The sequence below is a fragment of the Nelumbo nucifera genome, chromosome 1 (assembly GCF_055504915.1).
Source record: "Nelumbo nucifera cultivar China Antique chromosome 1, China Antique-T2T, whole genome shotgun sequence".
Lineage (NCBI taxonomy): Eukaryota > Viridiplantae > Streptophyta > Magnoliopsida > Proteales > Nelumbonaceae > Nelumbo > Nelumbo nucifera.
The window spans coordinates 112184551-112328729 of NC_142649.1; the positions used below are offsets into that span (position 1 = coordinate 112184551).

General features: G+C 36.8%; 6 protein-coding genes and 1 long non-coding RNA gene across 13 annotated transcripts; 4 read left to right on the forward strand and 3 right to left on the reverse strand.

Annotated features, from left to right (window-relative positions):
* Positions 1 to 1473: 1473 nt before the first annotated feature.
* LOC104587408 (small GTPase LIP1-like) lies at positions 1474 to 26330 on the reverse strand. 5 transcript variants are annotated; one of them, XM_088892512.1, is made up of 8 exons: positions 25905 to 26183; positions 25202 to 25765; positions 19038 to 19129; positions 18791 to 18932; positions 18221 to 18531; positions 4168 to 4221; positions 3893 to 4023; positions 1474 to 1929 (listed from the first exon to the last, which is right to left on the reverse strand). In XM_088892512.1, the coding sequence occupies exons 2-8, from the start codon at positions 25290 to 25292 to the stop codon at positions 1740 to 1742; spliced, it is 1011 nt and encodes a 336-aa protein (XP_088748638.1). In that variant the 5' UTR covers positions 25293 to 25765; positions 25905 to 26183; the 3' UTR covers positions 1474 to 1739. The 5 variants fall into 5 exon arrangements, with proteins under 5 accessions (XP_088748638.1, XP_010243314.1, XP_010243313.1 ...); XM_010245012.3 differs by having other exon boundaries at positions 25877 to 26044; XM_010245011.3 differs by having other exon boundaries at positions 25202 to 26330.
* A 15940-nt stretch (positions 26331 to 42270) lies between these two features.
* LOC104587406 (putative WRKY transcription factor 51) lies at positions 42271 to 44754 on the reverse strand. The gene is made up of 3 exons (XM_010245010.3): positions 43906 to 44754; positions 43670 to 43816; positions 42271 to 42698 (listed from the first exon to the last, which is right to left on the reverse strand). The coding sequence occupies exons 1-3, from the start codon at positions 44190 to 44192 to the stop codon at positions 42494 to 42496; spliced, it is 639 nt and encodes a 212-aa protein (XP_010243312.1). The 5' UTR covers positions 44193 to 44754; the 3' UTR covers positions 42271 to 42493.
* Positions 44755 to 68218: 23464 nt separating this feature from the next.
* On the forward strand, positions 68219 to 75770 carry LOC104587405 (ras-related protein Rab7). 2 transcript variants are annotated; one of them, XM_010245009.3, is made up of 7 exons: positions 68219 to 68525; positions 68606 to 68632; positions 69192 to 69291; positions 69395 to 69541; positions 73968 to 74048; positions 74121 to 74266; positions 75495 to 75770. In XM_010245009.3, the coding sequence occupies exons 1-7, from the start codon at positions 68473 to 68475 to the stop codon at positions 75559 to 75561; spliced, it is 621 nt and encodes a 206-aa protein (XP_010243311.1). In that variant the 5' UTR covers positions 68219 to 68472; the 3' UTR covers positions 75562 to 75770. The 2 variants fall into 2 exon arrangements, with proteins under 2 accessions (XP_010243311.1, XP_088748656.1); XM_088892530.1 differs by lacking the exon at positions 75495 to 75770 and adding an exon at positions 74912 to 75117 and having other exon boundaries at positions 68253 to 68525.
* Positions 75771 to 76042: 272 nt separating this feature from the next.
* Positions 76043 to 78438, forward strand: LPA66 (Pentatricopeptide repeat (PPR) superfamily protein). Its single transcript, XM_010245049.3, has one exon. The coding sequence runs from the start codon at positions 76249 to 76251 to the stop codon at positions 78259 to 78261; it is 2013 nt and encodes a 670-aa protein (XP_010243351.2). The 5' UTR covers positions 76043 to 76248; the 3' UTR covers positions 78262 to 78438.
* A 5713-nt stretch (positions 78439 to 84151) lies between these two features.
* On the forward strand, positions 84152 to 85554 carry LOC104587404 (uncharacterized). Its single transcript, XM_010245008.3, has one exon. The coding sequence runs from the start codon at positions 84316 to 84318 to the stop codon at positions 85036 to 85038; it is 723 nt and encodes a 240-aa protein (XP_010243310.1). The 5' UTR covers positions 84152 to 84315; the 3' UTR covers positions 85039 to 85554.
* Positions 85555 to 91328: 5774 nt separating this feature from the next.
* On the reverse strand, positions 91329 to 95081 carry LOC104587403 (WEB family protein At3g02930, chloroplastic-like). Of its 2 annotated transcripts, XM_010245007.3 has the most exons (4): positions 94985 to 95081; positions 94787 to 94827; positions 94045 to 94249; positions 91329 to 93930 (listed from the first exon to the last, which is right to left on the reverse strand). In XM_010245007.3, the coding sequence occupies exons 2-4, from the start codon at positions 94804 to 94806 to the stop codon at positions 91636 to 91638; spliced, it is 2520 nt and encodes an 839-aa protein (XP_010243309.1). In that variant the 5' UTR covers positions 94807 to 94827; positions 94985 to 95081; the 3' UTR covers positions 91329 to 91635. The 2 variants fall into 2 exon arrangements, with proteins under 2 accessions (XP_010243309.1, XP_010243308.1); XM_010245006.3 differs by having other exon boundaries at positions 94787 to 95051.
* Positions 95082 to 113618: 18537 nt separating this feature from the next.
* On the forward strand, positions 113619 to 120839 carry LOC104587402 (uncharacterized). Its single transcript, XR_733585.2, has 3 exons — positions 113619 to 114461; positions 117820 to 117869; positions 120674 to 120839. It is a non-coding gene; the product is annotated as an uncharacterized LOC104587402 (long non-coding RNA).
* The last annotated feature ends 23340 nt before the right edge of the window (positions 120840 to 144179 follow it).

A 144179-nucleotide genomic window follows, 5' to 3' on the forward strand; every position in this document is an offset into this window, starting at 1 on the left:
TACGTCCAGTATATCCATGGCAATTGAAGGCGTGCGCAATTGTAGTTATGACTAACAGCACTTTGTAGTCTGTCCCCTCTAATTCCTCTTGACCAAAAAATCAAGCAGACAAGTCTTATCTTCCTAGCTTTTAGGTATTTTCTTATTCTTTAAAATAGCTTATCCATTATGCTCAGTTTGGAAGGAGTATAAATACAAATATGTACAGTGAAAATATATATAAAATAATATAAAATTTAAGGTTTTACACTCTATGTATTTATATTTGTACTTCTTCCAAACTGAGGCTTAGGGATAATTTCTTTATATTTTTTTTTATTTGGAACTTTCCTACTATTATCACTGGATAATTAAGCTATTTGTATTCAAATTTGTATGAACCAAGTTGAAAACTAGTTCAAAATGAAACAATATGTAAGATGTGTTGTGAGCAAATTAGGTTTCGCCCTTTCTTGGGAGGCAAATATTCTCACTCCAAAAGATGATGTTTTCTTTTTTTTGTATACATACATTCTTACATGGTGTTTGGAAGTGTGGACGTTTTTTGGGACTGATTTTCAAGAAAAAGTGTCCATGCTTCCAGGACCTGTTTTTCACAAAAAAAATGCTTATGCCACATAGGCACTAAGCAACATTATACTGTTTGGTAAGGTAATTTTCATCACCATTTTTCATGTATGTACTGACAGGTAAGTACCACAGGATATATCAGTCAATCGATGGGGAAAACAAGTCACGGATGCATGAAATGCCAAACATCCCCTATGTGGATCAGTAGGGTCCCAATTTTCAAGACATGCGGATGTTTTAATAATCGGCTGAACCAAACAATGAGATATATGGGTATTTATTGAAATACCTATGTGGATCCGATGTAACACCGTTTCTTTGAAAAACGGCCACGGTTCCAAATATTCCCTTAAAAAGCATGTTTAAAAAATCGAATTATTTAAGGTATCCAAATTTGACAAGACATGAAGGTGGCAGTTGGATCTTGGATAGCAATGAAGCGCACAATAGAAGACGGAAAATGTGTTTTTAAATAAATTAATCAAGAAATTGAAAATAAATAATGATCTGAAAGAAAGTGCCCGAGAAATAAATAATACGGAAATGGGGATGTCTGTACAAGTAGAATGAAGGGCAACCCATTGCACGAGGCTCCCCGCCAAAGTAGGGACTCCCCAGTGGGGAGGGACAGATGTCTACAGCCTTACCCCAGCAGAAGTGCAGATCGGAGACTGTTTCCAAGATGCCTGTACAAGTTAATGGAAGAAAATCACACTTTTTTATTCTTGCAAGAAAAGCTTTTGCCTGCACATGAATTTTTTTCCCCAGATTCTGTTTTATCAAGAAATCTATTGCGTTCCTAACCATGAGACACTTCACTGATCCATAACATTCTTTTTAGTTGTTACTGCAGAACTCCTATTTAAATCTAAGATTGAAGATGGAAAACAAAATGAGAATTAGTTGGTCGTAAAGAAATGGCTTTTACTTTCAGTTTGGGACATCAAGTACTCAATCATTACACATCCAACCAAATCATTAGCAGACACCCCCTTCTTCAGCCAAAAGTGCACTTACAAATGTGAACCAAGTAATGAGCAGGTTACTTGCAAATAGGAAAAGAAAATAATCAAAACTACATATATACTCCTCACTTTATCCCCAACCACTCTGGGCAAAACTATTGGTTAATGTTTTGTATACTCTCTGCAACAATAGACAAAGACAAACTAAACATTAATATCTGACCGCTTTGATCTGGTGCTACCAATCTCTGGGGATCCATTCAGAATGAATCTTGGGATGCTGTAGTTCTCGGATGCAGTTACTGGCTGCTGAGGATAAAGTGTGGGAGGCGGTGTGAGATTCCGTTGAGCTGGAAGAGGAGGGAGTGCATTGTATTTGTAAAGATCACCGCTTCTGCAGACAATTAGGAAATCTAGTAAGTTTGTTTGGAAAATAAGGTGGTTATTAAAGCAGCTCCACATCTGTTATTCTTTATACATTACAGAATACTAGATAAATGAATAAACAATGAATTTTACAAGAACAGGCATAGCAGGAATAAGTGGGTAAAACTTAGGATTACTAGATTAGACCAAAAGAACATCTTTACCAATGGTATGGTATAGAAAACTTCCTAGTCAAACAACTAGAAAAATAGAAATAAGTGAAAATATATGATGCAGTTCAAATTTAAGATAATGAAAGAAATTTGCTCGAAGAAATAGAAAAAAGAAGGAAATTGGACAGAACCTCATTAATATGAAATGCCTTACAATATGAGGCGACTTACAATATGAGGCAACAAGATTGGGGAATTACTTACCCAAAGAAGAGGGGACTCACTCATCCAAGAGAGGACTCTCTCAACTCTCAAAGAAAGCTTTAAGCTTTTCAAAACAAAGGGAATAACTTGATGCCTCTAGCTTGAGATTACAAGGCTTTATATAGAGAACAAAAACTCATTGGAGCATTAAATCAAAAATTAATTATTAGAGCTTTTCATGAAAAACTAGTTGTTAGAAATCCACTAATAACTAGCCATATGATTCTATATTTCTTGGACTATGATTATGGAGTGCATCAATATAGCTCCAAAGTGCAAATAGAAGAAGAATTCAAGGACATAATAGTTGCCAAGAAGTCAGCCAACTCAGAAAAGTTTAAGTTTACCATGCATTAAAAGTTATAAAACCTTGAAAAAAAGAAAAAAAAAGTTCTAAAACCTTGATTGAGATTTATGCTGCAATCAGAAGGTAAAATCCAGTTTAATTCCAATTAATTTCCAGACATTGTCAACTTCACATTGCAAAAGCATTTAATTTGTCAGAAAGATGCATTTTTAATGAAAACTTTCTCAGCAACTACAAATGATCCCCACTAAAATAACAAGAACGCAAGGTTTCGGCTTTCCTCATGTGACACATTGTTACTGGATGGGTTACAATGACAAGAATCCTATCCTCGACAAATTTCCCACAGCCTAGACGTTAGTGATCTTTCTCCACTAGCAGTGGAGGTACTTACTCTTTCACAAGTCCTATCATCAACCTTGGCATTCAAGTAGTTATCAATCCATCTCAAAGCGCAATAGCAAGAGCCTAAAAGCTGCCTATTAAGGATATAGAAAACCCTCCAAGGACCCATCCCGGAACCTTGAACCCATCTGGTTGGGTTGGCAATTTTTCCTTCTAGCAAGAGTGATGATGCACTTTGAAAGATAGCACTCCTTAGGCCAAGAAGGATGGCCACCTGCCATCAAATCTAAACCTAAATTGTTCCCTGAATGATTGATTATGGACCACGAAAACAGGATAAGGTGAATAAAAATTGCAAGGGGGCTTGTCAAACCTCATCAATGCTAATACCCAATCCCCAGGAGGTCACCAAGAATAAAATTTTTAGGCATTAGCAGGTGGATTTCTTTTCAAAGGTTCTTCAATTTCCAAAGACACTTCTGCAAACAGCTCTAGCTCTATGCTTTACACTTTCCTGTTCAGAAGGAAATTCCTCCAGAATTGTTCCCAAAAGTACACACACACCACATCAACAGCTTTGATGTTGATGTTGCAGCATATATCACAAGAGAGACAATGATTTTTTTCAGTTGATGTTGCATAAACCATGCACAATCAAGTTCTCATACCTGCACAATCAAAAGTTCAAAGCAAGTTTTAAAGGAAAACCAATGCCAAACAACCTCAAGCTTTTGCTGAATATTCTTGGGGGAAAAAGACATTTGGGGAATTGGGGAAGGAAAGTCTATAACTATATACCACCACCTACACCATTAAACAGCTTCCAGATTTTTTATATGGCAGAAAAAGCAGCTATATGGGTAAAAGTTCTGAGGATATGGTTGTTGGGCATAAGCATAAACCTTGTATCATTGTGGAAATCATCATTATCACTCAAATTTTCGCCTGAGCGATGGAAGGGTCTCTGAACTGGTGTCATAGACCATGGATTTGGCGCAGACAAGTCATCCGGAAAATATCTTCTCTTGATCAACTGGAGAAATGGACAACTAAAATCAGACTCAAAGAGTAATACAAAAGGTAAAAATATATATTTTCTTTTTCTTCTTTGGATTTTTTTTTCTTTTCTTTTCTTTTTTTTTTTTTTGGAGGAGGGGGTTGAAACCAAAATACAGACCATATGGAAGAACTTCATCAGGGATTCCTTGTCATATCTTGCTTCTTTTGCAGCCTGCAGGTAAGTAGCAGAAATGAAAATTCATGTTGCATATGGATTACAAACTAATCCCAAAAATAAAGGAAAAAGAAATTAGCTGAAAAGAAATTGCATCACTTAAATAGAACCAACCAATTTTATGTTAACACCTGTGTTTATTTATAACAAATTATGGTTACTGGAATTTCAATAAGAATTGCTGGAGAAAGAAAAAGATCATTGGTTGTCCATAATGTTCAGTCACCAAAATGACTTTAACTAACATTATTTTCTAATAAATAGAAAATAGTAACTTATTAATAACACTTTCATATAAATAAACCAAAAAAGAATTCTGTTACTATACCACTACCTTAACTGCAGGTTACAAGTCAAGAGATATAATAATTCTTTAGCAGCAGGAAACCCTACTTGATGTACAAGATTCTAAAAACACTAATAGCATTATTTCCAACCTCTAAGAAACTCTTGATTAAGAATTATCATCTAGCATCAATAGAGATGGATCATGTATAAAAATAAAGATCTCAGGCTCAACAATGAGTAGCCGCCCATCTGGCAGTACCCCAACTTCATAAGTTATGAAAGTAATTAGTCCATTTTAGTTAGGAATTAAGAATAGTACATTTCCTTAGATTTTTATCTTGGAAAACCTTCTTCCTCAATCCTTAAAACACCAATAAAATGTTGGGACACAAATAAAGGGGATACAGGTGTACAAGAAAAGGCCACGCCAGCCTTTAAAGAATGTAACTAACAACCAACCACTAGAACAAACTAAATAACAAACTAGACAAGTGGACTGGACAAGTGGAGAGGCTGGTATAACAGAATTGTAACAGCAGAATATAAATAAGGAAAGGAAGTTAGGAGGGGATTATGATTTGGGAATACAATCTCTCTCTCTCTCTCTCTCTCTCTCTCTCTCATTCAGGACGCAGGCTCCCTCGAAAGAGTCCTTGAGTTAGGCAGTTCCTAACAAGTTGGTATCAGAGCCAAGATGCCCAGCACAAGGTCATCCACAATGGAGAACAGAGTCGACAACATGGAAGGAGAAATGCAAAGAATATCGGCTGACGTCAAAGAAATCAAAGAAAGCTTTGCATCCTTGCTTGAACGATTGGCACAGGCACCACCTGCGCCAATTCAGGAAGAGCGCAGTGACACCAGTCATCGAAGCGGATCAAAAACAGCAAGAATCGAGTTTCCCATCTTCGCAGGGGGAGATCCCACATCCTGGCTTCTACGAACAGAAAGGTATTTCGATTACCACGACACACAGGGACCTGATCGTGTCCCATTAGCTTCTGCACACCTGGAAGGAGGGGCGATTGTCTGGTACCAGTGGTACCGGCGACGGCACCCAAGAGCCACATGGGCAAACTTCACCGACGCCTTAACCATGCGATTTGGAGTCTCGGCTTTTTCATTGGTGCAAATCCAATCACCTCAATTTGAGATGAGAAGCAATTCCCCATTGGTAGCAAATGGTTATCCATTACGCGGGGAAATAGTATTTAAAAAGCAGAAAGATTCTGCTCCCACTCTTGCAAGAACGGACTAATAGGGTCAGCTACCTAGCCAACCTTCATAATTAAATGTCGTTACTGTATGGGTAGATCTCATTGTGAAAAGACCTATTACTAGATAATTCATAGTAGAGCCAAAGAGTGTGAACTGTACAAGTTACCAATAACATTGATTAAATGAGGGAAGGGGCTCCGGCGTATAGAGAGGACCTCACCGTTTAAATGAGAACTATGATGAAAGCCTCGCTAAGCTACGACAGACTGGCTCCGTCCAAGATTATTAGATGGCGTTCGAAAGATTAGTTGTGCGCGTGCAAGGCTGGCCAGAAAACGCGCTTGGCGGCAGTTTTGTTGGTGGACTCAGGGAAGAATTGCGGCTGGAGGTAAAAGCCATGCAGCCCACCACTGTTCTTGAAGCAGCAGCATTAGCTTGACTACATGAAGACAAACTGAATCGAGCAAGAAGGATTAATCGACCTCTAGGAGCTACGATCAAACTAGGTATACCGAACCCAGAACCAGGTATCTTGGGTAAATCGGAGCCCATATCAGGAGTAGGAATCACAGGCAAGGACGCCAACTCTGGTTCAGGCCCCAACTCAACCAAGAGGTTAACCTAGGCTGAGATGCAAGCCCGACGGGAAAAAGGCCTTTGTTATGCCTGTGGAGACAAATTCGTGCCAGGCCATCGCTGCAAGATCCCTCAAGTTTTCTTCCTTCAACCTGAAACCGAATATGTCAAGCAATCAACAGACATTGAAGAGCCAATGGACAACCAAGAATGGGGGCAATGGACAAAGGAATACCCAGAAGTATCCCTGCAAGCCTTGACCGATCTTGCTTCTTCTCAAACTATGAGAGTAACCGGACTGGTACAAGGGCACCATGTGTCGGTTCTGATAGACAGTGGCAGCACCCTCAATTTCATTACCAAAACATTGGTCAGACAACTAGGGATTCCGGTCCGACCATGTACAGCCTTCCGGGTGCATGTAGCTAATGGGAGCAACCTGGTGTGCGACAGTACGTGCACAGAATTAAAGATGAAGATACAAGAACATGAGTTCGAGGTAGATCTGCACCCCCTGGAAATCAGTGGAGCAGATGTAGTTCTTGGAGTCCAATGGTTAAGGCAACTAGGACCGGTGATATGTGATTGGGGGGCCCGTCTCACCATGGATTTTCAAGTGGGCAGCTAACAGGTGCATATTCAAGGGCAATTGTCCAAGGGTCCAGGACCTATTAGCCTTGCGCCCTAAGGAAACAGGCAGCAGACCCAGCCTACATCGTTTTAATGCAGATAGACTCCCACGGGAACAGTCCCATTCTAGCCCAAGGAAGTAGATCCGAAGAAGGCCGCACACAACTACAGCAACTACTTCAGAAGTTCTCAGTGATCTTCCAAGAACCTAAGGAACTACCACCGAAACGTGCCCATGATCATTGCATTCCATTGCTGCCCGGAACTGCACCCACAAATGTAAAGCCCTATCGTTACCCCTATTTTCAGAAACTAGAGATTGAGAGGCAAGTACAAGATATGCTTGACAGAAAAATTATACAACCCAGCCAAAGCCCATTCTCCTCGCCAGTATTACTTGTGAAAAAGAAGGATGGGACATGGCGGTTTTGTATAGACTATAGGGCTCTAAACAACATTACTGTGAAGGATCGATTTCCCATACCGGTAATCGATGAACTACTAGATGAACTCGACAGGGCCACTATATTCTCTAAACTAGACCTGAGATCGGGATATCATCAAATTCGGGTCCATGAGGGAGACATCCACAAGACTGCCTTTCGTACACACGAAGGGCATTATAAATTTCTGGTTATGCCGTTTGGGTTGACCAATGCGCCAGCTACGTTCCAAGCCCTTATGAATGACATATTTCAACCCCATTTATGCAAATCTATACTCATTTTTTTTTATGATATACTTGTATATAGCGCTACATGAGACGAACACCTAGTACATCTACAAATCACCTTGGAACTGCTAAGGACTCATAAACTCCTTGCAAAGGAGTCAAAATGCGCATTTGGACTGACACAAGTACACTATTTAGGGCACGTGGTCGAAAACGGCATTGTAGCAGCAGACCCGGAAAAAATCTTGTAAAACAAGAGTAAACAGAGGAAGAAGAAGAATTTGTTATATGTATTCATCAATCTCGTATGTATATATACAAGTTACAAATTCTATGTTAGGAAAGAAGACTAATTAAATTCCTACAAATCAGTCCTACAATCAAGGTAAATCATATCTCCCTAGTATTTACTTCCCATTCTGTAACATCATATCTCCCTAGTATTTACTTCCTATTATGTAGCAGTATTTACTTCCAATTCTGTAACATCACATCTCCCTAGTATTTACTTCCTATTTTGAAACACTCCCCCTCAAGCTGGAGCATAGATATTAATCATGCCCAGCTTGTTACAAAGATAATCAACCCGGACCCCATTAAGAGCCTTCGTGAAGATATCTCCCAGTTGTTCTCCTGTTTTCACATAACCTGTGGAAATCAAACCTTGTTGAATATTTTCACGAACGAAATGGCAATCAATCTCAATATGCTTAGTTCGTTCATGAAAAACAGGATTAGATGCAATGTGAAGAACAGCTTGGTTATCACACCATAACTTGGCTGGTACTAAAGTTTTAAGACCTACTTCAGTCAGAAGCTGATATATCCACATTATTTCACACACAGACTTGGCCATAACTCTATATTTCGATTCTGTACTCGAACGTGAGACAACATTCTGCTTCTTGCTTTTCCATGAAACTAGATTACCTCCAACAAATACACAATAACCTGAAGTAGACCTTCGATCTTCCTTGGATCCTGCCCAGTCAGCATCTGAAAAACATTCAATTCTAGTATGACCATGATTGCCATACAAAATTCCTCGCCCAGGTGCTCTTTTTAAGTAGCACAAAATTTGTTCTACAGCTGTCCAGTGATTAACTGTTGGAGAGGACATGTACTGACTCACCACACTAACTGAATACGCAATATCTGGACGAGTTAGTAAGATAATTGAACTTTCCAACCAATCTTCTATATCTCTCAAGATCTTCAAATAATTCACCATCTTTTGTGAGCTGCAAGTTAGGAACCATTGGAGTGCTACATGGCTTAGCTCCCAACTTTCTCGTTTCAGACAACAAGTCAAGTACATATTTCCTTTGAGATAAGAATATTCCCTTCTTGCTTCTTGTTACCTCAACACCCAAGAAGTATTTCAACATTCCCAAATCTTTGGTATGAAACTGAGTGTGGAGAAAGGATTTAAGGGATGAAATCCCTGTAGTATCACTCCCAGTAATGACAATATCATCCACATACACAACTAACAAAATGATGCTGGCAACAGAGTGCTTGAAGAAAACAGAATGATCAGACTTACTTTTCTTCATACCAAAATTCTCGATTGCCTGACTAAACTTTCCAAACCAGGCCCGAGGACTCTGCTTCAACCCGTACAGAGACTTATGAAGATAGCAAACTTTCCCATACTCCCCCTGAGCAACAAAGCCAGGTGGTTGCTCCATATAAACTTCCTCCTGAAGATCCCCATGAAGAAAAGCATTCTTGATGTCTAACTAATGAAGGGGCCAATTATAAGTAGCTGCCATAGAAATAAACAACCTGACACAAGTAAGTTTAGCAACAGGAGAAAAGGTATCAAAATAATCCACTCCATAAGTTTGAGCATATCCTTTAGCAACAAGACGGGCTTTCAATCGGGCAATGGACCCATCGGGATTGACTTTAACTATAAACACCCATTTACACCCAATAGCCTTCTTATTTGCAGGTAAATTTACCAAAGTCCAAGTACCATTGTCCTCTAAAGCATTCATCTCCTCAATCATAGCATTACGCCATCCAGGGTGAGAAAAGGCTTCTTTAACAGTCTTAGGAACAGAGATAGAATCAAGAGATGCAATAAAAGAACAAGAAGAGGACGACAAATGATTATAAGACACAAATGAAGATATTGGATAAGTACACTTACGCTTACCTTTACGAAGAGCAACAGGAGGAAGATCATCATTAGAGACTAGTTCTGATGACGAAGGAACAGGATCAGTTGAGACTGGATCTGCCGACGAAGAAGCTGGTGCAGGACATGGATCCGGAGGGGTTGGTCGCCGAGAATAAACCTGTACTGTAGGTGGCTTAGGCCTGGCAGGAGCAGATTCAATAGGATGTGAAACAAATGATGTGACAGTATAGATTAACAAATCATCATCCTCCCCCTGACTTGAATGAGGAGTAGATGGAAAGAAAGGTGTATCTTCTAGAAAATTAACATCAGCTAGCACAAGATATCTGTGAAGAGTAGGACAATAACATCTATACCCTTTTTGAACACGAGAATACTCAAGAAAAACACACTTCAAAGATTTTGGATCTAGTTTGGTAACCTGAGGACGAACATCCCGAACAAAGCATGTACACCCAAATACCCTAGGCTCAATAGGAAACAGTGTTTTATTTGGAAACAGAACATGATAAGGAGTCTTACCCTGAAGGACAGACGAAGACATACGGTTAATCAAAAAACATGTTGTGGAAACTGCATCAGCCCAGAAAGGTTTAGGAACCTTCATTTGAAATAACAAAGTTCTTGCAGTTTCAAGGTGTCTATTTTTCCGTTCAGCAACCCCATTTTGAGTGTTATGGTACACACCATCCGGCAACGCAGTCATAGGCAGCAGCACGCACAGCAGGCCGCACAACAGCAGGCACCGCCTGGCAGCGTTGCATAGCAGCACGCACCGCCGATAGCGCGCAACATGCACCGCCAGGCAGCAGTGCGAACCGCACGCACAGCATGACAGCACACACCGCGCACACGCCCGGCACCGCATGGTAGCGGCACCATGGCACGCAGCATGCACCGCCAGGCAGCAGCGCGCACTGCATGCCCTGCACGGCAGCACGCACCGCACACACGCCCGGCACCGCACGGCAGCGGCACCATGAGGCGCACGCACGCACCGCGCGGCAACGGCACCATGAGTTGTGCGCACGCACCCGGCAGCAACAGCAAAGCAGGGCCCACAGGACAGCTCATAGGGGTGGGCCCATCCTTATCTGAACACATCAAGCCAACTCGCCGCCAGCTTACCTTATCCTTATCCCTTATCCCTTATCTTAATCTAATCTCATCTTTATCTTATCTTAAGTAAGAGTAAGTTACCATTAGGAGTAGGTAATTAGGAGTTTGAGTTCAAGTTGGAGTTTGAGCTTAATTAGGAATTTCCTTCTGTAATCTCCTATTTAAGGAGCTACGAATTGAAATAAAGCATTCAGTTTTTCAGCCAAGAAAAGAGTGAGGAGAGTTCGGGTGGCCTCTTGGACAAATCACCCCAAGGGAGAGTTCGGGTGGTCTCTTGGAGAAATCACCCATTCAGTTTCCGCAATAGGGTCTGCACGCAAGGGAAGGCGCAAGGAAAGGCAGGGCTTTCGCACCGTGGACCGACCCGTGACGGGATCCTATGCGCGGGACCATAACAAATTGGTATCAGAGCCAAACGTCACGGGCGATATGGAGCAGCTATCAGTCAAGGTCAACGAACTGGAACATAGGCTAGCAGAAACCAGCATGGAGGTTCGTGAAGTCAGGGAAGACGTCTGGAAGATGCGGCGCCTGCTGGAAGCACTCCTCTCCAACAAAGAAATGAGTTCGGAGGGAATCGCCACCACCAACAGACGCCGTCCGGAGTGGGCAGAGGCATCCAGCGAACAACAGATTGCTGCCCCTACTGCCGCAGTTATTCCCAAGGATCAACGCACGGAGGATGAAACTGTATAGTCTTCTCCTTTAGCCGGGGACAATATCACGAACATTATAGTAGAACCTGCAAAATGCGCTCCTTTGATGAAGACAGGTGGGCTTGGCGATGTTGCTGGGGCTTTACCAAAGGCCTTGGCTCGGCGTGGAGATAGAGTTATGGTTGCGGCACCACAGTATGGTAACTATGCAGAAAGCCAAGAAACAGGAGTGCGCAATAGATGCAAGGTGGAGGGGCGGGATATAGAGGTAACTTTCTCTCAAGCTTATATTGATGGCATGGATTTTGTGTTCATAGACAGCCCTATGTTTCGCAATATGGAGAAAAATACATATGGAGGAGGCCGAGGGGATATTTTAAAACGCATGGTTCGCTTCTGTAAGGCTGCTCTTAAGGTTCTCTTCTGTAAGTATACCCGGTGCATTCCTGTGATCCACAACAAAGCACACCGGGGCCGTGGTCCAGTACGCGATTTTTGTTATGTGGATCTTCCACAAAACTAGTTCAAACTATATGACCCAGGAGGTGGGGAACACTTTAATGTCCTTGCGGTTGGACTGAGTGCAGCAGATCGTGTAGTCACTGTAAGCCATGGTTACGCCTGGGAGCTGGGAACTAAAGAAGGTGGTTGGGGTTTGCACCAAATAATCCAGCTTTATGCACTGAGATACAGGGCAGTCCCTGTTGTTCATACTGTTGGTGGACTGAGAAATAGTGTGCAGCCGTTTGATCCATTCGCAGAATCCCAAGCCATGTATCCGGAACACGAGCTTGAGGACAAGCTCGTAGTCCGGGAGGGGTGTAATGTTATAGTCACACCATCCAACAGCGCACTGCGGCGCAATCATAGGCAGCAGCACGCACAGCAGGCCGCACAGCAGCACGCACCGCGCACACGCCCGGCACCGCATAGCAACGGCACCATGAGGCGCGCGCACGCACTGCGCGGCAGCAGCACTACGCGCACGCACTGCGCGGCAGCGGCACCATGAGCCGCACGCACGCACCCAGCAACAGCAGTAGAGCGAGGCCCACACGACAGCTCATAGGGGTGGGCCCATCCTTATCTGGACACATCAAGCCAACTTGCCACCAGCTTACCTTATCCTTATCTTATCCCTTATCCCTTATCTTAATCTAATCTCATCTTTATCGTATCTTAAGTAAGAGTAAGTTACCATTAGGAGTAGGTAATTAGGAGTTTGAGTTCAAGTTGGAGTTTGAGTTTAATTAGGAATTTCCTTCTATAATCTCCTATTTAAGGAGCTACGAATTGAAATAAAGCATTCAGTTTTTCAGCCAAGAAAAGAGTGAGGAGAGTTCGGGTGGCCTCTTGGACAAATCACCCCAAGGGAGAGTTCGGGTGGTCTCTTGGACAAATCACCCATTCAGTTTCCGCAATAGGGTCTGCACGCAAGGGAAGGCACAAGGGAAGGCAGGGCTTTTGCACCGTGGACCATGACGGGATCCTACGCGCGGGACCATAACATTGAGATGATGTATCTACACAAGAAGTTTGATGAAGAATGCCACGCTGAAGCATGTAAGTTTGAAAGGATTCTGACAAGTACTCCTTAGCATTATCACTTCTCAATATTTGTACAGAAACATTAAATTGAGTTTTAACTTCAGCACAGAAAGCAGAAAAATGAGAAAACACCTCGGAACGATTTTTCATTAAATATAACCATGTCATACGAGAGTAATCATCAACAAAAGTAACAAAATACTTGAACCCAGTTTTGGACTCAACTGGACACGGACCCCAAACATCTAAATGGACTAACTCAAAAGGAGCACTAGCTCGTTTATTGACTCTAGGACTCGAACTAAGACGATGGTGTTTAGCAAACTAACAAGACTCACAATTTAATGACGACAAACTCTGAAAATGAGGACAAATTTGCTTTAACACATGGAGAGAGGGGTGGCCCAACCAACAATGTGCTTTAAAAGGGGTTACAACTCCAGAACAGGCTATGGATCTTGGAACTTGTGTATCAAGGATGTAGAGACCTCCAGACTCATGTCCCTTACCAATAATCTTCTTCGTCGTAAGATCCTGAAATAAACAATAATCAAGAAAAAATGAGACAACAATTAAGAGTATGAGTGAATTTGCTAACAGAAATTAAATTAAATGATAACTAAGGTAAACTAAGAACAAATGGCAAAGGAAGTGATGGTGTTGGACTAATTGTGTCAAACCCAATAACACAAGATATTGACCCATCTGCTAAAGTAACAAGAGAGGTAGATTTATGTGACTGAAAGGTAGAAAACATACTTGAATTACCTGTCATATGATTTGTAGCTCCAGAATCAATGACCCATTTTGAAAAGGAGGAAACAAGACATGTATTGGGTTTACCTGACTCGACGATGGCAGTAACAGGAGTAGATTGAGGTTTCAATGATTCTTGGTACTGAGCAAATTTGGCATATTCATCTGCAGATATCATAACAGACTTCTCAAAAGTATCCGTGTTAGATGCAATATGGACAGACTGAGTTTTCTTATTCTACAACTTCCTACAATCCCGTTTCATATGTCCTGGCTTATGACAGTAATGACACACTATCTCTCCTGACTCCTATCCACGAGTATTAGTATTCCCGTCATAGTTACTTGACCTATCATAATTGTTGGATCCTCTACCACTACCACTCCTGTATTGTTGTCTCCCTGATTCAGATGTATTATTGCGGCTGACAAGGGCACTACTAGGTTGAACAGGTGGAGAACTTTCTGTACGAAGGACCCTACCGAAAGCATCTTGTAGAGAAGAGATCTCTGAACTGGAAAGAATCTGAGATTTAGCAGTCTCAAATTCAGAAGGTAGGCCAGCTAAAAAACTCATAACAGCCATCTTTTCTCGCCAAGCTTGTTGAATAGTCACATCAGTACTAAACGGAAGCAACATACTAAGTTCTTCATATGTTTTCTTGAAATCCATGAAATAGCTTGTAAGAGATCTATCGCCTTTGTCCGCCCTATAAAAGGCTTTGTACACATCATAAATGCGGGAAATATTCCCCTTTCCGGAGTATAAGAACTCTAGATAGTTCATTAATTCCTCAACTATCCACAGTGAGTGACTAAACCAACCACCTCACTTTCAATGGAGTTGCGTATCTGCAAGAACAACCGAGCATCCTCCCTCAACCAAGACTTTCTCGAGTCATCATTAGGAGGGTCATCAGTCAAATGGTTATCCATAGCAATACTCAGCAAATATAGTTGAACAGTTTTACTCCAATCTAGATAATTAGAGCCATTAAGCTTATGCTCAGTTATTTTTGACATCACTGGAACAACATCCGACATAACTATTGATTTCTTGTCTGCCATAATCTCAAAATTCAAAAAACATAATATTTTGAACACCGAAAATCAACGGAGCACACCTGTTGAAAACACCGGAATGGATATGCACATAACAAAGCACAAATAGGTGCTATACAGGACGAGGCGAGCCAAAAGACAATGACCGAAAAATTTTCCGGCGACAGACGCGCCTCCACGCTCCGACGCGTGTGACTATGGCAGAATCTTCAAGCGGCGCGTGAGACACACGCGTAGGGCTGTTGACTGCCGGACTTTGCAGAACCTCCAATCAGCGGGCAGCGCTTCTTCTGTTTACTTAGGAAAAAAAAACGAAAGGGCAGGCTGAGACTAGATGCTCTGATACCATGTAAAACAAAGAGTAAACAGAGGAAGAAGAAGAATTTGTTATATGTATTCATCAATCTCGTATGTATATATACAAGTTACAAATTCTATGTTAGGAAAGAAGACTAATTAAATTCCTACAATCAAGGTAAATCATATCTCCCTAGTATTTACTTCCTATTCTGTAACAGTATTTACCTCCTATTCTGTAACATCATATCTCCCTAGTATTTACTTCCTATACTGTAACAGATCTCAAGCATGATAAATTGGCCCCGACCTCAAAATGTTAAGGAGTTACGAGGCTTCTTGGGTTTAACAGGGTACTACCGGCGATTCATTAGAGGGTATGGGCTGATTGTTGCCCCCTTGACAAGTCTACTTAAGAAGAATGGGTTCTGCTGGACTAGGGAGGCCCAACAGGCCTTTGAGACACTCAAAACAACTATCTCATCCCCACCGACGCTCGCACTTCCAGACTTCTCAGTGGACTTCATCATTGAATGTGATGCGTCAAGCCAAGGAGTTGGTGCAGTCCTCATGCAAGAAGAAAGGCCACTAGCATTTTTCAGCAAAGCAATGACAGCATAGAAATGGGCCAAATCAGTATACGAACGTGAACTGATAGCAATTGTTCTCACAGTTCAGAGGTGGCGGCCCTACCTTCTAGGAAGAAGGTTCATCATACGAACTGACCACCAAAGCCTGAAATTTCTATTGGAGCAGCCCGTACTATCCCCGGAACAGCAGCGATGGATAGCCAAATTACTTGGCTACGGTTGTGTCATTAAATACAAGGCAGGGAACACTAACAAGGTGGCGGATGCACCATCACGCCAGCCACAACTATTTCCATTACTTCTCACTGGCCCAACATGTTCCTTCATGGGTCAGCTAAGGGAAGAAGCTGAAAGGCACCCACAACTGAGCAAGCTGCGTTCACAAGTCCAAGAGGACCCTACTAGCCACCCAGGGTACACAGTGGAGAATAACATGCTGCTGTATAAACGCCGAATGGTGATACCACAGGATTCAGCCCATATTCAACAGCTTCTAGAAGTGTTCCACTCATCCCCAGCAGAAGGACACTCAGGGATCCTGCGCACTTACAAGAGACTAGCCACCCAATTCCAATGGAAAGGCATGCGAAATTCAGTCCAAAAGTTCATAGCCATATGCGTCATTTTCCAGAAAAATAAGGCGGATACCCAGTCTCCAGTAAGGCTGCTACAACCACTCCCAATTCCTACACAAGTGTGGGCAGATATATCCATGGACTTTATAACGGGGCTTCCCCTTTCCTATGGCAAGTCCGTCATTCTCGTAGTAGTTGATAGATTCACCAAATACTGCCATTTTCTCCCTCTGTCCCATCCCTTTACAGCCTCCATGGTGGCTGAGATTTTTACTAAGGAGGTGGCACGACTGCATGGTACCCCTAACTCTATTGTCTCAAACCGCGACCCTATTTTTATGAGTCGTTTCTGGGCAGAACTTTTTCGACTACAGGGAGTGAAACTCTTCAAATCTACCAGCTACCACCCTCAAACAGATGGGCAGACTGAGGTGGTCAACCGGAGTTTGGAAACCTATCTAAGGTGCTATGCAGAGAATAGGCCACGTCAGTGGCTCAAGTGGCTTCATTGGGCAGAATGGTGGTACAATACCACGTATCATAGTGCAGCAGGAATGACTCCCTTCCGGGCTCTATATGGACGGGACCCACCTCCCCTACTCCCATATGAGAAAGGGTCTACAGCAGTAGCAGCAGTAGAAGACCAACTCCTCCAACGAGATAGGGTGTTACAAGATCTCAAATCCCACCTCCATCAAGCCCAACAATGGATGGCAGACTCCTACAACAAAGGCATAGGCCTGTCCAGCACCAGATTGGGGAGCAAGTCTTCCTTAAATTACAACCATACAAGCAAGTTTCAGTAGCAGGACACCAGTGGAACAAGCTGAGCCCTAGGTACTTCGGCCCATTTCGGATTGTGGAATGCATTGGGTTGGTGGCATACAGTCTTGATCTCCCAGCAACATCAAAATTACACCTTGTATTCCATGTATCCCTACTGAAGAAATGGCCAAAAACAGGGGCAATAACAACAACCACCCTCCCATCATTCTCGGAAGATGGCCAAGTTCAAACTGAGCCCACTCAGATAACAAATTTCAGGTGGATACGCAAAGGGAATCACATCGAACCAGAGGCATTGGTGGTATGGTCAGGTCTCCCAGTTGAGGATGCAATTTTGGAACCTTACTTGGATTTACAGAATAGATTCCCACATCTTGACCTTGAGGGCAAGGTCGCTTTCAAGGGAGGAGGGACTGTTGGGACACAAATAAAGGGGATACAGGTGTACAACAAAAGGCCACGCCAGCCTTTAAAGAATGTAACTAACAACCAACCACTAGAACAAACTAAATAACAAACTAGACAAGTGGACTGGACAAGTGGAGAGGCTGGTATAACAGAATTGTAACAGCAGAATATAAATAAGGAAAGGAAGTTAGAAGGGGATTATGATTTGGGAATACAATCTCTCTCTCTCTCATTCAGGAGGCAGGCTCCCTCGAAAGAGTCCCTAAGTTAGGCAGTTCCTAACATAAAAAGCAAAGAACCCAATACAAGCCTCAACCTAGTCAAGTGAGACAAGATTTCCCTTTCGAATCAATAAGCAGACACACACCATAACTTTATAAGATGTATACCATCGGAAATTACAAATGTCCCATCTACATGCTAGCTGGTTCTTCATGATTACAATGGTAACTGAAAACTCTAAAAATATTTTCAAAAAGTCCTACTCATCGTCTTGGATTTTCAGAGATGAAATATTTAATATAAAAATGTATGCAGCAGGCTAGTCATTTATTGTACAAAGTCATAATCTGAATCCGTGACAGTTTTCTTCATCACATGGCAGAACTTCATAGGCTAATTTGATAACCATAAAAGAAACTAAATGATTAAATTGCAGTTCTTACAGCAAGAAGGCTTCCACTGCCTGGAAAACTCTCTGTCAGTGGAAGTTCCTCGCTAGATGTAGATGGAAGTAAACCCTGCTTCTCAACCCACTGGCGAGCAGCATCAACAAGATTCCCACTGCTCCCTCTTTGACCCTCTTTTGCAGCAATATCTGCTTTGTTACCAACAACAATGTATGGGACAGGAAGGCCACCAGGGCCACCAGATCCAAGAGGTGCCGAGAATGTTCCGGTGGCTGCAATCTCTGCTGCCCACTTATTCAAGTTTGTTTTTGTCCTTCTTTGGGAGAGATCGTGAACAAAAATAACACCTAATAAGAATTACAAGCAAAAAGCAATTACAATTTAATTACTTTCACTTCATTAAACAACCACAGGTCCAACTTGGAACAAGCACCAATAAAGATAAATACTCAAACCAGAACTTGACAAGACGAAAACAAACATCCTCTTGCCCATCTAAAATGACACACATAGGGAGTGTCAGATCCACCAAGGAATGGCTCCCTATAAAGAAGGATACTGGCTCCCTTGACTTTTATGAAAATGTTTCATATAAGCAGTATTTACCATTGATTTGTGAATAGAAAAGAGATCGGCAATCCTTGTAACGCTCATGTCCTGAGACATCCCAAAGTTCAACAAAAAATTCCCTCCCTGTATCACCTTTAATGCTACTAGATGAACTACCTGAACTTCCATAGGTGGTGTGCTGGACAGAGAAGCAGAAAAAAAAACAAGTCAACAACTCAACATTTCTTGATTACAGGAACAGTTTCAAATTGCCTTAAAGAAGCAATGGAAACTTGATTTTCACCTTCACACCAACTGTACATCCAATTGTTTGAGGAGGGCGAGCAATGGCAGAACCTTTGATGATCAGATGAACAAGTGAAGTTTTTCCAACACCTGCCAGCAGATTGAAGTTTCAATATGAAGTTGAATGGAAAAAAGAAACTCTTTTAATTTCAACTAAGAGAGCGAGATACGTTTCTTTAACCATTCATAACAAGGTCAAGCAGTTTTATTAAAATCCCAGAGAAAAAAAAAGGGTAATAGCATATAAGGAAAACTTTTGGGGTTTAATATCAATAAAGGTAATATATTTAAAAAATTTCAAAAATAGGTTAACTTTTTAAAAATAATATCAATAAAGGGCAAAAACACTGTTCATCTTCTTCTTCTTGCTATTTGTTCACCAGAGCCGCAGTCCACCACCACCCTCCACCGCCGTCTGCTGCCGCCCACTGCCGCCTCCGCCCACCTCCGCCTCCCGCAACATTGCCAGAGGTGGCCGAAGGCAGAGGTGGCAGCGGCGGCACTGGTGATTTCTCTGTCCAACGCTGCCACCTCCGCCCACCTCCGCCTCCACCACCAGCAACGTTGCCAGAGATGGGTGGAGACAGAGGTGGCGGCGGCGGCGGGCAGAGGAATGACCACCAGCACCGCCACCGCCACCTCCGGCAACGTTGCCGGAGGCGGAGGCAGTGGTGGACGGAGGCGCGGCGACGGCAGACGGCGGCAGGCGGCGGCGGACGGCGGTTCTGGTGAACAAATGGCAAGAAGAAGAAGATGAACAGTGTTTTTGCCCTTTATTGATAATATTTTTAAAAAGTTAACCTATTTTTGAAATTTTTTTAAATATATTACTTTTATTGATATTAAACCCTAAAAGTTGCCTTTATATGCTAAAAACCCAAAACAAAAAGAAAGCTTCTCCAAAAGGGCTTGCTCTCTAATACAATTCCTCACACCTAATGCTGTGCTTAGCTAATGAAACTGTTAAATGATTAACTAAACTTTGAATCTAATGAATGAAGCATTCCTACCCAAAATCAATATCTAGCTTCCATTATGATATGGCAAAGGATTAAGGGCCTTCACCTGATGCAGGACAGGAAAAGTGATAGAGATCAACCACGTAAGACTGACAAGTACAGGGAAAATTCATAAAATACAAAACCCGAAAGTGGGCCTGAAGATGGTATAATGTTGGGCCTGCTGATGGGCCAAATTTTGGGCTGAAGTTGGGTCTGCCAATGGGTCAACATTTTGACTACTGTAAGCCTATATCCAACTAGCATAGACAGGACAGAGGTTGCAGGCTCCTCTTCCTCATTGCCCACTATTCATGAAAGCTGATCCCCTCCTTTACAGAATAGGATAAAACTGAATTTTGATGACAGCTCTATTGGTAACCTTGGTCCCTCAGGAGCTGGAGGAGTTTTTAGACATATAGAAGGAAGAATCTTGGCTTTATTCTCTGGGCCAATTGGGATAGGTGACTCACTCAGGGCATAAGTAATTGTTTTTAGTTTGTGATTGATGATGCTTTAGAAAATTAAAATTTGGGGAAATTTGAATAGGATTTTCTTGTAAGCTCTCTACATATACGTCATTACAACTTTCCTTTATATGAGAGATGAAGAATTTATTTGTGCAATTATGTTGCAGTTTGGAGTGATTCTGTTATGCTCAAAAGTGAGATGTCATTGAGATCCTTGTCCAATACTTGTGAGACTCAAGCTGTGGCACAGGATTAGGGGTGACTGGGTGAGACTCCTTAACTACCTTTCTTATTCTTTCTTCTTGGTTCGATTTCTAGTTTCCTTGATTCTCTTCACCCCACTTTCTCAGTTCTAAATCATTCTTCAACCTCTTTTTTATTCCTTTTCCCCAATCAGCACAGCACTTCTGCTGATCTTCTTAAGAATTTACCCTTAGCCCCACCCAGACTGTTACTTCTCCCTTTTGATGCCTTCAGCCTTTCTTTAAGTGGTTGCAACCACATGAAATAGAGGGGGAAAAAGAAAAAAGAAAAAAAGTTTTATCTACAATTTGGGGAAATTTTCTTCATGGGATCCACAAGTCTAGCAGCTCCTAAAGTTATTAAGAGGTGCTAGGTGGTCAGTGTATAAGTTTAATTCTTCAATAAATTTACTATCTTTAGTTAAACAAAGTAACAAACTTAATATTTATAGTAACTTTGAAGTTACTATTTATGAAAGCTCATATAACTATTGTTTATAGTAGAATTGTGATATACTACTTTTAATTTTTTTAGATTATGTTAAAAAGGAGCTATTGCTTGATGCAATGGTAAAATCTAGGACTGACAAGCATGGGAATCCAGGTTTGAGTCTGAAAACGTCCACCTTGTGCCAAAGGTTAGGATTGTATCCAGCTCATCCCTTTTGTTAGATCATGTTGGAAAGTGGTTCTAACTTTAAAGAATTCATTTCTTTTATATCAAATTACTGTTAGAAGTTGAATAATTAGATTTTTTTATGATTGTTCTTTAGTTTTTTTTTTTTTGTTTTGTTTTTGGAAGGAGCTGATCAAACCTCAGATCTATAAAAAGGCCCACTTCTAATTTCTCTCTCTTATCCCTTCTCTCTTCTCTCTCTCTCTTTTTTTTTTTTTTTTGATCAGCAACACAGAAAAGATTCATTAATTAAAAAATCATGTACAACAAGAAGCTGTGGGTGGACAAGAAGTCCAAAGTATCTCACCAATTACATCACAGCCCCAATCATAGCCCAAAGGACAATTCCTTTATGGCCTGTTTGGTTGATGTGACTGGGATGAGAAAATGGGAATATTCCCATTAGATACTTATTTTCATCTGTTTGTTTTATGAGACGGACTGAGAAATCACGGGACGCGACTTCCCAAAACTTGGAATGTGGGGTCGCACTGAAATGGTGCGACCCCAGTGACTTGGTGAGAAAGGAAACGAATGAGAAAATATATTGTAACCTGTCGTAAGTGTCTCCTCTTTCTTCCACAATTCAAGCTTTCACGTCCTCCCGGTTAGAACTCCGATCACTTCTCTGGCCATAACCGTTAAAGGTAAGACCAGAACAACATTCTACTTGTGATATTGGTTCGTTTAAGCCCTCTTTTTCGTATTTTCAATTTGATATTTTTTCCCTCTCAATTCAATGTTTACCCCCTTCTGACAGACCCGGCAATGATTCGTCTGGGACAATACCCATTGGTTTGGGCATATTTTTATGCTCAGTTTTCTTTGAATTTTGTTGTTTTAGAGCACTAGCAATATCTGGTCACCCCTGTTCTGAACGCCATTGATTCCGGCGTATTGTAGATGGGGTTTCCTTCTGAAAGAGTTTCTAAAAAAACATTAGAATGTTGTTGGAGTCGAAGCAAATGCAGGCCCTGAAATTGCATGAGTGGCGGAGGACTAGAGGCTGTATATTCTGCGATGTTGCAGTAGAGTTACCGCAAAGGCTGTTGCATATGCAAGCCCCCAAACTTCTAGCCATATCTCAAGGTATTAAGATTAAATTGCTTCTTGGTGGCTTCTTCTCCATAAATGTTAACAGTTAAACTTCTCAGTAAACAAACACTGAAAACTTGATTTTCTCGCATATTTGACTAACAAACCAAAACACGGGACACCTCAATGGGAAAATAAATTTTCTGTTTCTCATCCCATCCCTTCTCATCCTTTCCTTTCCCAGACTAATTTTCTTGGAAACCAAACAGACCATTAATTACAACAAAGCCCCAAAGGTGACCAAAAAGAAAATCCCCCTAATTACAACATATCCCAGAACATAGATTGTCTTTGAACTCCTTGCTTAGCTAGACCATCAGCCATGCTATTAGCTGATCTTCTAGTCCATCTTATTTGAATCACCATGTCTTTAGAAGCCTGCTTGAAGCACCTGAGCTCATTCCTTAGCTGCCAAATTATTCCCTCCCCTTTCTTCAGCCAGTTTACTACAAGTTTCGAGTCTCCTTCAATAACCAACCTGTTAATCCCCATTTCTTTAGCTTTTTCAACACCATATAATCAACATGTTTATCCCTTCTCTCTTCTCTCTTCCTCTATCCTTCACCTTTTTCTTGCTTATCTAACGTTCTGCAGCTTTTCTTTTTCTAATTTATTCTCTTAATACTCTTCTTGATTCTATTAGTTGTTGGTTTGAATTTCTACAATGATAGACCAACTCCCATAATATACTCTCTGAGATTTGAGAATTGAAACCCTTCTTTGAACCACCAATGACCAATCTTCCTTCCTTTTACCTTCTTACAGATCCGCATTCCTGTCAACCTGTCATTTAACCCACAACTTTGATTGGTAGGGCATTCTTTACCTGTCCTATATAATCACCACCTTCTTGCAATCCATCCTATCACTACTGGGGAATCCCCTTTCACTTCTAGACTAGTATCTTGCGGCAAGCACGACCCTTGGTGGAGTCCCCATATCTATAGGACCACAATAAACTGACAGAATCTCCTCTCGTTTCCTCTAAATGCACCTCCATCTCCCAACATTTTCAGATTACCACAGAGCAGCTGTCAAATTCAAGGATTATACATTCATTGAAACCAAAAATAGATAGAAACCAATTATTCTGATAGATTTATTAAGGACAATCGTACACCCCAAATCAATACTGGAGGGAAAAAGAAGCTCATCCTTGGGACATGTGTCACACATATCAAGTTGAACTACATACAAAAATGTAGAGACTACCTATTGACTGGTTTGAATCTAAGATGTTGCCTACACCAAACATCAATCCAATCAATCATCTTAACCCATAACATCAGCCTTTGGATTGCCAGCAGTAACACAGTGGACAACCAAAAAGTAGGACAAGAATCTGATAATAAAACCATATTATCAGGATTATTTTGTCCTAAGCGATATCCAAAATGGAAGAAATCATACTCTGGACCAAAAACCCTTGTATAAGTATTATGCATATAAAGTTTGTAGTGCTTCTTCATGTCCTTTGATGTCTAACATTCATACAAGGTTTTGAGACAAATTCAAAAAACAGGCACATCTAACCAAAAACTTTCCTAGGATGAACTGTATGAAAGATTTACTTTAGGAAAGTGTTCGATAAAGGGCAAGAGATGCTGTTTGACATGCAACTTCAAGAAAATGGAATATTTCTTGTTACATTGTTATTCTGTAGGAGATTATTACAAGAAGTGATAAGATTTGAAACTTCTAAGATTTACAAAAAAACTTGATATGGTCCTTAACAACTTACAGAGTTCTTGTAAATTGTTGGATACTTTCATAAACAAAAAAAAAAGGTTTTGGAACTTACAACATTCATTTAAGTTTCACCTAGTATTTTAAAAGCGAGAAGAACAAATAAATGCTGTGGGTTCCTAAATTGCAAGGCACTAGCCTGAATGAGGTCAGGGAGGCACCGCTTTTGAAAATTTTGAAAGAAAATATAAAAGAATATGTGAACCTAAATTCTGAAAGAAATATCAAAAAGACTATTAGCTCAATTGATGTGAGCATCATGTTATTAAAACAAGCTTTGATTTTCACAGGAAAAAAAAAAACACAAAAGTTGCAACCTTGAAGGTTCAAGTCCCATATAGGTTAAACTGATTAAATTATAAATATCATAGCTACAACCTACAGCATAGTAAATTACCTATTCAAACATCAAATTCAAGGATAATTCATCAAAACAAAACAAGCTAGATTAGGCACACCGTGCACCCAAAGTTGAATTTAAAACCATGTGAAAGCCCTTGCTTTCTGCGTATTCAAGTCTTGATATGTTCAATTACCATATTGTTTTAAGCATCAGCTATTAAAAATGTAATGATAATCTTAGCCCCGTTTTCGATTCTCTGTGAAAAGTGAAAATGTGATTTATGACACTGAAATATACTTCACTAGCTTAATAATTGAAGTTTTCAAATATCAAAACTGCATTGGTTTTGTAGAGAAAGAAAAACCCAACTAGTCCCATTCGGCACTCGACCAACTCACCAATTGACTCGTATCCACACCGAACCCAACTAGCATTGAATCAACTCTGACTAACATGGATAAGCATACTCTGAATCTCAGTAGTCATACACGAATCCAAGGTGAGTAGTGGGATGCAAAGAAATACAAGGGAAAAAAACTTTGGAGGTTAAACTCAATGCTAGAAAAAGAACAAGAGATAGAGAATTCCATACCTGAGTCTCCAACGATAAGCACCCTAACCTGCCCACAAGGAGGACCGCCGTTGGAGTTTCTATTGTCCCTTTCACGTTCCCTCCAGAACATGTTTTGGTCCAAAGCGTTTAACCAAGGCCACCTCCCGATAAGATCAGAAAAACAAGAGGTCCCCAATTCCCCCTAATCAAGTCCCCTCAAACAAAGACAAACCCCAGGTTCTCAAGATGGGTGTCCCCAAATCCGGTCCAAAATCCATATCAAGCGAAAACCAGGCCAAGATCTAATCTAATATTCAAGAACCCTATACAGTACATGAGAAGAATTTGAAATCCATTCCAGATATCAACCAGTTGCTCTGATTTCAGAATTCAGAACCCACGCAGCGTTAGAGATCAAACGGCAAAATCGGAAATGAGTGTTGTCATAACGGTGTTCACTATGAAAAGCGAAGGGAAATTATCATCTGGAGATGAGAATATGAAACGAGTCTTCCTTTAAAACCGTCTCAGAATTCAATATCGGTCAGAAGACGAGCAAGACCTGGAGGCGAGGCCGTGGTCGTGGACTGTACAAGTAAAGATCTATACAAAACCAGTTAGAAGGGCTTTTCGCTAACCTATTTGTTAGAGAAGCCAAGTAGAAGATTAAAAATTTTGTACCCAAAAAAAAGTAGAAGATTAAGAACTAAAAACCTCAAAGAAAATGCATGATTAAGAGTACCAACACAAAAAGGCTCCCGCTCATTAGGCAATTTTCTTCATGTTAGATTGGTATCTGGTTAGCACCAATCGACTGGTCTAAAACTTTAAACGGGACCATTTACCGAACTAGGACCTAGAAAGAAAACCAAAATCGCATCTGCCAAAGAAAATGACAAATGGTCGAGTTAAAAGAAGGGATGAAAGAAAAAGTTCACTACCAAATCCTCTTCCAAAGGTTCATTACCATTTCCCTCTAATTATAATTCCCAGTAAAGTCCCTTGACAAACTTCCCTTCCCCCTCCCCCAGAGAAATGTTAGCACTTAGCAGGCTCAGTTGGTAAAGTGGATATTCAGGCTGGCAGAAATGTTAGCAGTCAGTTGGTAAAGTGGATATTCAGGTTGGCTCTCAAAAAGTATACTGACAGCGGATTCTTAGAAAACAGTATTGAAGAGGAAGAGGAAAGTGACTCATATTCAGGGGTGTCAATTGGACTGGGTTTGGTCCAATCTGCTACAGTCGAATGTGAGTCCATTGCAAGTGGATCAGGTTCAATCTAATTCAATAAATATTTTGGACCATTTTGGATTGGTCCAATTCAATGTCCGGACCATGTTCAAATTTGTTTTAATTTAGATTAATTCTAATTCAAACCTGGTCCATTGACACCTATATTCTTATCCTATACCAATGGATCAAATGTTGGCTCAATCCAACCCAATCCAATATAAATTCATTATGGATGGATTAGGTCCAATCCAATCCGATAAATACTTTGGAAAACCGGTCTATTGACACCCTTATTCATATCCTTAATTTTCATGATATGAAACTAAAATCTATGTCTATATTATATATAAAAGTGTGAATGTAGTGTGGAATTTTTTGGACTAAAATTACCCTCTATTTCTTTATTTGAGAAAGGTATAAAAGTCATTTTATTATAGCTTTAATGTTAACTTTAATGGCTATTAAAATATCCATATTTGTATATTTAATCCATTTCTAATTGTAAGGGTTCAAAATGTAACTTCGATTATTACTTTCCATCTCATTTAATCTCTTCTAATTAAGTCTTATTTTTAAAGTATTAAATCCCATTTTATCTTATAAAATCATATATTTTTAAGTTTTTTTTTCACTAATAAATGTTGCTAATAAGATCTATGTCAATATTTTTAAAAGTACAAATCCATATATTTTAAAATTGACTAAAAAACAAAATCATTCTCTATCCAAGTGGTGGTTAAACAATTCAACCATCCAATTCAATTTGATCAATTTACGAAATCATAGTTAGGTAATAAAATTTTTAAAATAAAAATAAATATAGAAAATTACAAAAACGTAGAAAAATTAGAGACATTTATGTAATTAAATTATTTTTATTGATAATGAACATGAAATACATAATTTAGAATTGGCCAAAAATGAAATATAAAAATTAATAATAAATAGTTCAACTTTTGGGTTAAATGTATTAAATTTTAGCGTCATAAATAAATAATAAAAAATAATATAATATAAAAATACATACATTTTGCAAAAAAAAAACATTCAAACATATGTATAATATCATATATTTATCATATTAAACAAAAAGTAAGTGTAAAATATCAAAATTAGTTTTACACACAAAAATACAAAAAAAATTATAGTAAAAACTGAACACATCTATAATTATATATCTACACTACTATTAAAAATATGAATAAGATTGTGGAATTTTCTTTTGATTAAAATACTCATTTTTTAATTTAGTCACTATTTAATTATGAGGTTTAAATTGTAAACTAAACTACTACATTTCACCACATTCAATTCACTCTATTTAAATCTTACTTTTTTTTTTGATAAATGACTAAAAAAAGATACACCAAAAAAATAAAACATTACAAAATGAAGAATCTAACCAAGCAATAGGGGTGCAAATGGATTGGATCGGGTCGGATAATAGGATCCAATAAAAAAATTGGACCGTATTTGGATATGTGTGTGTTATTTATAAATATATTATTTATATTGCAATTTTGTATCGAATACTTGTATTTTTTTGTTTTTCTTTATTTAAATTTTTATACTTTAATTTTCTTTTAATATTTTATTATTTTTTAAATTAAATTGGAACGGATCAAATCCAAATATCTGACTTCCTCATCAAATTCATATTCAAATCCATGTTTATGAGATGCAATCAAATTTGTTGTTAATAGTATCGGATTAAATTCGGATATACCCTTATTCAAATTTGATCCAACCCATTTGCATCCCTACCAAGCAGATAGGCTTGTCAATGATACCTAAAAACTTCACAACTTAATCCAATTATCACATATTTGGATGAGGTGTTTATGTAATCATATTTGAATTTTGCAATCTACATCTGATTAATAATATAAAATATAAAATATAAAACAAAAATAATACATAAAAGTTTATAGAAAAATTTGGATATATTATTACCATCATTATTGTCATCTAGAATTGCCATCTGCAAAGCACGTGCATGCTTACTAGTAGTTGAGAAATGTATTAATTTAGCAAGATGTAAATGTATAGGATTGAATATTTGTTTAGGGAGTTAACCTATAGCAAATTAGGACCCGTTTGGGAGGGTTGAGCTGAAGATAAGCTTTGGTTCAGCTGCATGGTTTACCTGCCTAAGAAGTCAGATAACCTTGGTGAGGCACTCTAACAAGGTATTCAAAGAGGTTGAAGTGTCCCCTTCAACTGGTTGATCCATAGCAAATTTGGCTCCGAAATTTTCACCAAAACATATGAACAAGCAGAAGCCAATGCACTTTGTTTTATTTTATTTTTTGATAGAAATAGAAATTACCATTCAAACAAAAAGTTTTTTAACAACACAGTCAAAAAATTAGGAGGCGAGTCAACAAAGCAAACCTCCTCATCCTCACTATGGGCCCTTTTAGCAATTTCATGGGCCAAACAAAGTCTTTTCCCTAGGGATGTAAGCAAAAGATGCCCCAACTTGGGCCAAACAAACAAAAATATTGTTCACTTGCTACCAAAGTTCAGGAATAATATTTACAGATCCACGGTTCAAATAGTTTATAGCTTCTAGGCTATCTAAAAATATAGAATTTTTTTAGAAAGATTTCGACACCGCAAACAAGACTACTTCCTCGATCGCACAGAGCTCCATCTTGAGAACCGACCCCACTCCAAGACATTTTTCCCTATAGTAACCATAAAAGACTCTGAGTTAGATGGAAAGATAAATGCATAAGTACCTTTGCCACTTTGCAAAACACTACCATCACAAAAGAACATGCCCTCCTCCCCCTTCAGGGTCCCCCTTAGAGGGAGGGTGGGAGGTTTATCTTTTTGGATAGTATCACAATTCATGACCCCCCAGGTCTACCTACAAGCAACCTCTTTTCTAGCTTTCCAAATTTGAAGATAGGCTTTGTTACTAGATCTGGTCATTTCTGAACCACCAGATGTGGTAAGCTATCACCGCTACCCAAATTAATAAATCCATTTTATCATTTTTGAGGAAAACGCACACAAAGCCACAAAAATAGTTTTCATAACAGAATTTCTAATACAATTCAACACAAAAGCCATGGGAGAAGCAAACCAAATAGCTCTCGCAAAAGGGCACAAAAAACAAGTGAAGAGTTGTTTCATTCTGAGCTTTACAAAAGACACAACAAGCTAAAATATTAAAGCCCCTTTGCCCTAGCACATCTGCAATGATCACAAACCCTCTCAACACTCTCCAAAGGAAAAGCCTATATCTAGGCAAAATAGGCAAAGCCCACACTGCTCTAACCAAAGAGATAAGGTTGGAGTTAAGCCCAAAAATATGTTGACCCACCAAGTAGTGAATAACAACCCCTGGTAAAGACCCCTTTCTTTCCCAAAGTCCAAAAGAACTGTTCCCTGCTCTAAACTCTGAATATGTGAGTCTAACTAATTGCCAAAATCCAATCTAGGTCAAGGTGTTGCTCTATAACTCCCCTATTCTAAGTCCCACCCTTACTTATAATATCCACTAGAGTTAGCTGGGCCTGCTCCCTAGTGGGGGGTCCCATCGAGGCTGTGAACCCATCTCCTTTTGTAATCCAAGGATTACCCCACGTCGTGACTTCCCAAGTGGGTTTCACCTTATATAGCCCAGGAAAGGGTAAATTTCCACAAGAGCTTTTGCTAAATTCTTCCAAAAGAATGAGGAGTTCCTACTTACTTTTCAAGGAAAGAAGTTTTTATTCTTCCAGTATTTACTCTTTAAAAATTGCACCCAGAGAGAGAGTCCTTATTCAATAAAGACCAAGCCACCTTCCACTGAAAAGGCCTTATTAATATCTATAGCTCTTCTCAAGACAAGTCCTCCCAATCCTTCAATTGACAAATAGTATCCCAGTTAGCCCAATGCTAAGGTTTTGAGTCTTTCTGGTGCTTCCACCAGAAGTTTCTTTGAGTCTTGTCTATTTTCTCATTGAAACTATCCAGGAGCTTAACACATGGACATGGCATGGTTAGGGACAGCTTGGAGAACTGCTTTAGCTAACACCAGTTTACCCGCCTGGGACAAATTTGCAGCCTTCCAGTTACTCAACTTAGAATTCAATTGATCCAGAATAAACTCCACTAAGTCAGCCTTTTAATTTCTTCTTCCAGATCAGGGGATTTCCAAGTATCTTGCTTGGTAATCCAAGTTCTCCATTTTTAATTGTCCCTTATGGCTAACATTCCTACTAAAGAAAATGTATGATTTTCTACAATTAACAGTTTGGCCCAACATCTTTTGAAATTTATCAATTATGTCCAAAAGGTTAGCTATGTGGTCCCACTTAGCTTTAATAAAGAGAAAGAGATCATCCACAAAAAAACAGGTGGGAAATTGTGCGTGTGTGTGTGGAGGGGGGGCTCCCCTACAAATCTTAACTCCCTCAATTAACCCCTGCCTCAACTCTTCCTAATAGTCTGGAACTCTGGATAGGCCCTTCATGGCCAGGATGAAAAGATATGGGGGAAAGGGGGTCTCCTTGACGTAGACCCCTAGTTGGGGTGACCCTCCCCTCAGTTACTCCATTTACCAGGATTGAGAAGGAGACTATGGAGATACAAAACCTCACCAGATTACACCAAGTCTCAGAGAAGCCAAGCCCTCTCAAGACTTTAATAATATAATCCCACTCAATTCTATCATAAGCTTTAAGGATATCAACCTTTATGGCCATAGCTCTACCTCCTTTTTTGTTGTGTTTTATGTAATGGAAGATCTCATAGGTGATCACCACATTATCCAAGATTTGTTGACCAGGAACAAAAGCATTTTGGAAGGGGGAGACACACTTGTCCAGAAGTGGTCTAATTCTATTAGCCATGATTTTTTATATGACCTTATAGGTCACATTACACAAACTTACAAGCCAGAAGTCTCTGACTTGACTATAGTCCAATTTCTTTGTGTTATGGGCACACCATCCGGCAGCGCACTGCAGAGCAGTCATAGGCAGCAGCACGCACCGATAGCGCACACCGCACGGCGGCACGCACCGCACACCCACCCGGCACCGCACGGCAACGGCACCATGGCACGCAGCATGCACCGCCAGGCAGCAGCGCGTACCGCACGCACTGCACGACAGCACGCACCGCGCACACGCCTGGCACCGCACGGCAACGGCACTGGTCCCGCGCGTAGGATCCTGTCACGGGCCGGTCCACGGTGCGAAAGCCCTGCTTCCCCTTGCGCCTTCCCTTGCGTGCAGACCCTATTGCGGAAACTGAATGGGTGATTTGTCCAAGAGACCACCTGAACTCTCCTCACTATTTTCTTGGCTAGAAAACTGAATGATTTATTTCAATTCGTGGCTCCTTAAATAGGAGATTACAGAAAGAAATTCCTAATTAAATTCAAACTCCTAATTACCTACTTGTAATGGTAACTCACTCTTACTTAAGATAAGATAAAGATAAGATAAGATAAAGATAAGGGATAAGATAAGGATAAGGTAGGCTGGCGGCGAGTTGGCTTGAGGTGTCCAGATATGGGTGGGCCCACCCCTATGAGCTGTTGTGTGGGCCCCGCTCTGCTGCTGCTGCCGGGTGCGTGCGCGCAGAGCTACTGCCACGCAGTGTGTGCGCGCGGCTCATGGTGCCGTTGTCGTGCGGTGCCGGGCGTGTGCGCGGTGCGTGTTGTCGTGCAGTGTGTGCGGTGTGCGCTGCTGCCTGGCGGTGCGTGCTGCGCGCCATGGTGCCACTGCCGTGTGGTGCCGAGTGGGTGTGCGGTGCGTGCCGCCGTGCGATGCGCGCTGCTGCCTGGCGGTGCGCATTGCGTGCTGTTGTGCGGCGCTACCAGGCGGTGCCTGCTGCTGTGCGGCCTGCCGTGCGTGCTGCTGCCTATGATTGCTCCGCAGTGCGCTGCCGGATGGTGTGCCCATAACATTACACCCCTCCCGGACTACGAGCTTGTCCTCAAGCTCGTGTTCAGGATACATGGCTTGGGACTCTGCGAATGGATCAAACGGCAGCACGCTATTTCTTAGTCCACCAACAGTATGAACAACAGGGACTGCCCTGTCTCTCAGTGCATAACGCTGGACTATTTGATGCAGACCCTCGCCACCTTCTTTAGTTTCCAGTTCCCAGGCGTAACCATGGCTTACAGTGACTACCCGCTCTGCTGCACTCAGGCCAGCCGCAAGGCCATTGAAGTGTTCCCTACCTCCTGGGTCATATAGTTTGAAGTAGTTTTGTGGAAGATCCACATAACAGAAATCACGTACTGGACCACGACCCCGGTGTGCTATGTTGTGGATCACAGGAACGCATTGGGTATACCTACAGAAGAGAACCCCAAGAGCGGCCTTACAGAAGCGAACCATGCATTTTAAAATATCCCCTCAGCCTCCCCCATATGTATTTTTCTCCATATCGCGGAACATAGGGCTGTCTATGAACACAAAATCCATGCCATCAATATAAGCTTGAGAGAAAGTTACCTCTATATCCTGCCCCTCCACCTTACATCTATTGCACACTCCTGTTTCTTGGATTTCTGCATAGTTACCATACTGTGGTTCCGTAGCCATAACTCTATGTCCACACCGAGCCAAGGCCTTCAGTAAAGCCCCAACAACATCGCCAAGCCCTCCTGTCTTCGTCAAAGGAGCGCATTCTGCAGGTTCTACTATAATGTTCGTGACATCGTCCCCGGCCACAGGAGGAGATTTTACAATTTCATCCTCCGTGCGCTGATCCTTGGAAATAACTACAGCTGTAGGGGCATCGATCTGATGTTCGCTGCATGCCTCTGCCCAGTCTGAACGGCGTCTGTTCGTGTTGGTGATTCCCTCTAAACTCATTTCTTTGTTGGAGAGGAATGCTTCTAGCAGGCGTCGCATCTCCCGGACGTCTTCCCTGACTTCACGAACCTCTATGCTGGTTTCTGCCAGTTGGTGTTCCAGTTCGTGGACCTTGGAAGACAGTTGCTCTATATCGCCCGTGACGTTTGGCTCTGATACCAATTTGTTATGGTCCCGCGCGTAGGATCCCGTCACGGGCCGGTCCACGGTGCGAAAGCCCTGCTTCCCCTTGCGCCTTCCCTTACGTGCAGACCCTATTGCGGAAACTGAATGGGTGATTTGTCCAAGAGACCACCCGAACTCTCCTCACTATTTTCTTGGCTGGAAAACTGAATGATTTATTTCAATTCGTGGCTCCTTAAATAGGAGATTACAGAAAGAAATTCCTAATTAAACTCAAACTCCTAATTACCTACTTGTAATGGTAACTCACTCTTACTTAAGATAAGATAAAGATAAGATAAGATAAAGATAAGGGATAAGATAAGGATAAGGTAGGCTGGCGGCGAGTTGGCTTGACGTGTCCAGATATGGGTGGGCCCACCCCTATGAGCTGTCGTGTGGGCCCTGCTTTGCTGCTACTGCCGGGTGCGTACGCGCGGCTCATGGTGCCGCTGCCGCGCGGTGCGTGCGCGCAGTGCTGCTGCCGCGCAGTGCGTGCGCACGGCTCATGGTGCCGCTGCCGTACGGTACCGGGTGTGTGCACGATGCGTGCTACTGCCTGGCGGTGCGTGCTGCATGCCATGGTGCCGCTGCCGTGCGGTGCTGGGTGGGTGCGCGCTGCTGCCTGGCGGTGCGCGTTGCGCGCTATCGGTGCGTGTTGTTGTGCGGCGCTGCCAGGCGGTGCCTGCTGCTGTGCGGCCTGCCGTGCGTGCTGCTGCCTATGACTGTTCCACAGTACGCTGCCGGATGGTGTGCCCATAACACTTTGGAACTAGAGTAATGAAAGTGTGATTCAGGCTTTTACAAAACAACCATTTCTAAAGAACTCCTAAACTTAATCGACCAAATCCTTCTTTGGTGCCTCCTAGAAAGTTATAAAAGAGATTACAGGTTATCCATCCGGTCCCAGGGCTTTTACGTTATTGATGCTCTCCTTAATTTCCTCTTCTAGAGGGATTCCTAATAGGTCTGCATTTTCCTAGTCTGAGATAAATGGGGTGAACAACTCTCTAACCTCTTCCAAATTTTGACAACCCTGAGAGGTGTAAAGTTCTTCAAAATAATCAACTATCAAATTGCCAATGTCTTCATGCCTAGTTATGGAGTTACCTTCTTTGTCTTTAATCTAGGAAATCCTATATCTTCTCTGCCTCATAGTGGCCATCCTATGAAAGTATGCAGTATTCCTATCTCCCTCTTGAAGCCAAATTTTCCTAGAATTTTGTTTCCAACAGAGTTCTTGACATTGGAGGAGGAAATCCCTCTTCATTTTCAATTTCTTCACCTCCACTTCCACCAGACTCACTCTATCATTTCTTAGTTCCTATAACTAGTACTTGAAAATGTTCAAGCTATTTTATATGCATCCAAACGTCATAACGTAGTTTCACAAAAGAGAAAAAAAAATCCATACATGTAGTGATTTTCAAAAAATGGTTGGATTTCCATCATTTAGCAAGCCAAGCAACCCAACAGTGCAGGTTGCAGTGAAAATCTGAACCAAATACAAATTTTACACCCAATTTGGTTTTGAATTTGCTTATTATGCAACTATGAGTTGGTACTCAAAAACTGATGCTTTGTCTCATACTTTCATTTGCACTTGCCAGCAGTGTAAATTTTGCATATCAAAAACTAATGCAAAATTTGCATACCTTCCTCCTACCTCAATTCTTTCATATAAAGTGGGCATCGCATCATCTTACTTCCTACCTCACTCTCAAACAAACATCCCTTCTCCTACCACCATGTTTTGTTACGTATGAACTTCTTATTTTGCTTTACAGAAACAAATGAGACAAGGTCAAATATAAAGCAAAAATAAATTAGAATTTACATTCAACCTATGTACAGTACTCCCATGCATTTACATCAGTGTAAAGCAACCAAACACAGCCTAACTGGTTCATTAAGAAAGGAGTAAATGATTAGATTAAATTTAGCTACCGGGTCAAGGATTAATCTTAGTTAAGCTTTCCGGGAGTTGTAATAGATTGCTTTCTATGCTGTACAAATGAGTATATAGTAGAACGAACAATTGCAGCCAGCACTTATTCAAGTTGAGTTTATATCAATTATGGACTTGGTTTAAGTTATCTCATACGAGACACGTGGCAAATTATTGGGCCTAAGAGTCCAAGACCACTCTAGAGGTTTGGAAACCCTGTGCCTAAATGAATATAAATTGCATCAAAACAATGAATGGTGCAGGTAAAAAAGGGTTTACTCGCATAGGCTTCATCATGAAGTTTTTAGATATGGATTGGGCTTACTGAGTTCGAGATTGATGGTCCACTTGGGAGATAATTTTTGGCTCTGCTGCTTCAAAGAAGCTGCTTTCGTCCTATATTTGTTGACAGTTAGCTTAAATGCATAAAATCAGAAAAATGTCAGATAACAGCACTCAATACTAAAGTTCTTAATACCCAAACTTAAAGCAGATAAACAGCACGCCAAACCAATAATTCAGCATATTCTGCAGACTCCTACACCTTGCTTGCTAGCTACCACCACTGATTCCAGAACCACAAAAGCTATCATCTGTTTTAGCTTTACAATTAAAAAGCGTTATTCAAAAAAAGCCATAACAGCAGCTGTGAGTTCATCTGAGGAAGAATCAACTGATGGGAAACTTTCCTCATTTTATTCATCCACCTGTTCACATAAAACAAGAAGAATAGGATTAGGCTGAACATCCTCGAATATGAATATTCCATTTCTAACCTTCCGAATAATCTACAAATTAAATTAAAACAATAGCAGATAATTCAAATACATATATAATCAGCAATTTCAGCAACGGAAAGCTCTTAATTCAACCACCACGACCACCAATCAGCAAAGTAACTATATATATAAAGGACTCAACATTTTTAAAAGTGGAACTAAGGCTACTCCCAATTCCCAAACCAGCTGACAGCCCTTCAATTTGGCTGATCGACAGCCGAATTGGCTCTCTGGATATTTCATCGAATATATATAAAGCTTTTATAGCTTGTATTATATAAGGTCGTTTGTGTGAACCCCACACACAGACAGCGGACAGCCAGAAGCCGCTGCGCTTCAGCCCTCCTGAATATGGGCACTGAATCAAATTATTGTTTTTCAGCTCAGGAATCAAATTCATTACCAATATTCTCCAAAGTCTAAATGGCAGTGGACAGTTTGGTTTGCCTTATGTGTACGTGGATTTGCATTTGCATGCCAAACATGTGTGTTGTTAAATTGATTTTTGAGTGGAAACTTATTGAGAGATCTCAAGGATCCGGCCGAAAGCAATGACTCCTAATTCCTAAGCTTAACCAATTGGATTTGGGATTTGGGACCAAACAATTTCTGCGATTAACAGGGTGTATTTGATTAACACATGCATACAAATTTAGATGAAAGATTCCAATACATTAATGCTGTACATACAGGCTACAGCACAGAGTCTAGTATCTTTTAAGTATGAATAGTGACGTACACTATCAATCTCTGGAGTCATTTTCAGCCTCGGCAGAATATCAGCTTTATCAATAGGAAGCTACGTACAGTGAATAACTGTGTTGAGTTTAGGCCCATGACCAATCTTGACCAGCAATATATTGGCTCAGACTTTGAGCCCATTGGGCCTCCTTACCCATTTGTAATCCCAGCTCCAATAACAATCGTTAACCACTCAAATAACTTGGGGTTATCTGCAGAATGATAAACACAAAGGGGATAAGATATAATGAGGAGTTGGACTTTTTATATAAAATGTAAACAAATGTTTGAAGCCTTAACAAGTCTTCTTTTCTTCATCATTAAAATCAAACAATGGCAGGACAGGATTCATGTAGCCCAACTCAAATAGTTGGGCTTAAGTCTGATTCTAGTTGAGCAATTAAGCTAATTCCTGATGTAGAGCATCCTCTATATGCGGGATCCATTCCCTGATGCACAATTGTATTCAGTACATGAGCCATGCCAGATATTCCCCATTTGGGAGCGTTTATTGGATAATAAGTGTTTATTCTAATAAGCGCTTATGAGTGCTTGATTTGATGAAAGAGTGTTTCTTTTAAAATGAATCTAGTATAGGTATTTTGAAAATTACGTGATGGGCCAAGACAGGCCAGAAACACAATAAGCACTTCTCAAAAAGCGCTTGAAAAAAACAGACAAAATTTTCAGCTATTCAAAATGGGCTTATTTCCTAGAAAAAACACTTATTAAATTTCCCAACTCAGATAAGCATTAAATTTTCATTTCTAAAACCTAGTTCATCTTGCAATTTGTCAGCTAACAACATTATATCATCTCCAACCAAAAAAAAAAAAAACTACTATGAATAACATCTAGGAGGTGATTATCATATAGAAATATAAAAATATAGAAGAAAATATAATACAACTTAGAGGTGTGTATCAAAATGAAATTCTCCTTTAATTTTCTTTTCATTTTGATACACTCATCTAAGTTGCATTATATTTTCTTTTATATTTTTATATTTCTATATTTTCAGTCAGCAATTCAATTTCCTACGTTTTCCAAGGAATAATGTAGTACCGTGAGTCCGTGATAAAAATGTGTGAAATGTGTTAAACATTAATGCTAACCATGTGATGAATATCAAGTTATTGACTACGATAACATGTAGAAGAATAAGTGCTTTATATTGATATGATACATCGTTGTTGTTTTCTTAGATAATGCTTCGTCCTAAAATTTGATAAAGTAATTCTGGGTTCTATGTATATTTTAGGATAAATTATTAAAACTTTTCCTCTAAAGTTTGGTAATTGTAATCACCTCCCCTGAATTTTCTAGTACAGTTATCGGTAGATCCCGTTTGTTAGAATCCTCTAACAAGAGGTATGAAAATGTCCAAAATACCCATGCAGTTACTTTTGACCAAAATGTTTATTTTCCATTCTCTTTATATCAATCGCTACCCCAAAACTTTCTAATCTCTTTTCGGAAATTGATTCATTTTCCAAATTTTCCTTCATATCAATCTCTCAAAGGTAAAGGTGCAGCTTTAAACTCTCCTTTTTTTTGTTGTTCACAAAGTTTGTACTGTTTTTTGTGTAAAAACCAGCCTCAATAGTAAGTACATGAATATTTTGGACATTTTTCATACTTCTTGTTAGAGGATTTTAACCAAGTGGGTCTACTTGCAACTATGTCATAAAGTTGAAAGGAGGTGATTGCAATTACAAAACTTCAGGGGAGGTTTCAGCAATAACCAAAAACTTCATGGGAGGTTTCAGCAATTTGCTAGTTAGGCACTATTAGATGCCACATAAGCAAAAGGGTGAAAACATTAATTTCCATTGCAAGAAACATCAAAATAATATTTTCTTTAAAAGTTGCTCTTACATAATTGAAGGCATTAGTTTTATTTGAAACATTTTGAGAATGTTAAACTGCAAGGTGCCGACTGGCTGGTTGGTAAGGTCTCACATTGGTTGTAGTTGAGACTTGGGATCAAATCCTGCCTAAACCAGGGTTAAAACCAGTAACCGGTAACCAAAACTAAATCAAAGCCGGTCGGTTAACCGGTTGACCAACTCGGTTAACTGTCGGTTTGGTTACTTGGTTTTTCGGTTTTTTATATTTATAGTGTATATTATAAAAAATATATTAATTTATAATATAAAGAAAATATAAATATATATATATATAATATACATAAAATATATAGAATTATATGTATACCAATCGGTTTAGTTAACCATTTGTTTTCTGTATTGGTTAACCAAAACTGAATTGATGCCTTTGGCTTTTTAAAAATCCAAACTGAAAACCGAACCAACCAGTTTGGTTTAACCAAAGTTTTTGGTCCGGTTTCATCGGTTCAGTTCGGTTTTTTAGTTTTTCTTGTTCATCCCTACCTGCAATGGGTTATTGGGATGGACTACCCCTATTGTGTAGCCCTTGGAGCGAAAAAAAAAAAAGAAAATGTTAAACTAAACAAGAAAAAATGGAGAGAATAAAGCACCTACATGACATTGACATATCAATGTTTTAAAAACTGACCTGGAGGCCAAATATATATTTTATCAATAAATAATGTATAAATATATTTTAGATATTTTATATGCATTTTTATATTTAATTTATAGTTTTTAACTCAGTTTTTTAATTTTTCATTTATAAAAAATATTAAAATTGTAATTTAAGGCCAAAAAAGGTTGTTTTTTGCAAAAATAGCGGGGAAAAGTGCCTATGGCACCTTGGGATGCATAGATCTCGAAAAGTTACCCAAAATAGGAAAAAAAATCACCTCAATCTAACATCGAAGTGTAAAATTATGGCCTCTGAAAGTTTACATACATTGATGAGTGTACAACTTGTGACCCAGTGGCCGGGTCGAATGGATCAATAGTTGAACCAATTGGGTCAAACGATTTCTGACAAAATCAATAGTTTTTTACCGTCTAACAGGTCTTAACTGAACCGGACCCAAAATCTTGGCGATGTGACAGTTCCAATGATTCCACCGACCGAATGAACGATGGGTTGAAAACACTATTACATATAAAAACGCCTTGTAGAAACAACTTGGTACCATTTGATTTGATTGTGATGCCTCTTGTTTTTTTTTCTCAAAGATTTTGCATAAGATGAAAAAACAATAAAGGAAAGAAACTCATAATAAGCATTTGTTTCAATCTTTAATTTGCCTAACAAGATTTTTCTTTGGCAAGAATTTGAATATATTATTAATTTATTATTAAACCCACTAGAAACATATGAAACAGATTAATATCGTACTTGCGATACACCAAATCATGGATGAAACCCATTAATTACCCCAGCTTGATCATATATATAACAAGTGCTTTCAAAAATAAAGAAAGAAAAATTACTTTTTCATGAGTGACTTTTAAGGAATACCCAATAAATTCACACATTATCCACTTTTACACCTACTAAACTAAAGAGTTGAAAATTTCCACCAAAATGTATTGAGAAGCTGAATCCATTTTTTAGTTCCCATGTTTGCCCTTTAAACATGGTTAATTAATGAAATGCAAAGAAGAGAAACGTGGTTTCCAACTTTCCATATACAACTCTTTATTTTCAACTAAAGTTAAGTTTGGAAGGAGTATAAATACAAATATCTACATCGTGTTTGGAAGCGTGGGCGCTTTTTGGGACGAATTTTCAAGAAAAAACGTCCATGCTTCCAAGACTTGTTTTTCACCAAAAAAAAAAAAAAAACGCTTATGCCACATAAGTAGTGAGCAACACTATGTTGTTTGGTAAGGTGATTTTCATCACTGTTTTTCATGTATGTGCTGACAGGTAAGCACCAGATAGGATACACATCAGTCAACTGTTAGTGGGAATAGTTCACTGATGCATGAAACACCAACGTGGCACTGTTTTTTTTGGCATTTCATGCATCGGTGGGGTCCGCTTGCCCGATTTTTTAATAATCGGTTGAACCAAACAATGAGATACATGGGCATTTGTTGAATATGTGGATCCAACGTGGCCCCATTTTTTTGAAAAACGGCCACGGTTCCAAGCATCCCCCAAGAGTGCAAAACCTTGTATTGTATATATTTTTGTATGTATTTGCACCATATATATTTGTATTGGAAATTATACAAATATAAATATATAGAATAAAAAAATTTGTATTTTGTATGTATTTATATTTATACTCTTTCCAGTTTCTAAACCTCTATTTGCACTATACATATTTGTATTTATTTTCTTTCCAAAGTGAGTTTAAAACTTTTTATAGATTTCCCTACCTTTTCTTATCTTTTTCTTTCAAACCAAATACAGCCTTATGGGTAATGAACATGTTTTCCAACAAGTACCCATATATAAGTGAGGAGATTATAGGTCCCACTTGAACTTGATGTATATTATTTGATATATAGTTCTATTCTTTTAATTTGGTGACCACGTGAGGTTTTGCACGTGCCAATTCCCATAATACATTTAAATTTAATTACCTCGTATTTAAACAATAGGTATATATCAGATCTCTATTTAATTTATTTATTTCTCTATCTTATAAGAGAGAACCTCAGCTGAAATTAATAAGGCGATATTAATTAATTGTACGTGAAAGGTTAGACCTGGAGCTGTTTACCTAAAAAAGACCTAGAGCAAAGTTGTAGGGCATTTGGAGACAGCCCAAGGTAGAACCAAATTAGTCATAATAAAACTCCAAATGGTTTGGATATGTCAACTTCCATCTATTGAGCAGTTTCTATTAGAAAATTTCATGGGAAACTAGAACAAAGTGAGAGAAAATATCAGGGAAGAGAGAAATTCCTGAAATCTCCACTTTTCTCCTTCAAAGATAGAATTTCCAAAAATGTAACAGTGTGAACTTTAACTTCTTTTTGCTTCTGGAAATATTAAAATTCTTAATTAGACCTCTCCTACTGCTATTGTGGAGATATATCCATCGCTTAAGTAATCAGTGGGCGAGTATATATGGTTGAATTTCATCCCTATTGTCCAGATTTCAGAGTTGACTCCACTGAGTCAGTCAATTAGACCCAAAGCAAGCTCAATTTTATAAGGAGACCATTAAAATTCAACAAAGAAAATTGAAAAAAAAAATCCCCTTTTGCTCAAGCAAATTCAATTAAGTTGGGTTTTCTTTTTGGAGCACAGGTTGATCTGTGTATTAGAAACAGCCCATCAGAGACGGACACTGTTATTATCCAAGCTGGGTTCCATCTCTGATATATAATAAGCCAAAAAATACTACTGAAAGAACCAAACAGTTTTACTGGTTAATTTCGCTCTTTAGCCATGGATATGAATCATCAGTATCCATTATCCCAGCCCAGGGTCAGACCAGAACACTCCAGCTACCAGAGGGTAAGCTGGTATCAAACCTACCAATCCTTACAGCTGGTTAGAGAGAGAGAGAGAGATGTAAATTAATATATGTTATTAGTTAATTACAAGGATTCTGATGATAAATGACAGTAATAAATAAAGATAAGAGTATGATGAGTTGGGATCATGTTGATTCATACATATCCCTCCTTCGCTTCGTTCCTTCCCCATTAGCATTAATTGCGTCTCGTCTCCATGTGGAGTAGAAAACAAACAACGACACAGAGATGAGAGTATGAGACGACGTAGCGTCGATCTTCTCAAGAGGATGATGAGTGTGAATGTGAAGCTTGCAAAGTCCATCCACTAGGAACCATTAATGGCATTTCGTTGTAATAAACCACACACGGGCTTTCATGATTGTGCACACCCTCATACGTCGTTATCACATACCTCGAGTCCTCACGGTCTCTTTCCACTCTCTTCTTCACATTGCATCCTCCACTTGAGCAGCGATAGTAATTCCTGGCCATATATAATTACCCAACATCACCATCTACATTTTACTAAAGCGTTATATATGCTAAGAAAACTTTTTTACTTTAGATATAATAAATTAATAAAAGCTGCTCTCTCTCTCTCTTAATTTCTATGATTTGTGAACCCTCGCAGACTTCACCAGCTCAAAATCTTCATCAGAAAGATCATTATGATTAATGAACAAGTTAAGTGGAGAGAAAGACAACTTGACAGCTTCTTCATAATCTTAACTCGTAATTAAGAGAATCCAATCACACCAACCAATTAATCCCAACCCCTGAAAGTTGCCCCATATACAGAAAAAGATGAATATATATATATATATGCCATGCCTCACTATAGTGAGTCTGCATATAGGAGCTGCACTTGAAGGCTGTTTTAACCAAATATATATACCACACCCCAGCCATCAAGTGTATATTGCCCCACACCCACTCAATCTCTCACTTCGTGTGATGGTTGACGTACGTGGGGCGTTATTATTCGTAAAACGGACACCAACACAGCCAGCCAATCAAGTGCAGCTCATCGAGTCTCCTCACTAGTTACAGAGCTGGTTTTTCACATTTTTGCATCAATGCAGAGCTTCGAAGATATTCCAAGAAAAAGAGATCCTATCTTATCCTACCCATCTATTACCAAACCTATTAAGAAATAATCAAGATAAGATATAGGTACTCGTGAAGGCGATAGCTGCCAAATTAAAAGCAACTCGATCACAGACACTAAAATATGGATCTTAGGTGTGTTCTGTGGCTCAAAATTTGGGTGACATAAGCAACCCCCCAAAAAGCAGATCTCTCATGTCGTCACCGTAAACATCATCAACTGATTTTGTTTTGCTCTGTGTGGTCTAATCGAAGAGATAACCGGCCGTATAAATCTAGATAGAAATTAATTAGAAACACTTTCGATCGCATATACGGTGTATAAGCGACAACTGTTTCTGTTGTTACCTCGGGTTTGGACTGTTCTTCACCGTCTTCTTCCCGTACTTTCTCCATTTAAATCCATCGTCGATGACCTCAAGCTCAGATTTGGTTCTGAATGCAACTCTGGAGCCTACATCCATCTTAACTTTCTTCACTCCACTTTTGCATTTTCTGCAACCACATAAACAAACAAACACCCAGATTAGAAAGACCATGCAATCAGCTTGTTGTTATGGTAAAATTGGGTCGCCATCACTTGCATGTTGCTACTTGTGGACGTATCGGCGACGTAAGTAACGGAGTTGGTGGTGTATCCAGTTGAGTCAGTGATGGCCTTTTCCGGTAAAACTGGGTTCTCCGGATGGCATCCGATGTGGTGGCTGGACATGGAATCTTCTATCGATCCGTCTTCCAGAAGCAGATAATCGGAAAGTTCGAACTCCGGCTGGTGGGAATAATTCATTAAATCAGTATAATTAAGGGTTGGGTTAGGATTTGAATTGGGGACTTGAAGGAAGGCTGTTGCTAGGGAAGTGGAAGCCGCCATGGTCAGAACTCAGAAGTGGAGGGGACGAAAGAAATCTCAGACGGGGGAAGGAATGAGGAATCAGAGATGTTTTGGAGCTTTGATTACTTTCCTTTTGATGAGTTCTGAACTTCTGATACGCAACAAGTTCATCGTGCTCCGATTAATTTATTATCTCTCTCTCTCTCTTTGGCGATCTTTCGTGGATACCTTCCTGGAGGGATATAGTGAAATTTTGTTATTGGTCCACGTGTCATACCCGATGCAATATGTGGGTCCAGCTTACGCAATTTTGATGACGCATGGCATATTTTTTCGACCACTGTGGTGATTTATTGTCCTTTTGTGATCTTTCATTGGTGGTGTCGGTACAGTGAAAGCTCAAAGCTTTGTAAGACTGTTTTGTCAGCCGCCAGGCATACATCTCCTCCCCAGCATATCCCCGCCGCATATCGAGAACATCTCCTCTACATTACTGGTGATGCTTGAGAGACGGGCCACGGTGATTCGGGCACTGTATATATTACAACACCCGTGTGGATACGGCAATTGTTCCTCAGCTAAGTTTTCTTGCCCCATAAATTTTATTTGCACTGGTGTAAATATAAGTGGGCATATATGTTGAATGCCAACTCCAGCTTACTTTTGGCATCCAATTTCACTTTGTCTTCGCTTGCAAGAGTATAAATACAAATATATAAAATGCAATACCTTGTACTTTATATTATTTTATATTGCTAAAATTTGTTCTTGCATTAAATATATATATATATATATATATATATATATATATATATTTTTATAAAAATTATAAAGATGTGATCCCTACTTTATATATGATAGAGAACTAAGGTAGGAGGGAGAGGAGTATTGCTGCTAAATGCTAATAAAAGCGTACGGATAGGATTTTACATCTCCCTACAATTAGATTGCCATGTTAAAAGCATGTTAGCATGATTTTAATGGTAGCAGATCTGGGCTTGGTAGAAGAAGGATTATTTTGGTGATACAAATTTTGCATTCTTGGTTAAATAATATAAATAAGGTAGAATGAAACTTATCGACAAATGCTTTTCAAACCAAATGTCGACAATGTTGCAGAACTATGAAGGCAAAGCAGAGAGTTGTAGAGAAATGAAGGGTTGAGTCATGCCACTTGGTCATTCTTTTTAAAATCACATTTGCCTGTAGCCGGGTGATTACAAATCGGTCGTCAAGATAAAATAGCCCATAAGGCACTGGTAAGCGTGCACTCGCTTACCAGACCTCCATGAATCACTTAGAAATGATGCTCAGAAAAGAGACAAACAAATAGACAGAATGGTTTAAACCCGTACCTGTACTCATACCCTTGCCCTCGCCCCGTCTTGACCCAGCCCAACCTAGCTCGACTTGACACACACGTGTGTAGAAACAACTTGGTACCATTTGATTTGATTGTGATGCCTCTTGTTTTTTTTTCTCAAAGATTTTGCATAAGATGAAAAAACAATAAAGGAAAGAAACTCATAATAAGCATTTGTTTCAATCTTTAATTTGCCTAACAAGATTTTTCTTTGGCAAGAATTTGAATATATTATTAATTTATTATTAAACCCACTAGAAACATATGAAACAGATTAATATCGTACTTGCGATACACCAAATCATGGATGAAACCCATTAATTACCCCAGCTTGATCATATATATAACAAGTGCTTTCAAAAATAAAGAAAGAAAAATTACTTTTTCATGAGTGACTTTTAAGGAATACCCAATAAATTCACACATTATCCACTTTTACACCTACTAAACTAAAGAGTTGAAAATTTCCACCAAAATGTATTGAGAAGCTGAATCCATTTTTTAGTTCCCATGTTTGCCCTTTAAACATGGTTAATTAATGAAATGCAAAGAAGAGAAACGTGGTTTCCAACTTTCCATATACAACTCTTTATTTTCAACTAAAGTTAAGTTTGGAAGGAGTATAAATACAAATATCTACATCGTGTTTGGAAGCGTGGGCGCTTTTTGGGACGAATTTTCAAGAAAAAACGTCCATGCTTCCAAGACTTGTTTTTCACCAAAAAAAAAAAAAAAAACGCTTCTGCCACATAAGTAGTGAGCAACACTATGTTGTTTGGTAAGGTGATTTTCATCACTGTTTTTCATGTATGTGCTGACAGGTAAGCACCAGATAGGATACACATCAGTCAACTGTTAGTGGGAATAGTTCACTGATGCATGAAACACCAACGTGGCACTGTTTTTTTGGCATTTCATGCATCGGTGGGGTCCGCTTGCCCGATTTTTTAATAATCGGTTGAACCAAACAATGAGATACATGGGCATTTGTTGAATATGTAGATCCAACGTGGCCCCATTTTTTTGAAAAACGGCCACGGTTCCAAGCATCCCCCAAGAGTGCAAAACCTTGTATTGTATATATTTTTGTATGTATTTGCACCATATATATTTGTATTGGAAATTATACAAATATAAATATATAGAATAAAAAAATTTGTATTTTGTATGTATTTATATTTATACTCTTTCCAGTTTCTAAACCTCTATTTGCACTATACATATTTGTATTTATTTTCTTTCCAAAGTGAGTTTAAAACTTTTTATAGATTTCCCTACCTTTTCTTATCTTTTTCTTTCAAACCAAACCAAATATATAAACTGTTTAAAGGGATGAGATATTTGTTTGAATGGATCGGACATACATTCAAGCTGTGTCTTCTAGCGGCTGCGGTGGAGTTAGTAGTGGCATTGCATTCATCTATCTATTTAACGACTCAGAAAATTATACCAGTCTGTATGGTGTTTTTCTGACAACCGACACTCCGGTGGGCCGGTGGCCGGGTCATAATAAGGCTATATATTTCTGTGGGTTGTGTTGTGACAAAATGGTAGACGTTTTATATCGTCTTTTTTCTACAAATATTGCACTGTTTGAAAACGTCCTTGACTAGTGGATTCTCTTCGATATAAAAGTTTGAATTCCAGTGAAAAATCATTTAGGGGTGCAATTTAAATCAGGGCCGGGCTACGTTAATTACGTTGAGAATTTGTTAAATCAAGATGTACAACTGGTAGAATGTGGATTATTCTCTTATATTCATTCACTCAGTGATGAGTTGGCACTTTTTGGGATTGGGATTGGATAATACTTGGCTTCTATCACATTGGAGGACATGTGTCCTATCACATCTTGTTTCTGAATCTAAATCCAAATCCCTTAAACAGAGAGCTTTTACACAACCCGAGAAAATATTTATTTAATACATGGTTGAACTAAACTACATTTCAAAATTCATTGGGGGAAGCACCCATGTGGCATTAGGCTGATATCATTTTCAGATAAACTACAATGGAACCACATACCAAATACCATCTACATATACTACAACTCTACAATCCCATCCAACCTTGGCATTTTCTTGCAATCTCCCAATGATGAGAAAAAAACTGATTGCTGAAGCTTTGAATTTAAAATGAGGGAAATCATGTTATTGTATTGGTGACCATATGAAATTGTTGTAATCAAGATAACAACATATAAAACTATGAGCTCCCTGTGTCCCAACTAGACTCTTTCGTTGTATCAAACATCATCATCATCATCATCATCTAATTAAGCCTTATTCCAACTATATGGAGTTAGCTACATGAATCTTGTTTTACTAGTCCATTCTATTTAATGCCATGCATTGATAAATTATTGATTCTTAAGTTATTTCTTAATACTTCTAAACATGTCCTTTTTAGTCCACCTCTTTCCCTTTTTGGAGTTATTCTTAAGTTTCTACGAATGACTTTATTCTATTTTTTCTATTTACTTCGGCATACACATTTTTGGATATGTTTTTTGATTGTCCAATACTCTATTTTATACAACATAATTAGCCTTACAATTGTTTTATTGAAATTTCCTTTTAATCTAAGTGGCATTTTCTTATCACATAAAACTCTAGATACACTCTCTCCATTTTGTCCATCCTACATCGCATGAGTCCCTGTTACTATATATATATATATATAAATAGCAAGACGGTCCACATCACCTTGGTTCTTGCTCCATTACCCCAACCCTACATTCTCCTTAACTTTCTCTCCTCTCCCCCACAACTCATGTCTGTCTAACAACTTAACTTCTCTCCTTAATTAGCTCAATATATGTTTTATTATCCTCTCCTTCATTTATATGTCTAATTCCCCTCTATTTCTCCACTTTCCCATAAAAATAGGGTCATAATTTATTAAGATTATTTTTCCAAATCAAACAATATTTATATCTATAGACATGATTTCAAGCAAAGAGAGGGGAATAAGGGGAATTTGATGTTTCCTATATCTTCATGGCATCTTCCATTATTGTTAAATAATCTATTCTTAAATAATAACTGTGAACTTCGAAAAGCTCATGGATGGCTCAAAAAAAAAAAAAAAGTCGCCACCCATTTTTCAGAAGAAATGGGCCATCATTTTCAAATTTGAAATAGGCACACAATCAAGAGAATTTGGGTCCCAAGGATTGGAAGATGGAAGGTGTTAGGCACAGCCACTGTAGCAGCTCAATATGGAAGTTGTCTAGGCTCCACTTCTTATGAAAAATAATAGAAATAGTTGTTGGAATTTTTGAAATCTAGAAAAACATGCTTTTAACTTCTATTGAGAACGATTTTGAGGTGATATTATCGGATCTTAAGTATTAATTTTCCTAAAACCCTCACCTCAAAGTTGAGAACAATGATTTTCCAAGTTCTCAAAACTTCAAGCAACAAAAAAAAAAAAAACAAACTCGAGCTACAAATGCGATGAGAGGCTCACCTCTCATATGTAACATTGTCAGCGACATTCCAACAATCAAATTGATCGAAAGAGTGGTTAAATGAACTCAATATTAGTTTGATATGGTTCAATGCTTGGAGATTTCATACAAATTTTAGATCTGAAACATAGTGGGTGGATTTGGAGTTTTACAAAGGTAGAGTTGGGAATGGGATTTCTATAGAAATTGGGGAATGCTTTTAAGGTCTCTCCTCTATATCTGCCCCCAAAGTCCTCCCCTGGTGTTCCCTGGAGCTTGAGTTGGATTAGTATTTATAGAGAAAGGAAGGGGGAGAGTTTTGAAAATTGTCTAATTAAAGAGCTTGGGCTTCAACAGAGCTTTTGCAGGAAAATGGACAAGGATTTTTCAAAGAAAATGGTGCTCAGTCAAACTTTCCTCTTTGTAAAAGATTTTCTTCGATTTGGGGGGTGGTTTTCATGGGTTTTGTGTGTCCAACGAGAGTTTGGGGCATGCTTATCATGGCAGTCTCGTATTTGGGCCTATCAATGGCATAAAATGTAAATTTAACCCACTTATTAAAGCTATCTTGTCATTTCTTAGTCTTAAGTAGGGTATCTTTGGGTTTTTGGCCTTTTGGGTCTATTAGGCTTAATTTCATTGGTCCAAGTGTTTGAACAACTCAAGAATGGGTCTGATATCAGGCATCACTCCCTTTGAGGTTTTAAGTTGGGACATATGACATGGCGATTTAATCTGATACGTCAAAATGGAACATTTTTATTTTAGCAGTCAAATAGGTAAATAAGTCATGAAATTTGACGTACTAGGCTTTTTTTGTTTATGAACACAGTGGTGAGGTCTGATTGGTTAAATGAAGATGGGATGATGGAAACCTATAACTGAGAAGTTTGGATCAACGAGATTTATTGAAATAAAACATTTGTTTGATAAAGAGTCAAATGAGGGAATTTTGGGAAGAAATTTGGTGGGTAGGAACTTTTTAGTGTCTTGAATCTGATGGAAACTATAGATCATTAATCAAAGGAGTGGATTAACATGTTTATTTTAGATCATGGTCTTAGCTTATGGTTTATCGATCAATGAGAGGATTCGAAATGGAATCTCACTTTTTCAACGGTCAAATGAAGGAGTTTGGTCGTGAAATTTGGCGTGTCGGGGTTTTTTGGGTTTTCGAGCACAGTGATAAGGTTTGATTGGTTAAATGAAGTTGGGATGATAGATGATAAGCTCTAGTCAATGAGATTTGATGAAATAGAATCTAGGTTTGATGGTGGGTCAAACGAGGGAATTTTGAGCTCAAATTTGGTAGGTAGGCATAGATTAAGGTGATGAATCAAGTGGATGGTTTTGATCTAAGAAAGAAATTATCAATCTTGGTAATTATTCATGGCCATCAAAATGGGACCTTGGTATTTCTATAGTTAATTGTCATAAATTTGTAGTGGGATTTGCTAATTGATTGTATTTTAGTGATCTTGAGGCGATGGATGTATTGGATTTGATTTTAAGGAGGTAGAGTTTGGATAAATTGGGGCCTTAGAAAGGAAGTTGGCATAATGAAAGGTCGTTGCGTGACTAATTTATTAATTTCTAAGTCTGTAGCCATATTTGATTTGACGTCGATGTTGATGTCAAGGTTTTCATTTGTCCTGTAGATTATATCAAAAAAGGTAACTTTGACTTTATAAAGTCTCAATTTGATCTATTGTGTTTCCAAGTTTTGGGGCCTAAAAGTAGGGTACAAAGAAGTAGGGTGAAGGGATCGAGCAAAAATTGGGTGCTGACAATAATCTATTGTTAAATATTCCATTAGTTATGAAAATTATTAAAAATTTTTGGAAAATATTATACCAAAAATTAGTAAACAATCCATTATTTAATATTTTTTGGTTATTAATAAATATGTTCAAAATTTCAACGTTTAACATAATTTACATTAATCATTATAATTTAATAAGTTTTCATTAAATTTTTACAATAATAATTTATCGATAAAAGATATTACTAATTAACGTAATTTAATAATTTCTATGAAATCAATAATTATAGTTAACAATGATCAAATAACTTAGGTAAACTCTTTAACTCATAATCCAAAATTATTTTTTGAATAAGTAATTAAAATTTAAGAAATTAATCTGTGAAAAAAATATTTTCCAAAACTATTTAAATAATAACCCATTGTTATTATTCAACTAAATAATTATTAAAAAATTTAGGAAATTTGAATTAGGAAATTAATCTATCAGAAATTGTTTCATAACTATTTAAATAACAACCTGTTATGAGTATTATTTCAATAAATAATTATTAAATAATTTGGGAAAATTATTAAGTCTATCCACACCGATCTAGACCACTTGGTCAATTTTGATCATACCTGGTTTTACATTATTTAACAACAAATGGTTTACTTTTATTTAAAATAATATAATTTACCATAATTACATTAATTTACTATAATTACATTTACTTTGATTAATAGTATATAATCTAGGCTTAAAAAGTAATTTACATTAATTTATCATTATTGTAAATAATTAATTTACTATACATTACTACTAATCAATAGAAATTTCAACAATTTTTTGGAAATTATCATAAAATATTGTAATTTATTGTTAGTTAATTACTTATAGAAAATTATTAGAATTGTAGGGATGGCAATTTTCCCTGTGGTGCAAGTTTCCTCAAATCTTAAACTGGCCAGGGTAGGGACAGGAAAAATGCTTTTCCCCAATTTAGGGATAGGGTTTGCATAGAATTCCCCAAACCAAATGGTAAATTAGTAAAATATCTGTAGATTTAATATTGCTTTTTAAAATATCTCTAAATTTTCCTCATATTTTTATAATCCTAGGATCTTATAAAATACCCCCAAATTCCCATAATCCTATTTGTAATACATCCATAAATTAGATTTTTTTAAGTGGTTGCTTTAGGGTGGGAAAAATTTAGGGATTCCCCATCCCCGATGGAGATTGGGTGCCTCGCCTCAAACCTACCCCGCCACTAGGGTCGGGGCAGGAATGGAGTAGTGTCTTAACTTATGAATGTGAGGGACAAGGAGGGGTGCTCCATCCCGTGCATCGCACGGCCCCCCTAATAAGACTATAAGCTCTCCATGACCTAAACCGGATTCTTTTAATTCTCACCATATATGCTTGCATAGTTGCACGTGCAGTACCAGAGACTATAAGCTCTAGTATTTTCACTATTGAAATCTTGAAAATTATGAAAAGGATTTAAATCCAAGTCTTATTGTAACAAAATTGTATATTGTTTAGCGAAGCATGGTTGTAGCATTTAGAGCATTTACACATCACGTGATCTTTTGGATCACTTTTTCTTCATGATCTCATTGTATCTGACCTTTTTAGGATAATGAATTCTTTATTTGTTAAAAAAAAATGTAGAAAATGTAAAAATAAGATTTAAATGTATCACTACATGAAACAACAAAATAACTAGCGGGGCTCCCCCTACTTCACAGGGGTTAATGGCAGCCATGTGAATTTAAGATAATCGGGCCAGATGTGGGATCAGTTGGGTGCACATGGTTGTTATATCTTTTCTTGTTTGGGTAGGTAGAAAAGTAACATCGTATTTAATTTTTGGGAATTTATTCAAAGCATTTTTGAAGCAAACATATTCTCTCCGGAGTAGATAACAAATCAAATCTCACATATCACAAAAACCAGTCATAATGTATATGCATTGGGTATAGTATTTGTTGACCAATTCCATAATACACTATTTACATGATTATATAAAATGGATCCAAAAAAGAATTTTTAGAAACATTAGTTTGCAATTTCTTTGTCATTATCTTTGACTTTATTGACAGTGAGCTGCTTTTTATTGTTAGGCATCATAATTAACTTGACATTGAAGAGAAAAGCTTTATATAAGTATACAACCATTTGTTCCTTGATTTGATCTATGAGACCCTACAAAGTGTAGAAGAAATATAGTTAAATAATAATAGAAAGTCTTTTTAGACCCCCTAATACACACTAGAGTTCATTACTATTTGATGCAAGACTTTTAAATCCCCTAATGTTTGTCTTTGTCTGCAGACTTTTAAATCCAATGGACCATGTTATAACCTCTCTCTTTTCACCTAATTATCTATATTGATTATCTTCAAACCTATTACAGGCTTAAATCATAATCTAAGCCTTGTTCCTACTATATGGGGTCAGCTATATGAATCTTGTTGCTATTTTGCAATTTTGTGATTCCATTCTATCCAGTGGCACAATATGATAGTTCAGTCTATTCCAATAAGATTTTGGCAAAAGTTTTAATGCCAGCTTCCAATCTGATACAACCTTCCCTTATTTGAGCTTGGGACCCACAGTTTAGTGGGAGCTAGAATAATTTTCTTATAGGCTAAAATATTTTTTTTCCACATTATTTTGATTCTGATAATTTATTGGCAACTAAAGTGGTTGCCTTGTTGAATAATACATATCTTCTCCAAAAGTTAATCAAACACTTGAATACCTTGATGTTTGTAGGCTTTTAAATCAAATAGACCATGACTTAACCACTATCTTTTCACATAATTATCTATATGGTTATCTTCAAACCTCTTTATTACAAGTTTGTGTAATTTTCCTTTTTTTCACATTATTTTGAATCTGTTCATGTCTTAGAAATCAAGGTGGTTACATTCATGTTGAATAATGAGTATCTTCAAAAATTGTTTACATCCACAGAAACATAAGGATTTAGGGAACTACACGCTCTGCATTGATGGAACCTCTTGCACATCATAGTCTGAAGTCATTTGATTCTTATTTTTTCCATTACTTTACCCTAAGAATGGCATTAGTTGTCTTTATTGTTTCCTGTTTTGGAAAAAACATTGACATTTCTTAAGAGAAATATTCTTTTTTTTGGTAAAAGACTTAAATATATACCCTGAGTTTGCGTAAATTGACTTAGTACCCTGTGTTTTTCAAATAAACGTAAGTATACCTTGTGACTCTTCTACTCTTTAATTTCTTTCATATTTTTCGAAATATACCTTGAGTTTTTCAAACTCATGTGGTGGTGGGCATAAAGAAAAGATTTGAAAGAGAAAGCTGAAGTTCCTTGTTCAACTATGTCATAAAGACAAATACCAATTTAAGGTATAACCTTCAATTACAAATGTTTATGATATTTAATTTTTTTTTGAACCCACTTTCCTCTTACCATTCCCTCCTATTAGTATTAGAACAACCTATGAAAATTTTTTCTATGTTTACTTAAGTAAAATTCAACAAAGGAAAAGTATACATTATTAAGTTTTGTTTCAGATATTAAATAAAAAAAAACCCATGAATTCTTACAATAGTTCATGTGCATTTCCAAAACAACAACTAAAACAAAGTGAGGGCGAAAATAGAAAATGACTCACTCACCTCTTAACTTGGCTACTTTAGACACTTTGTTGATTTGTGAACCTGAGAATAGAAAAATAAAAGTTATAAAGCTAAAAGAGTGTTCCATAAGCAAAAAAAAAAAATCAAAAAACAACTTTGATAAAGAAAAAGGTGAAGTCCCTTGATCAAATATCAAAACAAAAAACCCAGGAAAGTAATAGCACGACCCAAAACAAAGACTCTCTATTCACCCCTTGCTTTGCTAGTAAGTCAGCTAAAGCATTTGCTGACCTCCTAGTCTAATTAACAACTACACCCAACTCCCTATTTCAATCATTCCATTTCTATCATAACACACAACACATTCCATTCCATTTCTATCACTACTAATCTTATGCCTAATTTCTAATTTCACATTTACAAGTTAGTTTCAAATGCCTTGTTAATTTTAGCATAATTCAGACTCAATGTTATTAATTAATATTTGATGTTTGACTTTTACATTGTTCTGCTAAGTAGTTATCATTTCACTAAATGTGATTCTGTGGGATTCCTAGATCATTTCCCTTCATGAGATAGGTGTTTCTATTTGGTCCAATATTTCATGTTTAGATGAATTGCTAAGTTTCTCTAATATTGGAACACTATTTTACATATGATTTCCACTTATTTTGTGGGGATCTTGGTAATAAAGTGAATGATGAAGTTGTTTCAAAAGCATTTTCAAGTTTTCCTTCTTTTAATATGGCAAGAGTAAGAATCTATGAACTTTAGTTCCATACTTCTTGTATACATAGAAACTTTGTTTGTTAGAAGTCTGCAATCTATAGAATGTCATTGCAAATTCTTGTTTAAAGTTTACTGAGATCATATTTTTTATGTACTTAAGAAAGGCCTCTCTATACATCAGTTAGATATTTGACTGTGTTTGTTATTTAGGAGATGTGAAACATGAAAGTATTATCATTTCCCTAAATTGTCATTCCATGTTTACTCTTTACTTGGCCATATTGTTTATTAAACTATTTGTTGATTTCGGGACTCAATTACAAAAAGCACCCAGTTCCATAATCATATGATTAATTTCCCTTAAAGTATGCCAATGGTGCCATGGTTATTGACTTTTATTTAAACCACACCAGTTTCCACATATCTAACATTCAACAATCTTTTTTATTTCAATCCTCGAAGAGGTGAAGTACATGAGTTTGCTACATTAGACTAGCCTTTGAAGATTTCATTAGTATTAAATGGAGTAAACAAGTCTAATAGCCTCTTTGCTTTATGATTTTCCAAGAGCACTCTATTTGTTTTTTCCTCCCAATTCAACCATAAAATAGCCATCCTAGTGCATCTTTGCATCACATTTCATCTCCTCTTGCTAAGGATTGAAGAAGGAGCTTGTAAATATGGATTCAAAACCATAAAATAGCCATTTTAGTGCATCTCAACATCACCTTTTTCAACTACGTAGTAGACCAGTCCTTCCCAAATTCTACTCTTCTCTTTTTCAAGAAAAAAAAACCCAAATTAAATTTGATGATTGCATTGTCATATTAGATTGTGCTCTTACACTCACACTAGTAACGAAAAACACACCAGAGAAAAATAAAAGGAAAAAATGTGAATTTAATTGATGCTGGAACATTCAACAAAGAATGAGGAAGATATCTACACAATTAAAGTACCAACATCCTCACCATTACTATCCTTGTGGCAAGGCTAAAGGCTTTGTAGGAAATAAAGGGGGAGATGCAAAGGGTTTGGTGGATTCAGGTGTCAATAAACAATTTTAAGGCATATGGTTTCAGGGAATAAGCATCGAATGCATTCATCAATGATTGAACCAAATGTAACCATTTTAGTTGTAGGCTATTGCATGCTTCTTTCAGATACACTTGTATCTAAATCCATGTGTCTAGCATCCTCATGTCATTGATGCCTAAACTGATCATATAACCTACCAAATTTTCACCACATAAAAGTTGCACAAAAACCTAAATTTATACTATGCAGTTTTCTTCCTCTTATTATCTATTTGTTTGTTCAGGAGGGGGTTGGGGGGACATCAAGGGGTTGTGAGCTGTAGAACAGCTCTAATGTCATCCACATCCAAGCTGACAACTTTGCATGTAAATAGAAAAATCAGTGAATCCTCCAAATATGTACTCACAACATGTGTTTGTACATAAAATAAAAGGAGATTAGCTAATATTTTGATTAATATCAAGTAGACGAATCATCAAAAAAGTAGTTGACATGAAGGTTAAACTAAACATGCTGCAAAAGTCATATAGCAACAGGTCATACAAAGAACCAACAAGGTGGATTGGCATCATGATGAAATCTGAATGAATCAACAAGGAACATAGACTTGCTAATCTTAAATATTGGTCTCCATGACACTTACTGTGATGTGGAGATCCAAATAAGTTGGAAACCCTAGTCAGTAACTTCTAAGTGCTTGTAAATTAGAGTATCCATATATTCACTATTGACAAATTATCAATGAACCACTCTCACTAGCCATTACTGCAACCAATTAGCCGTCAAGTCTATATTTTAGCTGTCGGGCTATCAGCAAAATAAAAAATAAATGAAAATATAAAATATTAAGACAAACAATAAATGTAATAAAGAAAACAAAAATCTATGAAAATAACAAAAGAAAAATTAAATTAATTAATTAATTAATTATTAATTATTAATCTAATGGGCAAATAATCCCAATTGATGGTTGGTTATCAATTTGCAGCAGTGAGGTCATGGAGAAAACAATCGAAAATGTGTCAATATTAGGCAACACATGGCCTTCCATCCAATACGTTGCCTTAATACTTGTAGATTAAATCAAATCAAGTTAAACATATAATTGTAAATACATTAAAAATTGAGCAAAATTACTGTTAACTTGATCTCAACTAATGATTTTGATGGTATTGTTGTTCAACGATGAAGGTTGAAGACGACAAAGTTCAACGCTAGGGGATGCTCATAGCACCCTACCCTGTTGATCGGGATCTAAGCCAACTATTTATTTAGATATGAAGATGAAGGTTAAAGGTTGAAGACAGTAGCGTTCAACGCCAGGGGATGCTCATAGCACCCTACAGAGCCAACTGTTGATCTAGATTTGAAGGTGAAGGTTGAAGGTTAAAAACAGCAGCGTTCAGCGCCAGGGGATGCTCATAGCACCCTACCCTATTGGTCAGCCAACTATTCGAGAAGATGACCAAGCCTAAACCCATCAAGAAATCGAACATACTTGCAAACGTAATTAGGGTTTTGCTTGAAGCTTCCCCTCTTTTCAGCACGTTTGCTTTGAAAATGTTATAATAAGAGCCTTGGTCAAAGTTTTCCCTCTTTCCAGCACGTCTGCTTAGCCTTGATCATCTCTGCAATAAAATCAAGAAGAGAATGAAATGAAAAATGAAGGGAGAGAAAAAACACAAACTAAAAACATAAACTAAGAAAAAACGTAGAGAGAGGGAGAGGGGGAGAGAGGGAAAAATAAAAAAATGAAGAGAGAGTGAGAGAAGGAGAGAGGGAGAGAGGAAAAGGGAGAAGAGAAAGAGAGGGACATGAAGAGAGAGGCAGAGAGGGAGAGAGGGAAAATGAAAAACGAAGAGAGAGGGAAAGAGAGAGAGGGGAAAGGGGAAAAAGAGAAAGAGGGGTGTGTGACATCACATACCATTATTAGCATACATGCGGATATCATTGCACATGCGATATTAGATACCATTTTCTCAAACGAGAAGGTGCCACGAATAAACCAATTCCATTAATAGATATATTTTAGATTCTTCTTGATGTTGTTCCTTGTACCATTGGTCAACATGTATAATACAAGGTATCTTTCTTTCCTATGTAAGATTTTTTTTCTCTTGTTGTTGTTGTTATCATTGGAAAGAAGTGTATTAATTTTAAATTTATTTCTAACCTAAGAGATGAAGTAAATGATTTTGAATTATATTATATTTTCGGACACTTTTCAAAAATTTTAATTATTTTTATCAAGATTAATTGTCTTCTTATTTTCTTAAGTGATATTCAATTGTAATAATAATATATATATATATATATATATATATATATATATATATATATATATATATATATATATATATATATATATATATATGGCACATTTTTTAAACTACCCCTAAGGTTTAGGAAATTGACTAACACTATCCCTACTGTTTTAGTATTGTCTTAAAGTACCCCTACTATTTTTGACAATTGACTAAATTCTCCTTGTCATTAACGTCCGTTAACGGGAAAATGAAAAAGACTAGTTTACCCCTTATTTTCCTTTAAATTTTTAAAATAAAATGACAACAACAATCTGCATTAACCTTTTGAAACGAGGAAATTGATTGTTTAATCTTCACTGGAAGGAGGTTATGAGACAAAGACACAAGTTTCTATTCAACGGCACCGGAGCTACGACTTGATTGATGGGTAATGGAGATGAAGCAATGCAAATAAGAATTCTATTAAAGGAGCTCAAAGAGATGGCTAAAAGGGCTATTGACAAGAATGATTCTTCTCATACCGATTTCAAAACTTTGATTAATGAATTAATGTTGCATCAAGAACGAGAGTCATGAGTTAAATCTTCTCGTTATAGAACCACTCCGTAGTGATGGACCAAGTCAAGAAAGCACTTATTGAATAAGTGCTCAAACTGGGCATGCTCCTAAAACATACATTTTGTAAAGATTTGAATTGGGCTCCTTTTGTATCAAACCAAGTCAAACACTCATTTTCAATGATTGAGGCAATGTTTCCCCTTTGAGCCTTATCTATTTTTCAAGGTACATCCCTTATTTTTTTCTTCAAATGCTCTCAAGATTGCTTATTTCTTCATAGATAAGGTACATCCCTTATCTATTTGAATTGGGCTCCTTGATTTTTCTTTCTAAAATAATGATTCATTCTCATTTGTTTATTCTTTGAATCATATTGAACCGAATCAGTGGATTTACAGATTGGGTTATGATACTTAATACATAACGAGAAAAGATGAAGAGCCAAGCTATCAAAGAAGATGATGCTAATGAAGAGGTAAAGATGGAGAAGTTTTTTTGAATTGATTAGAAGCTTCTAGAGCATTTGTGATCAGTTGCGACAGAAAGTGAACGGACACATTCTCATTTACCTTTGTTTTGAGCTTGCTCCTCTCCCTTTCTCCACCCTCCCCTTCTTACTAGTCCCTAGCTTGTTTTGCACGCTGTCTAAGGGAGCAAGAAAGAAAATAGAGATGCCACTCATGAGTTGTAAGAACAACACTAGTGGAAAATTGGAGGGGAGAAGGGTCGTTAGTGGTCAATTATAAAGGTATTTTTGGAATTTTTGAAAAACATTGGTAACTTGATGTCATATGTGACTGAGTGTAACGATAATTTAACGGTAGGGAGGATTTAGTCAATTGTCAGAAACAGTAGGGGTAATTTAAGACAATACTGAAATAGTAGGGGTAGTGTTAGTCAATTTCCTAAACGTTAGGGGTAGTTTAAGAAATTTGTCCATATATATAATGCTTTACTAATTTTATTTTTATATATAAAACTTTGGCTGAAATAAATAGCACACTTGGAATCTAACACATTTAATGTGGTGGATTTTTTGATATACGAACAAAGCTATCATTTTATGAATTCCATGTAACAATAACATTGTTGAAGACATGGTTGTATGATCTAACGTGGTAGATGGAGAGAGATTGCAGACCAAGGTTTTGGGTAAGTGGTTTGACCGTCTGAGTCAAATAGTTTAGACGGTTTGGATTATTAGGGCAAATATTTTTTTCTATTCTTAGACTTTTAGTCTTGTTTGAGAAAATAGAGAACAATTGTTTGAGAAAGAAAGAAAGAGAGGAAGAAGAGAAAGGAAAAAAGAGGAAAGGAAGGGGAGAAAGGAAAGAAAGGAGGAAAAGAGGAGGAGTAGGAGGAAGAAGGAAGATGAGGAGGATTCGACGTTCACCAATGATGACAATGGTGACGGCGGTAGCAATAGAAATGTAGATCTCAAATATGATCATCTAAGATGTAATTTCTCTCCAACCTCTGCAATCTTCTTCTTCTTCTTCTTTTCTCTCTCTCTCTTTGCTGTATTTGGGATCTAGTGATCTCAGATCTAAGATCTTTTCTTGTCTCAATTTCTCCCCTCTCTAATCTCCTTGCAACTTTATTAAACTGTGGACCACTGTTTGGGTTGAATGGGTTGATGGTTTGACCACCTGAGTTAGCAGTTCTTTAACCAAGTCAACAGTTTTTGGTCCATGAACAACTTAAGGGTGAAATGGAACCGGTTGCCTAGACAGTTTCCAGGGTGAATAGTCTGACCATCCAAGTCAATGATGGTTTGAAAACACTGCAATAAACAACATAGGCAGTCAAACATGGACAACCAAAGTTTTTTTAAATAGGAATGGAATGGAGTAACCTTCCAATGAACCCCAAAAACCATGGTTAAGGAGGGGCTTGGTCCCAAATTTCTAAAACAACTAGCTAAAGACCTTAATTAGCAACATGTTAGAGGTTGTTCAACCAATAATAACAACCCGTGTCAGCCATCAAGTTAGGTCCTATAACCCATACTCCAATTTCTTACTTTATGTGTATTGGGGTGTTATTATTGGTTAAACAACCCTTAACATGAGATTAGATCTGCTCCTCATATAGTGCTCCTCACACCGACCTCATAGGCATATCCCACCATGTATTGGGAATATTTCATGTACTTATGTGTAATTATTCATGGGAGATGTTCCCAATGCACGATAGGATGTGCTTGTGAGGTCAGTGTAAGGTGCGTTGTGTGATGAAAGATCACAATTCCCTTAACATTATCCATCAAGTGCAACTAAACCAAGATCTATAATGAGATGAGGTGATTGTAAGATTGTTGAATTCAGATCATTGTAAGTTATTTTTTTTTGTAATGGTATTTATTTCTTTTGAGCGAGTGTCTTAGATTGGGCTAGGGAACACAAGACCTAAGAATCAATCTGGATCCTAATGACTTGCATTTAACCAAGACTATAGTTGTACCAGTTATTAGTTTTCATCTGCTTAGGACATCATTTGTAGATTGATTTTTTCATTTAACAATGAATATGAAACTAAGGTCTCGCTTGTTTTCTAGGAAGTGGGGACACGTAAGTTAATAGGTCCTATGAAAAAGAAATAAACCCACGTTTATTTTCTGATATTAGTGGGTTCCATGGAAAAGAACGATTCTCGAATGACTCATTTACTTTTTTTTGGTAAACGAATGACTCATTTACTTGGAGAAGTAATACTCCTCTCAGACTTGAATAAATTATTTATCCATGTACATTGAAATTCACTAATACATGATGTAACAATATTGTCCCTTCAACAGTGACACTTTTCTGAATAAATAGATCATTGTACACTCTTACATGTGGAATAAAAGAACAATGGTAAGTGCTCTTATCCGAATATGTGTTTTCTAAGAAATACTTGCCTGGGCAAGTGCTTTTACCCAGGTAAATCATTTATCGAGACATAAATGAGGCTTAAAGGGAAATGGATGGTTAAATATGATTTATGTAGTGGAGCCTGTATAATTGGGACAAGGTTTAGGTGGCCTTTGATAACAGCTAGCATTTGTTTGGCATCGATGTCGTTGCTCCAGAAAACGGTGACACATCAACGCCACGTTGGAAAAAGCGGTGTTCCAGGAAATGTCAATATGTTTGGAACCGTTTTTCCATAAAAAAACGGTGCTCCAAGCCACACCTTGGAAATTGAGATGTTGTTTGGAGCAACGCCGAATTTGATGTTTTCTCATATTGGAGCTTGTTGATGCCAATGAGGACATGATGTAGTAGTGACGTGGACTTCCTATAATGGGTACCAGTGCTGAAAACAGATATGGAGCACTAGTACCAAACATAAGGTATTGCTATTGCTCCAGGAAACGTCCTACCTGACAACAACGTTTTCGAATTAAAAAAAGGTATAATTTTCTCATAAAGTGGTGCTTCCAACCCACACATCAGCAACACTGTTATCTGCAACATCGATGCCAAACAAATACTAAAGTAATAAGTCTGATATCTAAAAGACATGTTTTTTAGAGGTTGAATTTTATTTGTGTTGATGTTAAAACATACATCTAAAAAGTGACAAGAAGTCTGATTTGATAAGAGTCCGTCTATGTATTGAACATTTCCAGACATGTTTGAAATGGTTTATAATAACTAAATGCATTTCTTCTAGTAGAAAAACAATCTAAATTTCAGTTTTATCAAACACAACCTTAGAAAAAAAAAAAAAAATCTAAAGCCGACCATTGTGTGAACATCAGTACTCGGTTTCATAAGATAAGCTTTGACAATGTAATATAGAATTGCTTTTTTTTTTTTATAGACAGGAGGTGCCCGGAGGTAGCACGACCCCAAAATTCAGAAAAAAACCATGGAATTCAACTAACACAAACTTGCCTACCCATGTACATGTTGAACTACTTTTAGTTGTCAGAGAAAACTTCCATCAACCACCCATTAATTAAGATGCGGTTAGAAACTTCCATACAACATACACGCTCATCTTTGGTCCATTTGATATTTCCAGTAGGACCGATATGATAGGAACAAGTTTTGGGGCCTTACCGCCGTAGGCCCATATTACAGGATCGTGCTAACCTTGTCGTTGAATTGAATTCTACTTAAATGAGGCTCCATCGGTAGCGTGGAACAACGTACGCCCCTATCCATTGTTGTGGTTTACATCTATACAGCCTACATATCATCACTTTGAATGTTAAGTGTTTGTAAAAATGACTCATAGTACCATGACTACTTGTTCCCATTGTGGTTTGCATGTAGTCGAAGTGTCAGGGCAAAAGAACCATGACCCCACCCATCCAACAATGGTCTTGGTTTCTTTGTAGGCTTGTAAGCTTCCACCTGGACATCAAACAAGGTTTGGCTGACTTATAAAAGTCTTGCATATATACATCTCGAACTGAGGGTAGGTCGATATCTTTGCTCTATAGTTGATATATATATATATATATATATAAATATATATGAGAAGCAATGTCTTGGAAGGCATCAAGAAGGGGTCCAACTCCTTCTTCATCTCTCTTGTTGGACTTGGGGACTGATTCAAGAAAGTACCAGGAAATGCCTACAGTAATGAAATGTTGACCCAATCAACAACAAAGTCTTAATTGAAAGTGGTAAGGGAATTGGTTGAGTGGGGAGGAGGAAGCTTCACCAATAGTGATGACAGTCTCTAGGGAGTGAATTTTGTCAATCTGTCAGTATTTAAACTGGTGAGTGGTGATATAAACCCACCGAGTCAGGTCATCGGTTGATAGTGTCACCATCAAAGACAAATTTTTGTTTTGTCTTAGTTCTGTTATATATTCTGATGAAGTTAGGCACAAACGTTGCGTGAATGTGGGGGAGGAGGCGGGATACACTATACGGAGATATCTGATATTCGGAAATCCTTTCTATGACTTGTATGAATTTAGAATGGGATAGTTGCTTGCATTATTGAGCTGACGAACATCAGGAGTCTGGATGAGACTCACACATTGAATTTAACTTATTTAATCAATTTGTAAACTCATCATTGACCTTCTTGAATATTGATCATACTAAACAGGTGCCTTTGAAAGTATCTATCTGGGCAAGTCAAATCACAGCTTTTATGTGTGCGATGGGAGTTGTCAGGGCTACCTAAAGAAAGAATAAAAGCTGGTTGGTGTCATGCCTGAAATCGCTTTGTTGAAAATTATGTCTTTTGAGTCTGAGGCTGATACCTTGCTTGGTGTTTACAAATTCTTCTTACAACCTTACAATTGTATATAAGTTGACCAAGAAAATCTGTAACATTTATTAGAACCCTAATATGAACCTCACGAGTTATTGCTTGAAATGGGTTGGATCATTGGATCCATGGGCATTGTGTGACGTGGTGATTGATATGCCAACCAATCTACAACTGGAAAAATCATGGATTGGATTTCTGAATCATTGATGGGCTATTTTCTTTCATCCTTACATTACATAGTAATGACTGCAACCAAAGCCTGGGACCCGAATTGGATCCATCACAGTTACCACCCATAAGGTCATAAGGTGTGTGTGAGAGAGAGAGAGAGTGGAGGACGGCTCTTAATTGTTGAATTAATTTAGAGTTTTCATCAGTTTCATTTGCTAGGAAGCTTCTGGTATGCTTATCTTTGGCTTCATTGACTTGCTGTTGTCAAAACGTCTCATGATCCTGCGTGAGTCCTCTTCCGTTGTCAGTGAGTCCTCCCTAGGAATTAGGTTTATTTATTAATGAGACTAATGTACTTTTATTTGATTGATATGCAATATTTTATACAAAGTTTTGTACTCCTCTCATAGTCTTCCTTGTACAAAATATAGGAGAGACAGAGAATGGAAGTAATTATTATCGGTTAGGAACTGGTGGCATGGTTTCTTTTTTAATTTTGTTTTCTGTTTTTCTTCTTTCTGGTCCTCTAGGCACCAAGTCATGGCCGTGTTCCTTTTTGGTCTTCTAGGTATTTTTGTTTTCATGATTTTTCTTTGTTTCTTTTGTTCTTTTTTTGGGTCAATTGTTATCATGAAGGAAGGTAAACACAGTCACACAGTGGCCAAAAAGGAAACTAAAAGGTCAACAAAAAAGTGTTTAAATTGTAGCTCAAGACTGACAATGGATGCACTCTTTTTCTGAATTGGTCTGCTCAAATCAATGGCTTTATCCGGCCTCCCAAGGGTTTATGGTAGTCAAAATTGGCTGGTTAGATTTGGTTTCTAATTGCTGAACAAACTGCCAAGGAGGTTTAGTGGAATGCCTATTCTTTGAATTTAGCTTGATGTGTATATGCATGCAGTAGGTTTGCAAAGGGGCCAGCTTGGACTGAGGCTCACTTTAGGCCGAGACTTGCAAAGGCTAAGCTAAAAACTAGTGCAGCTCACAACGGAGCTGGAAAGTTTAACATAGTCAAAACCAACTTGTATTAATATCAGGTTGAAACTCTTCATAACTTTTTATTGGTAAATAAAAGAAATAAGCTTTCCTTTACTTCATTGAAATAGTTAACCCTCTCCCTTGTTCTGAGAATTTAGAGCAATCATCATTAGAAAGGCCTATTCCAGTTTCAGCCATTTGTTTAATCGGAATAGGATTTCTCTATGGCCTGGGAATGTGATTTCCATTCCCGAATTTCTCAAATAGTAAGGAGCTCCCAACAAAAAACCCCAAACACTAATACACACAACTGTAATATTAATAAAATATTAGTAAATAATAATTGATGCTGTTCAATATGAGATAGTGCACGAATTGAGGAGAGCAACCAGATAATCTTTGCTGACTAGGCGGTACTGAACTTATAAGGATGGTGTCGCGTTATGTAATCTGCATCAAGAGAAGAAGTCAGAGGCCCGAGGAGTTATCCCCGGGTAAGTACTCCGACACTCAAGTCAGTGAGAGGGCGGTGAATGGTCGGGCCGAGCAATGAGGGCGCTGGTCTGAGCAGAGTAACGATGTGGGTGCTAGAAGTTAGGGGGCCTTGCCTTAGCATGGAGTACCATTTTATAGCCGAAGATCCGTGTCCTGGTCGGGTTAGGCTTCTTGAGTTGTCGGGATGAGGTATTCGGAATAGGGTCCCATTCTCCAACGGAGTTGTCTTTTTTACTTTTCTTTATCCGCAGTAGTGCTCATCCGTGTGATGTATAGTTGACGTGGCGAAAAAGATAAGGTGGGGGGCCACAATAGTAGCGTAGCTCAGCCGAACTATGCCGACGTGGTCAAGCTATGCCGATGTGGCCGGATGATGACTGGGTGGCCACGTGTCTCTCAAAACCAACTCAGCCATGACCCGAACAACAACAACAACAACAACAACAACAACAACAACAATAATAATAATAATAATAATAATAATAATAATAATAATAATAATAATAATAATAATAATAATAATAATAATATATTTCGTTGAATAGAATGGATTAGCGAAACAGAATTCATGTAACCGGCCCCATATGGTTGGGATAAGGCATGTATAATGATGATGATGAAAATATTAATGTAATACTATTAAATTAATAATAAAATAGTAAAACAATAATATTAAAATATTAATAAACTAAAACAGAATTAAAATTTTTAGATTAATTTTGATTCAGACTTCCAAATTAACAAAGCAACAATAATTAAAATCCTACTCCATGAAACAGACGTTGGAAATAAACAAATTCAATTCTGATTCAAGGGAATTTCAGTTCCAACTCCAATTCCAATTCTGACCTGAACCAAATGGATCTAAGAATGTTGTAGAAATGTTCGACAGCTCTGGTGTCTATTCCCCACACTTAACATGCAAAAAATAAAAGCGGAAAAGGAGTTAGTGGGATAAGATTGTGTGTTTTAAGATAGGGTTCAACTATGATATGAAAAAGATATGATATTAAATATATGTTGAGACTTGAGAGTACCATGTGATGACTACTGAAACATCTATTTTTATCAATGCAAAATTGCACCATCATCTCTTTAGTCTCTACCTCTCATATGCTTGATGACCTACCATTTCAAGAAAACCAATTTTAGGGGGGTGATGGAAAGAGCAATAATGCCATCTTAAAGTCGACTACATTATTTCTCTATCATAAAAGAAAAAAAAAGCTGATACACTTTATTAGAAGTAGTTTTCCATCTATGCTGGAAATTTGGGCCTGCCTGGGCCAGAGATAAACTGTCTGTCAGCCTGGATGAGGCTAAACCCAATTCCAGGGCCCAAAGGTGAGTTGGCCATTACCTCATCCACTTTGGCTCCAACCTCTAAATTCTAACCCTCCAACATGGAATATATTAGAATCCGGGGCAAGGTGAGTTTTCTCAATCTTAAATGTGGATTGAGAAATATTTTTGGCCCGAATTAGAGATGGGGTTTGTATATAATTCTCTGAACTTGATAATAAATTAATAAAATTTTTGTAAATTTAATATTGATTTTTAAAATATTTTTAAGTTTTTTTTTTAAATTCTTAAAATCTTAAAATTTTATAATTCCATTTCTGAAGTACCCCCAAATTGTAATATCCCTAAATTCTAATAAATCTTATTTATAAAATATCCATAAATTATATTATTTTTAAATAATTGCATTAAAACGGAAAAAATTCGAAAGTTTCCGTTAGAATGGGTGCCCCTACCACTAGGGATGAGACGGGGACGAATTAGAGTATTTTGACTATAGGCGGGGACGGGGCCTCACCCCGAACCCATTCCGTTGCCCAATTATCTGAAACTCCCATTCGGTTTATCGTTAAAAATACAATTATGCCCCTCTATTGAGTGGATTATGAGACGTGTGGATCACTTGTTTTGATGAAATATCTTCATAGAGGGTTAAGAAAGAGAAGGAAAGCTTCAGATATATAACATTATAACCCCATATAATACACATCTCGCCTGTTAAGAATTCAGATAACTCTGTGAAGCTTGGGAATGGGCTGGACAACAGAACTCAGTAATGTCTTAGTGGGCTGGACATTAATTAGAGTAGATAGATCAGTGCCGATCCACCTGGGCCATAAGTCCAGCCTGGTCCGAATTGCACCTCTGTATACCATCTTGCACTACGGTTGCACGTATAAAAAGAAGGAAAAATCTGTGCAATAAAATCTGCCAGGTGGAAGTTGAAATATATCAACGCTGTTCCACGTCATCATATTTGATGTGTTTATCCACGTCACCATCTTTCCAAGCGACAAGTTTCATTCACTGTCACAATAGGTCCTCCCTTTCTCATCTCTCAGGGCGTCCGTGACATTGCAAGAAAAGTGAAGAGGGACGCACGAGTCTTTTGGTCCTTGATTTTTTAAACCAGCCTTGCTGGCGCGCAGAGGATTTCTAACATAGAGAGAGAGAGAGAGAGAGAGGCACCTCGAAACGACTACCCTCTTGGTTCTTCCCCTTTTTTTCTGCTTCTGCTTCTCCAATCTCTATTTATTTTTCCGCTTTTTAATTTTTCGGCCTTCAATTCGTCTTGTTAAGGAAAAGAAATTAAGTTCCTAAAGAAAGAAGATTTTCGTTTCAAAATTTCCACTCTTTCTTCGCCATGTCTGTGCGAAGGCGGACCTTGCTGAAGGTTATTGTTCTCGGCGACAGTGGGTGCGTTTTGCCTCAATTCATTTTCGTTTTTTCCTTCCTTTCTTGGTTCTGATTTTAGTTTTGTTATTTGTACATTTCAGGGTGGGGAAAACATCTTTGATGAATCAGTATCCTTGAGCGACCATTCGATCTGTTTGATTTATTGTTCTCTAAATTCCTATTGCTTATATTTTGAGAAAATATAGGATTTTTTTTTTTGTTGCAATTCTCAATGTATGTGCAGAACTTGAGTTTTACGCGTTTTCATTTTTGTGGGATATTTTGACTATTGGTCGGTTTTTCCGCATCTGTTTTTGATTTCATGCGAATTGGTGCTCTTTGAGGCTCATTTTCTGTCGTGTACGAACCCAATTTTCTCCTGTTTGTTGGTCATTTACCATTTGGTTTTCGCATTTAAATTTTTGACGTTAATATTGTTGAGAAGTTAGGATCCAGTGTTGCATAACCTTCCATCCTGTCAGTTGGCGAGTAAGGGTTATTGAAGCTTTAATTGTTAATACATTGGGTCTTGGAAATTGTTGAGTTAGGACTCTTAGGATTTGTGTTGGTATCATTCTGTAAGTTCTGGTTTTCATCTATCAAAAAAAAGTGCTGGTTTAAGTCCTACATTTTGACTGAATCGAGTTTTTGAAATTGGTGAATGTGGGCTTTTAACTGCTTGCTTAGATACGTACATAAAAAGTTCAGTCAACAGTACAAAGCTACAATTGGTGCTGATTTTGTCACTAAAGAGCTTCAGATTGATGACAAACTTGTTACTTTGCAAGTGGGTTCATAATCTAAGATTACTTACTTGTCTTGTTTATTTTTTTTAGGATTTATCCTGTTGATTCTACCTTTTCTGAAACGTAGTACACCTTCATTGACAGGTTTGGGACACAGCGGGACAGGAAAGATTTCAAAGCCTTGGGGTTGCGTTTTACAGAGGTGCTGATTGCTGTGTTTTAGTGTATGATGTTAATGTGCTTAGATCATTTGACACTCTTGACAATTGGCACGAGGAGTTTCTCAAACAGGTCTTTTATGTTCTACTCTATCTTAACTTGAGCTAGCTTTGTAGTCACTTCTGCATCTCTTGTTACAACTCACTCAAAAAGAGTATATATAATTCCTTGATTTTTTTTTCTCTGATTCAAAATTTTAGAAATTTATGCAAGGCCTAGGAGGTTTACTTGGTTGTGCATTAATTTTCTATTGGACAATAGTTAAATTGTTTACAGCGGATGATGGTCAAGAGAATTTGTGTAATGAGGAAAGATTTGCTAGGTTATTCTTTAACATAAGATATTGCCTTAAAATATAAAGAGAAACATGATTCTTGCTGTTGACCCACCCAACTTAAATAGATAATTCACATGGAAGTAATGACAGGGGAGTTAAGAAGTTGTGCTGTATACCTTTCAAATAGTTGTCAAGATTTTGCATCAGTGACAAAATTACAATGTGGGCACCCTATTGTTATTCTATTTCTAAGTGTGTATCTTAATTCTTATGTGTGTTTTACATCTCATCATATATCATATTATTTTACCTAAATTTTATTTTAGGGTTTTACCATTAACATACAAAAGATCCAAGGGCTTTGAGGGACGAGAAATAGAGTAGGAGGAAAATGCAGAGCCCCTTGGGTCTCTTTCTTTTCTTTTTTTTTTTTTTTAATAAGTAACTGTGAATTTTTATTAGATTGTGGTAAAAAATAATATTTACAAGTGTCTAGTTCCTAACAGTTAGGCTAAAGGTTTTACCTATCCCCTCTTGAACAATTATAATCCTTGAAGTAGAGACAATAGTTCTGGTTTGTAGAGTCTCCTGTTTCACCATTATTCAAGTTCAATCTCTTGGACAATGTTAATCCTTGAAGTAGAGACCATAATTCTGCTTTTGTAGAGTCTCCTTCCCCTATTGGTCCTAAGTAGACAGAAATGAAGTGCCCATTATCGTTCCTCAAAAATCTTCGTAAGATTCTTTGCTTCTGCCCTCCCCCTTTTTCTGTAATTACTATCTTTTTTCTCTCATTAGACAGAACATTGGTTCCATCTCTTAGTTTTAAGTACATGCAATTTCTATATTATATACTTATTATATTGTAATATTATGTTTAAAATATTGAATTTAATAGATTTAAAGTGCTAGTGTCTTTTGGATATGATGACTTACCATGTTTTGATATTTGATTCATTGTTATCTAGCAAAAAACTTTGCTGGTTTTCAGTTTGTATGATTGTTGGTTTCTTTAAGCCAACTTAGATTTTAGGATTTTTTTTTTTTTTTAATTCTTTGTCAATTTCCATAACCTAGGAGACCAGGTGCTTTACTATGATACTATCATGTAGAATCCTTATGCCTTGAAAAATTCATGTATCTTGTAGAAAAGAGTGAACATGGGCTGGATTATTGTCTTTTTTTCTTTTGTTTATTGTTTATATTTATGCGCTCCTATTGAGCCCTATGAACCGTTCTTCCATCTTCTCTTCGTCTCTTTTCTCTTTGTCTCTTTCTTTCTCATTGCTGAAAACTCTTTTTCTTGCACAATCTACACAAAATCCTTTAACCGAAATTGTTTCTTGGACTGACAACTTGGTATCAGAGCGAAGTTTTGTGCAGAATTCTTTTTCTCATGTAGTGTTAGTCCAGCTGCGATTGCATTGGATAGTTGGAGGGTTGTTTCAATTTCTTCTTGTGGCCTGCTTCAGTCATTTTTGGAGAGTTTTGTTAATTCTGCCCTAGAGGTTCACCGAACTTGGGGAAGATCCCAAAGTCGAGGAACCAGAGAAACAGGTGAGGAGATTTCAATTGTGGATTAAATCCTTGCTTTGGATTGAAGTGTTGGAGATTTATGTTCTGTTGTTGATCCTAGAAGGGGTCAATTGCGTTAGTTTTACCTTGGAGGAAGGAGCAAGAGATCAACATTTGTTCTCTATATGCTTGTCCTTTTCATCCCGGGAAGGTTTTCAGGAAGACTATACACCAATTGGTTGCATCTGTAATTCTTCTCAGCTTTGTAAAGTGATTATTTGCTGAAGTTCTCTGTGTTGGAAGTTAATGGAGATGTTTGGAGAGGATTCTAAGCAAGGTAGTGGCACCTATGGGAGCCCAGTAGCTGGTGACCCCTTTGCCTCTCAGATAACCACTGTTAGGTTGTAAGGAAGCAATTACCTCCAGTAGTCATAGGCTGTAAAGATTCACACTGGTGGTTGTGGTAAGTTGGCAGACTTTATAGGCTTTGAAAAGTAGCCAAATTCCCAGGACCCTAAACATGCTAAGTGGTCTAGGGAGATATGATGGTAATGTCATGGCTAATTAATTCTGTGCAACCTGAAATCAGCCAGAATTTTCTGTGGATGAAGACTTCAAAAGAGATCTGGGATAATGCTTCTGAGACATACTCTCGGGCTCTTAATGTGACTGGATCTTACCAATTGAAGTTGGAAGTGAACAATCTCAAACAGGGAAAGATGTCCTTGTTTGCATTCTAATATAAACTGAGAACTCTATGGTAGGAGATTGATTGTTTAGAGACTTTTGAGTGGTCTCTTATTCTAAAGATGTAGCTGTTTACAAGAAGGTGGTCGAAAGGAATAGGGTGTTTGAGTTTCTGGCTGGCCTAAACATAGAGTATTAGTTTCTACCAAACCGGTAGCACAGGAGACTACTGAGAGAGAAGAAAATGCATGGTTTTCAAGGTGCCAAGGTGAGGTTAGGCGACCATAAGGCACCTAAGCAATGGAATCTAAACTTAGGAGATCCATAAATTTCTGCCCCTCTAGCTAGTTTTTTTTTTTTTTTTTCTTTTGGTTATATATATATATATTAATCAATTAACCTATAAACTAATTTTTGTGCTTGTGGTTTTTGCAATCCTACTTTAAGTATGAAAATAGAAATATTAGAGTTAGAAGTTAGAATTTAATAGAACTGAAGGGGGTGGAGCCCCTGTTTTAGACCAAGAAAAGTATAAGAAAAAAATACTAAAATGAAAGAAGAAAATCAAGAAGAAAAGAAGGGGGCAGAACCCTGTTTCAAACCACCAATGATGTGAAATAAAAGGCTGAAAAAATGCAAAAAAGTTAAGAATAAAAGAAGGGGGTGGAGCTCCTTTTCAGTCCAATAAAACAATTCAAAAGCTTAGGGAAAAGATAGAAAAAAAAGAAGAGGAAAAAATAGGCTGTAGCCCCTGCTTTAGATCTACAAAAAGAAAGGAAACAAAGAGGAAAGGAAGAAAAGGAAGGGAAAAGTTCTTGTAGTTTTTTCCCTTCATTGTGCTACAAAAAACCCTACTAGACAACTCAACAATCAACTATTTTTTTCTTTTTACTTTTTTAGTATTCTTATCTCATAAATGAAAATAGTAAATTATTATGTGTAATAGGTTCTATTATAACTGGTAAAATTAACCAATAAATGGCAAGGGCAAGGAAAAAAAAAGGTTCTAATGTAATTTGAAGCAGGGTCTAAGTGCCTGCCTTGTCTCTTGGGTGTGTGCCTTTTCAATTTTTCATTTTGGCACATGGGCGAGCAAGGGCAAGAAATTGTTTGGTTGCCTAGGCGTTGCCTTGGCAACTATGAACAAAGAGAGAAGTGGTGTGTGACCATTGTAAAAGCACAAGCACACATGTAACACCTTCTGGAAGCTTCACTGTCACTTAACACCTCAAGAGATTTGGGAAGAACAACAATAAGAATGGGATTGTTAATTACTATTGCTCCCTCTTGTGATGATTTTGTTTCTACACCCTCTTCCATGGATTCACTGAATGGAGCCAAGGTAGAAATAGAAAAGGTATAGCAGATCAGTAACTTAAAAGGTGCGCCTAGATGCTCAAACAAGGTTCATTTTAAGGTATGCACCTCACCTAGGTCCCAGGTGCAACACTTTTAAAAGGCACACACCTGGTGTGCCTAGGCATGCGCCTAGTGTGTCTTGCGCTTCTAATTTGGACCCATTGGCTTTGTTTGACTTTGTATGCATGCTTTGTTTGACCAACTCTTTGAGGGTATTTCATATTTTCCGTGAATGACTACAGTTGCCTCCTAAATTTGTTTGACTTAAAGACATGTTTTTTTTTTTTTCTATATTATGTTTTATAAGTAAAAGTTTCTTAAGATCCTTGAACTTTTATTCAAATTTCAATCTTCAGGTTCTCCAAGGTGTTGGTTGTTTCTGATATATCTTCTTTTCCCATGACCCAAGCAGACAATAATCCACCAGTCCTGGATTTTGACTTTTGAGCCATTATTTGTTCCTTGGTTTCTAGTTCACAGTGAACTGTGATTATCCTGTTAGACAAAAGGCGCAAAACCCATCTATATCACAACTCTCATGATGTATATTCTAGTATATTTGAGTCACTTTCTGCTTAAAGTTTCCTCCATGCATGTTTCACTATTTTCACATTCTCTTCTGTTTCAATGCTGATATGGTCTCTCCTCTTTTATATTCAGGCAAGTCCATCTGATCCCAAGACTTTTCCATTTATATTACTTGGAAATAAGGTTGACATAGATGGTGGGAACAGCCGTGTGGTGAGTATATTAAATGACTCCCAAAATTTGTTGTTCTTCCTTGTCTTTGTTTCTAAAATATTTTATATACAGGTTTCTGAGAAGAAAGCGAAGGATTGGTGTGCTTCCAAGGGGAGCATTCCTTACTTTGAGACCTCAGCAAAAGAGGATTACAATGTTGATGCTGCTTTCCTATGTGTTGCAAAATCTGCACTAGCGAATGAGCACGAGCAGGACATGTATGTATTATCTGCTTTGCCCCATTTTTAACTATGCTTTATGTTTTCTTTTAACTTTGTTTTAGATTTTTTTCCCTAAATGCAATGCTTACTGCATGCTAAGATATTAGTTTTAGAAATACTTATTTCCCTTACAACCATATTTAATTGCATTTAGTGAGTTGTGCAATTCCATATGGACTCATCTTTATCTAAGTTACTGCTTACATGTGCCTTTAAAGCAACATCAGATGTTAACCATCTGCAGCCATTTGTAGTGCATGGTCTAAGGCATTTTCTGTATAAATATTTATCATTTGTTTTGTGTTGATAGTGTGTGATTTCTGAGTTAATATTTTGGCTTTGATTGGAACAACTCTTTTACATATGTTTTTTTTGTCCATTATATTGTATGTTTATATTTCTTAGTTAATGCATTATTATCCCCTTTATTTTTTATTTTTGACTTTTGACATTTCTTCCTTAAGTAACTATTTAAAAGCAATGATACCCAGATGCCTGTATATGCCTAGTATACAATACTTGTGGACTGGGATCTTCTGTTGCAGAGAATGTAAATATAGATGATTGACTAAAAGTTAACCTGCTGCTTAACATCTGATTTTTGCTAAACATCAAGAACTGGCCTATGTTGTACCTCCACAGTTTAGGTCCAATTTGTATGTGGAACTTCATCAGCGTAGATTTTGGCTCCTTCTACAGGTCTCGGTATGACATACTCCCAAGGCTTTGATAGAATTGAGGGTGAGAATGATTCTTAGATATTGAGTGGCTGCAGAATGGTTTGGTTGCCTTTGGATTGTGTAATCATATTAAGGAGATCTGTGCCTTTGTTTGAAGAGAGAACATCTTGGTTTTAATGGATTCCGAGGTCTGTCACCTTCATGTTTTCTAGGAGTTGGGTGGGGGAGGAGTGAATTGTATTGGGGGCTCTTCCTTATTGCTGTTGTGGTTGGAATTTCATTGTTGTTCTGTCTGTCCCTATCTTTCCCTGTCTTTGCAGGGAAGGCAGGGGAGGATGCTTTTATCTTCTTTTTTCCTTTGAACAAATTCTTTTGGTAATTGAATTAACTCTGCATAGTAGAGGGTAGTACCATGTTCCGGCCTTTCTTAGTTCCAAAAATACTTTGCAATACCTTTTTTTGAACTGGTAAAGTATAGAAATACTTCTGTAATGAACCTAATTAGGGTCATCTAGTTAAGACATAAGATGTTTTCCCTTTTGCAGATACTTCCAGAGCATCCCAGAGGCTGTTTCAGAAACTGAGCAAAGGGGAGGAGGATGTGCATGCTGAAATGGGCTTTCAAAGAATCAAGATTGCTTGGTCCTCATCTTTTTTTCTTTTCTATCATATGAACCAGAGCCATTCTTTTATACCTTTCATATGTACACTAAGCAGTTGTCATTGAGACCCTGGTTCAATATATCTTTTTTCTGTTGTCATTGTAAGAAAGTCGATCGTTGAATTGTATTATGAAGATGAACTTGTTGATGACTTCCCTATTTGGAATGACTTGCCCAATGCTAAATGCAACTTTAGTTGGTGTGTGTGTGTGTGTTCCTCTTCCACTTACAGCCCCATATCATGCTACATATGGATACCTCTTATATGAAACCACAGCCATTGAGTTAAAAGTGGGCTTCCTTATGCTATGTTCTTGTTTGATAGAAAATAAGACAGAAACCGAAGGTTGAGGGTGCCATTGATAAGAGTGCAAACGTCATTCTAAAATCTAAATAAAGTGTAATTAACGAGGTGGACAATGGACATGGTCAAGTTATTCACCACCTATTTTATTTGGGCGTAGTTTGCAAAAGGGTCAATTCTGTTTGGTTCAAATCGAACTTTAAGCCAAACTCGAACCCGGTCGAGCTTAAATAGTTCGATTCAATCCGTTTGCAGCGACTTAGCACTGTTTTGTGAAATTGTAAGACAATACTAGATAGGCTATTGTGTTGTATCACCATTCATTCCACCACCATGTGTTTGGTTTCTAACTCATTACTTATCAATGCAACATGGGTTCAGCCGTCCTCTTTCTCTTCTTCCTTGCCTTCTTCATCTTCTTCAATTTTCTTGGAAATCAAAACATGCAAAACCCTGAAAGATTTGAAACAACTTCATGCCTTAAAGATCAAGACAGGTCGAATTCGTGATTCTTTGGTTGCAGCAGAAATTCTACAGTTTTGTGCACTTTCGGATTATAGAGACCTCGAGTATGCTCGTTCTGTTTTTTATCAAATGGAAGAGCCAAATTGTTTCTCTTGGAATACCATAATTAGAGTTTTTTCTAACAGCAACGACCCTCTGCAGGCAATACTTATATTCAATGACATGCTTCATGATGAATTAGTTGAACCTAATCGCTTTACGTTCCCATCTGTGTTAAAAGCATGTGCTCAGATTGCTAGACTTGAAGAAGGGAAGCAGGTCCATGGCCAGGTTGTGAAGCGTGGATTAGATTCTGATGAGTTTGTTCTTAGTAATCTCGTTCGAATGTATGTGCTTTGTGGGATCATGAAGGATGCTCACCAATTATTCAGCAAAACCATTGAATATGGTGAAGCGTTGGAAGATAGTACTACTAATCATAAACTATTGAGGGTTAATGAACTGTCCGTCGGTATGGATAATTCTCACAAGAAAGTAACGTCCAAGAGGCGACGAGATGGTAATATAGTTTTGTGGAATGTGATGATCGATGGGTATATCAGACTAGGGGACTTTGAGGCTGCAAGACAATTGTTTGATGAGATGCCCCAAAGAAGTGTTGTATCTTGGAATGGAATGATAGCTGGGTATGCTCAGAATGGGTTCTTCAAGGAGGCCATTGGGATCTTTCGTGAGATGCAAATGGTTGATGTACGACCAAATTATGTGACATTAGTTAGTGTTCTCCCTGCAATCTCTCGTTTGGGTGCTTTGGAATTGGGAAAGTGGGTTCATGTGTATGCAGAGAAAAACAGAATTGAGGTTGATGACGTTCTTGGTTCTGCTTTGGTTGACATGTATTCCAAGTGTGGGAGCATAGAGAAGGCACTTCAGGTATTTGAGCGGTTTCCTAAGAGGAATGTAGTCACTTGGAATGCCATCATTGGAGGACTTGCGATGCATGGACGGGCAATGGATGCACTTGACCACTTCTCCAAGATGGAACAATCAGGAGTGACACCTAGCGATGTAACTTACATTGGTGTTTTGAGTGCGTGTAGCCATGCGGGGTTGGTGGATGAAGGTAAATCTTACTTTAGGCAGATGGTCAGAGTCGGGTTAAGACCTAGGATTGAACATTACGGGTGCATGGTTGATCTATTGGGACGTGCTGGGTTACTAGAAGAGGCTGAGGAGATTATTTTGAATATGCCCATTGAACCAGATGATGTGATATGGAAGGCTCTACTTGGTGCTTGTAAGATGCATGGCAATGTTGAAATTGCAAAACGTGTTGCAAAGTATCTCATGGAAATGGTTCCTCATGACAGTGGGAGCTATGTGGCTTTATCGAATATGTATGCCTCTTTAGGCAACTGGGAAGCTGTTGCCCAGGTGAGGTTGATGATGAAGGAGCTTGACATAAGGAAAGATCCTGGATGTAGTTGGATCGAGCTTGATGGGATAATTCACCAGTTCCTTGTCGAAGATGACACCCATACAAAAGCTAGAGAGATCCACTTAATGCTGGAGGAGATGGCAGATCGCTTGAGGCTTGCTGGCTACACTCCAGACACAACACAAGTATTGCTTAATGTGGATGAGGAAGAGAGAGAAAGCGCATTATCTTATCACAGTGAAAAGATCGCAATTGCTTTTGGCTTGATTAGCACAAGCCCTGGAACAACGTTGAGGATAGTCAAGAACCTACGGATTTGTGGGGATTGTCATTCATCAATAAAACTTATTTCAAAAATATATAATCGTAGGGTGGTAGTGAGGGACCGAAATCGTTTCCACCATTTCGAGAATGGATTGTGTTCATGCATGGACTTCTGGTGATATTTGCACAAGGGATGGGACCATCACGGGAAGGGAAGAATGTACTTATTCCATGTACAGTTTATTTCATGAATCAGATATACCATTTTTCCGGGCTGACATTGTAATTGTTTTTGCCCAGAAAGCAATAATTACTTGTTCTTCAAAAACAAATCAATAAGAGGTTGGAGTGATGTATATGATTGTTTGAATTTTTTCTAAAATCGCATGAGATTCAGGCATTAGTATCTGCACAAATCAAGAATGGCCATGTTCTTTGCTTGCATTGGCTCTGTTGAGAGCTTGCCTTTTTTTGATAAATGAAGCTGGTCCCAAACCTTTTTCTCACTTTGGCTTGGTGAATCATCATAGTTTTACAACAAGTGTTTTCATAGAGTTGAGAGTCCCCACTGTTGGCACAACTGGACCAAATAATTTTACAGTGTCCTAGTAAGACTGCTTGCCCTATTTACAAAGCATCACTTGTTCAGATCATTATGGCTCATGAGGGGGTACAGAAATAACACTACTTCCAACCATTACAAAGAGTGGTGAACTCCACCAAGGTGGAGGACCACAATTAGATTGTATGTTCCATTTCCTTCATTGTGTGGATAAAACTTCTGCTGCTTTGCATATTCAGGTCCAAACGCCAATGGGTTTATGAACCTCACTGGCCATGTATTGGCGTACATTGCTCCAGAATCCACATGCTAAAACTCATATGCTCGTCCTTGAGTCAATGGCATACTTTTTTAAAAATTGGAATGCATCCAATCAGTGTCTCCTTTTACTGTTCATTCTATGTAAACTCAAATGATTCACATAAATGCACCTCTTGAATACTTCACCCTACAGTTGAAACTAGGTTGGACTCTTTAGCCCTGCTTCTACAGACATTGTCTTTTCATGGTTCCAACCTTGACCTTGGCCCTACGCTGAACAATACCGTCTTTTAGTGCGTCCTTCCATGGCTCCAAAATTCAGGCTGGGTGTTCAGGTAGGGTGTTGAGGTGTAGGAATGGCAATGTGGAAGGGATCATATTCCCTGTTCGAACAATACCGTCTTTAGTGTGTCCTTCCATGGCTCCAAAATTCAGGCTGGGTGTTCAGGTTGGGTGTTGAGGTGTAGGAATGGCAATGTGTTAGGGATCATATTCCCTGTTCCCGACCTCAATAAAAGTTATCCTTCATCTCCAATCCCCAACAGGGATGGGTTCCCTGTGGAGACCCGAATCCCTGTGGGATTACTTCATATTCAGTTCTTTCAAAATAATAGTAAGTGTATTTCAGTACATACTGTCCAATGGGAAATTGTTGATGATACTTTTCTTGTTAGTTGTGGGATGATGTTGGATTTAGCATTTTTAGAATAGATGATTAAAGGGTAAAAGACAAACATACCCCGAGTTTTGAGAAACTGACTTAGATACTCTGAAGTTTTAAAATGGATTTAAACATACCCTATTACTCTTTTACCCTTTATCTTCTTTCACATTTTCAAAAAGAAGCAAAGAAAGGCAAACAGAATTTTTTACTTCAAACAAAGAACTCATAGGCAGAGAATTAGAAATTTGTTCTAGTTTGAACAAAGTGCTTTGTTTGTTTTAAAGCCAAAACAGAATGGCTGTCTTAGAACAGTGAGTTCTTGTTTATACCTTGAGGTTTTAAACTGAACTGTGAGTTCTTGTTCAAACAAAGTTAGAATATATATCCACCCTATTTAAGGGCATTTTTATTCATAAATCTGGAAAAGGCAAACTAACAGAATTTTATTGCTCAAAAAGTGTTTTATGTCAATGGATCATTCTTTGTCCAATGTATTTACGTGAATACCTTTGAATGGGATGGGGCATAGTGACCACTATGGCTTGAGTTTTGGTTGTAGTTCGCCGGTGAGCATCTTCTAAAAGAAATTTCAGTTATATTCAAGAACCCATCGGTGGAGAATCACAACCGTTTGATATAATCCAACTATTTCTTCTCTTTCTGTCTCCATTTGCTCTCCTAATGTCTTCCTCTCTTCTCTCATTGGAAGGAAAAGAAGAGGAATGTCAGTGGCTGAGAATCTCATCAGAGTATAGGAGGGCAAAATAGTATTTTAATATTTTATGATTTCACAATGTGATGATGGTATATTTAAGTCCAGAGAGTCAACCCACAAGGTTTAGGTATACTTAAGTCAATTTTTGAAAAGTCAAGGTATATTCAAGTCTTTTATCTTGATTAAAATTTCTAAGGGGGCTCTACAAGGATATCATTATCATAGTCATGATCTAACCAATAGACATCCCACTTCCTCTTTGAGTACCCAAAAAAAAGAAAAAACAATATCCATCCCGAACCTTCCTGAAATGGTACAAGCAGTTTTTGCTTATGGCATGGAGTGCAAATTTAAACAAGGTCAACTATGTTAAAAAAACAATAGCCATTGGAAAGACCAACCTATTTTAAAATGTGAGTAATAATTGTGAAAAAATGACATTTTTTTTTTCGTTTTTTGTAAGTCCATTTTTCTAATGTTATTTCTCCAATTCTCTCCATCCATATTTTAAAATGGATTGAGACGCACTAAAAAATGAGTATATGCATCTCTTTAGGGTTTTGCTGTCGGATTTCACGGGATTAATGAGATCGCACTGGTTCTTAGCAGTATGTAGGGTTGACCCAGTTTAAGGTTTTCTTCTATAAATAGCATTGTATCTTACCCTAAAAGCAATCTTGTAATATTAGGGGTCAAGAAAAGAGGGTAATACAAGTTCAAATCAGCCCCCTACAAGATTATCCCCCACGTCCCACAGCACGTTTTTGCCGTGTATTGGGAACATCTCCCGATGATGACATCATCATTTCTGATATTATCATCGGGAGATGTTTCCAGTACAGGACAAGTATGTGCTGTGAGACGTTGTGGGGGGTTGATTTGATCTTGGGCAATACCATCTGAAGGGTGGTTCGGTTGGTATGTCAACTGGTTCTTTTCAGCAGAAAACCAGGATTCAAATCCCGTTATCATCAAAATTTGTGGAGGGGGTTATTTGTGGGAATGCGCTATTCAAACGGCCCTTATAGGGGTTTCAGATGTTTCACCAAACACCGAAAATAAAAGAAAAGAAAAGAAAACTGTGAGAAACAGGGGAGTTAGAATGAATGGCGGGTGTATTAAGATTGATTAATACCAGAATACTTCATCTAAGGACATATATAATGCTGACATTGGTGAACCTCAACCTCCAAGAGGCTGAGGTGTTAAGTAATAGCAAGTGGGGTATCGTGCGTTGTCATCCAATCATCCATGGAAGCAGTGGATGGAACAAGTGAAACGGAATTTTTGAAAAAGCACAATAAAGAATTGTCACTGACACTTAACACTTACGATCAAGGACATATTCGTATTCCATTTTCCACAAGTACAATTTGAAATAGACTATGCCACAGTACTGCTGGTGGGAAGATACTGAATGATTTTGGGTGAAAGATGGAGTACAATGAATGCATGCTTTGGTTCAAGTTCATTTTGATTGCTGATACCAACCGTTGGACACTTTGATGATAAACACCATTCTAATCCTAATCCTAATCCTATGTATATTGAGTTTTAAGTACTATTTCTATTTCTATGTTTTCCTTCTTTCTTTCTTATCAGCAAACTTTGAGGAGACATTTTTAGGACATTCACCGGACAAGTGGAACTGGGTGATGTGAAAATGAAATAGATGGATCAATAATCTCTTACCTTTTTTGATTTTCCTTCAACTGGGGTTTCATGTTCTTAGTCTCTTACAGTTACAGGGAATCGATGCGTAATCCTTTCAACCATCCATTATCCGATAAATGATCCAGCTCTAAAGCTCGAAAGCAATTTTTGTTCGAGATGGTACTGGATTCCGATTGGGAATTTCTAGTATACCATTATTTTTATTTGTTGTTGGGGATCAATCCTCTTCTATTGTAAAATAATCAGGCATTCTTCCATGCTTTTCAATCCATATCTCCAAACAGTGAGACATGTATATGCATGCAAACAGATAAGCTTTGTTAGTAAAGGGTAAGCAAAGCTTTCTTCCTTGAGAATAAATTTTGGGAGAATAACAAGAACATGAACAATACCATGTTTTTCATAATTCCCTTCCCTCGATGGATCGAATATTTCTATTTTCTAGATGGATTATATATAATAAACATGAGTAGATCGATGTATTACAGGTAAGGAATTTGTTCCTTGTTATGTCATTCCCCACTTTAGCATGCAACATAAATAGCTATATTTAGACGTGTGTGTGTGTAATTATTCTTCTCCTCCTCCTCTCTGTTGGGGAATATTGGTCGAATGGATTGCAAGTTGCAATGCCTCCCAAATCTCACTTTTCTAGTGTCTTTTAATAAAAGAGACAGGCCCTAAGGCATATACTGTCTATTCATCCTATCCAACGTTTGGAATGATAAAAGCCCCAAAACTGGTTTCTGGCATTGCACGGTAGGCTCGCCGTGAAGTTTTGTTGGTGAAAACCCCAAAATCCTTACATTTAACCTGAGAAATCAACTTTTCTGTGAAATTAGTTTTGATAGCTTCTTCAAAACATCTCAGTCAGTCATTGTAGCTCAATCAATATTGAAACTTGAAAGCCCTCCCACATGGGCCTGTTTGGAAAGGCTTTTACACAGCGGTTCCTGGCTTTGCGAGATGAGCCTACACAGAAAGCCTAGAAGTTATATTTGATGAAAAACCCAGCTTTCATTCAGTTAAAATTGACTTTCCACTGAAACCGGTTTTAATAGCTTCTTCAAAGTGATTCAATAAAAACAACTCAATCAATCAAAGCTAAAGCCCTTCCAAACGGCCCTAAATAAAGATTGAGGTGGTTTGTTCTCCAAAAACACTCACTCTATCTAACTGATGACTGATGAGATTTCCCAAACATGGATGGAACCACACATTTTGATCAGGTTCATTATTCCGTATTCGGTGTGCTATCAGAAGAAATATAGAGGCCAAATTGGTGTTTATCTGGGTCCCAACCTTTTGTCAGCATCACTAACTTGACATCTGGCGTAAAGCCAGAGTTGCATTGCATGGTTCTTTTGAAAAGCAGTTGAATTGAAAACTAACCCACCAATGAGATCTTCCGCACTCTACCAACTAAATATCATAACGTCTTATCTTAACCATCACTTTCCAGGTGGAAGTGGGTGCCCAAAATTCTGATTCTCTATACTGCAATGGCTAGCTTCAATGTTGGAGTTTGAGTAGGATTAATGTTCAGATGTGCTGATAAGTTCTTCTTAGTACTTGAAAATATCTGAAACAACTTTCATAGAAATTCCCTTTCTCTATCCAACCAACGTGCTTATATATATATATATTTTCCATGGATGCTCATGAACCACTGCACAGCTGGTTGACGATTCGGCATTTTGACATTGTATTGTTGTGTATTAAAAATTAAGGGTGTATTTGGTTTATAGTCAAAATCAGAATTGGAATTGAAATCCTTTAAAAAAATATATTCCTATAATCTGCTTGGTTCAGACAGCAATGGGGAGAATTAGAACCAAATAAGGCATTTTGATTCCGATTTCAAATCTCTACTCCTATGCACTAAACGGGCCCTTTTTTTAGGCTGACTAAAAAAAAAAAAAAGATTATTTTAAACAAATGAAATGGGTTTTGAATCCGTGGCGTGCACGGGTTCCCTTTACAGCCAGTATATGCTTAATTCCAATAATGTACATAAGCAGTCGTGCTGCTGAGTCAATTCAGAAGATAGCAAATCCAAGTTAAAGTGGAGATAAAAGAAGAAATTCGAAATTCTGATGATGTGGAAGATGAACCAATTCCATGATTCTTCATGTCTTCATATACCCCGCTTAAACCACTACCACACCATCACCAAGCATAAATCCCAACAATCTTCACTTACAAGCTACACACTATTCCATCTTGTCCTCCTTTCTTAGTCACATATTACCTCCATAAAATCCATGAGATTATCTCACCAACGTTTCAATCTCTCTCTCTCTCTCTACACATCTATATAAACCAATCCTGGCTCCTGTTAGAGTGTTACCAACACAATGAAATACGGAGAAATAACTCACTTCAGTCACCCTCAGCACAAGTTAAGGTTTGAGTACATAGAAGTACCATTTAAGTGTGATGGGTGCAAAGAAGTGGGAATAGGGTCACGTTACAAATGTAGCATTTGTGACTTTGATCTACACATACACTGTGCCCTCCCTTCTCCCTCCATCTACCACCCTTTCTACAAGAAGTGTTCCTTCCAGTTCTTTGCCCGACCCCCCGGCAACGTCCCACGATTCTGTAATGCCTGTGAGAAGGATGTAAATGGATTCGTCTATCATTGCAAGTCGTGCGGGTTCGACCTTCACCCAACTTGTGCGAACCTCCCTCGCGTGCTCGACGATGGAGAGGTGAAGCTCTACTTGTACCGGAAGGTGAGTTCGGCATGCCACAAGTGTGGGAGGAAGGGGCGGAGCTGGAGCTACCGGTCGAGTTGTAAGAAGTATAACTTGCATGTGGCCTGTGTCAGGGAAATACTAGTGGAGAGCTGGCACGAGCTCTATTTTGGGCGTGGAAACGGAAACGGTATCAAGAAGTTGGAGACTAGAATTCCAAGCCTCAAAGGAACATTCAATGTTCAGCATCGAAGCAAAGGCAAGGTCAAGAAGTGTTGTGAGATGGCTGGGATGGCCATTCAATTCATTATCTCGGCTGTTCTTGGAGACCCTACCACTCTCATTGCTGGAGTTGTTGGATCACTAATCTCAAAATCATGACAAGATTGTTGGTTGGGAGGACTTGGGAGTAAGCTGTTGCATATGGCTTTAGTGGATGGGTTTGTAATGGGCTAAAAAGGTTTTGGGCCATGGATGGGTTTGTAATGGGCCTTTTATCCAGAATTTTAGTCTTTTTTTTTAATATGGCTTTATTTTTAATAAGTTGCAAGGCCGCCCAATCAGGAATTCAGGATGCATAGACATAGAAAGAACGTTAAGAGCATGAAAGGATCCAAGTGGAATATGGGCCTCAAAGAACGAGATGACAAGGGTTTGTTGGTGAATAAACACTCCTAACTCCTAAGCCCATGTATTAATGAGAATATTCTGGATTAACTATGTTCTTTCTTGGGTGGTTTAAGGGCTTCCAGTGCAAGCGTTATTATTGGCTAACATTCCTCTTGGGTAGTACAGGTATTACGGCTACTATTCCTTATCTTTTATTCTATGTCCTAGAAAAAGAAAATACTAACTTTTCAATTTGTCATAAAGAATCAAAACTTCTACTTTGACAACATTTACTTCATACATAACCGATGTACTGGGCTTTTCCTTTTGGCCGGAAAACTGTATATTGTGATAATGGACTTAAGCAGTCAAACAATTACAAGTGCAGGTAATCATATAAGGCCATTAATTCACCTAGCCAGCCAATGCCTCCAGGAGCAAACCACACGCTTCTGAGATCAAGATGCAAATATCATTCAAAGGTTATGTTGAATGAGATTTAAACCCATTATAAACTGTTGGGGACTCACGGCACTTTACTTGTATTCCTCCTAACAACTTAAAACATAGATGTTTTGCTCATGATAATTCGTTTTTTGCTACTGCAGGAGGGTTTTCTTTTCTTTTCTTTTTTTTTTTCTGGAAAAGAGGATCGATGGAGGTAGAATTGAGGGCAATACTGAAGGCAGTTGGTTTTGGGAAAGAAATGAAATGGTATCGCGTTCAAGTGGAGGCAGATTCCCAGGTGGTAATTAAAGCAGTAGAGAAGGAAAATGATCTGGTGCTGTGGGAATGTACAAGTATTTTGGTGAAATCAAGAATCTCTGTGAATATGAATCGTGTTTGTTTTGTATATGTAAGTAGAAGGGAGAATAGGATGGCTCACAAGGTAGCCCAGTATAAGAAAACTTCTAGATCTAATGAAAGGTAAACTTAAAACATGGAATAGTTCATCCCTATCAAGCATGGATCAATCACTCAAACTGATGAATCCCATAAGCAACCATTGATGCACTCGATTCCTCATATTGCAAAGAGACGACCAAGATAGTTGTAACTCTTCAAAAAGGGATTGCAACTCATTCAATCATGTAGTAGAACACGTGAGGTTAAGATAAATCTTATAGGCAAAGCAAAATGCACATAAATAACAACTGAAAAGAAGAATACTCAATAAATTAAAAAAGATTTCAATGTGAATTTCCCTTGTAGGACATGTCAAAGCTTGTGTTTATTTGGGTATTCATGCACAAGGAAGAAGGCCAGTATCCAGACTAACCACTACTTGAGAGCATTAACTGTAGTCTGTAGACGAATATAGTTATTGCTCAACGAATCTAGGCCACAACAGTGATCCCTCAGAGAGAAATGTTAGTTGACGGCTAAGATGAATGATGATAACCAAACCTCGGAAGCCAAATGACCCAGTGATCCCTCAAATTCATTTTTTTTTAATTCTTATCTCATTTAAAAAATTAAAAAATAAAATAGTTACAATTCATTGGTTTTGTTTTTTATTTCGATGACGTCAAATAAGTCCATGGTTTTCGAACCGCCATTGACTCGGACAGTTGGACCGTTCGGCCCGGGACCGTCCAGGCAACCGGTTCCGTTTTACCCCAAAACCGGTCATTGGCCAAAAACCGGGTCGAACCATCGACCCGTTCAACGGTTTTGGCCGTTTTTTTTATTTTTATTTATTTTTTATTTTTTAATTTTTGTAGTCAGAATGGGCTATCTGTTCGAACCGGACGGTTAAACCATCAACCTGAAAACCAGTGGACAAAACGGTTTCGTTTCAGTCATTTTTTAAAACTATGAATAGGCCAAATTCATTGGTACCTTTTATATTCTTTTTCATCTAATTCTGTTTAGGCTTTGAGGCATTTTGACAAAAGGCCCTTTTTTTGGGATTTTTTTGGATTTGGGGGGCAGGCAGGCGGGAAGGGGCAAAAAATTGGTGATGGTCTTTCCATGGAGGCTCTGCGATTCAAATTCCTCCATCCACAGAGGCCGTCTCTAAATGGGTTTTGGAGTTTGGACCTATTTGATGTATGAAAGGACCTCAAGTTGTAGGCTCAGATTGTGATGGTTGATTTCTAGTTGATTTTTCTGTTTCTTACAAATAACAAACCGAAGAAAGACGGAACTGGAAACAGAAGGAAATGGAGTGCAACAAAGATGAAGACACCAGGGCAAAAGAAATTGCTGAGAAGAAGTTTTCTGTGAAGGACACTGCTAGTGCAAGGAAGTTTGCTTTGAAATCTCAAAATTTTTATCCAACACTTGATGGTCTTCCCAAATGCTGGCAACTCTTGATGTGTATGTCTCTGCAGAAAATAAAATAAATGGAGAAGCGGATTAGTATGGGATTCTTGGTGTGGATCCCTTGGATGATGACAGGACTGTAAAAAAAATAAACAGTATAGGAAGTTGGCTCTATAGGGGCTGATGGGGGTTTTAAGATCATTTCAGAGGCCTCGAGTTTGTTGTCTGACAAAACAAGAGCTGCATATGACCAAAGGAGGAATTCAAAGGGATTCCAACAAAAAATTCCACCGCCTAGTGGGGTTCCATCATCATAACCTGGTGGAAATGGTTTTTATAATTTTACTAGTAGCACGATCGTGAATGCAAAGCCTCCAAAGAGTACCAATCATCCAGGTCATACAACAGTTCCTGCTTCATTTATTTTCCTTCGGGCTCCAACCCCAAACATTGGGTCCAATGGCTTCACTGGTCTGAGTGGTGGTACAATACCACCTATCATGTCATGTGGCTGCTGGAATGACACCATTTTGTGCCTTATACGGTTGAGATCCTCCCACTGTATTACCCTACAAAAGGGGTGGATTCATCTCTAGTCGAATCCTTGGAAGATTTTCTGATACAGCGAGATGCTACTTTACAAGAGCTCAAACATAACCTGAACCAGGCACAACAGTGGATGAAGCACTCATATGATAAGCACCACCACAAAGTGGAATATCAAGTCGGTGAATTTGTGTACTTGAAACTACTTCCCTACCGCTCCCTTTCCATCGGGCAGCAACACTGGAACAAGTTAGCCCCATGCTACTTTGGACCTTTCATGATCACCGAGAGGATCAGCAAGCTCGCCTACCACTTGGAGCTACCTCAGCACTAGTCTTCCACATTTCAGTTCTGAAGAAATGCCTTAAGCCAGATGCTGTGAGCCAACACATTTTACCAAGATTCACCGATGACATGGCATTGGTCACAGAACCTCAGTCCATTATTAACTTTCGTTGGGTGAAAAAGGGAAATCATGTGGAACCAGAGGCTCTAGTAGTATGGTCTCACTTACCCAAAGAGGATGCCACTTGGGAACCTTACATCCAGCTCCACCACCAATTTCTCAATCTCGACCTTGAGGCCAAGGTCCAACTAAACAGGGGGGTAATGTTGGAGCTTGGAACAAGCAGTTATGCTGAACCCAAACCTGTATATAGGAGTAACCAGACCAAAGCTGAAGACATACAAAAGAAGAGGTCCACATCAGCTCAACTCTCTCTCTCTCTCTCTCATCAATTTAGGAGGTAATTCCTCTTAGAACCCTGAGTTAGACAGTTCCTAACAGAGTGGAGCTCAGCTGCTGCAGCCACAGTTTCAGACAAAGAGAGAGATAAGGAGAAAGAAAAAGAGGACAGTGAACATGCTGCATCAAATGGTGAGATGTGTGACAAGAATGTATCTGCTAAGTCTTCAGATATCAAGAAAAATATCCAAGCTAAGAAGGATTTTCCTGGCAGTGATGCTGATTCAAATACAGAAGCCCTTGAGCCCATGTCAATCTCTGTACCTGATCCTGATTTTCATGATTTTGACAAGGATAGGTCTGAAAGATCCTTTGGAGAAACCAGGTCTGGGATGCATACGATGATGATGATGGGATGCCTTGTTATTATGCCATGATTCATAATGTGTATCTTTGAATCCATTCAAGATGAGGATCAGTTGGCTGAACTCTAAAACCAATGCCCACTAAATTGGGTAGGTTGTGGTTTTTCCAAAACTTGTGGGGATTTTAGGGTAGGGAGGTATGAAGTCAATGATTCCTTTAATTCTATTTATCAACAAAAAAAATTGATTCCCTTAAATCTTTCTCACATAGGGTTAGGTGGGCCAAAGGATTGTGAGGTTCTATTTGAATCTTTCTGAAGAAAGGTGATGTTTGGGCTCTCTATAGAAATTGGTCCCCCGATCGGAATGCGCTTACCCCAGATGAAGTGATACACATGTATGACATGGTGGAAGTGCTTGATGATTATCAGAAGGAACAGGGCGTGACTGTTATTCCTCTAGTTAAGATTGCTGGTTTTAAGACAGTTTTCCACTGGCATCTGGATCCTGGACCAAGTCAAGACGATTCCAAGAGAAGAGATGTTCCGCTTCTCACATCAGGTTCCTTCTTACTTTCTTACAGGTCAAGAAGCTCCAAATGCCCCGAAGGGTTGCAAGGATCTGGATCCAGCTGCCACTCCTTTAGAACTGCTTCAGGTAATAATATATGTTAGGGAAGAAGAGAAGGTGGAGGGTGCTGGAAAACCTAAGAATGAAAAGATGGTGGAGGTTTCTGAAGAAAACAAGGGAAAAATGACAGTGGAGGGTAACAAAGATAAAGAAGAAGAGAGGATGAAGAATGCTAAAGAAATGGATGACAACAAGATGATGGGGAACAACAAAGAAGCCAAAGAAGAAAAAACGGTGAAGAATACTAGAGTACAAGCAGTTAGTTGACTTTTGGACTCTATGGTCCTGGTTCAAATAGGATCAATTGACTTATATGGCATACATTCGTGTCAGATTTACACAACATTTGTTGGGGTTTCTGTGGCTGTTTACTGTTGGTACAAATTCCATTTCCTTCAAAGTTGTGTGTATGCTGTAAAAGCCAATTCTAACCTTAACTTTTACTGCAACTTGAAGATAGTCAAGCTGGAGTTATTTGGTTGTTAAGAGTCCAGATAACATTTTCCAACTGGTATCCTCTTTAACAACTCGAGTGTTCAAGGATCTGTAAGTGAGATCTGCATTTGTTTTCTGCAAGAGCCAGTTTTTACCTGTAAGAACAAGTTATCTCAGTTGCAGCTGATCAAGCATCTCTATCTATGAGCTGCCTTCTTTCTAATGTACCTTACAGTGTTTAACTCTTTCTATTTTCTTTTTCTTATTTCGGGCATTAAGGAAATTGTAGCATCTGCTTTTCTATGTCTCATGACTTATATTTTTGTTGGTTCTGACTGAAAATCCAAAAGAATGGTGTAGAATATAATAAAAAATAAATAAAACAGTTACAATTTACAATCCTATTAAAATAGATGAAAATAAACTCAAACATATTCAACCCGATTTTTAAAAATATCAACATATACATATATACATAAAAGCAGGGGTCCCCATGGGGCAAGGAGTGCTTTCTCCATCCTTGTCCCATCCCCTCCAACAGGGCTGAAAAATTCTCCATCCCCATTCCCACGGGGGAATCATCCCCATCTCCACCCATTCTGGGCAGGTCCCCACTGGGATCTGGAAAATGGGGAAAATTTCCATTCCTAAACCCATCTGATCCAACCAACTTAAACAAGGGAAGCATAAACAGTTAAAAAGGACCATAACCCAATGTTGGTCTGAGCTATCCAAGGTCTTGGGAGGGGTGGACTGGATATGAGCCTAACATTTGGTATCTTGGTGAACACATACACTTTTTTTTTTCGGGAAAAAGGTAAGGTAGCTTTTTTTTTTTGTAAACACACACGTTCATATGAGGTAAGAATGCACACATTAAGATGCTCAAATATCATAAAAGATGTAATCATGCATGTGGGGATCTGAATCATCATCACCAAAACTTAATATAGAGATAAGAAAGAACACAAACACAATATGGTGAAACTACAATTTAATCTTTTTCTTTTCAAACCAGGTACCTTTATTTAACTTATGTCAGCAGTACAGATAGGACAAAGAACAAAAGATGATTTGTCTCAACAATCCAAAAAAGAAAAGAAAACAATAATTTCTCCATGTAAAGAAGGATATAATATAACGATAAGAAAAGAAGGATCACATAAACATACAATTATAAAGTTACATCTCCTTAAAATTTAAAAAAGAAAGAGAAAAAGATGTGGAAAAAATCAGATAATACAACACCCCCAAAAGGGGGAAATGCATCAGATGAAATTACAAAAGATGATACAGTCCTCTTTATATATAATTTTTTCTATTCTGAAAAGCCAAAGGAAGAATAAATCAAATACCATCTAGGGAAAGATCATATCAAGTATACCTTCTTGCATGTGATGGTTCAGACTGGGCTGTGCCAGGTGATATTGGTTTTTACACCTATTTATGGTTGTTGCTTCCTTTCTTCTTCAGAAGGCTCCCAAACTTCCGAAGCAATGGATTTTTCTTCTTTTCTGATTGCTGCTTTGATGGAGAGCTTCCACCACTGTCCATATTTTCTGATGAAGGTAACCCAATTACCTGATCAAATCCCTCACCACCAATTTTCAAATCATGTTCCTCTTCAAAGGATTCAGGTTCATGCTCTCCCTCAGGCAACAAGTCCTTCTCCCCTATCTTGCAAGTCTCCCACATCTTTGCTTCCACATTTACCGAATCATGTACTTCTTCTTTCTTTTCCTCTTCTTTAGAGTTCCCAATCCCATTCTCTACCTCATGTCCCATAGGAAGCTCCTTCTCCTTGGACTTACCTTCATTTCCCTGAGGTACCTCAAGCTGATTAGATGGAAGTTCAGGCTTGTGCTTCTCCTCTATAATTCCACCTCCATTCTCCTCTGTGAATTCTACCACCTTTGGGAGCAAATCATAATCCTTTTCACTACCTGAGAGCTCCACATTTTCTTCTTTCTTTGTCTTGGAAGAAGCTTCTTCAAGCAACTTGGTTAACTCTTCAACTTTTTGGAGTGCAGCCGCCTCTCTTAATCGAATCTCCTCATTCTCTTGAACAATATTCTGCAATTCATTTTCTCTGTCCAGAAGCCTCTCTTTCAGTTTCACATTCTCACCCTTAGCTTCTTCCAAAACTTCTTCCAAAGAACTCAACTTGGATTCAGCTTGCTTTAGGGTACTAAGAATCTGGGCACCTTCCTCCTTTGCAACTTGAGCTTCTTCTTCAGTTTCACCGAGTAAATTAACCAGTCTATCCATTTCTCTTTTGATTGAAGAGGTCTCTTCTTCTGACTGCTTTATACAGTTCACCAAATTAAGCTCTTTTTGTTCCCACTCAATCTTGGTGTTTTCAAATTCATGATTGGATTGCTCAATAGTGATTGCAAGAATACCAATCTCATGTTTTGACTCGTCAAGCATGGCCTCATACTTCTCATTTGTTTCTTTGAGAACCAACTTCAAATCTTCAATCTGAGACTCTAAATTTTCAATCTCAGCTTGACTCAGAAAGAGCTTCTCTTTGGCTTCCCTTGCTTCAGCAGAGACTTCTTGTACTGCCAATGCTAAACTTTCCATTGCCTTCTTGCTCTTATCTTCCTCCTCTCTAGAGGCTTCTAACTCACTAATGAGTTTGCTCTTTTCCTCTAGAAGACATTTTACACTTGAGGCTGCAAGATTCTCATTGTAAAGAGCCTGCAATTTCTCCCCCTTCACAGTTTCAATCTCAATTTTTAGAGATTCAACTCTGTTCGCTATTTCTAATGCTTCTTGCTTAGCCATGTCAAGCTGCTGTTCTGATTCTTCAAAATCCCTTTTCTGTCTTCCAATTGAGATTTCCAAAGAATCCACCTTTGCTCTAAGAAAAGCAACCTCAGATTCTGCATTTTGTAATAAATCATTGTTGTTCTCTAGTTGCTTCTCCATTGAAGCCAAAGATTCTGAAGTAGATCTCTCCAATTGATTTGCTTCCTCAACCTGTAGCTCCAATTCCTCAACCTTTTTCTGCCACTCCTGTACTAAGTTTCCAGCATCTGACTCAGCCTTTTTCACAATATCCACTTCAACCCTGAGTCTTTCAATCAGAACTTCTGTTTCAACTAACTTTTCCTCCACACTTTTTGCTTTCTCAAGTTCATGCTTCAGAGAATCCACATCACATTTCAGCTTCTCTACTAGCTCAGTGTTTTGATTAGCCTCTATCTCCAGATTTGAATCAAGCAGAACTTTCAACCGGTTTAACTCAACAGAGAGAAACCTTACTTTCTCAGCATGGATTTCAGCAATCTTGGTTGCATCATCAGCATGACTAAGAGCTTGGGTCTTGGCATCGTTGGTCATAGCAAGTTCCTGCTTCACCCGTTGGATCTCTTGGGCGGTAGAGAACAAAGCAGCCACATCCACTGCATGTTGATTTCTAGCAGCCTCAAGTTCCTTCTGCCATTCTTCTTCCCTCTTCTGAGAAGCCTCAATACCTGCCTGCTCCAACTCATCAGCCCTGAATTTTTCAAGTTCAGCGTTTTCCTCAGCTCGTTTTTGAGCAACCAAGGCGTCGCCAATCTTCTCATTTGCCTCAGAAGTCAACCTCTTGGCTTCGTTTAATTCCTCAAGTGCCCGGGCTTTCTCCTTCTCAACAGAGGCCAATCGTTCCTTCGCCTTCTTCAAATCTTCTTGAACCAGGCCCAGTTGATCCTGTAACTCTGATCCCTTCAGCACGCGGGGTTGTTTCTAAAAGCAAGAGCAAATAACAATGCTAATGAGAAGACAGGAAAACCACATAACAAAATGTAAATTTGGGAATATTTAGTTCTTAGATTCTTGAGTTTGTTTTGCTCCACTTACATCGGGGGTAGTAGTAATCTTTGGGGATCGACGATCTACAGCGGGCTTTGACTCGACTGATCTCGGTGACCAGTCGATTGAAAATCGTGGATTTTGCAGGGGAGAAGATGAATCAACATCTGATTTAGTTAGTCCCTTGCCTAATTTGCTGGCCCTTGGTGTTGCTGGTGAGGTCTTGTTATGTGAAGCTTCGAATAAACCAGATCTGTTTAAGAGCCAATACTCATATTACGTAACAAGATTAAAGCATAGCGTAAAGAAAAAATGTGAGAGACCCGAACAATCAATCATGGTAGAAAATAATCAAAACACAGAACGTGGGGAAACTCGGGACCGAAATAAAAGAAAACTGATTTTATGAGGCCTATAACCAGAACGGTGATCTCAGTAAGATCCAAGCTACAAAGCGAAGAACTGAATGAAAGTTCAAATGAAGAAAAACCCAGTATGGATCAAGTCCAAAATGAAAGAATAGCGGGAAAATATCGAACAGGCAAGTCCGGAAAGAAAAAAAGTACACAAAACTAGTATCAGAATTCTTCAACCAAGATTCGAAATTGCAAGCAGAAAAACATAGAACAGAATTTTAAGTGATTAAGAATGCACCGAAAAGGGGTGGAGAGAGAGAGAGAGAGAGAGGAGAAAAATGAAGCAGGTACTAAGAAAAGGTTCCAGAATGAACTCGTAAGAAGTACTGAAGCAATAAACTCTAATCAGATCTGGAAAATGCAAATATACTTACTTGGTTTTGGAAGAGAGCATGGCCGACTATGATAACTGCAACTGCAGAAAGGAGAAAAAATCAACAGATTGGGAAGTTAGAAATGGAGGTGGATAAGTTGCAGAGGAGCTTCTACGAAGCCGACATTGTAAGAGATTCAGACGATTCTTTTTTGGAGAGATGAAAGAGATTTATCAGACAACAGAAACGAAATTTTACAGGTAATTATTTCAGTTGGTCTCTGCTGCTGTGTAGTGTGGAATACTCAGAACTCCTCAGAAGTTGTACTTGTACCACCCACTCTCTCTCTCTCTGTATAACGTTTGTAGTGTGACTGTGTGACCCACCTACGCTAAATGACCAATCACAAACAATATTTTTCCCGCGAAACTACAAAACTACCCCTATTTGCTATGGGACATCATGAATAACCTTTCAAGTAAACGGAGAGAAGTAAATTCAAAAATGAAAAACCAACAAAGGTGCCGTTGGTTTTTATTTATCTGGGTAAGCCGGTTTATTCGGGTAAATTTTTGTCAAGTAAAGTTGCTGCAGAAAGTTTAGGCTGTATTTGACATTTTAACTGGGAAATAATTCCTCTAAGAGAATATTCTTTAAAAAAAAAATCACTTTATGTGAGATTAAATATAACGGTATAAGAATACAAGGACCGTGATCAATTACCTAATTTACCCCTAGCTACAAAAATGGGGCCTAAAACTGAAATAATTAAGATGTAAGATTTAAAGACATGCAGAATGAGTGTCGCGTATATGTTCGTTAGATGTAGATGTGGAGGTATGGTTGGTGGTCCATGTGCACTCATTTGTGAAATATATCTAAAAAAATGTAAGTAGATGAGTTAGTTACCAGTAGCCTTGGTAGTTGATCACCAACCAAATCCCTTATTGGCAACTCTATAATCTATTATTATTATTATTATTAAGAGTCTGTTAGAGAGTCAATTAATTTAATTAACATGTATTCACTCAATGCGATGGTCCCACCATCTCTATCTCTTATAATAATGTAAAATGTATCCGATCCAACTAGGATGCATGCAAATGATTCACCCCAACCCAACTCCACTCATGACATTTCAAAATAATTAGCTTCCTGGATTTTAGAACAAAACCAAAAGTATCAATGGTGGGTCTGCATCCAAATCCAACAATCGATAAATAACCTATTTGTATAATTTATGGTTAGTGGAGTGTGGATATGGTTAGCTAGGATCCATATTTTTCCACCATTCATGATTGATCATGGGATCGATGGTGGGTTAGGACTTGGGCCAAATATTATTAGTTCGTGTTCGTGCATTTAATAAAATTTTACTCTAAATTTGTATTCTGACAAATAATGCCTTAAAAATGGATTGAACTATTTATTTAATTTAGGGGTTGTTCGACAATGAACAATGTGAGTGTTTTTTGTTTTCTAAAGCAAAAAGCAATTGCCATGCATTTCTGCCTATGAAACACTTGTTTTTATTAAAAAAACAAAACCATGCATTCACATTGTCAAGTACTCCCTTAATTTAGATCCATTAGATGGTTTTATCGTTGGAGTAGGGATTTTACCCTCACAAATTCAAATTGGTCTTCACAAGGACCATTTCTCCAAGGACGGAGATGGTTCCCAATCAATGGCTACAAATATTGTGAGGATCAATTTTGTGAGAAGGAAATCCAATCTCCTTTTGTTATCCTAATACATGCATTATAATCCTACACGACACGTTGTCGTGGAAATTTGAATAATTAAGTATATATATACTTATTTACTTATTCATCAAACATACCCTTAAACCGCCCTATGACCACTATCAAAACCTTGGTTCAAGTTTACAAAAAAAAAAAAAGTGGCAAGACACTCCCTAATCCCTATCTATCCGTCATGTTTGTGATATGAGCATTCCATGAATGATTTGGGCTAACAGAAAGTATTGATGTGATTAAAAAAATTTAAATTCCTTTTTTTCCCATGACTAAGTGGCCGTTTGATAATTGATTGGAAGTTTATCAAAATCTTGAAATAACTTTGCATGGAATATGTTTGACAAACAAGGAGAGCTGTTGACCTTTAAACCCTAAGAACTCTAAATTCTGATTCACTCACAACATACTAGAAAATCATTTACAATTCTACCAATAGAACTTAAATCATAATACCCTGCAGGAATAATCGATGACAATGAAAGAAGGAACTTTTAGTTTTACTTCTAATACTTAGGCTGCATTTGGCATTCCTTATTTTAAGGATTTATCTTTTTTTTGAGATTAAAAAGTCAGTGTTTATAGGGACATTTTAACCACAAAAAGGAGAAAAGTCAGGAAGACCAAATGCAGCCTTAGTGTTTGAAAAAAATGGATCTTAAACAATACAAAGAATATCCTTAATTAAATTAACTATTAAAAACGAATCTTTTAAAACTATGCCCTCTTTTGAGAGTGCTTATTCAAATGAGCATTTATTTTCGGCTAAGACTACACCAATAAACACTTGTATGTATCTAATGAAAAGGCCAAATAAGCACTTATTCCTCAAAATAAGTCTATTTTCAAGAAGTCAAAATTTTGGACTTAATAACAGTATTTATTTCCTCTCTCATCCATCTTGACCCATCACATTATTTTAAAAATACCTATACTACCCTTATTTGAAATGAGTGTTTTTTTACCAAACACTCATAACTTATTAGGATAAACACTTGTTAATAAGCACTGTTAAACGGGGGCTAAATAAAGATAAAAGAAGGATCTTGAGAAGATCCAACAGAAAATGAACCTGCACAAATTAACTTTGGTTTTATTGTAATTCATGGCATCTTCAAACAGATCAACATTTCTGCACTCCTTTCTCAACGAGAAGGGGTGGCAAAAAAGATAAAGAAAATGAGAACTCAAATGAGAGAGAGAGAGAGGAGATAAAAGAAGAAATAAGGAGAGAGAGAAATAGAAGATACAAAAAGGGAGAAACATAGATATAAAGAAGGGGAGGATTCTTTCTTTTCTTTTTTTCTTTTTATATATTTATTGACAAACCCACCACACTTCTAACCCCCTCCCCAATGGAAGTTGGGGATAGCGGGATTCGAATCCCTCGTCTCTGCTGAAATAGAAGCAGCTAACATAACAACTGAACCACCACTCACTCAGTTGGCTGATTTCCTCCCCTATATAGCTAGCTCAGCACTCTAACCCTAATTTGAAAAGAGAATGGTGGATGATTCCATTGAACCCTTTAATTCCCATGGAAATTATTAATTATATTGAAAAAGTAATGAAGGTATAAAAGGGTATAACGTTATTATTCATCATTTCAGTTTTAGAAATTAAATAAGTCCCAGGTCAGCGTACGTGGTTTTCATGCTTCAGCCGGACAAGATATACATGTTAATAATGGACTTTTTGAAGCATCAGTCAATAATCAGCCATAGCCATGTCTCAGTCAATAATCAGCTTAATATTTGGATGAGGTCCCCTTGCATATATATCACGTAAAATGCTTATTTATTTGGTTTATAACATTTACTGTCTAAAGTTTCTTTGTTGGTTTTACTTTTTAATACTTTTTTGTTATTAATTTGGGGGCGTAATTTAATAAATCTTCATATTTCAATAATGTAAGACATAGTCAGAAATGACATGTTAAAATTTTTTAAGTATCACATCAATGTTTTTTGTTAGCCCAACTAACATTGGGTATGATTGCTGCTTTCTTTAAAGGGGAAAGCTGTTGGTAGAGGTCAAAATATAGGGATGTTGAGCAGTGAAAAATATATATATATATAGAGAGAGAGATGTTTAATTAAGTAATTTATCAAAACCATAAAAGAGATTTAAGGGGTTCGAATATGATATTAGAAAAATTTATAACCAATAAGTAATAATTACTGTTTAGAAAACTGAATCGGACATTAAATCAGAAAAGGAAGAGGTTTGGGTCAGTGTTCAACTGAGGTTGAACTGTGATAAATGTAATAAACAAAAATATTAAAGATATGTAATAATTATATAATATATGCATGATAATATTAATTAGGGAGAATCACAGTTCAGCCCAGGGTCAGAATTCATAGGCCCAAAATACAGATGGGCTAGGTGCCAACTCAGAATTGATGTCAATTCAGAAATCTGCATTAGGCCTATCCGTACTTTTCTGTATTAATTATATACACATACGAAAATATAAAATTATGTTATGCTATAACATATTTTTTTATTCAAAGTTTTTTTTTGAAAATTAAATAATAGGGCAAAGTTATGGTCTTTGAGGGCAAAAAATTGAGATTTGAGGATAGAATAGATTTTTTTGAAAAAAATAATAAGGCAATATAAGTAAGAAATAGTAGGGTAATATAGAGAAAAAGTTACCCGGAATAAAAAAAAAATACATCACCCCAATCATGCAATTGAGTTATAGCCTTTGAAAATTAGAATATAAGTATGAAATGTTGACAAAAACCAGTTGCTTTTATGAAATTGGAACTGATTCAATGGTTCCCACTTCCCAGGTGGACCAGCTGATCTACTGATTTTGGCCAATTTCTTGGTGATAACGGTTTAGGGGTATGATCAAACCAGCCAGGGCCCAGTCATGGTTTAACCAGTCCGATTGGCCGACCTGACATAATTTAACATATTCTTTTTTTTTTGTAAATAAGGGACAATATTATAAATTTAAATGAAGGCTATATATGTGATGTGGGGCATGGGGGAACCATCAAGCGGTCAAGGGGTCAAGACAAAGACAAAGGAACCGTTAAATTGAAGCAGTGAATCCAGCTTTTGACTTTTGCCAGCCAATCCAAACAACTATGTTGACGGGAGAAAGTAATCGATCGTACCATTTCATCATGCTCGAGTTCAACGGAGCTTCACCTTTAATTCTTTAAAGGTCCAAACAATCATCTCTCTTATATAATATCCAAAATTCATGAAATATGTATACGTGCAACAATTAATTGCATGGTTGGAATGTGCAATTGAACATTTGGGCAATCCCTCAAATACAATAGACAGAGATATAAATAAAAAGAAAGCTACAAAAATTAACTAGGCCCAGCCAGGTGGACTGAGATCAATTTGGGCCCTGCGAACTTGCCATCTATTTCCTTTTGTTTACGATCATGAGAAAATATCTGACTGCACTTAAAATAACTGCGAATTTGGTCCTCTATTCATGTATGTGCAATTTTCTTAACCATAAGTTTATTTTCTAAGTCGAGCAATTTTCATATATTTGCTTGTAATATTTGTAACTAATCCACTTTTGCATCCACTTATTTATATATAATTATGATTCATTGTCTAAACTAATGTTTTTAACCCGTTGTTGATTCGGTCAGTTGAACCATTCGAATTGTTATTCAGCCAGAATTCTGGATTCGATTCAATCAAGACCCATCAGATGGTCAAAAATCATTGACTTGCTCAGGAGCCGTTCAATGTGGCTAGTTTGACTGTTGACCCATTCGACCCGGTGGTCGGGTCGCAGGTTGCACACTGAATACATGCAAACTTTTGGAGGCCATAACTCTACACTCTAATGTTTGATTGTGGTGATTTTTTTTTTTGATAACTTTTCGAGATCTATGCATCCCAAGGGCCATAGGCACCTTGTCCCGCTATTTTTCGCAAAAAAAATCTTTTTGGCATTAAATAGCAATTTTTAATATTTTGTATAAATAAAAAAATTAAAAACATATATTAAATATAAAATAATACATATAACATACCTAAAACATATTTATACATGATTTATTGCTAAAATATATATTTATACACATATATATAAATACACACACACAGACACACACACACATATATATATATATATATATATATATATATATACGCTAACATGGCATGGTCTGAACCATTTGACCTGGCCGGTTGGCCGGTTAAACCGGTGACCCATTACCCAAAGGCAAAAACGGTTTAACCTCTGTGTCAGTTTTAAAACATTGGTCCAAACTGATAGTATGTACCTTTTGTTCACTTATGCTCAACTAAAGTGCAAAATTTTTCTCCCTTTCTCCCTCATATAGAGGATTATTCCTTCTAGACAAACAAACATCCTCCTGCCCTTCATTCTCTTTCGTATAAAGTAGGGTCACATCATTTTATTTCCCATTTTACTCTTAATACGAAACAAATTAAAGCCAAACCTAAATTTACACTCAACCCATTTGCAGCTCCATGCCTTTGAACCAGCGCAAAGAAACAGAGCCTGAAATCTGGAAGCTGATTCAATTCTTATTGAGAATCATTTCCCAAGGAAACCAATTGTTTTGCTCCATTTTATATTCAACCAAACAAAGTCCTAGTTAAAATCTACGTCCATATATACTTATACCTGTTATAAAACTAAAAATGTACGTACCGATTGCGTTTTTCCTAATGCTGTGTTTGGTTGCAGTGCAATTTTATTTGCACTAGTACAAATGCATTATTTGGGGGTTTTACTTTATTCTGTTTCATGCATCAATTTACTTCATTTGTACTGCAATCAAACAAAATAAACTAAAATTTGAAACAAAAAAGAGTCAGAACTTAACAGTTAAATCATTTGCACTGTCATGATGATTTATTTGCATTACAACCAAACAATGCCTAAGGGTCAGTTTGGAAGGAGTACAAATACAAATATGTATAGTGCAAAACCTTGTATTTTGTTTGCATTTGCAGTTTACATATTTGTATTTATACTATTTATGTAAGTACAAATACAAAATAATATTGAATGCAAGGTTTCACACTCTGTATGTTTATATTTGTACTCCTTCCAACCAAAAGCCTATATTATTTTCGCTGATATAACAATTGTTTTTGTTTCATGTTATCAAACACCCCCTAATTTCTCTATACTTTTGTGGGCTTTTTTAGGAGATTAGAATTCTCAAGTGTTATCTAAATTACTATATGTTGTTTAGCAACCAAGTACAAGTAGTGGCTCGGTTGGCATATAACTGGGTAAGTCCTAGACGAGATGCAGTTATAACGACTCCAAATCTCCTAGACGAGATGCTGCGGTTTTAAGCTCCGCCGCTACGAACGGCTCCAAATTCACCTTTGAGAAGAGTATATAATATTGTTAGATTAGAAAAAAGTGTGATACTATGTCATGGAAATTGAATTACAGCCTATTGTTGGTTTTAAGTTACCTTAAACAATTAAATAAGAGGCATTGAAATAATATATACGAGAACAAAGAAAAAAAGCAAATAATCAAAGTGTCAGGTAACTGACTTAATAAGAATCTGAATGAATAGAATAGCATGTGTATATAGAATTTCTATAGATCTCAAGTTGCTGTGTTGTCATGCAATCAAGCATAGGACTATACAGGTCTGGGGTAGGGACACCATAACATGGCATGCTTCCTACCCCACATTACTTTTTCCAAGAATATAATCAAGACCCACTACTGAATGGATCTCAAGTTAAACTCTGGGTGTAGCACAAATCACTTTCAGTCTGACAACTTTTAACTGTATGATTTGGGTATTATTTGTACAACTATTAATTTTTTAGCTTCAAAAAAGAAAAAAAGAATTATCTTCTACCACTCATTTAGATGTCGTCAGGCTAGAAGCTGATTGTAGGGTCTATCTCATATATGGTGGGTTCCCATGTTTCAAACATGGGAGTTATGGGGACCTCCAGTCATAAAAGAGAGAATGATGGAGTTGGGCTACTGCTTGCACTATTACAATTCTCACATGAATTTTTTTAAATGCCACTATAAATCATGTATAGTGGCACATCTTAAAAAATGCCACTCACTATAAAACGCCACTTCATTTTCTTGTATTTTCTGCATTTTCTGTATTTTTTTTTTTTTGCAATTTTGTGGTAATTTTCTACAATTTCTGCAATTTTCTCCTACTTTGTGGTATTTTTCTGCATTTTCTGGTATTTTTTGCATTTTTTACAATTCTGTGATTTTCTACAATTCTACTATTTCTGCTACCTTTTTGCTATTTTCCTGCAATTTTCTGCTATGTTCTGTTATTTACCTTCTTTGGCATTCCCTCTAGAAATAGTTGACCAGCAGAAACCTACAAGGCCATAACAATATTAGTGATCTTACCTTCTTGACAAGGTTCATAGTCCTAACTTGGCGTAATCCTTGATGAAGCTCCACCACAGATTATTGGTAAGGGGGATGGTAGTGGCATGCCATAGAGCATGAGCATCAACAAATCCCTTGTATGAGGAAAATCATAGATCTCCAAAAGCATAATAAGACCACCTCCTACAACAACCACCCATAACTTCCAACGTGAAGGATGGTGAGTGAGACCAGCCCAAACAGCCCACAGGAGAAGCTGAAATACACCCATGGAAACACACACTTTCATGTTTAATCCTGCAAAATTTATTGAAAGATTAGACCCTTGAATCAAAATAACTGCAATAGGAAACAAATATTTTCATCAGAAAAAAAAAAAAGAAATTCAGTTCTAAGTTATATGTTAATATTAAAAGTTTAGGTTTGAGCATGATTCATATATGATTCCATGCCAGCATCACTTGACTGACAACTCGTATGCATACTCGCGTTGAGATGGCTATAGGCACTAACATATTAACCAACTTTCTACATCTTCAATTTTGTATGCAATTGTTAAATCATTTATATGTTTTCTATACATAAATCTATTCCTAATTTTATGAACATTCTTCTCTTTTTCCTCAGTTTAGTCCATGTTTCATTAAAGAAAATGATATCCCATGAGGGTTAAGTTTCACCTCGAGACTAATGAATTACCTAACTGGAAGTCCTAGTTCTTTGAATCACTCTCTTGGTGCTTCAAAGCATTGATAATTTGATATATGTAAGCGAGAGGTCTAAAATTTGATATTATTTAATCAACAAGGCCATAAGTCTTCAAGATAGTCATGGATATTTTCTTTTTAATTTCTTACTACCCAGAAGTTAAAAAATTGCAAAGCATTAAATGGTTATATCTTTTCTCTAGTCGTTCTCTATTTCTTTTCTCTTTCTCTATTGATTGGCTGCTTTATTTTTAATACAACAGCTATTTATCTTTGGCTTCCTTCTAATTTTTATTGCCAAAGTTTTGAATTTTTAATTCAACATCTTTTTACTCAGTCTATCCAGCTCTATTTCATCTTTATTATTAAATCTTAATATCAAATTCTCATAATCTGCTGCATATAAATTCGTTTGCCATTTCAAATCATGCATTATATTAATGCAACAAGTTATTATATTGAATTGTTATATGTGATATATGGTGGAGATATAAAGGGGGGTCAGAGTTAGAATTAGTAAAAGAAAACTAAAGCAAAGACAAAGAGTTCCTAAGAAGTAAAAAGGACAAAGGGAGACAGAAACTAGGATAGAAGAGCAATCTCATAGGGTGCACCGTGGACAATTCATAATATATAATTTTCTGGTAAGCATTCTAAATATAGTATTATGCATAATGTGGTGAAGTGGCTTTATATCTTTTGTAGCATGTCAGACTAAATCTGTTAGTCTTTTAGCTAATAAGCTATGCATAAGTATGGGATTCTGGTTGGTTCTTCATTATAGTTCTTTTAGAAACAATGGATCTGCAATATGTGTAAAATAATGTATACATGAGAGGATGTGCAATGCTGCAAAGCCTCCCCTCTACATGGAGGAATAAAAACTAGTTAAGCATAAAGCTGGCACTGTCAAGATTGTCATCTATGGCGTTCACATCTAATATATCTTTGATTTTCTTTAAATAGCAATCAAGATGCCATTTACCTGCTTTATTCTTACATTTCATATTGCACTGGTTAAGCCCCCATCAATTTCCTAGGAAGATAGGCGAGATCATTTGGCTATTTTGGTGCCTATAATAAGAGCAAGCACTTAAGCTATAGTGGAGTCCGCATCATCCATGGGACTGCTGAAAACCCAAAAGACAATGCCATTTTCATGGTCCTAGTTTGTCCAGGGTTCCCAAGTGAGGTTCTGTGAAACTGTAGCTTAATCTCCCCATTGCCCTATTGCTTGAGGTGAAGATTAGAGGATTTCTACCATGTTCTTTCTAATGTTGTAATGACTTAGGAGACATGTTTCCAAACTCCTTAGAGGTCAAGACCCATGAAATCATGAACTAAGGGGGAGAGAATGTGGCCTTTGAATGTGTCAAAGGATGGCTTCTTGCTTTGAAAGGTATGCTTATTCCTTTCTTCCCATGTTCCCCACATGACAGCATGAACAATGATTTTCCCATATGACCTTCCTTAGAATCAATTCATGTGCCTTCCAAAGGATCCAGCCAACCTTGATCTGAAATGATACCGAGGGTCTCCCAAGAACTTATAGGTTGCCCTTTTTATACTTTAACAAGCCAAAAGTGGCCAGCCTCGGAATCTAGGGTGAGATATTTTATCCTGGATGCCCACATTGTTGCCTCTAATCACCTATAACAGTCTCTGTTTAATGATTTCATTTGTCTTGTAAATTATGCTAGCTTTTGGCCCCCCTTCCATTGTAACCCTCAACAGTCCTACCAAGTGAGGTGACTATATAACTTGGAATAAGGCTCAGGCTATAGTTCTAATTGCATCCTTTTCCTCTTCTGGCCTTTGGAACACTTGTGCCTTCACCATCCTTGGAAATGCCTTCTGTCCTTGAAGGTGCTAGACTTCCAACCGAATATCACTAAAAGTTTAGCATCTCCATATTTGGCTTTGGAGGTTTGGGTGCTATTACTTTACCACCTTTGGATGGAATACTGCTCAATGAAAGTGCTACCTCAATAACTCTAACTCTGACACACAATGCATCCTTCTAAGTTTCATACAGTTAATGCAGAAGTTATGGACATCTAGTATTCTTTCTACCCCAATATAATGGGCTGTAGTATATATCTCCAAATATAATTGGCTACAAAACAATGAATGCATACATGGGTTGCTCATTCTCCATAAAGTTGCATATTTGACATGTATAGCCATAGTTTTCATTCTTTTTTATCTTGATTACTGAATTAGATGTGTTCCTGGGATAGCTGGCAACTTCAAAAAGCCTTTGTATTAAAGTTGGAGAGGCTTTTTCGTTTTTTTACAAAGCTTCAAAGAATAGGTCATTTATAAGAAAAAGTACTATGCAAGCCACGGTGACTAGAGATTGTTATTATATTATGAGGGAGAGATCAATGCATATTAGGAGTGCTCAATAAGATTAGTAATTTGATTAGTTTCATCTTCTTGAAGTTCCTGGAAAATGGTCAGATTCCATGAGAGTCCAAATAACAAATGAATGAATAAATGAACTTATCTTTGTTTCTTTTAGGAAGGGAGGTTGTTCTAACAATGATAAACAGAAGCAAGTGCTCCTTTTTTACTCCAAATATCTTACTAGAACCTTACCCCATCAAGGGACTATAAATGGAAGACTTTTTGTCATTAGATCTTATCACACCTTGAGTACCCCTGATAGTAAGCATTACAACTAAAATGCCTTGGCAGCTAAAGCTTTCTAAGTCACTTTCAATATGTTTTTAATATTATGCTAGTTTTTCACAGTAGAATGAAGTAGTAGGGTACGGTAAGGAATGGGTACAGGTTGTACCCTTGTAAGTGGAATTGTATAGTTTAATCATGTCCTTATATATTTCTAACTTACTTTAAATCTTATACACAGTTGAGGTAGTATGCCCAACTTTCCATGATAGGAAAAACTGGAAAAAGCTCAAACCCACTTATGAAAAGGGGTTTCAAGTTCTAAGTGGATGAAGTATCTACTTCTAATTCCAACACTCTATGCATTCCTAATAGAAACTTCAACAAAACATTTTCCTTTATCTACCTGCTTATTTGACATACTTGAATAGTTAGTATACACAATGATTGCCATTTATAAAAGTTGAATTGTTGACTTTACTGTAGGGTCTTAGGTTAGCTAAGCAATTGGGACTCAGTCAAATGGAGGTGGAAGGGGACTCAAGTAATCATCTCTTGGACTAGATGAGACATATTATGCAAACTCTCAAAAATGCTTACTGGGAAATAGAAAGGACTACAAGAGAGTTGGGTGCTGAATTCAAATGGCTAGATGTAACAGACATATTCTGTGGACTCTCAAAAGTTTGCATTTTTTTTTGTAGGTTGATATTACATACTACGCAAGGAGTAATAGTGATCAGTGGATGGATGAAGACTTTTGATTAATATTTTGATATGTTTTTTGAAGTTTCATTTGAATTAGAACAATTCATTTAACATTTATAATATACCTTTTTTGTGTAAATATTCTTTTAAAATATAAATGTGTGAATTCTATTTGAAATGAGGATTTATTTTGCTGAATTTTATTTTAAAATTACAGGTTTTTAATGATTCTGATATTGAATATTGAATATGATAGCTGATAAAACAGGTTTTAATTATTTATAGCAGTAGTTATAAACGCCACTATAGGTTAAACCAAACAAATCTATTGCAGTGGTTATAAACTCTAGTACAGGTTCAATCAAATAGATCTATTCGACAGGCCCAATTAGTTATTGTTATCGTGGCGTTTATAAAATGCCGCTATAGATGTTATATTTATAGCGGCAATTATATATGCCACAAAAGACATATAAATTAATTTTTTAGACTTATAGTGGCATATCCATATGTCTAAATGCCGCTATATCTTATATCGACATAGCTTTTAGCGGCGTAAGACGATACGCCGCCATAAGTATATAATGGCGTATAAACTATAGTCATTTTTTTGTTGTAGTGATTTTATGTCACGCAAGTGGCTTTAAGGTTCTATGGATTTAGAGACTATCAAAGTTAAGCATTAATTGATGGTTAGGAAGCTAGGACCCTTAATTGTTTTTAGGAAATTTGATATTGAAATTGAAGAAGCGGACTTAATTTGTACATCATTGTAATGGAATTAGCCCAATGGCTCCTATCTAGGAAAGATCTTCTTAAGAATACAAGACTATGTGCCTTTTATAGGAGATGGGTGAGTGATACCCATTGAAAGAATGTTACTTATCCACTTAGGAGATGGATAAGTCTTAAGAGTACAAGACTACATGTCTTCCCTCTAGGTCAGAAAATTGTTTATCCATGTAAGAGATTGGTATCACTTACTCACCTAGGAGATGGGGTCTTAAGAATACAAAACTATGTCTTCCTTTCATGTGAGAAAGTTACTTATCTACGTAAGAGATTGGTATCACTTACTCACCTAAGAGATGGATAAGTGATATACAGGGAAAGTAATTATTTTGTAAATCCCACATAAAATCTAAAAAAAGAACATAGGTATCTTAGTCAATGAAAACCAAAATCCTATTGATCAACTTTTCCTCCTCTCAAAATCCAAAGAAGAACCGGATGTAGCATCTAGAGCTAGAGGTGTAACTCAGGCTATGTTGCCTGCAACCTGGCATGATTTTGCACTGGCCTGGCATGATGGCTCGTGAACTGTGGCAGACATGATATGATCATGTGGGCCGTGTTGGGCTGGGGGTTTCAAGTCCACGGGTCGAACTTGTCTTATTTTAATGGTAAATTATTTCACATTAGATGGTAAATTATAAGTTATATTAGTTATATTTGTCTTATTTTAATGGTAAATTATTTCACATTAGATGTGCATGTCATATCTTAAATTTATGTATTCAAGATGCTTTAAATATTATTTCTCATCATATTTCTAAAATTAGAAATTGTATTATATATTAAAAGTTTTGGAGAAAGAAAACAAGAATTTAAATATGTAAAAATTTCTTAAACTACCCCTACTATTTAGCTAATTGACAAACTATACCCTTTTTGTTTAACTATTGTCTTAGAGTACCCCCAAGTTTTCTAACAATTGACTAGCTCTACCCCTACCGTCAGCATCCATTAATGTTCCATCAAAATCAGTACACACATGAATCCATGTAACGTTTAAAATTTTTTTAAAACCCAATATTACCCTTATCCCCTTCCTCTTAACTATCAGCCCCTACCTCCTCCGACCTCTCTCTCTCTTCCCTCCATCTTTCTTTTTTCTTCCTGTTCTTCTTCAAACTAGTAAACATGTACCTACATTTGCACATGACAAATATCTCCAAGATAAAACTATTTACAATTCATTGTCAGTTTTTGAATAGTTATAAGTGGGCAATTTCTTAACTATTATAAGTTGACAGTTAAGGGGTAAAAATGTCTTATAATGTACCTACATTATATGGGGTGAATAGCCTTATAAGCAACATATATGGGGTGAATAGCCTTATAAGCAACATAAGCAACATATATGTACCTACATTATATGCCATTTTTTATGCCCATTATATGTTGCTTAGATAAGGGGTAAAAATGTCTAATGAAAAGTCCAGAAAATGAGGCTATTCACTCTTTTGTTAGTAGTATAGATTTGCCATAATTATTTTACAAACATGTTCTCCATGGTCTCTCTCTCTTTCCTGACAAGAATCGTAGGTGCTACTCTCTTAGTGATTGTTTATTGAGAGAGCAGTTGATGCCAAGGACAGTGGAAACCCTAGAGCTTTGTGGAGGCTGACGACATCATGTGAGAGGGTCTTTCTACAATGGTCCTAAATCTCTCTCTCTCAGGTCCTAGATCTGCTACTGGAACACAAAACGTGGTCCTTCTACAACGGTCCCAAATCCCAGATCTTCTATAGAGTTTGAGAGGAAGCATGCCATCTCTCACTTACAGGGGTCCTAGATCTTCTATAGCGGTCCCAGATCCCAGATCTTTTACAGGGTTCAAGAGGAAGCATGACATCTCTCTCACTCACAAGTCCCAAATCTACTATTGGAACCCAAAACCTACTCTTTCTACAGTGGCCAGCTCCTTCTACAATGGTCAGCTCCTATTGCAACAACCCCATTCTTCCTACGGAACCAATCTAAAGAGTGGAACCAATCCAGACAGTAAAAGGACCCTCTCACAAGTCACAATATCAATTACGCCACCCTGTCTAGGCCTGTCGACGATAATGGTGGAAATAGCAGTCACCCGTAGTGATTGTCGTTCTTACTCTCGAATTGGCACCAGAGATGGGATGAGAATGCCATAGGGTTTCCTCTAACAGAGTCGAACAAAGTCGGTGATAGAGAAAGAGGGAGAGAGAGGAATGGGAGAGCAAAATAGGGCCGGTGACACCTTTCCTGTTCGATGGGAGATAGAGTAGAACAGGACTAGTCAAAGTCGGTGAGAGTAGAACCGGTTAACCATCGGTTCGATTTGTTAGTTTTTTATTATTTGCAATATATATTATAAAAAATATATAAATATATAAAAACACTAGAAATATATATAAATTATTATATTTTAAATAATAAATAATATATTATATATTATAAATATATATTTATATATATGCATATTTATTAATTTATAATGTATAAAAAATATAAAATATATATAATATACATAAAATATATACAAATATATGTATATCGGTCATTTTGATTAACTGAAACTGAACCGACCATTCAATTAACCAAATTTTTTATTTGATTTTGATCAATTTTTTTAATCAGTTTAGTTTTTCGGTTTTCCTTGTTGACCCCTTATCCTAGTGCGATATTTTGTGTTCAATTATCGTCGATCCTTGCTCATGGGAGAAAAAGCTACCAATACAATACAAGAGAGAAAGTGTGACCCGGTGGGCAGTGGCCCAAGGGATTGAAATTGAAAGCTGCGTGGATGATGACATCATACCTTTAAAATTCGGATGGGATGGAATTAGATTCACTTAAAACTATAAAATATAAAATAGTTAAATAAGTGGCTTAAAAATAACTTTTTGAATGAAAAGTGAAGAAAAAGGAGGAATGGATCAAATAACAAGACAGACAATAACCTGAGGCCTGAGAAGGAGAGGCACATGTATTAATTAAACTTAGTTTGAAACAAGTAGAAAGAGACAAGGGAAGAAACGATAAGCAACGTTGTTTCCGTCCATTTGTTTGGGCCGGAGTGGGAGAAACACATACACAAACCTCACCTCAGTTGGTGAGAGTTCCTATGACTATGAGCGGGGCGAGCGAGGCGGGGTTATATAGGAACAGGATGAGGCAGTGGCAATCGGCCTGCGCGTTATATATATCTGATTATGTGGGTCCAACCACTATGGCACCATCCATATATGTCAGATTTTATGTTGTAAAATAATAAAGAATGCAGAATGAAATTAATTTATCGGTAGTCGCTTTTTAAATTGAGAATTTGTGAATTTATAGTATTGTAGAATTGTGAAACTGAGAACTTGCAGAGAGGAGGATAAAAAAGAGAATCACTGGTAAGTGTGCACCCGCTTATCAAACCTCCACGAATCACAAAGAATGATGTTCAGAGAAGAAAAGACTGTATTAAATGCACTGGTGTGTGTTTCTAAGTCGACCAACATTCTTTTTATAGAGTGTTCTCAGTCACTTGGATACAAAAGTGCCATTTCAGATAAAGGCTTCTTCTTCAGAATAGTGCATCTGTTCGAAGACACACAAAGAAGAAGAAACACAAAACAGAAAACAAAACATTAAAAATTAAAATTGAAATTTAAAAGTCCAACCCCCCCTCACATGCATGAGAATATATATAGTACTTTCCTCCTATGAGTCCCAAGAGAGAGTAAAACTATAAATATACTCCACCTCTATTCCTTTCCCAAATAATGTAGGACAAAGAATATTCCCATATATTCAAAAGAAAAGAAAAAAAAAACAAAACTCAAAAATAAGAGAAATTCTTAAAATTTTAAATTTCACTCCAACACTTTATAATCCAAATTCCATTCAATCCAAATATAAAAAAAATTATTTAATTTTTTACTAAAAAATTCAACATCGATGATCTCTGGCAAGCAGCCCAGCACTAAGATTCATCTAATAATTGGATTCAATCCATTTACAGGTCAGGTAGCCCTAGTGTGGTTTATCTAATTGAGCGTTAGTTGGGCTTGTTGATCAGTTACATTGCAGAAAATGACATGCAGGGGCCCATGTTTTGCTTCAGATTTCTCCAATCTGACAGTTGACTCAAATTCCCTAACAACAAATAACTGAATAAGAAATAAGAATCGGCGAAGATTAGTAAAGGTCATTCCTACCTTCTCATACAATACATGAGATGGAATCTCTCACCTTCTTTTGACTTTAGTGTAGATTAAGTCATAAGTGGTTACGTTGCAAGTTGCAACCATATAATACCCGGATCTCATCAACACTACGCATGCAGTTGACCCTTAATTAGACATTCACGTCCATTGCACGTTAACATTATATAGGTGGCACACGAGATAGCTAATGTATTATCTGAATTATATTATTACAATGAAATTTCAACGGCAATATTAGCCAAGGTCCCAATATATATATATATATATATATATATAATATATACTTCAAGTTCATAGCTGAGTTTCAATTTGCAGCCACAGAAGTGTCGCATAGTTATTAGGTAGGTAGAATGAATGGGCCGGGTTTAAAATAGTTAACGTTATTGCAAGTTATTAACTACTTCTACAGGAACCTGTAGCTATCGGCTTACCATGCAGCAAAAATAACAATTAAATGGATTTACTTAAAAATGCATTTATTAAACAAACAAGAACTAAAGTCTCTTCAATTTGAAGAGAAAATCTATGTCCCATCTTGTTTAATTACATGCAAATAAGAAAAAAATTGACTAATGATTTTTTAAAACAATCAAAAGATATGTAGGAGACAAGATATATATAATGGTTGTTCTATATAAAAATATTCCAACACTCAAGCTATCTATTAGTGCCATCTAATCAAATTAAATTCAGAGCCAGACAATTAAGATGGTAGTTTTTTTTTACCCTTTTAAGTATTTAAGATACTGATCCAATCAATCAACTAATCAAGGAATTGGGTATTTCTTGAGACTGGAAAATGGGGTCACTGAAACTTGGAGGAGAAGCTTTGAGGCACATTTGAAGACATTGTCTTTAGAACGTTATTTGCCCCCACTCAGTTTTCATTGAGTTTGCTATTGGGTTACAGGCAAATCCCTTCCCATGATACAACAGAGCATTGGGCGAGAATATGCAATCAGCAAAGTTGAAGAGTCTCCAAAGGAACCTTCTGTGAGACTGTAGCAGACCGGATTAAGAGAGAAAGAGAGAAAGTGAATTTCGAAAATGTTGTGTGTAAGATGTCTGATTCATGCCCCTTAAATAGTTTTTGAAGAGTTATGAAGAAAAGGTAGGTGTTGGTTCAGAGTAAGTTCTTTGAACAGTCACAATTTCAAACATTGTGACTGTTTAAAAGATAGTTAATAGTTAATGACTGTTAACTTTGAATTGTGCATCTTGATCACACCCAATCAAATCGTGATTGTTGATCTCATCGACGGTGATCAACGGTCAACGTCGCATCAAAACCAAAAGTTGCCCTTCGCAGCCACGCAGGTGCGAGCAAAGTACACCTCTAAAGCGCTTCATTATACTGTACACATGCACGCACACACGTGCATGCACGTTGCGCGGTATCAAACCTCCATACTCTCTTCTACTATTTTTAAGGAGTGTAAATCAGCTCCTATTAAAAATCACAAAACAAAACTTGTAAATATCCAATGTGGGACAAGTTCAAAACTAGTTTTAGTAAGAGAAAAATTGTTTTTCAAAATTAGTATGTAGGTATAATCTCTAATGAGATTAAAATCCAACAATCCCCCACATTGATTGATCAATTACATAGATCTCTCTCGATCCAAACTACTATGACAAAATGGCTTAAGTCGACGGTCTTTTTTATCGCCGCTATACTAATATCTGAGGCACAGGTGCGACCATCTAAGAGAATAGAGACGACACTTTTAAAAATAAACCGGATTTGAACCGGTCTAACAAAAGGACGCGGGAAGACAAAAATACTTCTTCCGTGCACTCTCCACTTCCTGTTCGACGAGACAAAAGGTCTCCTTGCAGAGAACCAGATAATAGTTTTTTTGACGAAGATGAATATTGCAGAGGGAGAATCACTGAATCATTGCTCAAATAGAGATTGAGAAGGAAATCTAAGGTTACAAGTGTTATGCGACTCCAAATCCAACATCAACTTTGCTTGAGAAGGGTGAAGATTTCTTTCAACTTGGAGATATCCAAATCAACCTCGACCCTTATTCGTTCGAGTAGGAGAAGAGAAGGTAATGCCATATCCTTCTTGGTTTAACATTTATACTTTTAAAGCAGGATGTCGAAGGGTATAAGGGAAGAGTTTTCGATGAAAAACCCTTTGATCATCAAGTTACTAACCTAATGAAAAACCCTTCGGAGCCCAAAGCATCATTCTTCCCGCCTTCTTCTCTTCGATCAGTATCTATTTGTGGCCATGGAAAACCCCGACAAGGAGAGTTTTGCCTTAACCTATGCCCGCCTTCTTCTCTTAATTTGCCCACCTATTCAGCTTAACAAACCCTCTGCTTCTGTTATGTTGCCCTAAATTTGTTCCAGTGGAGTTTCCAGTAGAAAAAACCTTCTCCATCGATGCGCTTCGTATTCATATGGTTCTTCACTGTTTTCTCTTATTTTAGAAGTGAATTATGGCTTCCCACGTAGGTTTTGTTCCTCCTCCTCCTGCACCCTCTAAGGGTAATGAGCCCAAGGTTGTGGAGAAAATTGATTACTTGAATCTTCCTTGCCCCATACTGTACGAAGAAATCAATTGAGAAGCTCTAAGTGAGTATTTTTCTTAGTATTCTCTTTTTTTATGGTTTCTCACTACCCTTTTTTTTTAATGGTTTCGTAGGTTCTACTTCATTTCCCCCCTTTAAATAATCTATTTGATCTTTGAGTGCTTTCCTCTCTAGTGATTATGACATTATCTGCATTTATTTATTTCAATCATCTTTGTTTCAATTTAGTCTGATTTGAGATCAAATGGACGGTGAATAGGTGAAATGATGGAAAACATGAATCCATTACTCCAAGATGAAATAATGGAATCATGAATTCATAGCTTATTGTTAATGGAGTTTTTGTTTATGTTGTTTTTTTTTTCTCGTACCTACTCATATTTTGCATATGAGATTTCTGACAGTATTGAAATTTTAGTGTTGTTTATTGTGAACTTAATTTTTGACAATGTAATTAGCACTTTTGATATAATTATGATGTTTTGCAAATTAGTTGTAGATCGCAGATCCTCATTTAAAGGTACAGAAGCAAATATCACTTACATCGGTAATTAATGCTATCTCCTAAACATATTCTGTCATTCATTTTTTTTGTTAGAACTGTCTGGAATATCACACGAGAAAACTTAATTTGTGAAACTTAACTTAAGCTTTATGCTTTTTGCTTGATTTAATCTACTTAATGTGTGCTAACATATGCATATGCAAATACTTTTTATTTTTTGGTGAACATATAGTCATATACACATGCTTGTGTACATAAACATAGACGCATAAACAAAAGTTTATGCCATGTGCAGGCATAGACAATTTAGATGACGATTTCCGATGAGACCTATAAATTGCAAACAGCAATCAAATCATGAAAAAGTTCCTATTAGTTTCCCTTGTTTGGGTGTTAGTGGGGAGCAGAAGTATTTAGCATGAACTAAAGAGTTTATTTAGGAGAATTTGTTTACAAAAATGATGAATTGGGTTTCTTCTTTAGGTGGCAAATCATATTTTGGCCACATTGGGGAAAATGCATTGCCATTCCAATATGTTTAGCAGAGAGACTGAGAGAGGACCTCTGCTTTGCTTGGGAATAGATTTTTTGACTAATTCATAGCAAATTTTTGTTCAACTCTGTATTTCTTTCTTTTAGTCATTTAGTACAATGCTTATGAATCTACAAGTGTTTGGAGGTGATGATTCTAATACTGAGTCCCCTTCGGGAACAAGTTTGAAGCAACATGGAGATTCTCAGGAGTCAATTAAAGATTCCAATAGTGAACATAATGAGCAACAAGGAACATTGACAAATGGAAAGGAGAACCCAATGAATGAGATGGATGGTAGTAGCAATTTACCTGCCAATGAATCTCATCAATCAATGGGAGAGATTCTGTCTTCAATGGATCCGGGACTAGTTGTCCTGCACCTGGACCTAAATTATGTGTAGAAAAGCATGCAAGTAAACTAAGTGGCTCTAGCTTCAATGTCAAGCGCTCGACTTTCTGGAGAAGGAACACTGTAAGATGTTCAACCCTCTTAACAGAGCAAGGGTAGTGCTGAAACCCAGAAGTTTAGGGGGTCTCTGTTGCGAAACAATGTTTGGATGGCTAAGTGTCACCACCCCCTAAACCCTAAGTACAGGGTGGCAGTTTGTAATTTACCCTTTCTTTCTTTTGATGGATAATACATGACGAGTGACGGGTTGTCGAAGCCCTCAAAATTAGTACTAGTCCCACAATCAAATAATTACAGTAAAAAGTGGTACTAGGTCGAATCCCACAGGGAGCAAATCAATAATCTCTTAGCCGAATGGATAAAGTAATTGAGTGGGAAAATAACTAAAATTTAAAAGAATAAGAAAGCAATAGCAAAGTAAACGAACAAGAGAAAATCAGTCTTACCGAATTCTGGTTTAAGGGTTCGGGTTGAATCGATTGGTCATCGATCCTAGGTAAATTTCAACATTCTTGCAATTCAAGCATTTAACCTTAAATTTATTGGGATAGCCATAATAAACCTTGTGTTTTCCTAATTCAGTTAACCAAACCCAGCATTCGATCAACACTTATCACCATTCAACTGGGTACGATAGCGTTCCATGTTAAACAGTGATAGCATTAAGATTTGTGAAAACAGTTAAACCAAAATAACAATAATTGAGATAGCTGCAATTACTGAATCTTGTTCCATCGATTCCTTTAGGTTGAACCATGTTAAAACATTAGTCAAAGGCTGTTACGAACAATTGACCCAAAAAGATATCAACCTAATTGCTACTTGTACCATTATTCGTGACAATTACGGATCACCGAAATCATGGATAGCAGTAGGAAAATCAACATTAATTCAGTTTGTCAAACTAATTAACATCAACATCCAATAAAAATATGCACAAGAATCAATGAATATTTGAATTAAAAAGCAAGAAAATAAATTAACTACAGAACCTCACAATGACACAATCGAACCTCCCCCCTTGAACAAGAAAAAAGAAGCTTAGCTGCTCATGATCTGCGCAATCTCCATGCTTTGCTTCTCCATAGTCGAACTGCTTTCTTGAGCTTCTTGGTCTTCTTGATGATCTCTTGGATCTGGGAGTGAGTGATGCCTAAAGCTGGTCCCCCCCTTTATATAGCTTTAGGAGGAGGGGCTCTCTCCAACTCCCTTTAGGAGATTAACTTTTAAAATTAGAAACTCCCTTTAGGAGGAGGGGCTCTTTTTAGGATTACAATTGAAATTTAAATCTGATAGACCTCTCTTTCATGGAGATTACATTTGAGATTGGGACTCTTGGCTCTTGAATTCGAGCTGGTTTGCTTTAATATCTTGGGCTGCTACAAAGTACTTCTGCAAGTTGGGTTTAAGTTGTGAAATGGAACTGACTACGAACTTGCTCCGACTTTGGGTTCGTTTTCGTACTCGATTCGAGTCAAATCTGTCAAAACCCAAAACATAAAAGTTGTGGTCCTTCCTTTCATCTTTCTAATGCTTCCTGAATTGTCCAATTCGGAGTTCAGAATTGAGAGTTAGGCCCAGATTACTGACTGTCGCCGAAATTGTGCAAAATCACCCGATTTGCCCTATTTTCTTTCAATTGCCTTCTTTATTGCCCTGAATCGAAATACAAGAGTAATGAGTTCATTTAAGTGCTAAAGTAATGTAAAAAGATGAAAATTAGGGGACAAAAATAGGGTTCTTTTCCATCTCATCAATGAGCATTTAGCCATCTGAATGCTGTCATTATCTTGTCACACCATTGACACTGATCTCTGCAAACCCTAATCAACAATTGGCTTCTCTTTGTGGTTGCATTATTGTTCTAACATTTTTACATAGAATATGAGATGTTTCATTCTTAGAATCAAAGTTCTGACATATTGTTCTTAATCTTTTTATTTTTCTTACAGACCAGGAAGAACACATCCATGGAGTCGATTGACTCTTCTAGGGAAGAAGAGTATGTTATCCCACCTTTAACAACTTAACATCTTTCTATTTACAGCTAAAAAAATTCTTATCTCTGCAATAATTCTTACCTTGGCTTGAAAATGAATGGCAACTTCTTGCTTATTTGGCTAGAAAGAGGTAATCATTTCACAAAGTTTTGGAAGGTCCTTATCATGCATATGATAGTGCATTGAAACTTGAAGTTTTTTGTTTATTGTCTTGTATTCTCTCATGCTCATGGAGTTGTATCACATGGTCATTCATTGAAGTGTTTCTGACTAGACTCTTGGCTCTTAATATTAGATGTGACAGTACTGAGAAAATGGTCACACCCTGTAGGAGTTATATGATGTATCAAGAAAAAAAATGGTATTTTAAAAATTTAAAATCAATTCATATCCTTACATTTCCTATGAAACGTTTTTGTTTCAATGGGTTCTTATATGAACCATTACGCTTTCATTAAAACATTTTCTCTTTCTCTTGTTTTATTTCATATTTGAGCAAGCTTACACAGAAAGCTACAGATTGGGTTTAAGGATGCACCTATTTTATCCATTTCTTTATTACCATCAATGATCTCCCTTTTACATTTTGGAAATTTACTTTGTCTACAATTATAGGTACCGGGCCAATCATGATAGGATCCGTTCCACACACATATAGGGGGTATGTGTGTGTGTTTGTCATGCATATCATTCTGACTGACGTGGCATATATTGATATATATCATGGTCATATCCATTATCTGATTCCTGTACATATATAATTGGGAATGAAACCTTTGAGCCTAACAAGAAAATAGCACCTACATCACATCCCACAAACGTTTTATTTTTATAATATATGAAATGAATTTCTGAATTACTCTGAATTCATGTATCCACTACACCTACACCTACACATCCCACAAGAGAGTAGCACCTTTCAGTACCATGTATCCCACTGCTTAATCATTCTGAATTTCTCTAAGAATTAGAAGAAAAAAACTAATTATGTATGTGTGGGGACTAATGCCATATGGCAGCAGCCTCGACCATCACTCAAGTGTGTAGTGGGATTAATGTCTCTTCATACAATAGGTGAATTGATTAGTTGCAGCAGTAAAGCAACTTTAAATGCTCTGCTACCATGTTCTCTAGAGATTGGTCAATTACCCATCCGGGCCATCTCTGCTTCCAAAAGAATTATGATGAAATAATATGTTAATGTTAACATCTGAGCAAGGTACCTTGGATGTTAAGATTTCTGGTAAGGGAAACAAGGAAAGTGTCTGCTAACCTGAACTGCTTGTTTTTGGTGGAGCCCAGGATCAACAAATGCTTTGGCTTACAATTTGGCTAAGGCTGGAGTAAATAGGGGCAATATGAATGTAGTAATCCAGGGCTGGATGGGACAATGTGATAACCATTTTGAATCTCCCAATTTTATTTTATAGTCTCATTCTAGTGTACTGCATTCTTCTCCAATTTTTTTAAATCTTATACATATCTGAATTCCATAATCCAAAACCACAACACATTTTTTATTTTGTAGTTTGCTAAATTCCATAATCTTATGATGATGACTTAAAAGAAGGGTTATTAGGTGAAACTCCCCTTCACTTTTTTGAAATTCTCTTGGTACAAGGACTATCTTACTAGAGGTGTGGTTTTTAATGGCAAAAGTTTGGCATAGGGTTACTATCTCACTAGAAGTGTCCAAAAGTCAGGGTAAACCCAAGAGAAAGATAGAAAAGTGAAGAGTGATTTCAAATAATAACCCAAATAAGTAATACAATCTCTTTAATTAATCGAATTAGTTAATTGTTCAGGGTATCAGACTCCTAAGTTTGCATATTCCATATATTTGTGATGAGCATTAATTAATCATACACGTAATCATGTTCTTTGTAGAGGTCAGATAGATCTATTTGCTTATAGGTATTTACATTGTTTGAGCATAAAGCTTAGTGCATGATACAACCCAGAGGCTGTGGAATTAGGAAATTTAAATTATTCATTTGAAACATGAATCTCCAATCGATCTTTAATCCTAAAAAATACTTTGATGATAATTATATTTAAGGAACTGTCATACAATCTGTCTTCATGCGGGAACTGTACTCAAAATTGGAGATCCTAAGAGAGATAAGGCATAATCAATTTGTTTGGTTGGGCTTAATTAAAATATCAATCTATTGCCTTTAAGTTTCTACAATATTGTATTTCATTTAGGCAGCATTTGGATTGTGGGAGTAGATTTGAAATTAGGCTACACCTCTATTCTTCGAAAGAAATTGAATTATGGTAAAATACAGAATTTGCAAGGTTTTTCTTCCATATGCTTCCAAATTCCACATTGCTGAAAAAGCGGAATCTGAAATCCACCTTCATCTAATAATCATTACCCTAGTGTGTTGGGCTCTCTAAAGTGCATATAATAAATCAAAGATGTATTGACATGACAAATAAGCATGTGTATATATGGCTCAGTTTGGAGTGCAAAGCCTTATATTTTACATGTGGTTTGAAGATTTCCCATGCATGGCTAAAAAGGGCTGTGAGAATAGTGTGAGCATAGATTCATAAAAAAAAAGGTGTGAGAACAGTTTTGTGAGGACTGAATCCGCTCACCTTTGGTGGTGTTTGCCCTTCTTAGTGGTTTGAAGATTTATAATTAGGTAAAGAACTCGCATCAACTGAATTTTGAACTACTATTGATATTCCAATTAATTGCTTAGAATTCAGCCCATGTAAATTTTAGTTACTAGTTCTATCTTTATAGTTAAAATATTTGAAAATAATTCTAATATTTATATGTTTTGATTTGCAGGTTCAACCAATATGTTAAGTGGATTTGCATTGGAAGATGCTGTATTATTAGAGAATTTGATTTTTTTTCAAGTTCTTGTACTAGTTATATGTCAATTGGATATTGTATTTGAATAATGTCTTTTGGATATTTTAATATATAATCTTTGAATAGATTTCATTTTAAATTGATTTTTATCAAATGGTTTTGTTGTATTAAACAAATGCTAAATCAATAAACAATTCAAGTACCACAAAAATCTTGCAATTAAGTGGGTATATGATTTTTTTTTGAAAAAAATAGGTTTATGTCAGTGGTCATGTCTGCCGGCTTAGCTATCAACCTGGTATAAATAAAAATGAAAAAAATCTAAGCCGACAGCCATGCAACCACTAGTTTAGCCGCAAACACACCTAAGCTGGCGGTCATTCAACACCTAAGCCAGCGGTTCGGACCACCACCTAAGAACGAGAGGGAGTTTGATAGAAAGCTAAGGTGGCGGCCTTTTAGGACCTAAGCCAGCGGTCATAACCGTTGCCTTATTAAAGCTAACCTGGCAGCTCCAATAGACCATCGCTTTAGAGCAACTTGAACCGCCTTCGCCCAGCCATAAAAGGTGGCGGTCATTTTAGCCTAAGCCGGCGGTCCTGATCTAAGGCGGTGGACGCATGACCATTGCCTTAGACCTAAGCTGACGGTCTTAAGGCCTAAGCCAGCGGTCACCGCCGGCTTTGACCTTTTTTCTTGTAGTGTATAGATATCTCAAAGCCTTGTCAAAGTTATCAGTGATAAGACCTTAAACCAATTACTTTCAAAACAGACTGGAGATACTCATACACACAAAATGTCTAGTCTCTACAAGAGTTTCAAGTTTTTCTTAGCACTGTTATGGCCATGTGCTTCTTTTCTGGTTTCATGAACAATCCCAAGAGCAAATCCAAACTCTCATGAGAAGTAGCACCACTTTTATGTTCACATAGGTGAAGTTCCACTATGTGTTCCGTTATTTGACACATTTCAGAACTTCATTAAGAGTTTAACTCAACCTCTCATCATAACGGACAACACTGTTTATATTGTGATGAAAAATTTCTCAATGTTAGTGCTAACAGACACATTGTTGTAACTTATTGTTACCCATTAAACACAATACTGATGGTTTTTTAGTTCAGGTTGGGTTGCAATTATAGGTGACTATGTAAAGGGTTTTAATCACATCTCTTTGGTTGTCGTTTTTACCAATTCTCTAGCCAAACCCTTGGTAAGAGGATCAATCAAGTTTTTACTTGACCTCACATAAGTGATAGTGATGACTCCATCTTGAATCAGTTGCCTAACAAATTCATGTCTCAGACTTGTATGTTTGGACTTACCATTGTAGGTACCAGTATAGGCTCATGACAAAGTCGCCTCACTGTCGCAGTAAATGTTAATTGGAGGCATAGGACTAAGCCAAAGTTTAATATCCAATACGAAATTCCTAATCCATTCAGCATCTTTTCCAGCAACTACCAAGACTATGAATTTGGATTTCATGGTCAATTGAGATATACAAGTTTGTCTCTTTGGTACCCAAGAGATCGCACCCCCACCAAGGACGAAAATCCATCTAGATGTGGACTTGTTATTTCTATTACTAGTAATCCAACTTGCATCAGTGTGCCCTTCTAATACAATTGGATAATCATAGTAGAACAATCCAAGTTTCAAAGTTCTTTTGAAATACCCAAGAACTCTCCCAATTTCCTTCCAATGCTTTGTAACGAGATTACTTGTAAACCAACTAAGTTTACTTATTGCAATTGCAATATCAGGTCTACTACAAAGCATTCCATACATCAGACTTCCTACAAAACTAGCATACTCAACTTGTGCAATTGCTCTACTAGAATTTTCTACTATCTTTGTACTAAAATCATATGGTGTGCTATATTCTTTAAATCCTAAATGCTTAAATTTCTCAACTATTCTCTCAATATAATGTGATTGGCTTAATGCATAACCCCTACTATGTTTTTTAACTTTTATTCCCAATATGGAATCTATTTCTCCTAAATCTTTCATCTTGAAGACAGAGGATAAGTAGTTTTTAGTTTCATTTATGTCAACCATATTAGTACCCATAATAAGCGTATTATCAACATAAAGACATACAATTACACCATAATTTTCGATAAATTTTGAGTAAATTCATCTATTAGAACTATTGTGTTTAAAACCAAAAGCTAGAATGCAAGAATCAAATTTCTCATGCCATTGTTTGGGTGCTTGTTTTAAACCATATAGTGATTTAACCAGTTTATAGACTTTTTTCTCATTTTCAAGAAGAACAAATCCTTCTGGTTGTTTCATATAAACCTCTTCATTTAAATCACCATTTAAGAAAACAGTTTTAACATCCATTTGATACATAGATAAGTGATAAATTGATGTTAGTGCTACGAGTGTTCTAATAGAAGTTGTTCTACCCACTGGTGCATAGTTGTGAAAGTAATCAATCCGTTCCTTTTGACTGAATCGTTTGGCTACCAATCTAGCCTTAAAAGTTTGTACAATTCCATTAGTGTTGTATTTTCTTCTAAACACCCATTTACATTTGATTGGTTTTGATCCTAGAGGCAAGTCTACTAGTACCCATGTGTTATTTGACATTATTGAATCCATTTTATCATTTATAGCTTCCTTCCAAAAGGCAACATCTCTAGAGGCCATGGCCTTATTGTAGGTTTTTGGATCATTTTTAATGTTCAAGACAATGAGTATCTTATTTAAAATCTTTTCTCTATCAGCCTTGACCAAAAATACAATTGATTGAGTATAGATAAAATCAGAACCTAAGTGTTTCTTTGTTCTTTGTCTGACTCTTCTAAGTTCTACTACAGGTGTTACAGTTGTGTTATTTCTTCTTTCAGTCTCATTATTACCGATAGGTATTGAGATATGAGTTTCTCTTTCAGGTTCTCTGTCATTTTCTGTAGATTTAGAATATAGTTTATTTTCAAAGAATTCAACATCTCTTGTCCATAATTCATATGGACATTTGTTACTAACTCTAGAAAAAATTATGTTATGTAAATGGTAGGCTGTTAGGAGTGTTTCCCCCCACAGGTTTAAGGGTGCATTATCTCTCATCAACATACAGTTTATCATTTCTGTAAGTGTTTTATTTTTCCTTTCGGCCAGGCCATTCTGTTGAGGGGGTATAGGGAGCAGAACTCTAATGTATTATCTCAAATCCTTCACAGAAAAAATTAAACTCATTTTTAAAACACCCCTATCACTTTTAAGGATTTTAATTTTTTTTTTAATTGATTTTCAACTTCAGTCTTGTATAGTTTAAACATGTCAAAGGCTTCATCCTTAGTTCTCATAAGGTAGACATAGGTGTATCTAGAAAAGTCATCTATAAAGGTTATGAAGTATCTCTTACCTCCTCTAGTTAATAAACCATTGATTTCACATATGTCAGAATGAATTAGTTATAGAAATTGAGAATTTCTCTCAACACTAGGGAAATGTTTCTTGGCCATTTTAGATTTTACACATATCTCACATTTTTCATTTGATTCATTACTATAAGCAATTATACCAAGTTTACTCATGTTCTTTATGGATTTAAAATTCAAGTATGCTAATCTATTATGCTATAAACAAAAAAAATCAACAATATAAGTAGAACATTTTCCTTCATTAATACTTAATTTAAACATATCATTACAACCATATCCCTTTTCAACAAACATCCCATTTTTGGATATGATTAGTTTGTTGGATTTAAAAACAACTTTGAATCCCCTCTTATAGACAAGATTTATTAAGACCAAGTTTTTTCTAATGTTAGGAACATGGAGAACATTCAAGAGAGTCAGTGTCTTTCCGGAGGTGTAGTTCAATTCTATGTTGCCTCTTTCAACAACTTTAGCACATGTTTGGTTTCCCATCTGTACCTCCTGGCCACCGGTCTCTTCTTCTTATGTCTTAAACATTGACTTGTCCTTGCAAACATGGACTGTGATGCCTAAATCAAACCACCATCCAGAAGACGATTTTGCCATACTGACTTCAGTAATCATAGCCACTAGATTGTCTTCCACCATGTTTGTAGATTTGGTTCCACCTTTCCGATGTTGGCAAACTCTGGTATAGTGCCCCTTCTTTCCACAAACATAGCATGATCCTTTCTTATTATTGCCCTTCTTGAAGTTCCCGTCATTCTTCTTTACTTGTAATGTAGGGTTAGTCTTCTTCGATCTATTTTCCACAAAATTAACCTTAGAGTTCAGCATACTGGCAGGGTTTTATCCCTATTGTCTCTAATCTGAGACTCTTCTTCAATCCAAAGGTGTTGCTGAATTTGCTCCAATGTAAGTTCTTTGGCCTTGTGTAGAAGCTTCTTCCTATAATCCTTCCAAGAAGGTGGGAGCTTGGCAATGATTGCTCCCACTTGGAAAGATTCAGGAAGGATGATATCAAATGATCGAATTTTGTTGACTATCACTTGTAGTTCATGAACTTGCTCCAATATGAGCTTATGGTCGTTTATGGTGAAGTCAAAGTATTCTGCAATAAGATACTTATTCGTACCTGCTTCTTGCACCTTGTATTTGAATTCTAGAGCCTTTCAAATTTCTTTTGGAGATGTAAGTTCCTTGTAGAAGTTGTAGAGACGGTCTGATAAGGCATTCAGTATGTGTCATCAGCACAGAAGTGAATCCTCTTATCGTTTTGCTCTTTCATTCTTCAGTTTTTTTTGAGTCTTTGTTAGTGGGTTCAAGAAGTGATTGCAGATTTAGATCCAAGAGATAGTACAGTTTTAGAGTGTTCAGAAAGAAGATTATCTTGTCTTGCCACCGGCTGAAGTTTGTTCCATCGAACTGGTCCAGTCAAACAAGATTTTGGTTCATCATCTTGATTGAAGAATAATGTTCTAAAATTGTTGGGAAATGGGGTCACTGAAACTTGGAGGAGAAACTCTGAGGCGCATCTAAAGACACTGTCTTTAGAACGTTATTTGCCCCCACTCAGTTTTCACTGAGTTTGTTGTTGGGTTACAGGCAAATCCATTCACAGGATACAACAGAGCCTTAGGCGAGAATCTGCAACCAGTAAAGTTGAAGAGTCTCCGAAGAAACCTTTTGTGAGATTGTAGTAGACCGGATTGAGAGAGAGAGAGAGAGAGAGAGAGAGAAAGTGAATTTTGAAAATGTTGTGTGTTAGATGTTTGATTCATGCCCCTTAAATAGTTTATGAAGAGTTATGAAGAAAAGGTAGGTGTTGGTTCAGAGTAGGCTCCTTGAATAGTCACAATTTCAAACATTGTGACTGTTTAAAAGGTAGTTAACAGTTAATGACTGTTAACTTTGAATTGTGCCTTTTGATCACACCCGATCAAATCATGACCATTAATCTCAGCGATGGTGATCAACGATCAACATCGCACCAAAACCAAAGCCACCATTTGCGAGCCATGCGGGTGTGAGCAAAGTGTGCCTCATTGCGCCACACACACACATGCACATGCATACACACGCATTGCGCGGTATCAAACCTCCATACTCTCCTCTACTATTTTTAACGAGTGTAAATCAGCTCCTATTAAAAAACCCAAAACAAAACTTGTAAATATCCAATGTGGGACAAGTTCAAAACTAGTTTTAGTAAGAAAAAAGTTGTTTTCTAAAACAAGTGTACAGGTGCATTTTCTCATGTAATTGACCAATCAAGCCCATTGGACTTAATCTCTAATGAGATTAAAATCCAACAAGTATGGAATGATTAAAAACGATTTTTTAGAACAAATGATGAATTAATTATGCTAATCCCGGTAACACTAACCAATACAATCCGGAGGGACCAACCTGGTGATAGGTTTAGAAACTTTTACAAGCAAATTTGGTTATATAATCGGCAATTCAATTCATGGATGTGATTTTGTAAAAATGATTTGTTGCACATTGGTATATATAATGGGCAATTCATTTCAATTGAGCTAAAAGAAGTGATTTGTTGCACATTGATTTATTTTTGTATTTCTATTCCTAGGCCATGTTTGGGAGTACTTAAAAATAAGTGTTTATTTAAATTAAATGCTTATTTGGACCATTAAGCACTTATTGGTACTTGGGAAATAAGTCCATAGTAAGTGCTTATTTTTTAAGCCCAATTTTCCAGCTTTTTTTAAGTGCTTATACAATAAACACTTATTCAATTTTTTTCTTCCAAAATTATCTCTAGTTGAATTTTAAAGTACAAAAGCACTTTTATGAAAGTACTTTTATAAAAATGATTTCACAAAAGTAATTTCTTAAAAGTACTTTTATAAAAGTGATTTTGTAAAAATGCTTTCATAAAAGAACTTTCTTAAAAGTGCTTTCTAAGTGTATATTTTGAAAATTTGAAAGAAAATGAAGGACAAAATAGTCACAAATGCTTATTTAAGTGCTTATTAGAAAAAAAAAAGACTACCAAACTCCCAATATAAAATAGGTGTTTATTTTAAAATATAAGCACTTGAAAAAGTTGGGTGCCAAATACAAATAAGCAATTGTTTTTAAGCACTTATTTTTAACTTAAGCACTCCCAAACATGGTCCTAATCTCATTGTGATGGTTGATGGGTAACTTGGTGACTTTTTTACTCCTCGAGGATTAAGACAAGATTGTCCACTGTCACCTTACTTGATCATTCTAGGAGCTGAGGTTATCTCTCATATGCTTCAAAGCAAACTGGATTTTAGAGAGTTACATGGCATTCGTTTTGATAGAACTGGTATATGTTTAAACCACCTTCTCTTTGCTGATGATTTATTATACTTTTGGAAGTATAATAGTCTCCCCCTGTGAATCATGCTTTTTTTTTTTTTTAATTATATGGTGTTGCATCCATAGAATCTTACCTACCAAGGTATATATGTCTCCTTTGTCATATCAATGACACTGATCCAACCTGTCAGATTTGTGGAGAGAATGTTGAAACCATAGAACTCATCCTTGTCTATCGTCCAGCAGTCCAACCAATTTGATTTGGTTCTATTTTGAACTTGAAAATAGAGCTCTATCTTAATCAAAGCCTGGTTGAGTGGTTGGTGTCTTAGTGGAAGGTAGAGAAAATTTTAGATGCCCCTTGTCTTTCTTCATAACACCACTATCCTATGGTTGATTTGGAGGCAAAAGAATAACACCATCTTTAATAACAAACCTTTCAATCAAGAAACTATTATATATAAAACATTCTCATGGTTTATGTGATTTTTACTTGAAGAATGGGAAAAGTTGTTACTCTTTCACTACTGAGACTACATTTCCTATTTAGAACCACTCTTGGACTAAACTTAGTATTGGCTGGCTGAAAATAAATGTTGATGTTACGGTAAGAGAAAATAAAGTCGGACGTGGTATTGGTATCAGAGATCATAGGGGTGTTTAGTTCCTCTCCCAACTGGTTACCCTCTTCAAACTGAAGCTGTTGCATTCCTCATGGGTATCAAATTTGCTATTGAACTGCAGCTTGACAACGTGACTTTTGAAGGTGATGCTAAACAAGTGACTGACCTCTTGTTGGTGAACTCTTCAACTCCACCGTGGTGTGTTAACACTGTTATATATTGAAAATTGCAGAGGTCTTTTATCACACCTTCGTTCATTCTTGATTACTCATACTAGAAGGATGGAAAATATGACAGCCCACAAAATTGCTCAAATTGCTATCAATATTTCTTCTATTACTACTTGACCGGATTTATTATGCTACTCCCCTCCTCGGCTCCTCCCTGCAGCTGGGTTCTTTCTTCTTCCTACGTAATAAGAATTTAGCACAAGGCACAGATGACAGAGCAATTAACAAACTGTATAAAGAAGCAAAAGAAATGAAATTGTAAAGAACAAAGCATTGAACAATTAATGACAGCAATATTTGAGTAAATGAATAAATGGGTACAAAGTGATTTCTTTTATAGACTTGACCATTGAACTTGCTACAATCTACAGGTTGTGGGAGTGGGGCCACTCAATGCTCATTGACCATTGAACTTGTCTTATTATGACCATCTCAAATCTGTAATGACAGATACAAAAAAAAAAAAAAAAAAAAAGCGTGCGCTCTCCCTGATCCTGATGGGCTTTACAGAATAGAATATCCTACTCTCGTTAAGTTTAGGCCTCCCGCCACACTTTGCCAATACCATTAGAAAATTACATGTTGGCCCAGCCTAGAACGAAGTTATGATGCGACGCTATAAAAATTCGGTCTCTCTGAAGCCTTACGTCTCAGTTTCACCTCTCGGCGGTGGTGGTGGGGAGTGAAGTGAATACTGAATAGGAAGTAGGAAGGTGATGGTACCCTCTCCATAAGCGCAACAGGGACTTCTCCTAGAAACTGGTCTTCACCACCGTCCTGGGAGTTCACAGGTGGACGAGAATAGAGTCAAACCAATGGGTGACGAGGGATCAAGTTGGCCATGCACAAGTCCAGGGAGTTGACCCTTCTGCATTCTGTGAATTTCTGATTTCTTTCTCGTTGAGGACTCCTGTTTAGAGTGACTTTGTTAGTGTGGTAGTAGCTTGCTTTTCTAGTTAGAGTAGTTGCAGATTGTCTTTCTAGTTTGAATTACATAGTTAGATAGGTTTGTTTAAATAGTATTGTAGGTGTCTGTCTTTGTGAAGCTAACTTCGGTTTTGAGTGCAGGTTTTCAGGCTGTTTGAGTGCAGGCTCCTGTCTGTAGGTTTCTTTCTGTGTGAATCTGACTTCGGTTTTGAGTTCAGGTTTCAGGCTGTTTTGAGTGCAGGTATCTGTCCGTTTCTCCTCTGGTGTTCGGAGAGTTTGACTAGTCGCGAGATTGGAATCCTATCTGTTGGCATTCTGCATGAAGAATGGGAGTGAAGGGATTAAAAAAGAAGCGACAGAAGAAATTGCAAAAAATCATATCAAAATCTGTTGAACTCGAGAAGCTAAAAGCCTCTAATGGGGTTGAACCTTCAAGTGATTTGAAAATCCACGAGTCTGTTAAACCTGTTCGTGGAGAAGCTTTTTGTCTTCGTCCTCGTGTTAACAAGATGGATAATAAAAAGATTAAAGGTTTGGTGAGGGACCCTAAGGGTCTCCCTCCTATAGTAAAGAAAAACCATATTAAACTAAGTGGAGCAGGCCACAAATTGGTGGGAAAAATCATGAATAAAGTTGTTGATATGAATGAAAAATCTGTTAAAGATACCGATGAATTTATTGTTCTTGGTAACCTTGTCAACTCGTGTGGTGACACTGTTCCCCAGAATGATAGATCCATTAGCAACATGATGCTTCATGGTTTACGTGTTTCCTCCATGGCTCCAGAGCCGCCTAGTAAGATGGTCTGTTCCTTTCTATTTTGGAATAGAAATAAGAAGATATGCCAGAAAGTTTCATGCGGCAATTTGGCCTCTGGCTTCGGAGGTTCGAACCTGAAAGATCTGTTAGAAAAAAAGATAACGTGCCTTAATATTAACAATCAGTGTTGTGAAGCTGCTGATGATGACGGTCTGAATTCCGTTAGTTATTTGCACAAAGCTTTGGTTTTTTCACAGGAGGTAAAGAAAGAGGGCATTAATGCTAATTATATCCCTCCTGCCTTTTCTGGTAGATTCAACGGTCTTAAATGCCAGTCTGTCGGTGAGGATTTCGTTGAGGAAAATTGTAGTCTCGAGAAGTGCTCTGCCCTCGAGCTGGTTACACAGTTTCCTAATGCGCATGTTGATATCAACATGGGAAGTGTAATAGGCGATTCTTCAGCATGTGCTTATTTTGGAAAGCTCCCAATTGATGACAATAAACCACGCTTTCCAAAGAAGAGTTTTAAAGACTCGCTTCTTACTGGTATTCTCGAGAAGTTGAAGGGGTGCCAAGGGAATTTAGCCTTGGCCAATTTAAATAAAAAGCCAACGGTTCCTCTGGGACCCTAAGAACTTGCCAATTAATTCGCTTCTTTCTCGGATGGCTTCCTCTGCTGGGTCCTCCCATATGTCTGGTGGCTCGAGTAAGGTGAGGAGATCTCTCTCCGAAGCATTCCTTTCAGAAGCTGTTAAAGAAACTAATTCGAACAAAGGCAACAATGTTGCTTGTGTAGCCCGCCCAGTTAATCTTGAAGAGCGCTAGGGGAAGAAGATTATGGAGAGCAAGGGTGCTCTGTCTGTTTGCTAAGTTTCTCGGAGATCCGGAACCTCTCAAAGTTCTGGTTGAAAAAATTAAAGATTGGAAGATTACGAGTAAGCTGGACGTCCAAATCCTTGGCAATGGGTTATACCTTTTCTCCTTCTCGTCTGAGGATGACCTCAGTGGGATTCTCAAGGAGGGTCCGTGCGTCATCGGTGGGAAATACTTAGTCTTCATGAAATGGATATCTGGCTTCAATCCACTTAAAGCCAAAGTGGAAGAAAAGAATGTGTGGGTCAGGATTCCAGGGCTGCCCTTGGAATTTTGGTCCAGAGAAGATCTTGAAATCATTCTTAGAGATGTGGGTACTGTTATCAAACTTGACAGGGATACAGAGAGGGCCTCGCGTTCTCTATTTCCTCGTGTTTGCGTTCGTGTTAACACCACTAAACAGTTCATCCTGGATATTCCAATCACAGATAATGGTAACAATGACAAGCTTAGAGTTTTCTATGAAAATGTTCATGATCTTTGCACTGCGTGTGGCTGGCGTGGTCACAAGTATTACCAGTGTGCTGTGGGTAATACTAAAAAGGATGCGGGTGGTTGGACTGTTGTGAATAGAAAACAAAATCGTGGTTCTGTCAAAGGTGAGCGGCTCAATTAAACAGTCTATTCAGGTAACAAGAAATAGACAAACTCAGATTCCCATTAAATTCCTCGGACGCTCTCATCTGAAACAGCAAAGAGTTGATCGAGCTAAGGGCTATACTGCCCGCTTCATTAATCCAATGTATGCTTCAATTCTCCCAGATAAATTGATTAACAAAAAGGGTTTCTGGCTTTAAAAGAAAGAAAACTTACAGCTGGAACCCCCTTCAAATGCTATCCCACCTATTGTATGTGAGGCCACACTAGTGGCGGTGAGGATGGCAAAATTTCAGTTCCTGATAACAGCTACAGCGCAAAAGATAAAGAAGAAAATGATATTGCAGATTCGAAACTTGAAGATGAGGAAGGTGCCAACGAAGATGACTTGGAAGAAAAGTGGGATGGTCAAGAAAATAATAACTGGATGGCTTTTGAAAACTTTGATCCAGGGACTTCAGATTTCATCTCCGATTTCTCTGTTGCTCAAGTGGGACTGGACGAGCAGGGTCCGAAGGTGACAAAGGATTCTAAATGAAGATCTTAATTTGGAATATTAGAGGGTCTGGTAGAATTCAGCTTAGACGCCAATTTTTTTAGTTATGTAGGCAATTTAAGCCCAGTGTTTGTTGTTTAATGGAAACAAGGGTTAATCCTAATAGAGCAAAAAAAAATTGTGTCTATATTTAAATTTGATAAATGGCATCTTGTTGATCCTATTGGTTTTGCTGGTGGCCTATGCCTATTATGGAATTCCTCTTCTTGTTCTGTTGATATTATTTTAACAAATTATAGGCTTATCCACACCAACATTTCTGATCTGGAATCTAATAAAAGCTGGTTTAGTACATTTGTTTATGCTCCTCCTTGTAAAACTGATCAAATTAGGGCGTGGGTTTGGATTAGAAACATAGCTGATATTACTTCTTGGGCAGGGAGTGTTATGGGGGATTTTAATGTTCTCGGAAGGGAAGAGAATAAAGTTGGTGATGTGGAGGTAAGGCCCTCTCAAACCAGGAATTTTAATCAACTGATTAATTATTGTAATCTTATTGAATTAGATAATGGAAGGTAGCCAATACACTTGAAAGAATAGTACTACTAAGGAAAGGATTGATTGGGTCCTAACTAATGGAGACGTGAATTTAATGAATGTAGGCTAACGAATTTGCCTTTTTGGCTTCTGACCATACTCCTTTGACACTTAATACTAATTCTCAGGCTTCGTTTGGGCCTAGGCCTTTTAGATTTGAAACCATGTGTTGCCTAGATCCTAGCCTTGATAATGTGATCAAAAGGGCTTGGGATATCAACATTGATGGTTCTAGGGCCATGCAGCTTTGTAAAAAGAGAAATAACCTTGTTAGAGAACTCAAATATTGGAATAAAGATCATTTTGGAAATATCAAAAAAAGAAAAGAAGAGTTATTGGTAAAAATTCAAATGATCCAAAACAACTTAAAAAGGGATTCAAATAACAAAAGTCTCATCAATCAAGAGAAAGCTCTTTAGAAACTTCTCAACAACACTCTGGCTAAAGAAGAAATTTATTGGGCTCAAAATTCTGAAGTTGTGCGGGCCGCATACGGGTCGTGTCGTGTTGGCCCAGTACGACCCGATTTACACCTCTACTTGAACCCGGCCAATACTAGGGACGGGGCAGGAAAATTTGAGAATTCTCCATCCTTGATGAGGAGTAGGTGCCTTGCCCCTGAACTTGCCCAACATTGAGGAGTGGTTGCCTTGCCCTGAATCCGCCTGACACTAGGGATGGGGTAGACTGTCTTGACTATGGGGCAAGGACAGGGATGAGGTGACTCACCCTGAACCCACCCCATTGTGTCATTCCTATATAATTGTTAATTATTAGTGGAATTAATAAAAATGTTAGCTTTTGTAATTATTTTTATTTATTTAATGTTAATCAAAATTTTATTTAAAAATAATAACAATTATTAAAATTACTACAAATTATTAATAAAATTAAATTTATTAAAAAAATTATTCATAATAAATTAATAATAATTACTTTCTGTAAATCATTAAATGAAAAATACAATTATTAAAATTTTAGATATTAACAATAACTTTTAATACTTTTAGTTAATTAACAACAAATTTTGATTATTAATTTAATATTAATTAGTGGTAAATAAAATTATTAAATCTTCTAGATTTTCTTGTACATCGAACGGGTCCCTGCTAGTTAATTAATAAAACTTAATGATGAGAAGAAACAAAAAATGACTTAAATATATGATTCAATGAACATGAATACAAGTTACTAACTTAAATGTTGGATTTAATGAGAGAGAATAGAACACATTGAATATCTTAAAATTACCTCTTTTAAACTCATTTAATATCAAGAACCGATTACCCTTTGCCTTCACTTTTATCAATAAATTTAAATATAGAGGGGTAAATTTTTTCCTTAGAAAATTCCAGAAATATTCTTGAGGCCATTGGTGTTTTTTAAAGTAGTATAGATAGTTTATTAATTGCAAATTAGCTTTAACTTTTTTTTTTGAGGCGTAACTTAATTTAGGTTTTAAAAATAAATTTATCAAATAAATAGTAAATATCAATTAAAGTTGGTTATTGTTTACAAATAAGACCTTATTTAATGATATTTCTAATTTAATTTTTTATAGTTAAACAGTAAATTTCAAATTAAATGATATTGTAGTTGCCCCTTACTTAGTATGGGGTCATTCTCTACATAAAACATGGTAAGTCTCTTAAATCAAATAAAAAGCCTAACCTAAATGTCTAATATAAATAATTTAAAAATTGAAATAATTCAGATTAATGGGATTTTGGTTCCCATTAAGCAAGATACCCATATTCTTTTTTCAAATTTATATGGAGTCCATGGAAAATTCATTTTCCCTGGGTAAGTGATACCCATCTCCCTAGTGGGTAAATGACTTTCCCACCTGGGGGGAAAGTTACCGACACTTTAATCGGTTAATGGGATTTTGGTTCCCATTGATCGAGATACCCATATTCTTTTTTTTAGATTTATATGGAGTCCATGGAAAATCCTTTTTCCCTAGGTAAGTGATACCCATCTCCCTGGTAGTTAAACGACTTTCCCACTTGGAGGGAAAGTTACCAACACTCTAATTGGACAAAATTGCCCCTTCTAATAATGACTTTTTATGATTAAAATGATCATTATCTTATTTACCTTAAAAATAAAAGAACATGGATAAATGTACTTACCTGGATAAGTGCATTTACCCCAATAAGTTTGAAATACAACATGGGGCAGCTTAGAATGGAAGTAATGAATGGATCCCTTGAATTTAAGACTCGGTTTGAAATACAACATGTAGACTGCTTCCAAACTGAGCCTTAATTATGAATTATCATTATGATACTTTTCTTTATTATTCTATAGTTATCACTAGCAGGGACCCGTGCGATGCACGGACTTTGTTAAGCAAAAGTTAAATAATAGAAATACATAAGAGTAGGCAATTGTTTTATAATTTAATTTTTAAATAATTAATAATTATTTATATTTTATATACTATGTTTAATAATTGTTTCCAATACAAAAATCATAATAATTAATTTCATCTAGGGATGTCCATCGAACTAATGAAACTAACCAAACTAATCACCCAACTCATCCCAAGTTGGTCACTTTCTAGTATTTCCAGTTGGCTTCAATTCAACAATTTCCTAACCTGTCCAACTTTAGTTTTGGTTTGGTCATTTGTAAACCGACTAAAATTAAACCGATCCAAATAAATATATATTAATATGTTATATTTCAAATATAATTTTTTAATACAAGAAAGTGGGAAAACTCCCATAATTCTTAGTCTAAGATATTTTATATTGTAAACTTAAAATTTTAAATTTATTCTTTTAATAATATCATTATTTTTTTAAATGTAATTTAATTTTTTAAGTTTAAATCTTTCAACCAAATAGAAAACCGGCCCAAACCGATACCGTTATTTTCAACCCGCCATTGACTCGATTAGTTGAACCGTTTAAACCATCAATCAACCTTGATTCTGGGTCTACTTATATTGAAACTCGCCCTTCAGTAAAAAACCGTTGACTTGGTAAAAAACCACTTGACTTGGAGGGTTCAACTATTGACTCATTCGACCCAGTCACTAGGTTACAAGTTGCATACTTAATGCATGTGCAAACTTTCAGAGGCCATAAGTTTTCAAGATCTATGCGTCCTAAGGTGTCATAGGTGCTTTACCCCATTATTTTTGCGAAAAACCCTTTTTTGTCCTCATGTTGCAATTTTTAACATTTTTTATTAACAAAATAAATTGAATTAAAAATATAAAATAATACATATATTATATGTAAAACATAATTATATACTATTAATTCATAAAATATGTATTTGCACACACATATATACATATATGCACATTTGTATATGTATATAAATATATATTTATTCAAATATATAGAGTGATGATGTGGAACGATGGAACTACTTCGACCAGGATGGTTGAATTGGTGAACACGACCCTGATGCAAAAGGGGGTTGATCTTTGGGTTGGTTTTTAAAACATGACCGATAAAACTCAAGTTGGTCGATTTTCACAAATGGCTGGTTAGTTTCGAGTGACCAACTCCCCAAGCCGACCCTATTAGTTTGACTGGCGAAGCAATCTACAACCGAATTAAACTGTCTAGTGACACTCCTAATTTTAGCTAAATTGATAGTCTAATATCTAACAAATAGCAATAGTTTAATCACCAATAATTATTGAAAATTAGAGCAAAAATACAATAATGTTTATTTTTGTGCCTTTGATAAATATTAAAGTAATTACATAATTTCATTATTTAATCTATTCTTTTTGTCTTGAAAATAATGTTTAAAATATGTTTTGGTATTAAATTTTTTGATATTTAAAACATTTAAAAATTACTTATTTATAATATTACTTAGTTATTTTTTAAATTATGTATGTCATATATTCTTATTATCAAATATTATTGAATCTATTATAATTATTTTTTGTTTTTGATAAACTTTTTTAAAGTTATTACATAATTTCTTTATTTAATCTATTTTATTTGTTTTCAAATAATATTTAAAATATGATTTAGTTATTAATTTTTAATATTTAAAATTAGTTATTTACAATATTATTTATATATTTAAATAATATCACTATTTAGTTATTTCAATAATACTTATTTATTGAATTTCATAATCCAAAAAATTCTTACATAATTTCATTATTAATTTTGTAAAGTATAAAATTATTATTAATTCAAATATTATAACGATTTTCTACTTTTAATATTCTCTAAGTTTATTGCATAATTTTGTAATTTTAACTACTTAAAAATTAGTTATGTTAAATATTTTATTATTTAAAATATTTAGTTATTTAAATATTTATGTAAATAGTAAAATATTTAAAATTTTTCATTATTTATATTTTCTTTAATTTAAACAATATTTTTTAATTTTAATTTTTTATTATTTGAATTATATTTAAATTGAATTTCATAAAATTATTAATAACATAGAGGAAATATTCATAAAATATTTCGTTATGAATTTCATAAAATTATAAAATTATTAATAACATGAATATTATTAAATCTATGTTAATTTTTTGTGTTTTTAATAAATATTTTAAAGTTATTACATAATTTCGTTATAATATTTAAATAATTCTTAAATTTTTTAATTCAAACTTTCTTTTGAAAGATATAGATCAAAAGTGGGGCATAGGATAAATAGGAATTAGATATAATTTAGGGGAGAAACTCTGTATTCAATTAGAGATAATTTAGGTGATAATTAGAAATGAGAGAGATTTTAGTAGTTTTAGGAAGGGATATCCAAAGGGATAAACATAGAGGAAAGAGGGATGGGCCAGGCATGCTAAGATGTCAAAATTAGGGAGGGAGATGGGAGTGATGAGGTGGCTTCATGAGGGAGCAAGGAAGGCTAAAATGAAGAGGGACTGAGAATTTTCGGTTAGGGTAAGGGAGAAAGCTCAGGTTATGACATACCATGTTTATACTTTACTATCTATATATATTAAAACAAAGCGGTCAAGAAGTTTTCTCTTTTTTTGAATTTTTTATTTTTTTTATTCCATGTCATTTTTTAAACAATCAATGAGATGCACTTTCCAAATAACCTAAATAATCTCTTCTCCCAAAATTTCTACTAAACCACTTCCCCCATTATCCCCCACTTTCTCCAAAATGATCTCTAATTCATATTTATCTTCTAAGCTATCTCTAATTTCTATTTATCTCCAAAATTATCTCTAATTTAGTAGAAAGTTTCTCTCCTAAATTATCTCTAATTCCAATTTATCATCTCCCCTACTTTTTATCTATATCTATCTACAGAAAGTTTGGATTAAAAAATTTAAGAATTATTTAAATATTCTAACAAAATTATATAATAAGTTTAAAATATTTATTAACAACATAAAAAGTAATTTTATATTTTTAAAAAACATATCACGAAATTATGTAGTAACAATTTAAATTATATTTTTCCGGATTATCAATTTAAATAACTAAATATTTATCATAACTAGATTTTAAATCACCAAAATAATGAAATTATGTAATAAATTTAAAAAAAAAAACTTCAAAGTAGAAAAATAATTATAACATAATATTGAAATTAATAATAATTTAATATATTACAAAATTAATAATGAAATTATGTAATAATAGTATAAATTATGATTTTATATATAATTAAATTCAATTAATAATTAATATTTTACATATTATTTAAGTATTTAAATAACTAAATATTATAAGTAATAAAATATATAACATAACTAGATTTTAAATAGTTAAAATAAAGAAACTATGTAATAAATTAAAAAAAAATTCTAAAAGTTAGAAAAATAATTATAACATAATATTAAAATTAATAATAATTTAATATTTGTACATAATATTGTAAATAATTAATTTCACTTATATCAACTAATAATTCAAGAAAATAACTTTCAAAAAATTAATATTTATTAATAATAATTTTAAGCTCTTAATCTGTATTTATTATATAATTATATATACTAAAATTAGTAGTTATTGTCTTTTGAGATAAATGTGTTTTCAATGATTATGTATAAATTTATTTTGTTTTTTATTTAAAAAAACTTTCTATAATTATTGAAGATTAAATTACTATTATTGAAATTTTTGAATTTAATTTTTTGTACTTATTATATTTATTGTATTTTTGTTATAAGTTATTGATTAATATTTATTAGAGAATACTATTTATTGACTAAGTTAATATATTTTTAATATTTATTGTACTTTTTAAATTTTTGTAATTATTGTATTTTTCATTATCAATATATTTTCAATAATTGTGTATTTTTACTATAAATTTTCAATAATAATTGGAGATTAAACTATTGTTATTTATCAGAGATAAGACTATTAATTTAGTTGAAATTATGAGTGTTCATGAATTGGTTTAGTTCGATCGTAGGCTATTTGGCCAACCGAATTGACCTGATCAAGTTAGGGATTTGGTCAGCTGAAACCAACTAACCTTTTGTGAAAATCGACCCACTCAAGTTGTATCAATTTGGGTCAATTTTTTGGTTTGGCCATTTTGTTCAAAAGATTTGAACTTAAAAATTTAATTTAATTTAAAAATTTATAGTGTAATTATTAAAAAATAGATTTATGATATAAAACATTTTAGACTAAGAAATATGGGAAAATTCCCACATTTTCATATTAAAAATTATATTTAAAATATAAAATATTAATATATATCCATGGTTAGGTCATTCAATTTTGATCGGTTTACAAATGGCGAAAGTGAAACTGATCCAACTTGGTCAACTTGGGAAATTTTTTAACCAAAGCCAACCTAAAATACTAGAAAACCGACCAACTCGGGTCGAGTTAATCGGGTTGGTCGGTTTCATCAATTTGATAAATAAACCTAATTGAAATTAATTATTGTTATTTTTGTATTATAAAAATTTTATCAAAAGTAGTATATAAAATATGAATAATTATTAATTATTTAAAAAGTTGAAAATATAAAACAATTATATACTCCTATGTGTTTCTATTAGGGACATTTATTAGAACACACTTTTAGGGATGGAAATTTTCGCCATTCCCGACGGGGACCCGACTTCCCTGACCCAATGGGGCTAGGGATGGGGATTATTTTGGTGGGGCGAGGGTGGGGATAGGGATTAATAGGAATCCCTGGTCGAGGTCAAGGTCAGGGATGGGGATTGAGGTCCTTGCCCTACCCGACCCCGATTATATATATATATGGAAAATGACCGTTCAACCCAGGGTCAGAATTTATAGGCCCAAAGTACAGTTGTGGTGGATGCTAGTTCGGAATTGATGCCAATTCACAGGAGGGTATTGGTGTCCTAGAGTGGGGGATTTTGACCTTTTGAATGTTTATAGCTTTGTAGTGGAAATCAGAGATCTACATTGGGCTTGTCTGTACTTCTCCATGTATATATATAGATAAATAGATAGATAGATAGATAGATAGATAGATAGATGGATAGATATTAAATGTTGATTATATTAAATATACTATTATATTATTTATATTATCTATACTATATATATATATATATATCAAAACATATTTAAAATATTATTTATGATTTAATTTTTTATTTATTTGAAATAAATTTATTTTAAAAAAATACTATTATTTGAAAACATTTTAGGAATTCGGGTCCCCACGGGGAACCCAACCCCGTTAAGGATCAGGGATGGGGTTAATTTTAGAATCGGGGTCGGGGACAGGGAATATGATCCCCGCCCTGTTGTCATTCCTACACACCTTATAGTTTTACATATTTATTTAAACCTACCTTATAGTTTTTATTTTACTAAAACATCCCATATATTTTACAACTTATTTATTTAATCAACATTTCACTAAGGAGTGTTTGTTTTACCATTAGTTCCATGATTTTTTTATTTCAAAAATACCCTTAACACTTTTTTTGTATAAAAAACAAAATTGACAAAATTTAGCCAATAGAGTGATTGCTCGTGTCTTATTAAGGGCAAAAATGATATTTTTATTTTTATTTTCTTTTGATTAAATTTATTTAAATGAACATTAGGGTCAACGCTGTCATTTTCCATTGTCATCTAATGGAAGATTGATTAGATCCATTGCAGATTATAAGTGGTGTTTTAATAAATGCTAACTATAGGGTAGATTTTAATAGATCCATGCATGAAACTATAAAGGATATTTTATTATATATGACCATTTCTATTATTTAGCTTTCTCTTAACAAATCCCGTGCATGTGCATCGCATGGGTCCCCGCTAGTATATATAGAAGATTATGATATTTTTCTTTGTAATTCCTTTGCGTTGAGTCACAAGTGGTATTCTTATTAGAACTCAGTGATCCAACTCAAGCAAAAGGATTCCAAGATAAAGATAGTTCTTAGTGTTTCAATGAAAATGGTACAAATACAGTATTAGGTAGCATATCCGCCAAATTTGTTGCCATGATTTGATATTTGATTTCACACAGGGGTGTTAAATATATGGTCGACATGGCCAAACTGAACTGAACCAAATTGAAATTTTCACTTTTGCCTGGTCTAAATTTAGGAAAAGTTTGATTCAGTCTGAGATAATCTCAAATTTCAGTTTACAGTTTTGGTTTTTTTTTTAATTTTTTTATTTTAAAACCAAACCAAACTATGACCAAAATATATCTAAATTCCGTTCCAAAATAATGGTCCAAACTATAACAAAACAGTTTGGTCTGAATTCATTTCTATACCAAAATGGTTTAATTTGTTATTAAAATTTCTCATACTATAATTTATAATTTATTGATTTGGTCTAAGATCTCCAAACCAGACCATAAATTAATAGGCCTGCTGATGAGAATAAAATTTGTCATATCTTTATCCATCAATATTCAGTATTTTACACTTAATTGGTACCTAATTGGACTCATTACTCTTGTATTTTGATTCAGGGCAAACAAAAAGGAGATTGGAAGAAAACAAGGCTAATCGGATGATTTTGCACAGTTTCGGCATCGATCCGTGATCTGGGCATAACTCTCAATTCCAGACTCCGATTTGGACAATTCAAGAAACACTGGAAAGATAAGGAAAAAGCCCACAACATTTATGTTTTGGGTTTTGGCAGAATCGGTTCGCATCGAAGACGAATTCGGGCCCAAAGTCAGAGTAATTTCACAGCAAAGCCCATTTCGCAGAAGAGTCTTGAAGCAAGCCCGAATTGTTAAAGAAGCCCAGTTCGAATTCAAAATCCAAGAGTCCCATTAGAATAGAAGTTGAATGTAATCTCAATAAAAGAGTTTTATCAGATTTAAATTCTCAAATTGTAATCCTAGAAAGATAAGAGATAAGAGTTAGATAGGATAAGTTCAAATTAGATTAGGACTTTCCAGTTTGAGGATAATCTCCTTAAGGGAGTTGGAGAACAGCCCTCTCCCCAAACCTATATAAAGGGGGGCAGACCAGCACCCAGGGCATCAATTTCCTCCAAGAGAGCTTCAGTCTTCAGAGAGGGAAATCAACAACCAAGGAGGAAGAAGCAAGAGTTCGCCCCCCTTTCTCATCTAGAAGTTGCGTTTTCATCATGAAGTGTCTATAAGTTTTTATTTCTGGTTGAAGGGTTAGGGAAGCCTTGATTCAGTACGCATTGTGAGATCTAATTGATTTTTATTTCAGTTCATTGTTTATGGATATTCGTATGTTTTCTGTGAATTAACTGTGAGGATTATTTTCTTTGATAAAGCAAGAAGGGCCCCTTGCTCATTCAATGGAAATAATCCATGGCCGATTGAACCTCCAGTTTCGTATATGATTGGTAGGTTCGATCAAGGTAGCAACTAACATAAATTGATTGCAAAAAAAGTTTTCGATCTATGTTAGGAAAATGTATGATCTGGTTTAAACGGTCCGAGCTTATGAGATCGCTGACCAGAATTGGGTCTCTCCCCTTTTAATGCTATTAATAGGTTAAATCCTAAGAGCTTGTTTAGGACTGCCTATTAATAAGGGAAGCAATCAAAGAGCTTGTTTTGGTTGTCGAATAATGAGAGTAGAGGCTGGCTGTTAGAGCTTGTTAACAGCTATAACCAATTTATTCATAAACATATGAATCTATCTTTGCATCAAGGAACACTGCTACGAATCAAAGCTGAACTTGTCCCTTCAACTGGAAGCCATCTACCATCGATTTAATCTTTGGTTTCTGTTATTTTCTGTTATTTTCTTATTTTCCTTAGCTTTACAACCCCCCTTAATCCATCTACTTGGAAATAAATCCACCCAATCCCTGTGGAGAACGACCTTGCTCATCACTATCTACAAATTATTAACCCAGAGCAAGAATATTTATCTTTGGTTGAATTCGGCACCCACCACCTACACACACATTGATTGAAATGGATAAAATGGGCCAGAATTAGTACCACTTGTTGGAGAGTCATTGGGCCAGTATAATCTACCCATACCATCCAAGCAGATTGGACTTATTCCAGTAGGTAGGATTTATTTGTCATTGGAAACCGATTGGCTTATTCCTTTGGTTGGAAGATTAGTGTTCATTAAATGTACACCACATTTCACAATAATCCCTTCACATGGGTGAGGAGGACTTTACCTGCTCATTTGTGTTTTTATTTAATTAAATTAATTTTTTATTTATATTTATCGTGGATCGTGGTATGTGTGAGCATGGGCTATTCTTAATTATATCAAACTTATAACAACCCTACAAAAGAGAGAGAAGAAAGGTCGAAGAAGATACAAAGGCCAACCCAGCCAACCATCCGAAATCTATACAAAATTCACACAAGGATCCTGATAGATTGTTTTGAGAGCATTGAAGCCTACAGAGACCTACAGTCCAGCACATAATTGGGCTCTGGTGTCGGGTGGTTGGGTAAATTGGGTTGGATTTGGCTACACTAGTTATTCTGTTTGAAGTTTGAACCATGCAAGCTGAAAAACATGTCTACCACTTGTCCGCCTCTCTTATATATACTACAAAACAATCTTATTTGCGAGCGTCACATTACATATAGTAGGAGAGGGTTGCCTACCTATTATTCGGTATCCTGTGGTCCACCATATATTCTTGCTCCCGTTCTCCAATGGTTAAATTAAATAAGGGAAAATTTATGATACCGGAAGAGCTTTGACCCCGTGAATTATTATGAATACTATTTGATTGATCATCTCTTTTACAATATTGATTCATCAGTTACGTTGTGTTGTAAATTCTTTCGGTATCATAATCGAATCCTATAAATAAATAAATAAATTATTGGCTTTTTTAGTATCAAAATATTGTAGAAATATTCAAATTTTATTGGGGGTGGCAACAAAATTGCCATGTGACCATGGTTACAGCAGCAGATTTAATTTGTTATATTACACTACAGAAAGGCCAGAAAGGGCATTAATAAAGTTAATAATAAATCCAAGATTTTCATTGCTGTGTCGATTCTGATGAATAAGTGGTCGCAGTTTAGAAGCGATGGTGGAGCCATGAAAGATCCATATTCGTTGGCCATAATAGTTACAAGAGCTAGCCAAGTCACTGTTTTATTAGAATGCTGGGTAGCATCTCCTCTCACTTGACTAGTTGAGGGAACCATTGCCTTCAATGGCCCTCCCTTGTCTCCTCCTCCGTTCATCAGCCTGGACCTTTTCTTTCCATCACCTCTTCATCTCGATTTGTCTTTCAGCTGAGG

Bases quoted from the DNA above. Each gene is read 5' to 3' on its own strand.
- LOC104587408 (XM_010245011.3), bottom strand. From the start codon at position 25,292: ATGTTCTGGAGGGAACGTGAAAGGGACAATAGAAACTCCAACGGCGGT. The intron at 18,933-19,037 runs GTGAAAATCAAG...TTCTCTGTCCAG, and splicing joins GATGTACAGTTGGTGTGAAG to CACACCACCTATGGAAGTTC. The intron at 18,532-18,790 runs GTAAATACTGCT...AATTCTTATTAG, and splicing joins TTTCTATTCACAAATCAATG to GTGTTATTTTTGTTCACGAT.
- LOC104587406 (XM_010245010.3), bottom strand. From the start codon at position 44,192: ATGGCGGCTTCCACTTCCCTAGCAACAGCCTTCCTTCAAGTCCCCAAT. The intron at 43,817-43,905 runs GCAAGTGATGGC...ATGTGGTTGCAG, and splicing joins ACGTCCACAAGTAGCAACAT to AAAATGCAAAAGTGGAGTGA. The intron at 42,699-43,669 runs GTAACAACAGAA...ATATATGGCCAG, and splicing joins AAGAACAGTCCAAACCCGAG to GAATTACTATCGCTGCTCAA.
- LOC104587405 (XM_088892530.1), top strand. From the start codon at position 68,473: ATGTCTGTGCGAAGGCGGACCTTGCTGAAGGTTATTGTTCTCGGCGAC. The intron at 68,526-68,605 runs GTGCGTTTTGCC...TGTACATTTCAG, and splicing joins ATTGTTCTCGGCGACAGTGG to GGTGGGGAAAACATCTTTGA. The intron at 74,267-74,911 runs GTATGTATTATC...GTACCTCCACAG, and splicing joins AATGAGCACGAGCAGGACAT to TTTAGGTCCAATTTGTATGT.
- LPA66 (XM_010245049.3), top strand. From the start codon at position 76,249: ATGTGTTTGGTTTCTAACTCATTACTTATCAATGCAACATGGGTTCAG.
- LOC104587404 (XM_010245008.3), top strand. From the start codon at position 84,316: ATGAAATACGGAGAAATAACTCACTTCAGTCACCCTCAGCACAAGTTA.
- LOC104587403 (XM_010245007.3), bottom strand. From the start codon at position 94,806: ATGCTCTCTTCCAAAACCAA. The intron at 94,250-94,786 runs GTAAGTATATTT...GCTCTTAAACAG, and splicing joins ATGCTCTCTTCCAAAACCAA to ATCTGGTTTATTCGAAGCTT. The intron at 93,931-94,044 runs GTAAGTGGAGCA...TCTTGCTTTTAG, and splicing joins AGATTACTACTACCCCCGAT to AAACAACCCCGCGTGCTGAA.